At 43.7% G+C, this 142,542-nt stretch overlaps 4 protein-coding genes across 11 annotated transcripts; 3 read left to right on the top strand and 1 right to left on the bottom strand.

Moving 5' to 3' along the window:
• Positions 1-4,338: 4,338 nt before the first annotated feature.
• LOC141564998 (uncharacterized) lies at positions 4,339-25,269 on the bottom strand. Of its 3 annotated transcripts, none has more exons than XM_074307943.1 (6): positions 25,165-25,269; positions 21,947-22,206; positions 13,557-13,646; positions 9,242-9,368; positions 8,521-8,643; positions 4,339-7,213 (listed from the first exon to the last, which is right to left on the bottom strand). In XM_074307943.1, the coding sequence occupies exons 3-6, from the start codon at positions 13,587-13,589 to the stop codon at positions 5,490-5,492; spliced, it is 2,007 nt and encodes a 668-aa protein (XP_074164044.1). In that variant the 5' UTR covers positions 13,590-13,646; positions 21,947-22,206; positions 25,165-25,269; the 3' UTR covers positions 4,339-5,489. The 3 variants fall into 3 exon arrangements, with proteins under 3 accessions (XP_074164044.1, XP_074164047.1, XP_074164045.1); XM_074307946.1 differs by lacking the exon at positions 25,165-25,269 and adding an exon at positions 25,047-25,155 and having other exon boundaries at positions 9,242-9,350; XM_074307944.1 differs by lacking the exon at positions 25,165-25,269 and adding an exon at positions 25,047-25,153.
• Positions 25,270-41,624: 16,355 nt separating this feature from the next.
• Positions 41,625-59,584, top strand: LOC141564992 (uncharacterized). 5 transcript variants are annotated; one of them, XM_074307921.1, is made up of 5 exons: positions 41,625-41,833; positions 42,202-42,272; positions 43,268-43,394; positions 55,921-56,016; positions 57,191-59,584. In XM_074307921.1, the coding sequence occupies exons 2-5, from the start codon at positions 42,240-42,242 to the stop codon at positions 59,197-59,199; spliced, it is 2,265 nt and encodes a 754-aa protein (XP_074164022.1). In that variant the 5' UTR covers positions 41,625-41,833; positions 42,202-42,239; the 3' UTR covers positions 59,200-59,584. The 5 variants fall into 5 exon arrangements, with proteins under 5 accessions (XP_074164022.1, XP_074164023.1, XP_074164024.1 ...); XM_074307922.1 differs by lacking the exon at positions 55,921-56,016 and having other exon boundaries at positions 41,640-41,833; XM_074307923.1 differs by lacking the exons at positions 41,625-41,833; positions 42,202-42,272 and having other exon boundaries at positions 43,362-43,394; positions 55,055-56,016.
• A 4,749-nt stretch (positions 59,585-64,333) lies between these two features.
• Positions 64,334-105,921, top strand: LOC141562631 (uncharacterized). The gene is made up of 10 exons (XM_074302633.1): positions 64,334-64,411; positions 65,581-65,777; positions 82,180-82,291; positions 82,901-83,016; positions 83,493-83,663; positions 85,011-85,108; positions 86,878-86,975; positions 94,788-94,914; positions 95,501-95,587; positions 103,123-105,921. Exons 1-10 carry the CDS (start codon positions 64,334-64,336, stop codon positions 104,859-104,861), a joined length of 2,823 nt encoding a protein of 940 aa, XP_074158734.1. The 3' UTR covers positions 104,862-105,921.
• A 4,477-nt stretch (positions 105,922-110,398) lies between these two features.
• Positions 110,399-138,154, top strand: LOC141564988 (uncharacterized). Of its 2 annotated transcripts, none has more exons than XM_074307908.1 (5): positions 110,399-110,577; positions 116,124-116,196; positions 118,220-118,346; positions 118,644-118,739; positions 125,202-138,154. In XM_074307908.1, exons 1-5 carry the CDS (start codon positions 110,414-110,416, stop codon positions 127,442-127,444), a joined length of 2,703 nt encoding a protein of 900 aa, XP_074164009.1. In that variant the 5' UTR covers positions 110,399-110,413; the 3' UTR covers positions 127,445-138,154. The 2 variants fall into 2 exon arrangements, with proteins under 2 accessions (XP_074164009.1, XP_074164008.1); XM_074307907.1 differs by having other exon boundaries at positions 118,641-118,739.
• Positions 138,155-142,542: the final 4,388 nt, after the last annotated feature.

Here is a 142,542-nt window from a genome sequence, read left to right as displayed (position 1 = left end):
GTCCCTAATCTCTTCCCAGGCTTTGGTCAAAGAGAAAAACTCACTAAAGGATCTTAATCCAGAAATGTCAAAACAGATCCAGAATCCTCCTATAGCTAGTGGAACTAGCTCCAATTTCACCCCAAATATTATCCCTTAAACACACTAGAAATAGAGTCAGGGCTTGAATTCAAGTGGAAGGCACATGTCACTAGTCTCCTGGGAAAACCAAATTATTAAATTGGTAAAGCCTCCACCTGCATTTTGGATTTCCTTCACAGGTTAATGTTACATTATTTCAAAGTCCAATTCATTTGTACAGCAAAATAACTGTATGGACATGTATACATATATTGTATTTAACTTATACTTTAACATATTTAACATATATTGGTCTACCTGCCATGTGGAGGAAGGGGTGAGGGGATGGAGTGGAAAAGTTGGAACAAAAGGTTTTGCAGTTGTCAATGCTGACAAATTACCCATGCATATAGCTTGCAAATAAAAAAGCTATAATAAAAAAATAAAATTTAAAAAAATTGGTAAAGCCCTAAAACCTACATAATCTAATGCATAACAAAAAAGAAATACCATTTACAACACCCATAACTAGTAGCCATCCCTCTTTGAGCACCTTCATTTAAGGATATTCCTGTTTCTCCAGGGGCAGCCCTTACCACTGATTTTTAAGTTTCTCCTTACCTTTGACACCAAGATAATTCTCAAATTATTCATGCATATGATTTTAAAGTAAAAAGCTTTAAAAATTAAAAAAAGAAGTCAGAGAATACAACTGCCTTTCTGTCTCCTTGTATCATCATCATCCTCTCACATGACACATGGCTTTGTGCAACTTTGAAGGGTCCATCAAGCTAAACTGTTCATTCATTTATCTTCATTCATCCCTTAGGAGACACCTAGATTCCATCTAATCCCTCTTGCATATGACACCAATTGAAGAAAACTACATCTCCCTAAGCCTTATATTCTGGGTAATGTAGTGTTCTCATCTCTAAAAATATAATTGTTCTCTGGGAGCAGATCTCTTGGGGAGCTTCTGGAGGCAGCCTTAGTTTCAGTTCAGCTCAATAATCCCAAATGCAGCCAGGAGGTAAAGTCCAGATCTTTTATTTTCTCTTTCCAAGTCTTATCTCTTTCCTTGGTCCCAGTTAGTTTCCTTAGAGGCCCATCTCTCTCCTTGGTTTCCCAAGAGCTCTTGTCGCTAGTCCTCTGTCTCTGCCAGCTTCAACCTCTTGTCCTACCAATGTTTCCAGCCAGCACAAAGGTTGAAGTTGGAATGAATCTTGACTCAATCTCCCGAAGTCCCCCTGAAGTCCTCCCTGGCCCTGAGAGCTTCTTGCTTATATGCTGCACACCAATCATTTCATCACTAGGAAACCATTATTTGTTGTAGGATTAAATCAATGCTAAACTAGATTTAACCATCGTCTCCTCAATTCCACTCAGTACTTTGTTTCAAGTTCTGGCCCATAACATCTCCTTGTAGGGTCAGATCAATCATATTGAACCATGCTAAATTAGATGATTCTATCCATTCCAGTGACTTAGCACCTTATAAGAATCCTAATAGGGTAATTCTTGGCTCAAGTGCAATTACACGTGTCTCTTCTTCATTGTTAGAGATTATTCAGTACCCTGCACTTGGATAAGAGGCAAAGATGGTGAGAACAGGAGAGGAGAAATTGAGGTTACTTTGGCTTCTAGCTTTGAAGAGAAGGAAAAGGAAAGGAACAAGAAATTATTAAACATGCTCTGTATGCCTGGTAGCATACTAAGAACTTTAGAAATATCTCATTTTAACCTCACAATAATCCTGTGACGTAACTGCTATTATTCTTCCCATTTTACAATTAAGAAAACTAGACAGGATTCAAATAGCTTGCTAAGATTACACAGATAGTAAATAACTAAGGTCAGATTTGAACTTGGGTCCTTCTGGATCTAGGCTTCCTAACAAAGGGAATAATCATGTATGAACTGCCTACTATATGCCAGATATTGCAGTAAACACTTTATATATACATTGTCTGCCATTCTTACTTCTCTTCAAGTCCCTAAAGAGAGAAAAATGCTCCTGGAATGCTGAGAACTACACTTAAGGGTGGAACCCAGAGTAAATGGTTAAAGGTTAAAGGCTGAGGGCAAGTAGTTGGAGAGAGGCTGGCAGCTCACACTGCTCAAACCGGAGGGGGGCGGGGTGGGATCTCTGCTGTTTCCATGGAACGACCTTTACCCCAGTGTGGATATTTCATCTTGGCAGTAAGTAAGGATCAGCAGAGAAGCTGTAAACACAGCAAAGAATAAAACCCCTAAAAACTAGCATCTCTCCGGAGCTGGCTACCCCACCCCCACCTGGAGTGACTGAGCACGTTCCTAGAGCCTCAGAAAGCAGACTCAGCACAGCCATCACTGTCCACTTAGTGCCTTGATGGTGGTGTCTCCCGAAATCTGTAGAGGAAGCCCAGTAACACCATCAGCCCCATCCCCACACCAAAAACAGACCAATTGTTTTTCTTGTCAGTTTGTTTTCTTTGATTCTGCTCTGACAAAATGAACAAAAAAATTAAAAGGACTCTAATAACTGACAGCTTCTATATGTATAGAGAGCAGACTTCCAACCCTGAGGACACTAAGAACAGACTGTCTCCAGAGGAATCCCCAAAGGGGGATATGATCTGCTCCTCAATACACAAAACTCTCATAGAGGAAATCAAAAAGGCTCTCACGAGAGAGCTAGAAGAGAAATTGGAAAAGGAAAGGGAAGCTTGGCAAGAGAGTCTGGAGAAGTCATCCAGAGTGGATAAAGAGATCAAATAATTGAGAAATAAAATTAGTGAATTGGAAAAGGTAAGCAACTCCAAGGAAAACAGGATTAGTGAGTTGGAAAAAGAAAATAACACTCTAAAAAATAAAATTGATTAAATGGGAAAAAATTCCATAGAAGAAAAAAACTCACTTAAAAACTCAATTGGACAATTACTAAAATATATAAAAAAAGTGAATGAAGAAAATACATCATTGAAAATCAGAATCGAACAAGTAGAATTGAATGACTCAAGGAAATACCAAGAAGCAGTCAAGCAAAACCAGAAAAAATGAAACAATGGTAAAGAATGTCAAGTACCTTATAGGGAAAACAACAGACCTGGAAAATAGATCCAGGAGAGACAATCTGAGAATAATTGGACTCCCTGAAAAATATGAGGAAAAAAAGAGGCTGGATACTATTTTCCAGGAAATTATCAAAGAGAACTGCCCAGATGTTTTAGAAAAAGAGGGTAAAAGAGACATTGAAAAAATTCATTGATCACCTACTGAAAGGGACCCTAAAATCAAGATGCCAAGAAATATAGTGGCCAAGTTCAAGAAACATCAGACAAAGGAAAAAATATTGGAAGCTGCTAGAAAAAAATCAATTCAGAAATGGAGGAGTCACAATAAGGATAACCCAGGATCTAGCAGCATCCACATTAAAGGAGCAAAGGGCCTGGAGTATTATATTCCAAAAGGCTAAGGGACTTGGTATGCAGCCAAGAATAACTTACCCAGCAAAAAAGATGGACATTTAACGAAATAAATGAATTCCATCTATTCTTGATGAAAAAAAACCGGATCTACACAAAAAGTTTGATCTCCAAATACAGAACTCAAGAGATTTCTAAAAAAGTAAAAAGAAATCTTGAGAACTATATATGTCAGTGGAATTGATAAAGACAATGGTTATCTAGTTTAGCGTGGTGATTAATAGTTCTCTAGTTCAGTACATGTACGTAGTACTTAATATAGTTCTACAAGATTCACACCTATGATAATGGAGTATATAACAGCCAGAAAGGACTGGACGAAATTCATTCCATCTTTGGTCAGGCTCCTAGTAGCAGGCTCTCCTCCTGCATTTCTCCAGTGAGATCAAGGCCAATCTGAAAGGCTTTCCAGAAAGCTGCCCAGACCCAGGAAGGAGATAATAAAGAATTTGGACTATAACACCTGGCTATTCTTGTGGTGATTACTGAACTGAAAAGAAGGCTGCTCCAAGACCTCCAGAAAACTCTCCGAGAACACTACATTTTGGCACTAGAACACTACAATTGAAATATTTTTTAAAATAAGTTCATGAACTTTAGGTTAAGAATATTCACAACAGACCATGCTTAATTCTCCCTTCCAGATTTTATTTTCTTTGATTCTATCCTAAACCCCAGGCTAGGAAAAGCATAAATTGGACCCATCCAAGTCCAGAAAAAGTAATTTAAATCTCAAGACAAATTTCAGCTATACATAATCCATATATTAAGTATGTCCCTCTTTTAGGTAAAAAGGACAAAAACACCTTAGTTATTTTTCAACCATCTTTTATTTCTTTACTTTGAAAATTAAAAGATTTAATTATTTTGCAAAATAACAATGATCTGGGTTGAAAATTTATTCCAAATCTAATTGAGGAAATATAAATTATACAATTTCAAAAGACAACCTTATACCCATTAAGTTGGCAAAGGTAATCAAATGATAAAAATTAAACAATTATGTAACTGTGAAATTCACAATAGGCACATAATTACAGTGACAGATCTATACACTGGTCCAAACTTTCTGGAAAGCAATATAAAACAAACATCAAATACTACAAAAGTATTAATAGCCTTGACTCATTGATTCTACTTCTAGGATGAGACCATCCCTAAGGACATTTTTAAAAAGAGAGAAAAACTACCAAAAACACTTATAGGGGAATTAGTCCTAATAGTCCCAAACTGGAAACAAATCATGTGTTTAGGACTGAAGGTATGGTTAACCACGTCTGGGTATGTGAATGTAATGGAATACCAGTGTGCCTCCAGTAAGGATAAATGTAAAGATTACAATGAAGTATGAAGAAGTTTTCTGTAAAGTGATACACATCGAATAAAATCAAGAAAAATGAAAAGAACGCTTGATCTAAAATGATCTAAGTAACATCAATAGCAACTTAACAGTGTAAAATCACCAGAAGAAAAAGCATTCTGAAGGGCACCAGGAAGCCATTGGAATGCTTGTGTTGCCCTCTTGTGATGGCTAATTCATACTGTTAAATACTTAATAAATTTTAAATAATAGAATTTATTTAATCTGTAATTTAAAAAATTTTTGTCATATTCATGTATATTTTATTTATTATTAAAAAGTTTAGAACAAAAAGAAACACCAAATGATTTGTTTTAATCTCATGGGCTAGGAGCTGGTTTAGATCCTGTATCAGCCTCCCAAGCTGACCTCACTTAGGTGATGTGCCCCACCTCCCACCCTTGCAACAATAGCAGAGAGAGACATCACAGCAAGAACAGTATCTTTATCTAAAAGCACCAAACAATAGCCACCAAATGTTGCAATTTTCTTCTATGTGACAGATGACAAGTCTTTATGAAACTTCCCTGACATCATTACAATCTTCAAGGGATTCTCCCGCCTGAAGTCTCTGTGGTGAAATGAATTCCCATGGTCATTATAACTTAGCATGGATGGCCTGATACTTTGAAAGCTTCAGCAGCACTGGAAGCTTTTGCACACTCGCGAAATTTGGGTGGTTTCTCTCCAGGGTGAACCTTCTGCTGTGTAAGAGGATGTCCCCTCTGACTGAAGGTTTTGCCACGTCTGTTACTTTTATATTGCTTCTCTCCATTATGAATTCTTTGATGATAAATCGAGGATGACCAATGGCTGAAGGCTTTCCCACATTCATTGCACACAAATGGTTTCTCTCCAGTGTGAATTCTTTTATGTTCAGTAAAGTTCCCCCTGTGGCTGAAGGCTTTCCCACATTCCTTACATTCAAAAGGTTTCTCTCCAGTGTGAATTCTCTGATGTTCAGTAAGTTTTCCCCTCTGGTTGAAAGCTTTCCCACATTCACTGCATTCATAGGGCTTCTCCCCTGAATGGATTCTCTGATGATAAATAAGAGATGTCCTATGGCTAAAGGTTTTCCCACATTCATTACATTTAAAGGGTTTCTCTCCAGTGTGAATTCTCTGGTGCAGAGTAAGGTTTGAATTTTGCCTGAAGGCTTTCCCACATTCATTACACTGATAGGGTTTTTCTCCAGTATGAATTCTCTTATGTTCAGTAAGGTGTCCACTCTGGCTAAAGGCTCTGCCACATTCGTTGCATGCAAAGGGTTTCTCTCCCGTGTGAATTCTCCTGTGTTTGTTAAGGTTTCCCCTCTGACTAAATGTTTTCCCACAGTCATCACACCCAAAGGGCTTTGACCCTGTATGAATCCTTTGATGTTCAGTCAGGCTTCCCCACTGATTGAGGGTCTTCTCACACTGGGTAGGGGGTATCTCTACAATGTGGATTCTCTTGTGCTTAATAAAGGAAGAACACGTACTGAAGGCTTTCCCACATTCATTACACTGATAAGGCTTCTCCCCAGTGTGAGTTCTCTGATGGTCAATGAGATGTCCTCTCTGGGTGAAGGCTTTGCCACATTCATTGCACTGAAAAGGTTTCTCCCCCGTATGAATCCTCTGGTGCTTAATCAGGTGTCCCCTCTGACTGAAGGCTTTTCCACACTCGTTACATTGATAGGGCTTCTCTCCAGTATGAATTCTCTGGTGTTCTGTAAGGCTTCCCCACCGACTGAAGGCTTTCCCACATGCATCACATTTATGAGGCTTCTCTCCAGTATGAATGCTCTGATGCTGCGTCAGATATGACCTTCTGCTGAAGGTTTTTCCACATTCATTACATTCATACAGCTTTTCTCCAGGATGGAGTCTACGAAACTGAATGAGGTCAGAGTGATAACTGAAGGGCTTCCTGCATTTATTATACTTGTAAAGTTTACTCCCTAAGGAGATCCTATTACGCTTAATTAAGTCTGAAAAGGGTTTTATGTTCTTTCCGGGTGTATCATATTTATGAAGGCTTTTTCCCGTAGGAACTTTTGGCTGTAAAACAAAGATTGATCCCAGACTAAAACTTCTTCCAAATGTATTGCATTCTAGGACACTAACCTTATTCAAAGATTTTCTGTGAGTGACTGTTACTTGTTTGAATTGTTTCTCCTGTTTAGCCTTCTGTCTCTGTAACCTGACACTCCACTCCCCAGCTTTTCCTATCTTGGAATACCAGGGACCATCCTTTGGTAAGCTTTGCTGTAATGGAGCTCCCATGGGAATGCCAGGCATTGGAGTTGAACCCTGGATTTCACAGTTAGCATAATGATGAAGGGAATCTGAAAGAAATCAGGAAAAAAGGCACCATCAATACACTAATCTCTGTGAGGGGGACTGCAAACATCTTCAGGTCTAGATTTCTGAGTCTTTCAGCAAGGAGAAAGATATTCATTTTGGGAAAAGTAAAGCCCAAGATGAGCCTGGAGACGGTAGCATACAAACAATGCCAAGATACTGCAACTACCTACAGATGTCATGAAAAACAGAGATTCAATATAAAACTCAGCTAGCTATGGGTGCAGCTAGGTAGCTTAGTGGATAGAGCACCAGCCCTGAAGTCAGGAGGACCTGAGTTCAAATTTGACCTCAGATACTTAACACTGCCCACTGTGGGACGCTGGGGCAAGTCACTTAACCCCAACTGCCTCAACAACAACAACAACAACAACAACAACAAAAACCCAGCTATGTTCTTGGCAGACAGAAGAGTGGACAAAATAGAAACATCAGATAAAATAACTCAGATAATACTCAGTTGGAAAATAACTTTTAATCTTTGTGGACAAAAGTGACCAACCTGGAAAACAAAGCAAAGGAAGAAAGTTTAAATTTAAAAAAATAAGTAAAAGGAATTGACTTTCTATCTGAGACTAGGAAATATGGGAAGGTAGAAAAAGGAGAGGATGGGAAACTGATTTGATGAATTGGAAAAGAAGAGTCCATGAGCCAGCTCAAGCTAGGTAAGGTTAAAAGTGATTTTTAAGAGAAGTGCATTGAGAAGAGCTAAGAGTGGTCTGCTAATAGGTGAACAAAGCTAACTCCATTTTCTTGTGGGTCTGCCATTTTTGCTCTATGTGACCCCCAGCATGAACTCCAGACCAGTTTACCACACCTGGGGCCCATTAGCCTCTTCTTTCATCCCCTTACTAAGGATGCCCACCTTCTCTTTGTTTATCTTGTCTCACAGATGGTGAGGTTGCCCCTGATTTGAGATAAGTGACCCTACATTAAGGGCACAGTCCTTCTCCATGGCCTCCACTAGTTCTGTGATTCACTTTAACAAGCCTGTTTCTTCTTGTCTTTGTATAATGGGCTGCATTATAACGAACAGGCTCCTTTCTTTCTCTTTGTCTCAAGGAATTACTAGCCAGAAAAGTGTCTCTCACTCTAGATGGTTCAAAACTTCAGGGTCCCAGTCTCTGGCTACCTCTGGCATGCTCCGGCACACTCAGGCACACTGGGTGTGGTCAGCGAAACGGATTCGAAGATACCACAGAACAGAAGCCCAAGATTTTCTCCACAGACCCCAATGTGAGATCTTCCCACCCAGCACGAAAAAGGGGCAGCCCCCTCACAGCCCATCTACCACATCTGTCCGGTATCACTCGCTCTCCTGGACGGATGCCTCTCAAGACTTCTCCCTCTGGCGTCCATGGGTCTTGACCTCTCTCCAGCTGGGAGATAACATCTGGTTTGGAAACTTGAAGCCCTATTCATTAGCAAAGGAAAAGGAAAGTTCTAGGGATAGAGGGGCAATTCAAAATTAATTATCTATAAGGAAACGAGGGCAGAGAAGAAGGACCCAGTGTCAACTCATGGAGAAGACTCATCCTGCCAGTATTCTGCTGAAACAGAGGGCCTCCCTCCATCCGTGCTCCACTCATACAACCAGACCTCTCAGAAGGTCCAGGAGTGAGGGAGGTGCCCAGGACTCTACACCATTTGCTGGATTCCCAAGGAAGCCCATGACAATGAATCACCCATTTGGTTTGGAAGCAACTTACCCCTCCCTTCTAAGAATAAGAAACTTCAGGGGTCCAGGTGCCTGGACTAGGGCCTTAGCAATGCCCTTGACCTCCCAGAGGAGCAGCCTCAGGGTTTCCACAAGGAAGTTAGGGGGTTTCCCTCAGGAAATCCACAAAGGACTTCTAATATCCCCTAACACTGAGTGTTCCTGCCCAAAAAGCCAAAGCTTAGATTAAGCTTCTAAGTTCTAGCACATTCCCAGCTGCCCCGAACTCTAATAGGTGCCACGGAAATGACATCTAAGGGAACGGTTCCTGAATCCCCGGGAAAGCCGTCCTTACCCAGAAAGACCAGGTTCTCGAAGGTCTCCAGCATCACCTCCCTGTACAGGGTCCTCTGAGCGGGGTCCAGCCTTCTCCACTCCTCCTGGGTGAAGTCCACGGACACATCCTGGAACGTCACAGATTCCTGGAATATCAGACAAATACCTGGACCCAGGACCATCCATGGAAGAGTAAGGGCTATGGCAAAACCCACTGGTTTTTGAAAGGTTATCTGGAGGTCATTTAACCCAACAACCCCCTCATTGTGCTGATGAGGAAACTGAGATCCACCTCCCTGCCAGAATTCACACTTAGGTCTTGGGACTCCAACTTCAGTGCTCTTCCACTCCCTGCCCTGTATGTTCTATGAAGATGGCGACTGAGGAAGAGAAGAGCTAACACTTACATAGTACCTACTATGTGCCAGGCACTGCTAAGTACTGTCCAGTGTTATCCCATGGAGGTAGGTGCTGTTACTGTTCCAACTTTACAGATGAGGAAACTGAGGCAAGCAGAGGTTGAGTGATTTGTTCGGGTCACAAGCTATCTAAGAGTCTGAGGCCACATTTGAATCCCAAGGTCTTTCTGAGTCCAGACCTGGCCCTCTCTCCCCTAGGCCACATAACTGCCCCTCTGGGGATCACACAATGTGATATAACAAAGTGATGGAACAGGAGCAGTACAATTATCTGGGATAAGACCTGACAAGATACACATCTTTTATACTAATGCACAAGTTAAGGTATGCTGTGAAACCATCCCAGAGAGGCAAATTTTATTAGCCATGGCTCCAAATTTTACACACGGGTCTCCATTAAAGATAAGCAGACTGTTACATAATTGGCGATGGATTCTTGAAGTAAAGGTTTCTAAAGTTCCTTTTAAAGGACCAACTATCTTTACAGATGCATCCAAACATAATATTTGCACTGTATATTCCTGTGACTTAACTATAAAGAGAGTAATCAGAACTCCTTTTCAGTCCACTCAGCAGAATGAATTGTATGCAATCATTCTAGCTCTTGCTTATTATCCGGGAGACATAAATATAATATCTGATTCAGCCTATTCAGTAGGTGTGGTACAAAGAATTGCCACAGCCCAATCAAAATTTGTAGCTCTTTAAGGAACTTCAAGAGCAAGTGAAAAAGCATCCAGGCAAGATTTATATCTTACATGTCCACTCCCATAGTGGACTTCTAGGTCCTATTTTTGATGGTAATTCAAAGGCAGATAGCTTTTTAACCATGTTGGCCAGTACTCCTTTATTTCAAGAAGCACAAGAATCTCATTCTAAATATCATCAGGCTGCCTGAGCTTTACATTTACAATTTGGAATAACAAGAGAAGAAACTAGAAGCATAGTAAAAAAACTGTACAGCTTGCCTTCCTTTCCATGCTCCTACACTCCCTCCAGGGAAGAATCCTCGTGGTTTGAGACCTAATGAAATTTGGCAAATGGATGTGACCCATTATAAATCTTTTGGTCGTCTATCTTTTATCCATGTCGTGGTAGACACCTTTTCAGGATTCACATTTGCAATGCCAGCAGCAAAAGAGACAGCCCAAGTGGTCACTGAATTCCTTATACAAGCATTTGCAATTATGGGTATGCCATAAGCAATAAAAACAGACAATGGACCTGCATATACGTCTAAACATTTTACACACTTTTGTGCACAGTATAAGATTTTATACACTATGGGCATACCCTTTAATCCTCAAGGGCAGGCAATAGTAGAGAGAAGAAACAGAGATATTAAGACACTCCTCCAAAAACAAAAGAAAGGGGGAGCCATGGGTAACCCTAGAGAACTTCTAAATTTAGTTCTCTATACCATTAATTTTCTATTTTTTGACAAAGATGCACTGGCTTCAGCAGACAGGTTTTATAACCCACTGGAAGGGCAGTGTCCAGTGCAAGCAGCTCCACTGTCTTTAGATAATCGCCAGGTGATGTGGAAAGACCCAGAAAGTGGTGAATGGAAGGGACCAGATAGGTTAACTGCTTGGGGGAAAGGGTTTGCTTGTATTTCTTCAGATGGAGAAGGAATCAGATGGGTGCCAACAAGCCGTATTCGCCTTATCCATCGGAGAGAGACAGAGCAGACCTTTGAAACAAAGAAGACCCAAGAAACATCGGGTGGTTCTGTTGCTGACTGTGTCCACCACTGAAAGAACCTGGCAGTTATGGCGTTTGACTCATGAACATCAAAAACTGTTGGACTTGAAAATCCTCAGAAATCATTGGATTCTCTGAGATGTGATAAGACTGTTATAGGACTTGAAAGCCCTCAGGAATCATTGGATTCTCTGAGACATCATAAGACTATTGTAGGACTTGAAAGCCCTCAGGAATTATTGGATTTTCTGAGGCATCATAAGACTGTTGTAGGACTAAAAGTCCTCAGGAATCATTGGATTCTCTGAGGCATCATAAGACTGTTGCGGGACTTCAAAACCTGTAGGGACCGTTGGATTCCCTAACATATAAAAAGACTGATGTGGGACTTCAAAAACTTGCGGGGGTCATTGGATTCCCTGACACATGAAGCAATGGACAATAGATTGGTTTTGGACTATCTCTTGATTGCTGAAGAAGGCATATGTGTGACTGATGTTTACATACCCTCCTTCTAGGACTTCTGGAAATCTTTTACAAAACCGTGTTGATTTATATTGTTTGTTATATCACTACTTGCATGTACAATTCCTGTTTGATACACCACATCGAGTCTGCACTGACTGTGGAGGAAATCATCACTAATAGCTTCTGTATTATTGCTATGTGTTTGTGTAATAACTCCCATGCTGATAGGTTTGTGCATACTTGTCTCTAATAAGGCCCTTCAACCCAGAAACCCGCTAGCAAATCCCCACTTCTCTTTGGTGCTTCTCATCTCCCTTCCTGAGATGTCAGGGAGGGCATGTTTATCTGCTCCCTGAAAATTCAGGGATGGCGAGACCACTTGTGGTCTAAAACAAAAGAAAGTAGGAGATGTAAAGGGCTAGAACTGAGCAATGCACTTGGATAATGAGGCATGTGAGACTAATTGCCAATTGTACAGTTCCCTATTAACTTGTCTGCAGGCTGACCCTCCCCCTGTTCTTTGCTGATTTGATTAGTGGGACAAAGAGGGGGAAGTGACGTGTGTGGGAAGAGTAGGAGGAAGAAGAGGAATTGAGACAAAGAAGCTGACTCAGTCTCTCATGGCGTTTGAGGGAGGAAGGTGTGTATGAGATTGCTAGACCTAACACCCTGACCTTGACCGTAAAAGATCAAGAATAAAGACATTTAGTGATCCTGACTCCAGCTGATTTCTGGGATGACAGAGTTCCAGCATACTGTGATATATCAAAGTGATGGAACAGGAGCCCCCTCTCTCTCCCCAGCGCCATCCAGCTGCCCCTCTGGGGATCACACACTAATATATCAAAGTGATGGAACACACTTTATCTCCACCTCTAGGAGCAGAGAGAAATTCAGAAAGACACATTAAAACCCACAAAGTAAAACTCAGCAGAACTAAGAGTGTTGTGTTGACTGCCATTGGGAGACTAATTTTCATATTTTAAAAGTATTAAAAACAACCAGAAGCTATGTGAGGCTCTTCAGAAGGCATCACTGATGGGCAAACACAAATAGCCATTTGCATGTGTGCATTTTCCCACAGGTAAAAGATCTCTCATTTGTCTGGAGTCCAGCCCCAGGAAATGCTAGATCGGGAAGCTTGATGGCCAGCTCCTCGCTCCACCTCCACAGAACCCAGGCTCTCCCCCACTGAGCAGACTGCCTTTGGGAAGCATGGTATAAAAAGCTTCCTTACCTGGGGCTAATTCTCTGGGGAAGGGCCTCATGAAAATACTGAGGCCGGTCTGTGGACGACAGAAGTAGTCTCTGGCCAAGTCAATGCTTCAAGTTACTGTGATTTTAGAAGGGCCAGCATCTCACTGAAGGCTAGAACCTGCTAGAACCCTGGCTCAGAACCACCACACTTTGGAAAAGTTCCAGAGAGGGAGCAAAGAAGATGAAGGAACTGGAAGGAACTTGGTATTCCTCGATCCAGCCTCCTGCCCTGGGTACTAGGTCACAGGGGAGAGCTTTAAGTTGTCGATGTCAGTTCTGAGATGAATGACTTGTGTTAGGGAGGTATCCCAGCTGGTGGGATCTATCAAGAACGCTCCCACAGGAACAGCTCTTCCTCCTGGAAGCGGTCACTGAGCACTCAGGTTCCTGTTATGGAACCACCACCATCGATAAAGAAAAGAAAAGTTCCTCCTGTCTGAGAAATGAGCGAGTCCTTCAGGAGAAGGACAGGAAAATGCAACTCACCTGAACCCCGGTGGGCAGGAACCCAGAAATCATTCCTTCCTCCTGGTCCTCGGTGTTCTTAATAAAAAGCAGAGTCTTGGAAAGGCAGAGCTATGGCAGAAGAAAGGGGCAGGAGGGAAGATGAGCATGTCGCACTTCTAAAACTCACCAGTAGAAATTTCCCACAAGTCACTTGGTGTGGGAATCCAAAGACAATCAATAACTGCAGGTTAAACAGTTTAGGTAGAGACTTGCAAGCTTCCCTCCCATCAGGGAGAAGGGCTGGGAATATCAATAATCCAACAATAGACAAGTAATCGGTAAACATTTTCTTTGTGCTAGGTGGGGTATTGGGCTTAGATTCAGGAAGTTCCAAGTTCTCAGGCCTCAGACATTTACTAACCTGTGTGACTCTGGACAAATCACTTCATCCTATTTGCCTCAGTTCCTCATCTGTAAAATGGGGATATGCTGAAGAAGGAAATGGCAAACCACTCTAGTATCTTTACCAAGAAAAGTTCATATAGAAAATCTACAGATACAACTGAAAGACTGAATGACCACAAAGTGTCTTGTCCACTGGAGACACAAGTACCAGACAGCCTTCCAACAGTCTTTTAAGGTTTGCAAAGTACATTACACAAAATTATCTCATTTCATTCTCATAACAAACCTGGAAGGTGCTATTATCACCCCCATTTTAAAGATGAAGAAACTGAGGCAGAGAAAGCCTAAATGAACAGAATTTGAATTCAGGTCTTTTTGACTTTGAGTCCTTTGAGCTGCCTCAAAAAATATAAAAACATAAAGCCCAAATCCTCAACATAAAGAAGATCCAACTCACTTCCAGTTGATCAATGATGGACAGAAATAACTATACCCAGAGAAGGAACACTGGGAAGCGAATGTAAATTGTTAGCACTACTGTCTATCTACCCAGGTTACTTATACCTTCGGAAGCTAATAATTAATGTGCAACAAGAAAATGGTATTTACACACATATATTGTATCTAGGTTATATTGTAACACATGTAAAATGTATGGGATTACCTGCCATCGGGGGGAGGGAGTGGAGGGAGGGAGGAGATAATTTAGAAAAATGAATAAAAAAAAAAAGTAAAGCCCTTGCTTGTAAGAAGCTCGTGTTATGTTGGAGGAAAACAACACAGAGACACTTATACAATGTAAGTACAAGATGATCTCAAGATGATGGGGAGAGCAGGGAAGGCCTCGGGCATGTGAGCTGAGTGTTGAAAGAAACCAGGGAACCCGAGGGACAGAGGTGAAGGAGGGCATCCTGGGCAGACAGCTTGGTGACAAACAAAGGCTGCTCTGGCAAGCCTTCAGAGTCTGAGAGACCAAGCTCTGACATCTTCCTCCCTGGCCCTGCCCCCTCCCCATGTGATACTAACTGTGCAGCTCACTCTCCTTGGGCCTTAGTCATTTCTTCCATTAGAAGATCCCCCAGGGGGATCCTTGGGGTGAGTCCTCCAGCAGAAGCCTCATAGCTGTGAAAGAGGAGATTGAATGGCCCTGAAACCCCCCCAAAGATGAAAAAAGATGGAAACAGAAGGAAAATATAGATAGATGGAGCTGTGCAAATGACGTATCCAAGTTACATTATCCAAGAATACTCCAAACCACTAATTAGAGAAATGCACAAGAAAAGGGAGAAGGAGGGAAAGAAATACAAGGAAGAGACATAATAGCAGATGAAGGGGAGAAGGTGGAGGGGAAGAAGAGGAGGGGGGAGAACAAAGAAGAAGAGGCGGGGAGAAGGAAGAGGAGGAGAAAGAGAGGTAGCACCTTGGACAGCTCCTAAAGGTTTGCAAAGCATTTTAAAAGTATTAGTAATTTAATTTTTATAATCACCATGAAAGAGATTTTCACAATCATCCCCTTTTACAGATGAGGAAAATGAGGCAGATATAAGCTAACTGACAGGGTCATGCAGGATCACCTAAATTGAAAATAATCTCAGAGGGAAGGCACGATGGGGTGGAGGGAGTCAGGGAGGGCTTCCAGTGGGTGGGAAGCCAGGGAAGCCAAGAGGCAGAAGCAAAAAGGGGAAGAGGGGAGGGACCCCCAAATGCCCAGAGTCTGGAGAGGGATTGTCCTGTACAAAGCACAGCCTGGCCAGAGTCACTGGATCTCAAAGTACCAGGAGGGAAAAAAAGATTGAAAATGGAGGGGACTGGTTACAGAGACCTTTAAGGACCCAAAAAGTGGATTTTAAATTTGATCCTGGAAATAACTTTAACAAGTCTCTCAATAGGTAACTTGTGAACAAGGAGGTGATTTGTTGGCTAAATATCACCAGGTGAATTCAACACAGTTTAAATCACCAGGGATCCAACCATGCAATTCAACTCAAGCTCATGATTTATAATCTGGAAGGGAAGATCGTCTCAGCTAATTTCCTCATCTTGTTTTTAAAATCTCTCGTTTTTTGGTTTTTTTTTTTCAATTAACAAAAAAAAAAAAAAAAAAAACACATTTTCTTTTCCTCCTAGCTCCACTTCCCTATTAGGAAAAAAAAGAAAAAAAGAAAATCCTTATAACCAATACACAGTAAAACAAAAAAATTCCTGTGTTGTCCACATCCAAAGAACATCTGTCTCATTCTGCATAAGTATCATGTCTCTGTCTGGAGAAGGGCAGCATGCTCTATGGTTGCTTCTCTAGATTTGGGGTTGGTCATTGCATTGACCTGCATTTTCAGGTCTTCCAAAGTTGTTTAGCCTTACAAGGTTGCTATTATTGTAAAAAGTATTGTCCTGCATGGCTCCTTTCAACTTATGATAAACTTGTGACAGAGAGAGCTGTCTGCATCCAGAGAGAGGACTGAGAAGAGCGAGTGTAGATCACAACAGAATGTTTTCTCTTTTTTGTTTTTGTTTGCTTGCATTCTGTTTTCTTTCTCATTTTCTTTTCTTTTTGATCTTTTTTTTCTTGTACAACATGATAACTGTGAAAATATGTTTAGAAGAATTGCACATATATTGGATATTGGATATATTGGATTACTGTCTAAGGAAGGGGATGGGAGGAAGGAAGGGAGGAAAATTTGGAAAACAAGATTTTGTGAGGGTGAATGTTGAAAACTATCCATGCATAAATATTTTTAAAATAAAAGGCTATTATTTTAAATATTATTGTCCTGCTCCTGGTTTTTACATGTTGTCTCCTTGATTAGTGAGCTCTTTGAAAATAGGGACAGTCTTTACCTTTCTTTATTCCTCTTAGCTGAAATCCTAATAGGTGTTTAATATTTATTTATGGCTCTTTATCATTTCAAACAAAGGTCCCAAATTTCTCTGAAATCATCCCCTTTATCATTTTTTTTACAGGACAATGCTATTACTTTTATATCCCATAATTTATTCAGCCCTTCCCTAATCTATGGGCACCCCACTTGTTTCCAGTTCTCTGCTCCCACAAAAAGAAGAGCTATAAATATTTTTATACACATTGATCTTTTTCCTCTTTCTTTGCCATGTGCTGTTACTGCTGAGACAAAGGCTATGCAGAGTTTAGTAACTTTTTGGTTACTTTACCAAATTGCTTTCCAAAATAAGTCAACTCACAGGTCCCCCAACAGTGCCATAATGTATCTGTTTTCCCTCAGTCCCTCCAAAATCCGTAGTTTTCCTTTATTGTTGTCTTTGCCAATCTAATGAGTAGGGGGTGCAAGTTACCTCTAAGTTGCTTTCATTTGTATCTCTTTAATTATTAATGATCTAGAGCATTTTTCCATATATTTTTTTTTCCCTCTGAGGCTGGGGTTAAGTGACTTGCCCAGGGTCACATAGCTAGGAAGTGTTAAGTGTCTGAGACCACATTTGAACTCGAGTCCTCCTGAATTCAGGGCTGGTGCTCTGTCCACTGCGCCACCTAGCTGCCCCTCCATATATCTCTTGAGAGTTTAGATGTCTTCCTTTGAGTACTGAGAATTCATGTGCTTTGGTCATCTGGTTGTTGTTCTTTATACTCGAATGAGACCAAAATGACATCACTACAGTAGAGTCAAGTTCCAGTGTGCAATTGAAGCTGATCAGAGCATTACAAGCTCAGAATGCTCTGCCATAAGTCAGACACAAATAATCCCTATGACATTTGGGAAAGCTTCTCTTATTTCTTTTGAACTAATTCAATTCTGCTTTGCTCATATTATCAATTAGAAAACAACTCTACTCCCTTTTCTTCTCTGTATCTTCTGCAATTCCTCTTCTATGACTAATAAACTCTCTTCCATTTTATACCTTTTCCTCCCCTGTTCCTTTAATCTTCTGAATGACACTGCATCCCCAGACATCCTTCCCTATACTGGTTTCATTCTCTCACACACTTGCTGACTCACAGCTCCCAGTGGGATGACTGGTATACCTCCTTGTTCCATACTGTCACTTCCAGACTCTCCTTTTACCATCAACATCAAGCAAGAGACAGCTTGGTATGAGGGACAGAGCCCTGAACTTAAAAGTTAAGAAGATATGAACTCAATGAATTGCCAGATTTTCAGGATTTTGTGGCAAAAACATTTGAACTTAATAGAAAATTTAACATACAAGATCCAAGAGAAATATCAAGTAAACATCAAAAGTCAATTGCAAGGAACTCAATAAGGACAGAAGGTCTATGTTTTAAACATGGAAATGTAAACCATATGTCTAAGATTGTCATCAGTAACTGGGTAGTTCAAAAGAAAGGTTAGAGTAGAGCTGAGTATGATGTGATTCTAAAAAGCAAAACCACGTAGGAAAAATGTAAGAAGAATAATTGTATTATATGAATAAGCTGCAAGATGAAGAACAGACAGAGGAATTAGCTGGGGGAGGAGAGCTGCAGTTCTGAATCCTATTCTCATTGGGAATAGGATAAAAAAGGGAAAATAGAAGGAATAGAGGAGTATAAAAGTCTTCTAAATTCAAAAAGAAACAAGAGGATAAGTGAGGGGGGGAAAGGATAAGGAAGAGATTCTTGGAAGGTATAGGTTAAGAAACAGAAGGGCAAGGCAGTGGAAATAAAGCAGAGGAGCCAGAAGAGATAGGAAATAAGAATATACACAAATATAATAATAAAGATCAGAAGTAGAGTTTATTAAGTTAAAAAAAGCAGAAGTTAAGTAATCACAATCTCAGAGAAAGTTAAATCTAAAATAGATTTAACCATAAGAAAAACATAGGGAGACTTCCCTATAGGTCAGCCATATTAATCAATTTTGTTTTAGATTATTTAGAATAACTAGACAGTATAAGATTGGAATATTTTGGGGGTATAGGAAATGACAAATTGGTGGAGTTATAAAAACACAGAAAGATTTGGATCTAAGAAGGATTGTGTTATCCACCTTCAGAGAAACGGAGGACAAGCATAGTACAACCTTACATACATGTATATGTATATTTGTATATGATTATAGACATATATGTATGTGTGTATGTATATAAATATATCCGTGTTTAATTGTGGCTGCCTTCTTGGGGAGGGAGAGAGGAAAGGAGAAAAAAAAATAAAGTAAAAAGTGCACAGCAGAGAACAAAAGAAAACCTACAAGGAAGCAAAGAAGAGATAGCTTGGAATATAATGTGTAATATTTATTATACAGGTTTTCTTGAAATGAAAATAGTGTTTTATATTTTGAATCTTCTGTTATTCTGTTGCATATATGACAGTTTTTTTCCATTTTGTATTTAAGCTTTAAATAAATAAATAAAAATTTGAAAAAATATGAATTCAGGAAAAGGGGAGAAGAATAAAGTAAAAAATGAGTAGCAAAGGACAAAAGAAAACCTACAAGGAAACACAGAAAGATGGGCAGTTCTCAATGCAATGTCTTCTATTATAATATATGCTTTCTTGAAATGGAAATTTATTGTTACATACTTTATATATGTTACATATCTCCTTGATGTTCTGCTGGGTATATGACAATTTTTTTTGTTTTTGTTTTCTTTTTCTTATCTCTTTTATTTTGTTTTTTTCTTATTTTGCATTTAAGTTTTAAATAAATACATTTTTAAAGATATGAATTCAAATCCTGCCTATATACTTAGCAGATTGTGACCCTAAGATATTTACTTCCTTTGTGTCTCAGTTTCCCCATCTATGACATGAGGAGGTTGGACTTGATGGCTCTGGAAGTCCCTTTCAGCTCTAAATCTGTGATCCTGTACCCTTCTCTGTTCAACAGATTTACTGCCTGGATCACAACTTTCCTTTCCACTCCAACTTCTGTTCTCATACAAGGGACTTCCCTGGTATATTGGTGTTCCCCTCGAACTCCAATCCTTAATCTACTTTATCTGCTACTTAACCTCCCCTCCACTCACCTCAACTACATGTCTACCTCCAAGCCTTCAGGTGTTATATTTTGACAATCATATAGTCTGAAATTCTCTTATCTCATCCCAATTATTTACCCCTCTGCCTCTCTGCCTAATTTCCCCTCATTTTATTCTTGCCCCTAACTGGGACTTCTACACCTTCCATCATGCACACTTACTGTGGAGAGAGCCCCTGCTCTGACAACACTCTCCTCCCTTCCCAGCCTTAATCCTCTGATGAACCAGCTCAACTTTCCACTATCTTTTACTCTCCAATTCCATGTTTCCTTATCCTATCACCCCTCAAGTCTGGCTAACCACTAGCTCATCTCCACTGTCAATCTCCTTCTCTCCTACTCATGAAGTGCTGGACTGAGCCAGAGAAAGTCACAAAGCCAGGCTGATGTGTCCATGACAAGCTTCCATTAACTGAAATCAACCGCCACAGCAGCAAGAAAATTATCTTACCACTCCCTAATTGATTCCCTTTTTCTTCAAAAACTTCTCTCCTCAAGCCTCCCACAGCACTCTTTAGCCCTACCTTCTCAATTGCCAACTCCACCTGATACTTTCCCAAAATAAAATAAAATAAAGTAGGTTATTTACCCAAAGCTCACTTCTCACTTCTCCTTACCCCCAACATCATCTTTCTCCCTTTTCTCCTTCATTCCGGGCTGATAAAGGGAGCTTTTCCCTTGACATGACCCTTCATCTCATCCTTTCTTGTTTTCAATCATTGGGCCCAAATATTATTCCCATTCTCTCTAATCTTCCATCCGCCATTTACTGCTACCTGTAAGTATGCCCATGTCTCCCATATGGGGGGGGGGGGGGGGAAAGGCCCTGCCTAGATTCTTGGGTTCCTGCTATCTATTACCTCATATCTCTCCTCCTCTTCTCAACTAAACCAGGAAGGGAACAGTAGATGAGGACTCCCAACTAGTGAACTACTGCAATATTGAAGGCAAGGGGAAAGAAAGACCCTAAGGGACGAGGAAGAGTGAGCAAGTACTGAGAAAGAAGGGAAGGATCATGGGAGATGCTGAACGTTAATAATTTATCTATTTTTTAAGTTTGAATTTTGTAATGGATGTTCAAAAGGTCTAGAGATATTATTCAAGTTTTTAAATTTATAGATGCTTTTTTTTTCTGAAGGGGGAATACAGGGTAAAGGCAGAATGACTTGAAAGCCTAAAAAATTATATTCACCACCAAAATTCAGAATCACAAAGCCATTTCCTTAAGCCCCTCATAACTAATGCTCCCTGTAACCTAGTAACAGCCCAGTGATGCACACCTACAGGAGCAGGCAGCCACCCTCATTTATATTCAATCTAATCACCAAGTTGTCAAAAGACAATAGCCCAGCAGCTGCTGGGGAATGAAAGCCTATTTTACTAAAATAGCCAAAGGAGTAAGAGGCTGTGCTACATTAAGGGGAAAGGCACCTCTGCCCAAGTGTTTCTCCAACACAGTGGAAGGCAGCTGTTGCCTCCAGGTATGCCCACTGGTCAAGGAGCTAAGCTAATAGAAATGGAAGGAAGGAAGGACGGGAGGAAGGGAGGAAGAGAGGGAAGGAAGGGAAAGAGGGAAGTATGGGAGAAATGGAGGGAGAAACAAAGAAGAGAAAAAGCAGTGTCATAGATGGGAAGGCAGCAAGTCTCACATCTGCCATTTGCAGATCTGAGCAAATGAATTACTCAGGAGCACCAAGTAACTCTGGGCTCAAAGTGGCCAGTCTGTACCATGGACAGAGCTTCCTCACCAGAAGTTGATGTCTGACATGATTAAATTCCATCTCTGGCCCTAGATAGTAGTGTCCACCAAAGCTGAGGCAGCATGGAATTGTGAGAAGAAGACCAATCTGGGAGTCCAGAAGACCTGAGTTCAATACTAACCCCCTGAAACCTTTGACCTTGGTCAAATCACTTAACCATCAGCATGCTAAGCAACTCCCCTGAGACCATAAATTACACATCATTTCCCCTAACCTAGTCACACACACCCCATACACATACAGGCTGAGAAAGATGCACATGCACACACACACAAGCAAACATATACATACACCCTATAACCCTTACCTCATTCAAGTCTTTTGTGGCCACCTTTTTTGGGGGGAGGAAGGGTGATCCAGCTGTTCCGCCTCTACTTAGTTCACATCTGCCCAGCCAGGTTGGGCAGGAGTTGCTCCAGCCGCACTGCCTCCAAGATGTGCTCCTTCAGTTCAGGGTCCTCTCAAGTGAAAAGGGTTCAGAGTGATCTGTTCTCTCCAAAGGCCAATTCCTGCCTCCCAAAGGGCCCTGGACTAGCTTCACCTTCATGCAAAGCTGGAACCTGGAGACTTAACAGCAAGGCCATGTTAGCTGAGACCTTTACTCTGGGGTAGAAAAGATCAGTCTCTCAGGCAGAGAACTATACCTCTTCTAGGATTCTAGGTTGGACCCCTGGAGACTCCCAGGAGCTCCTAGTACCAAAGAAAGAATGGGGGCGATGGAATGGAACCAGAAGCCTCATTTGCACATTCAACCTAAGACCCACAGAGACAACCACAATGCCTCTGGATGTGTCCATAAGGAAGCATGTGATGTCCGACATTCATTCAGTCATGTCCATGTACAAGGCACTCTGTAAGATGCATGAGGAAAAGAGCACTGGCTTTAGAATCATGAAGACTCGGGTTCAAAGCCTGTTTCTGGTGCTCAGGGGCTGTGGGATATCCAGTAGGATACCTTCTCTGAACCTCCTCTGTCTATTGCGGAGTTTGGATCAGGTGTCTCCTGGTCTCCCAGCTTTCAACCTAGTCAATGCCAGGATTACCGTAATTGAGTGAACTTAGAGTCCCATGAAGCATTCATTCTTTAGGAGAGGATCTAGATTCTGGGACCGTGCTCATCAATCACCAGCTGGTGGATCCTATCCCAAGCTGTAAAGGCTTCATTCCGGAGCCCAATCATAAGCAGCTTTGATGACAGGGTGAAAATGCCACGTTTGAAAACAACACCAAGGATCACAGAACTAGAGGAAAGGGGAACTTTGAGACCATGTTGTCCTCCCATTTCATAGAGGAGGAAACTAAGGCCCTCAGGACGGGGAAGGGACTTGCCCAAGTTCACCCAGCTGATAAGGGACAGAGTCAATATTTGAATTCAGGTCCTATGACTCAGCCAAGGTACCATGTGGTGTCCAACCTAGAGAGACATTCTAACTGTCTCTGTGAGGGGAGGGACCACCTTTGCCAACAATTCTGTCCTTGAAGTCTCAAGGCAGCTTTCGAGCTCAGTGCCAGTGGCCTCAATGAAAACTAAAATAAAAACAGAATGGAAGACAGCTGAAGAGAAGACATGGTGAGTGAGCAAAGGGGTTTCAAAGACAGTCTTACAAATGGGGAAAGAGATGAGAAGGAAGATGGGAGACAGTCCGGTGGCAGGGGGAAGAAAAAACAGCTTTGATTTAAAAAAAAAAAAAAAAAAAAAAAAAAAGACATGTGTTCAAATTTGATCAGTCAATAAGCATTTATTAAGCACTACTGTATGCTGACAAGTTCCTGCCTTCAAGAAGCCTAAAATCTAATAAAGGAGACAAACAGATACATACAAATGACATTTAGACAAGATCGAATAACGGGATCGACAGAGGGAAGGTCAATGAATTAAGAGAGAGTGAGAAAGTCTTCATGTGGAAAGTGGGATTTTGGTTGGGATTTGAAGGAAGCCAGGGGAACCAGGAATCAGAAAGGGGGAGAGATTCCAGGCAGGGGGCCCGGACAGAAAATATGCCCAAAGGGAGGGGCAGAGTGACCTGTTGGAGGAGCGCCTAGAAGGCCAGTGTCACTGGGTCTTGGTGCACCACATGGTGGAGAATGGTAATAATACTGGAAAGTGCCAGGAGGGAACTATATCCTGTGATCTTAAAGGCAATGGAGCCACTGGAGATTACTGGGTCGAGACTGGACCTGAGCTAGTGGAAAATGGCTGACCATTTAGGAAAATGTACCTCTCCTTCTCACTGTGTGGTCTTAGGCACCTGGTCCAGATCTCAGTTTTTTGGATTGTTTTTTTTTCCCCTGAGGCTGGGGTTAAGTGACTTGCCCAGGGTCACACAGCTAGGAAGTGTTAAGGGTCTGAGGTCACATTTGAACTCGGGGCCTCCAGAATTTAGGGCTGGTGCTCTATCCACTGCGCCCCCTAGCAGCCCCCAGATCTCAGTTTCTTCATCGGTAAAAGGGCGCGTCAGGCTCGAAGCTGAGACAGCAGCTGGATCCGGAGGAGGCAGGAAGCTTAAAGCCATGGCGGGGATGCCGGGTAAGGGTGACCATGCAGGAGGAGGAGAATGTGGCGATGGTGAGGGTGAGGATAAAGGGCTAATAGTGAGGAGGAGGATGGAATCGGGTCCAGAAGCAGCAGAGAGGAGGAGCTGCCGGGGAGCTCAGAGACACGGAATCCTCGCCTTGTGAATGAGGCGATAGGAGGTAAAGGCCGGATTTAAACCTGTTCTTCCCACTGAACCACCTGTGGCTCCCAGAGCTCCCCGCGGGCAGAGCGGCTCAAACAGGACAGAGTTAATTAAGCTGCAGACAGCTGGTCTGGGGGAAGCCTCAGCAGGCAGGAAGAGCAGGCGGAGGGAATGGCCGGCGTGTCCCAGGGGGTTGGGGGTCTCTCCGGACCCGCCCCCTCCCGCCTGCAGCTTCCCGGCTGCCTCCTGCCAGCCAGTCCTAGGCTTTTGCTCGGGCGGCCCGTGCGGGCCGCATCTTCCCCTGGCCCCCTGGCCTTTGACTCGCCCCCGCCCCGAGACTTCTCCCAAACCCGACGCCGGAGGGAAAGCGCCCGCAGTCCCCAGGCTCCCCGAGGGCCGCCGCCGCTCCAGCCCGAAGCCGCCTGCGGTCGGAGACAGCCGGAGGGAGGAGTAGGGAGGAGTACAGCGAGGCTCCATGGGAGCGTGCTTCGCGACTGGAGGCCCCAAAGCCCCCTCTCCGCCAGCCCCGGGCCAGCCCGAGGAGCCGCGTCACCTCCCCGCAGCCCAGCCCCTCCCTAGCCCCTGCCCCAGGCTGGCAGGCTCGCAGAGCCTCCCGGGCCCTGCCCACGCACACCCCCACGCCCGCCCCACCCACGCGTGGCCACGCCCACAGGCCACGCCCGCGTCGAGCCCCGTCCCGCCCTTCCTCACTCGTACGCAGGCACCCACCTTTAGCGCCCCGCGGACAGCCCACCCACGGTCACCCTGCCCCCGGAAGCCCCAGATTTCTCCACGACGAGGGATGCGTGCTTCCCTCCGGGACGGACGCCCACCTGCACTCCCTCACCTGTGCACGGCCCAACCCGCCCACGAACAAAGAGCCGAGCCGACCGGCCCCGTGAGGAAGTGCGCTTGCGCACCCAGAGCCCCCGAACTACGATTCCCAGAAAGCATCGAGCTCCGCGGGAGTCTTGGCTAGGCAGTGACACGCGTGGGTGTGCGGGGCGTTCTGGGAAATCTGGCCGCTAATATTCACCCGGAACGCCCACAGTTTACACTCCTTGGTCCCAGTCCCCTTGGCCCGGGCGGAGCAATGCTCCCGAGGGGTAGGCGGGGAAAAGCTGGTGCTTTGTGAGGAAAGGGCGGGAGTTCCACCCACCTGAGCTCAGAAGGCTGATTCACCGGTTCTGATGGCACTGCCACCCCACGGGCTCCGCTCCTCCGGGGAAAGGGAAAAGAATGCTCCCGTGGAGCTGACCGGTGCGCCAGCTAGTGCGCTCGGCGCTGGGCAAGTAAATCTCTTTAGAAAAATAGTCTTATTTGAGCCTAGAGGTCAATGCCACTATGATCCTCACTTTGCAGTAGAAGAAACTCAGGCGGAGTTTAGTGAATTGACGGCTTGTTAAGGGGAACCAGGTGGAGTTGAACTAATGTCTTCTTGATTCCATGTTCAGTGATCTATTCACTGGATGATTAGCTGCCCCTGAGTAACTTTGAGCCTTCCCAAATAATGGGTTTTTTCTTTTCTTCTTTCTTCCCTCTTTCCCTCCTTCCTTCCCTTTCTCCCTTCCTCTTTTCTTCCCTCTCTCCCTCCCTCCCTCTCTCCTTCCCTCCCTCCCTCTCTCCCTTTCTTCTTTCCTTCCTCCCTCCCTCTCTCCCTTTCTTCTTTCCTTCCTCCCTCCCTCTCTCTCTTTCTTCTTTCCTTCCTCCCTTTCTCCCTCCCTCCCTCTTTTCTTCCCTCCCTCCTTCTCTCCCTTTCTTCTTTCCTTCCTCCCTCCCTCTCTCCCTTTCTTCTTTCCTTCCTCCCTTTCTCCCTCCCTCCCTCTTTTCTTCCCTCCCTCCTTCTCTCCCTTTCTTCTTTCCTTCCTCCCTCCCTCTCTCCTTTTCTTCTTTCCTTCCTCCCTTTCTCCCTCCCTCCCTCTTTTCTTCCCTCCCTCCTTCTCTCCCTTCCTTCCTTTCTCCCTCCCTCTCTTCCTTCCTTCCTTTCTCCCTCCCTCCCTCTCTTCCTTCCTTCCTTTCTCCCTCCCTCTCTTCCTTCCTTCCTTTCTCCCTCCCTCCCTCTCTTCCTTCCTTCCTTCCTTTCTTTGATGAAGCAATTGGGGTTAAGTGACTTACCCAGAGTCACAAAGCTAGTAAGTGCTAAATGTCTGAGACTGAATGTGAACTCGGGTCCTCCTAACTTCAGGGCTGATGCTCTACACCAGTGGTCCTCACACTTTTTAAATAAGGGCCAGTTCCCTGTCCCTCAGACTGTTGGAGGGCCGGACTATAGTAAAAACAAAAGCTCCCACTCTGTCTCCGCCCCTCAGCCCATTTGCCATAACTGCAGGCCGCATAAACATCCTCAGTGGCCTGCATCTGGCCCGAGGGCCTGAGTTTGAGAACCCCTGATCTACACACTTCACCATCTAGCTTCCCCATAATGATTTTCCACATTAAAAATAAATAAATAAAAATAAATTCCCAACAGACCCAGAGCTGAGATCCTGAGCCAAGGGTTGCTTTTATAAGTTCCATCATATTCCTGGCTCAGTTGGATGTATGTGTCAAATCTGTGGAAACTGCTGTTTGCCTTTGTTGGGAAGGAATCAGATTGTCCGCATCGTAGGATATTAAAGTTCAGATCAATTCTCTGTTTAGGACGAACTCCTGAGATCTAGGATTATGGGGGACCTGGAGCCCCTCAGAGGATGGTTTATTAGCATTCAGTATTTTCTTGTTAATGTAGGAAGTTGAGAGGAGGACTTAGTATTCATGAGATGAAGCATGTAGGGTTACTGACTTTCTGAAACCCTATAAAAGTTTGGCCATTACTCAGCCCTTCTTTCCAGTAGAAAAGGAGCAAAAAAACAAATGGAGACTGTGCCTGTGGCCAGATAAGATGAGCTGAGTGAACACTTAAGAAATAACTCATCCCAGTATTCCCTGCTTATACTTGGTTTTGTGTTTCCAACACTTTAGCACAGCCCCTACCACAGAGTAAACACTTAATAAATACTTTTGTCTATCTGAGTACACATCAATGAAACCTGGTGGTAATAATTTTCAAAAAGACATAGGTAGCAGGGACAGCTCAGTGGCACAGTGGCAGTGCTGGAGTCCGGAGGACCTGAGTTCAAATTTGACCTCAGACACTCATTAGCTTTGGAGCAAGTCACTCCAATTGCCTCCAAGAAAAAAAAAAAAATGAACGACAGAATTCTGAAAATCCTTTCTGTGGTATAATGGCATAAACCTAACATGGAAACTAATCATACAAAATCGAGTTAAATTTTTTCTAAAAGCTAGTACTTTCTTGTCCTACAATATTTGGCAGAAAACATTAAAAAAAAATGTCAGGAAGATAGAACTTGTAAGGGACTATCCCCCAAAGCAGGAGTCAAACAAACATCATTATTGCAAACATAACTTGAGAAAGGCTTATAATGAGCCACAGAAAGCCAAAAATAGCCAGCTGTCACACATAGCCAACCATGTGGGCCTAATTTGGCCCAATTAAAGTCAACAAAAAGGAAACCTGGGCAAAGGAATCTAGAAACCAAAAGCTTATTAGGGATTATAGATCCCTTTAATTAGCAACTAGTAGTAAAAAAAAAAATCAACAAGCTATTTAAATTGTTACAAGGATTCAAAGTAGCACCAAGAACAAAATAAATAATTGAGTGTTGATCAAAAACTTTAGGACTTAAGAAGAAATAAAGGGCAAAAAAGAGCCATCAGAATACAATAGAAACTGTCTTGGCATTTATATGCTCACAACTCAATCCAAACCCCCGCTAGTTGAAAGAGAAACAGCTTGCTTACCATTAATATGACTGATTGACCAGTTATGATAAAGAAAGTAACTGATTTTGCTAGGTAATGTAGCAGATAGAACACCAGGCCTGTAGAGAAGAAGACTCCTCTTCCTGAGTTCAAAATCTGACCTTAGACACTTATTGGCTATGTCATTAAACCCTGTTTGCCTCAATTTCCCCATCAGACAAATGAGCTAAAGAAGGAAATGGCAAACCACTCCAATATTGTTGGGGGCGGTAGCCCCCTTTGATATTCCTTGTTTAATCTTCAACTTCCTTTGGGCTAGTTTTGGGTCTTCCTGAAGGCCAAATGCCTGTCTAGCCCTTTACTATCAATAAAGACTTTGTTTCCATACAGCATTAAGTAGCAAATTCATTTGCTGCCGACCCTGCCCTTGGTTACTTTGGGGAAGGAAGGAGAGAGAGAAAAGGAACTGCCCTATCTCATTTTAGAACCTCAGTTTACTCCTCATCAGTATCTCTGCCAAGAAAACCCCAAATGGGATCAATAAGAGTGGGACAGAAAGAGTAGTTTCATCTGAAACTACTGAACAGCAAGAAAAACTCTAGCCTGGACATAAAACTAGAAAGTAGTAAGGATGGATAAGATGGAAAAAGAGAATAACCATTTTTACTGAATATACTATGTGCAAGGCTCTCTGTTAAAAGCTTTTACAAATATAATTCCATTTGATGCTCACAACAACTCTGGGAGGTAGGGACTATTATTATCCCCATTTCATGATTGAGGAAACTGAGGTAAACACAAGTGAAAGGATGTTCCAGGGGTCCACAATTATTGTCTCAAAGACAACACAGGAACATATGAATGACTGAGGTTCTTTACCAGCACCTCTCAGAAGAAAGCCTTATGGGATATTTTTTAACATGTGTTTTCCATTATACTTTTTGTTAAGATTATTCCCCCCTGAACGGGAAGTTCTACTTCAGTGTTTCATGTCAGGGAGATGTCCCTTGGTCCTTGAAGACTGGGCAAGGTGCTTTCACATTAGAAAAACATTAAGTATGGTCCCAGTGTAATGTCAGAGAAACTGAGGCAAGATAGAGATTAGAGAGTTTTTAATATTTTATTTGAAAGGGAAAGATTTACTGGGACGAAATGAATCCATGGTTTGGTCCCAGGGCTGAATGAGACTATTGTCTCCAAGAATCCAGCAGCCAACAGTGAATGTGAGTTCTGAATGACATATTTATACTCAGTAGTTAAATAAAGGCAGGGGGTGGAGTCCAAACTCTGCTGAGCCGGACTCTCCAGGCAGGAACCATTAATCCAGTTCTGACAGGTGGGGGGGGTAAGGTCATAAATTCTAACAAACTGGGAGTTTAAAAAGTGTCTGGCTAGAGACAGAAAGTCTGGACTCCACCTTTTTGAATTTACACAATGGCAATTTATAACTTTAGTGTAAATACCCCTGAGTTATATCAGTCTTAATGAACTGGAGGGGAGGGTTTGCAACTAAGGGGATTGAGGCAGAACAATTAGGGAAACTGAGGCAGAACCAATTTAGGGAAATTGAGTCGGGACAATTAGAGAAATTGAGTAAGGACAATAAAAGAGAACTGTGGCACAACACTGACAAGGGAAACTGAGATCGGAGACCCTAAAAAGTCACTTTCCACGTTATCCTGACCCAGAAGTCAGCCCAACCCCACCTCTGTTAAGTACCACTAATTTACCTTTCTATACAGTTCAGCTGACACCTACCCAAGTTTTCTATAGAGCTGAACTAAAGCTAAGTACTCCTACTTAACTTTCAATAGAACTGAATTACTGTTAAGTATCACCACTTAAGCTCTATATATTTTGAACTATCACTAATCAAACTTTCTATAGCCTTACTGAAGCCTATTCAAACCCAAAAGCTCTATATTGTCTAAAATCATATCATGGGAAGAATGGGCAGGTGGGCAGAACGGACAGAACTCTAATTCCATCGGAGAGTTCTGCTCCACTGAGATCTATCCATTACTTATAATAAACTTTTACTTCTACTTTTACTTTTAATTTAGTAAATTCTTTTACTACACCTGCGCCTTGTCTCATCAAAAGACTGCACATCCCCAACAACACCAACAAGAAATTTTTGTTCCTATGCTCCATGAAAATCTATAGCTATGTATTATTACTTTATTTCGTACTATTTTCTTCCTTTTCTGAGATAAAAGGTTTTCTTAAACAGTTTTCATAAAGTTTCATAAACTGTTTTCTTCAAGTCAGAATAAAATGGGGTTGAGGCAATTACAGAGAAACCTCCTGTAATTGTTCATACACCCTAAAAACCACAGCCAATAAACTTCTAGCAATTACTGGGAATGTGTTGCTCACCAGTCTCCTGGCTACATTACTTATCTTTCCTTTCTCAAATTTAATTGTGTGTGTGTGTGTGTGTGTGTGTGTGTGTGTGTGTGTGTGTGTATCTTTCACCATAATGTAGCATCCTTGAGTTGCCTAAAAATGTGTCCACCACACTTTGAAGGAAGTCTCTCATATATTAAGTGTTAGGATTACCAGGTGAGAACTCAGGTTGTCTGGACAGTGACAAGGTGAGAACTCAGGTTGACTTGACAGTTCTCTGGCTCAGACCTTTGGTTTGGGCCTTTAAAGGGAGTTTACACCTTAGGAATTCTAAGAGGAGCAAGTTCATTGGTGGAAGTATTTCCCCACACCCCGTTGAGTTCTCACATTCCTATTATCTGGGAGGATAAAAGAAGGGGAAGATTGGGTCTGAGAGAATTGACTCTGGGCTGAAAGGACAAGAGCTGGAGGAGATTCAGAGCTCCCAAGAAACCTGTGCACAGAGAAAAAGATTTTACAGATCTCCTCCCAGAGAAGGATTATAATTGAGCAGACGACTGGACCCTCACAATTCAAGAACTTTACATATTGGCAGCCACAACGTGGGGCAAGACTTTTGCTTATCCTGACAAGGATTTATTCTGAGCCCTTCACAGGAGCTAGACCAGACCATTGCATTTTGGCGCCCGAACAGGGACAGATAACGATCCTGATTCCAGTGGGAAAGCCATCGATCCAGATTTCAGTCTCTCTGACCCAGAACCGAGAGTAACAAGGAAACTTTGTTAAAAATTAAGTGAGTGTTCTAATAGATAAATAAGGAACTTAACTTGTTAAGGGCTAACCCAGCAATCTCTTATAGTGAAATGGGGCAAACGCCTTCTGTTCAAGGAAAATGTTTAGAGAGCATCATCAAGGTTATGAAAAGCCAAGGATTGATTATAATTTTGGAGGAGATTATTGAACTTTTAAAAACTGTGAAGATCATATGTCCTTGTTTTTCTCTGGAAGAAGAATAGGATCCAGATGAGTGGGAATTAGTAGGAAAGCAATTAGGTGAACATTACAATTGCCCTTGTGACATTTTGCCCTTTGGTTCCGGACCAAACTCAATTTCCAAAGATACACTTTATACCTACAATTTAATCCAAATGGCTTTAAAAAATGTTATTCTAAAGGAAGAGAAGAAGGAGCAAAATGGGGAAGTGTCAACTAAACTAGGTGAAAAGGATGAATCAGATAACAATGAAGTTAAGTACAATTCTGAGCAACAGGAGCATTTCCCATGTCCTCCCTCAATTAACCCTTCAGGGGTGGAGCAAGAAGGAGGAGGGGAAGAGGCAGAAACACAAACAGAATTGTCTGTGAAGCAGCCTAAGCCTATGATAAGATTAGAAAAAGCACTGGTTAAAGCTAAGAGAGAAGGACAGTCTATAAGTGATTTTATACATGCATATCCTGTGATTGAAAATACTGACTCTGTAGGTAAAAAAAGGAGAAGATATGCACCTTTAGATTTGAATAAAATTAAGGATTTGAAAAAAGGTTGTACCCTTTATGGGGCTACATCAGCTTATGTTAAAATGTTACTAGATGGTTTGTCTTATGAAGTCCTAACCCCAAATGATTGGAAATCCATAGCAAGGACATGTCTAGAACTTGGACAAAATTAGTTATGGCTTGCGGAGTTTCATGAATTATGTAAAATCCAAGTCAGATGCAATTTGGAAATAGGAGTTAACACACAATTCACTTTTGAGCACTTAGCTGGTGAAGGTCGGTATGGAGAGAATTCAGATCAGATTAATTATACCATGACAATATATGAGCAAATTGCTAAGGCTGCAATAAAAGCTTGGGTGTCCTCCCTGGACAGAAAGATCAGGGAGAGGCTTTCACTAAAATAGAGCAAGGTCCCAATGAACCTTTTGCAGATTTTGTGGGATGTTTGCAAACTGCTGTCAAAAGAACTATTGGAGAAAATGCAGCTACAGAAATAATAACCAGACATCTGGCTGGGCAATCAGTGAAATAACCTAGGATTCATTCTTGTGGGGGAGCAGGACACCATGGCATCATGCCATACAAGTGAATTGGATTTAAGTGAGGGAGGGCTATACAAAGTCACCAGCCTCATTTTTTCTTCCAGAGCCCTTTGGGTCAGATGTGGATCAGGATAACTGGAGATGGGCCTAGATATACTTAAGATATACTGATTTCCCAAGGAAATCTCTGAAGAAATGACCAGCAGGATGAATACAGAGAGGCTTGGAGAGACTTACATCAACTGATGCTGAGTGAAATAAGCAGAACCAGGAGATCATTATACACTTCAACAATGATACTGTATGAGAATGTATTCTGATGGAAGTGGATATCTTCAACATAGAGAAGAGCTAATCCAATTCCAATTGATCAATGATGGACAGAATCAGCTATACCCAGAAAAGGAACACTGGGAAATGAGTGTAAATTGTGAGCATTTTTTGTTTTTCTCCCTAGGTTATTTTTGCCTTCCGAATCCAATTTTTCCTTTGTAACAACAACAACAACAAAATTAGGTTCTGCACATATATATTGTACTTAGGATATACTATAATATATTTAATATGTATGGGAATGCCTGCCATCTAGGGGAGGAGGTGGAGGGAAGTAGGGGAAAATTCAGAACAGAAGGGAGTACAAGGAATAATGTTGTAAAAAAATGTTATAATTATAAAGTTAATTTAAAAAAAAAGGAAAAAAAAGATATACTGATTTTTAACATGTTTCAGTTTTATTGAGGCAATGCCCATTCAGTGATTAAGGCTAAGTAAGAATTGAGACAAAAAATGTCGTTTTTTACCTAGTCCCAAAAAAACCCTGGAAGTAAAACACCCTCAGGGTTTGGGGACAAAGCAGAAATAATTGCTACTTGCATTCCCTCTGAGCTTGAACAATAATCATTTGAAGCTAGGCAGAAGGCATATTGTTGGCTAATCAAGGAGAACCAGAATGTTTTAGGTTTAAAACAAGGGTCTTTATGAAATCTAGGGAGATCTCAAGGAAATCATAAAGAAGGGAAAAGGACCTACATGGACAAAAATGTTTGTAGCAGCTCGTTTTAGGGTAGCAAAGAATTGGAAAAAGAGTGGATGTCAAAAAAAAAAAAAAAAAGAATAGATGTCCATCAACTGGGAAATGGCTGAACAAGTTGTGGTACATGAAAATAATGGAATATTATTGCTCTATAAAAAATGAACAAGCTAATTATAGAAATGCCTGAAGAGATTTACATTAACTGATGCTGAGAGAAACAAGTAGAACTAGGAATACATTGTATACAATAACACCAAGATTGTGGGATGATCAGCTATAAAAGTCTCAGTTCTTCTCAGTGGTTCAATGATCCAAGGCAATCCCAATAGACTTTGGACAGAAAAAGCCATATGTGTCCAGAAAAAGAGCTAAGGAGACTGAATGTAAATCAACACATGCTATGTTCATTTCTTTTTTTCTGTTTTTTTTTGTTTTTTCTCCCATGGCTTTTCCCTTTTGCTCTGGTTTGTCTGTCCTAACGTTATTCATAAAGCATTGTAAATTAAAAATAAATAAATTTACTAGGGGAAAAAAGAAATCTAGGAAGAAGATTCCAGGAAGATGGTGCACTAGGAGAGAAAATTCCAATTTCTCCAGACAGACAAAACAAAATTATGCCTCAAAACAAACATGGAAGGATTAAAAACAAATAAGAATTAGGACAGAACAGTGATCCTCCTGGAAGTATCAGAGAAAATCTATATAAAGATACTAGACAGAGATTTGGCCCCATGTAGTATAAATACCTTCAAGCTACTTCTACTGAAACAGTAAGTACAAGCCCTGGGATCAGCCTTGGCCCCAGCTATAGGAATTTTCACCTCCTAGACAGTGTAGGGAACCAGACATCTAAGCTGGAGAATACTGAGGGAAGCTCTGCTGATCAGGAACACCAGGCCCAGTTGTGCTGCTGAGACATGGCCCTGGGTAAGAAAGAATCAGCACACCTGGTGAGGGCAGAAGCAGGAACAGTGCTGGCTTTGGGCACTCAAAGGAGGAGGGAGTTCTTGGTTTTGAGTTCTAGACCAGAGGCACCATCTCCCCTGCCCCAGGACCAGAGGTGATTGCACCAATGATCTGCTACAAAATGAGCAGACCAAAAAGTTTCCTTTTTCCCAATGCAGAGAAAAGAAACTAGTGATTTCTAAAAATTTATTTCAGATTCCCAAGTATGAAAGCCATGATTTAAGATGGATACAGGAAATTTTCATGGGAGCATCATCTAAAAAAAGACTGGGAGAAGACAATTGTTGGCATTGCAGAATGGTAGAAACTGGAAAACATGGTGTCATTTTACAAATACTCAAGGACAATGAGGAGAAAGGATCCAAAAGAGTAACACTTAATCTCAGAACAAGTCTTAATAAAGTGAAGGTTTCTCAGCATAACACATTTGGAAGAAATTTGAGTCTAGAGTCAAACTTTTCTTGACTGAGGAGAGATACTACGAGAAAAGTCCCACATAAATACAAAACATTTGGTAAGAATTCCTAGGGAATTTCCGACCTACTCAAATGTAATACAGTCTCTACAGGGAAGAATGATTATAAGATTCACAAATTCAAGAAGTCTTTCAGTTACCACTCAGACCTAGTTAAATTTCATAGACTACACTTCAGAAGGAAAGATATATAAATACAATAAAAGTAAAAATCTTTACATGGGAAATCCTTTACTGATGGGAGAAACTTCACTCAACATGAAACAGTTCATATTGGAAATAAACCCTTTCAATGTAGTGAATGTGGGAAAGCCTTTGATGATATTCGAAACTTTCTTAGACATCAGAAAACTCCTACCAGAGAGAAGCCCTATCAATATAGTGAATATAAGAAAATCTTCAGTATGAAGCAAAATTTCATTGACCATCAGAGACCTCATTGAGGAGAAACCCTTTGAATACAGTGAATGTAGAAAAGCTTTCAGCCAGAAAGAAACCCTTATTATGCATCATGGAACTCATACTGTAGTGAAACCCTTTGAATGTAATAAATGTGGGAAAGTGTTTATTTGTAAAGGAGGCCTTGTAAGCCATCAGAGAACCCATACTGGAGTAAAACCGTATGAGTGTAATAATGAATGTGGGAAAGCCTATAGACTGAAGGACACTCTTAATAGACACCAGAGTAAAACCTTTTGAAGATAATGAATGTGGGAAAGCTATCAATGATGGAGGAACCCTCATGGCACACCAGAGAACTCATGCTGAAATAAAACTCTTTGAAAGTAATAATCGTAGAAAAGCCTTCAGTAGAAAAGTATATCTTATTAACCATCAGGTAACTCGAAATAAAGCAAAGCCCTTTCCTTTAATGAATGTGGGAAATCCCTGAATTTGAAGTAATAATTTTTAAGTCAGGGAATTCAGTCTGCAGAAAAAGACATAAATTGTAATATTTGTGGAAAAGTCTTCGATGGCAGGGAGTTTAGAAGACATCAAAGAAGTCACACAGGAGTAAATCCCTTGAATGACTGTGGGAAATACTTCAGTGACAAGGGAAGCCTTATTAAACATCAGAAAACTCACATTAGAATGAAAGCTTTTAAATGTACTGAATGTGGCAGAGCCTTCAGTTGAAAGGTATACCTTCTTAATCATCAGTTAACTCACCTTGGAAAGAAACCCTTTGAAATGAAATGAATGTGGGAAAGCCTTCAGTCTGAAGGGAAACCTTGAAAGTCATCAAATAATTCATACTGGAGAGAAACCTTTTGAATGTAATATATGTGGCTAAAGTTTTCAGTGAGAGGGAAACCCTTATTAGACATCAGAAGAGTCATGCTGTAATAAAATCTTTTGAATGTAATGATTGTGGAAAACCCTTCTCTAGAAAAGATGAACTTACAACCCATCAGATAACTCATGCGGGAAAGAAACCCTTTGAATGTAATGAATGTAGGAGAATTTTGAGTGAGAGAGGAAACCTTAATAGACATTAGAAAACTCATGGTAGAATAAAACCTTTTGAATGTAATATATATGCTAAAGCTTTCAGTGAAAGGGACACCCTTATTAGACACTGGAAGATTCATACTGGAATAAAATCCTTCGAATATAACAATTGTGAAAAACCCTCCTCTAGGAAAAATCAACTTAAGACTCATCAAAGAACTCATGCTGGAGAGAAACCCTTTGAATGTAATGAATGTGGGAAAACTTTCAGGCAGAAAATATACCTTGTAAGCCATCACATAACACACACCTGCAAGTTTCTTTTCATCCCTCTCCCCACTAAGCACCCCTCCACTAGAACATGATTAAGCTGCCAGCTGTGGGAGACATCCTCAAACACATCAATCAATAAATAGTTATTGTCTGTTATATGGTATGCATTGTGCTAGGTTCTGAGAATGCAAACAAAGAGCAAAAGATGATTCTTGCCCTCAGGGATCTTGTAATTTAATGAATTGTAATAGATTACATTAGATAATTGAAACTGATGAAAAACTCGGCAACTAAGGTGGGAACTTCTTGAGAAGAATCAGAGAGGTAATAATGGCATAGATCCACGTTTCATTGACCATGGGAATATATTTGGGATTTTGTTAAATCCAATTCTTAGAATTTTGCTGGGAGTAACTTATATAGAAGAACCTGAAAGATTCTTTTTATTCACCAGAAAATTCATATGGTGCTTTGATGAACTGAAAAAATGGCTGTGCTCCTTTCCACTCATATAACACATTATATGCTATTATGTGCCAATAAAATTGACTAGGTCTTTGTAACAATTGTGCCTGATCTGAGATTTAGTTTTTCACTGATCATTTTAGCAAAACCACTCAAATGGCTTTGAGGCAGCCAAGAGCCATAGTGGGAAGGTTGCTGGACAGGAAGACCTGAACTAAAAACCCTATTTCAAACACATCAACTGAGTGACTTGGACAAGCTATTTTATTTCTCTGTGCCTCTGTTTGTTCATCTGTAAAATAAGGGAGGCCTAATCATTGGTCCCTAACGTCCCTTTCACCTCTAAATTCATTATTCTGTAAGCCTATGAAATATATTTTCTGAATGATCAATTCATTAAATGTTTTTTTTCTTTTTCATTCTAAAATAGCAATTGCAAACACAATTTTTAAAGACAATTCAAAACTATCCTATGTGAAATAGTAATTTCCTTTATTTAGTGTATGAAATAAAGTATTTTATATTTACATCCATAAAAGGTAAACAAAAGTTCTTACTTGCTTCTTTTAGTCTGAACTCTTGTTTAAATGTGCTTTTCAGAATGATGTTGGTGTTACTAATAGTCATTGTCAGTGAAGATGATTTTTTTTCCCTCTACAATTCTCACTCTTCATAATTCCACTTTTTAAAATATTTCTATGGGTCATTTCTTGTGATGCTCCAATATTCTCTCACTTTCATTAAAAAACACTTTGCTCCAATATTCTCTCACTTTCACTAAAAAACACTTTGCTCCAATATTCTCTCACTTTCATTAAAAAACACTTTTTAAAAAACCCATTCCCTCAATCATTGAATACATTTCCAGTCTTTTGGTAACGTGATTATTGAGAAAATTAAGGAAAAATGAATATGCTGTATTAGTTAAAAATTAATGTTACTCTGTAGCTCATCCTCAGGCTACATTTTGTCAAACTCCATTTTTCAGCATTACCTCAAAGGGAGATCTCTCTCAATCAAAATTCCTTAATAGATTCCACTGTCTGTGTTTAAATCGATACTTGTCTGAGCTTTGCAGAATTCTATTCATTCTACTCTACCTTCTGTCATGACAGTTACATTTGTCATACTTGTCTGCTAAGAGTTGAATTCTTTAATTACATTTTTTTCATTCCAATTTCTCTAGGTATTTTATAAATTTAATCCTCTCAAATGTTTATTAGATGCTTTTTTGCTTAGCACTTGGGTATTTGAAAATGAAATAAAACATAGTCCTTGTGATCGAAGACACTTCTAACCTGATAAAGAGAGAACATATATGCAGATGCCTCTAATAATACTTGGGAAAGGATACTTGGAAAGGAAAGATGCAAACTAAGCCCTAAGTTATTCCAGGTTCAAATATGCCTCTGTGGAAAGTTTTCACCCTTTTAACTTATTGAATTTCCGTTTTACCACCTTTAGTTTATTGAATTTCCATTTTAGCACTGCTACATATGTGCTTGCATCCTAATTTCTCTAGTATATATAGTAGATATAACACATATGTGTAGCTTATATCTCACAGACCATAGAATCAGGATTTAGAGCTAAGTAGCCAAAGCACCTAAGGAACCCATTTGCATTATTTTAAAGGTGAGAAAAGAAAGTATAATAATTTCCCAAAGTCATACAGCTATAAGTGACATAGTCAGAATGTATGGAAGATGGTACCATCTGCAGCCAGCATATAATCCATATAAACTTTTAGAATGGAGATGCCTCTAAATGTGTATATCTGACATTTCCTTTAAGCTACTTGATTCTGCCTGGCTCATAAGGCACACTGCCTTCTTTTTTGTGGGCATGCCATGTTGGATGGTCCCGTGTCAGTGCCTCCCCTAACTCATAATTCCAAAATTCTTCAGAGAGACCTTGAGAGTACTCTTGTATCACTTCTTCTGACCTCTGTGTGAGCATTTGCCTAAGAGTTCTCCATAAATTAGTTTTTTAGGTAAAAATAAACTTGATATTTGAGCAATGTGGCCAGCTCATTGGAGTTGCATTCTACAGCAGTTTGAATGCCTGGCAGTTCACTCAGAGATAGGACTTCAGCATCCAGTATCTTATTTTCCAATTGATTTTCAGAATCTCCCCAAGACAATTAAATGGAAGCGGTTCAGTTCCCTGGCATGATGTTAGGATACTGACTAGGTTTTATAGGCATTTAACAATGGGGTCAACACAACAGCTCTGTGAACTTTTTTTTTTTTTTAAATTCATTTTTCCAAATTATCCCCCCCCCACTCCCTCCCCCCGATGACAGGCAATCCCATACATTTTACATGTGTTACAATATAACCAAGATACAATATATGTGTGTAAATACCATTTTCTTGTTGCACATTAAGTATTAGATTCCGAAGGTATAAGTAACCTGGGCAGACAGATATTAGTGCTAACAATTTACATTCACTTCCCAGTGTTTCTTCTCTGGGTGTAGCTACCTCTGTCCATCATTGATCAACTGGAAGTGAGTTGGATCTTCTTTATGTTGAAGATTTCCACTTCCATCAGAATACATCCTCATACAGTATTGTTGTTGAAGTGTACAGTGATCTTCTGGTTCTGCTCGTTTCACTCAGCAACAGTTGATTTAAGTCTCTCCAGGCCTCTCTATATTCCTCCTGCTGGTCATTTCTTACAGAGCAGTAATATTCCATAACCTTCATATACCACAATTTACCCAACCATTCTCCACTTGATGGGCATCCATTCAACTTCCAGTTTCTAGCCACTACAAAAAGAGCTGCCACAAACATTTTGGCACATACAGGTCTCTTTCCGCTCTTTAGTATTTCTTTGGGATATAATCCCAGTAGTAGCGCTGCTGGGTCAAAGGGTATGCACAGTTTGATAACTTTTTGGGCCTAGTTCCAAATTGCTCTCCAGAATGGCCGGATTCTTTCACAACTCCACCAACAATGTATCAGTGTCCCAGTTTTCCCACATCCCCTCCAACATTCATCATTATTTGTTCCTGTCATCTTAGCCAATCTGACAGGTGTGTAATGGTATCTCAGAGTTGTCTTAATTTGCATTTCTCTGATCAGTAGTGATTTGGAACACTCTTTCATGTGAGTGGAAATAGTTTCAATTTCTTCCTCTGAGAATTGTCTCTTCACATTCTTTGACCATTTATCAATTGGAGAATGGTTCGGTTTCTTATAAATTAGCGTCAGTTCTCTATATATTTTGGAAATGAGACCTTTGTCAGAACCTTTGCTTTTAAAAATATTTTCCCAATTTGTTACTTCCCTTCTAATCTTGTTTGCATTAGTATTGTTTGTACAAAAGATTTTTAATTTGATATAATCAAAATCTTCTATTTTGTGATCAATAATGATCTCTAGTTCTCCTCTGGTCATAAATTCCTTCCTCCTCCACAGGTCTGAGAGGTAGACTACCCTCTGTTCCTCTAATCTATTTATTATCTCCCTCTTTATGCCTAAATCATGGACCCATTTTGATCTTATCTTGGTATAAGGTGTTAAGTGTGGATCCATATCTAATTTCTGCCATACTAATTTCCAGTTTTCCCAACAGTTTTTTCCGAATAACGAATTTTTGTCCCTAATGTTGGAGGACTCTGCCTAGTTCCTGTTGTGGGACACAAGGTCCCTTGTCTCTGACCCTCCTCCCACCCCGATGCCCAGGAGCCTCGGCTCCGCCCCTCGTGGGCAGCTCCCCTTCATGTGTTCCACAGGCGGTCACCAACACGAGAGGCCCTCCTCCCCTCCCCCCCCCCCCCCCCCCCCCCCCCCCGCTCATGGTGCCGCCTCTGGTCACGTGAGACCCCTGTGTCAGGGGTCAGGGGACAGCAGAACTGCCGGGTCGGGGAAGGAAAAGGGAAGAAGCACTGAAATTGCACCCACTGTGTCCCGAGCGCAGACAGAACCCCTCGGGGAGGTCGGGGTGTTGTGATCCCCATTTCATACACAGGGAAACAGGCTGACGGAAGGAGCTCGCGCGGGCTCTGATCTTCCCAACCTCTCGTGCTCTGCCCGCCTCCCCACCCCCTTCCACACCCCCCCCCCATGACCGCAGCTCCGAGTGCTCCCAATTCTGCAAAGCGCTTTGCAAAGATTTTTTAAGGAAATGGCTCGATAGAAACTGTCCGGAGGACAGAGGAACCCGCAGATGTTGACCGGCCAAGGAAAAGTTTGGTTGGGGGTGAAATTGGGGGAGGGGAGGCCAAGAACAGCCCCAGAGGACCTCAAGATTCCCTAGGGTTCAGCAGGCTAGGTGCCGCTCAGCCTCCAGTGCGCAGGCGCAAACAGACACGCCAAATGAGAACGCGGGGGTCTCTGGGAGATGGAGTCCTCGGATGAACCTGGCAAATCGGCCCAGGCGGGGGCATCAAGCGGCTTCCTAAATATGGACTTCATCTCCCAGAATGCGGAGGGAACCGCTAAAGTTCATCCAGGGCGGAAGTCTTCCCTCCCGGTGTATGTTGGGAATCGTCCTTCCGTGTTCTGGCCCGGCTCTCCTTCTGGTGCATAGGGTGAGGTCTAGCATTGCCCTGAGAGTCTGGACTGTTTAATTAGGCTCCCTGGAGGCCCCGGGAGTGCACAGGCGCAGCTTTGTCCCTGCACCCCCCTCCCCCCGCCCCGTGGAGCTGAGAGGCGGGAGCGTGCCCTGGTGCCCCCTGCAGGTGAGTACTGCTCCCGCATGTGGGTGTGCAGACGAGCTGAATGCACTATAAATTGGAGACACTCTGTGGAGGGAAGGCATTGCCACTGAGAGAGGGGGAAGGTGCTTGTAGCGGGCTGACTTGAAGCGCCGGGGGGGGGGGGGGGGGGGGGGGGGGGGGGGGGGCGGGGGAGAGGGAGGGGGTCAGTAGTCAGAGCAGAGGAGGGCAGCATTCTAGGCCAGAGAGAAGGCTCAGACCCAGGAGATGAAGGATCTTGTTCCTGAACGGCCGGGGGATCAAAGCGTACGGAATGGGTAAAAGTACCGTGGAACATAAAGGCTGCAGGGCGGGCTGGCTCTCTGCCCTGACCTTTCATCTCACCACTTCAGGCTCCTCAGAACTCTGGAGTGTGGAGGGAGAGGAAGGAATGGCTTCTGGGTTCCCGTTATCCAGATTCCGGGTGAGTTCAGCTGTACCCTCTCTCCTGGAATACCCTTTCATTGCTGTATATACAAGCAGCTCTTTCTCTCCTCATGGGTGCGCTCTCCCACTGCTTGAACACTTCATAAAGAGGTTCTAGATCATTTCAGTTGGAACGGAATTAGCAAGTTTCACAACTAAAGTACAGCAGTTGCTGTATCAGTAAGGTGCAGCCTTGATGAGCGAGCTTCACAATCAAAGTGTAGCATTTGACAAGGACATTTCTTAGCACCGGTGTGCCGGTGAAAGCTGGGCATGTGAATGTAGCCGGAGGATTTACCCTGCATAACCTCCAAGCTTCCTTCCTGCTCTGGGGAGAGTCAGATGTCCATAAGTGCCGGAAGACAAAAGGGAAAACCTAAAACAGAGAAATAATTGTCGATTATGAGCCTGAACTTCCACAACAGGCATGAAAAATTGTCGTGTGTGAGAAGCAGCAACTAATTCTCCTGAGCTGAATGCTGGGTATACATGCATACATGTGTGTGTATAGATCTATGTAAAACTATACACAAAAGAAAAACATTCCCTAATTTCGGGGATTGCACTGTGATGGAGGAAGCTGACTCTAACTCAGAAGCTCAGCTGGCCTGGGCCGTTCTCCGGAACCTTGAAAGCCGCTCACCTGCGGGCCCAGCATGGTGGGGGGACCGTTACAGGGACAGAGAGCTGCAGAGACGAGACACATTCGAGGTGACGCAGCAGTGGAGCCATGGTGGCAAAGGCCTCAGAGTCTGTTGGATAGAGAAATCAGCCAGAAAGCGGGGCTCCCCGGGAGGGCGGGGAGCCGAGGGCAGGGGAGTTACCTTTTACACAACCTCGGTTTCTCTTTGTGTCCTGGTCAGTGGCCACATCTATCATGCCTCCGCAGGATGTCATGCCATCCAGTCCCTGCTCCCCCCACTTTGTGGAGTCCGAAGTGGACTGTGTTCCCCAGCGGGCTGAGATGTGAGCAGACTCTATCTGACTTTTCAGGAATCAGTCACATTCAAAGACGTGGCGGTGGAGTTCACCTGGGAGGAGTGGAGAGAGCTGGATCCTGTGCAGAGAGCCCTGTACAGGCGCGTGATGCTGGAAAACTATGAGAACTTCATCTTCCTGGGTGAGTCCTGTTCTCCCAGTGGCCAAAAATAGTAATAACAATAACCTGCCCATGGGCTGGAATTCGGTTCTTTGGACATCTTATTAAATGCCTCCTGTGTGCCCTGCCTGTGCTAAGCACTGGGAATACACCTAAGAAAAGGAAGGGCAGGCCTTGCCCTCCAAAGGGAAAACTGCAGGGAAAAGGAGGCTGGAGGTTGGGGAGGGAGATGCTCATCATGGTTGTAAATCAGCTGGGCCACAGAAAGTGAGGGGTGAGCTTGAGCATCCCAAAGCCAGCTTGGGGAGCCCTCCACCAGGAAGACCTGGGGATAAGGAGGAGGGGAGGTGTTCTGGGATGCCCGGTGGAGTTTGAGCTCGTCTAAAGATCCCAGACTGTGGACTTCCAGCCAAGATGGCGGAGAGGACACACACATCTATCTAAGCTCCTTGCTCTCAGGATACTTTATTTCATGACAAGGTCTCGGAATTAGTACGTGATTGAAAAAACCCACAAATAATTACCAACAGAAGATATCCTCGAAATTCGACAGAAAAGATCCGTATTTGCTCACGGGCAGGGCCAGTTGGCAGACAGTGAGAGTATGGAAGGCGGCTCACACGGAGCAGACCAGAGTGGGGGGGGGGTGTGAGCTCAGCTGATCCTACGGGGAGAATTTTACCACAGTGTGACTACTTTGCCCTGGCAGCAAGCCAATAGACCAGCAGAGAAGCTGTAAACATAGGAGGTAAAGACTATAACCGGGAAAAGCTAGAGTCTCTAGGGAACTGGCCACACCCACCCAGAGTGACTCAGCACTCTGTCAGAGTCTCAGAGTGCTGACAGGCAGACCCAGCGCAGCCCTTGCTGCCCTGCTAGTATCTCACTCCCTGCAGTCTGTAGAGAAACCTTGGTTAATACCATCCAGCCTCCCCCCCCAAAAAAAAAAGCAGACTTCATTTGCTTTTTTTGTTAGTTTGTTTTCTTTGATTCTTTGACAAAATGAGCAAAAAATTTAAGTGTGCTCTAACAATAGAGAGTTTCTATATGGATAGAGATCAGACTTTAAACCTAGGGAAACTAAAAACAGACTGTTTCCAGATGAATCCCCAAAGGGGGATATGATTTGGTCCTCAACACACAAGACTTATAGAAGTAATTAAAAAGGCTCTCACAAGAGAGCTAGAAGAAAAATGGGGAAAGGAAAGGGGAGCTTGGCAAGAGGATCATCCCACTCATTTAAAGATAGAGTAGATAAAGAAATTAAATCCTTGAAAAACAGAATTAGTGAATTGGAAAAAGAAAATAGCTCTCTAAAAAATAAAATTGGCAAAATGGAAAAAAAAAATCTATAGAACAAAACAACTCACTTCAAAACTCAATTGGACAATTAAAAAAAAATTTTTTAAAGTGAATGAAGAAAATCATTAAAAATCAGAATTGAATGAATGGAATTGACTGTATTGAGGAGACACCAAGAATCAGGCAACAAAACCAAAAAAAAGAAAAAATGGAAAAAAATATCAAATACCTTCTTGGAAAAACAATAGACCTGGAAACTAGATCTAGGAGAGAGAATCTGCGAATTATTGGACTTCCTCAAAAATAAGATGAAAAAAAGAATCTGGACACTATTTTCCAGGAAATTATCAAAGAGAACTGCCCAGATGTTATAGAAACAGAGGATAAAATAGACATTGAAAGAATTCATCCATCACCTACTGAAAGGGACCCTAAAATCAAAACTCCAAGAAATATGGTGGCTAAATTCCAGAACTATCAGGCCAAGGATGCTAGGGAAAAAAAGCTGTTAGGAAAAAAAAATTCAAATATAGAGAAGCCACAAAAAAGGATTCTCAAGATCTAGCAGCATCCACATTAAAGGATCAATGGGCCTGGAATCTGATATTCTGAAAGGGTAAGGAACTTGGTATGCAGCCAAGAATTACGTACCCAGCCAAAATGAGCATTTTTTGCAGGGAAAGAGATGGACATTTAATGAAATAGGTAAATTTCATCTATTTCTGATGGAAAAAACGGAACTAAAGAAAAAGTTTGATTTCAAAATATAGGACTTAAGAGAAACATAAAAAGATAAAAAGAAACCTTGGCAACTATATTTCTGTTATAAAGGTACATAAAGAACACATGTATAATTTGTTCTAGAAACTAGAGGTGGAATTGCACCAGAAAAAGGGTAAAGTGGGGGTACTACACCTCATGAAGAGGCAAAGGAAACCTAATATATCTGAGAGAAAGAAGGGAGAGGGATGGACATAGTGTGTATCTTACTCTCATCAGAATTGGCTTAAGGAGAAAAATATTAGACATATTTGATTTTTGGAGAAATTTCTCCCACTTCATTGAAAAGTGGGAGGGCAAAACTGAAAAGAGAAGGAATAAGCTAAGCCGAAGGGAATACAGAAATTGTGAAGAAAAGGGGTAAGAAAGGGGGAGGAACTCTAAGGTGGGGGGAGGGATCCTAAAAAGGGAGGGCTGTGAGAAGCAAGTGATGCTCACAAGTTTAATCTTGTGGGGAGGGGCGGGGTAAGGAGGAAGGAAAGGAGAAAAGCATAAGCAGGAGTTAACAAGATGGCAAGTAATACAGAATTAGTGATTTTAACCATAAATGTGAATGGGGTAAACTCCCCCATAAAGAGGAAGCAATGAGCAGACTGGATTAAAAGCCAGAATCCTACAATATGTTGTTTACAGGAAACACACTTGAAACAGAGCAATACATATGGATTAAAAGTAAAAGGCTGGAGAAGAATCTACTATGCTTCAGGTGAAGTAAAAAAAGCAGGGGTAGCCATCCTGAGCTCAGATCAAGCAAAAGCAAAAATTGATCTAATTAAAAGAGATAAGGAAGGGTATTATATCTTGCTAAAGGGTAGCATAGATAATGAAACAATATCAATATTAAACATATGTACACCAAGTGGGGTGGCATCTAAATTCTTAAAACACAAATTAAGAGAGGTGTAACAAGAAATAGATAGCAAAACTATAATAGTGGGAGATCTCAATCTTGCACTCTTAGAATTAGATAAATCAAACCACAAAATAAATAAGAAAGAAGTCAAAGATGTAAATAGAATACTAGAAAAGTTAGATTATGATAGATCTTTGGAGAAAACTAAATGGAGACAGAAAGGAGTACACTTTCTTCTCAGAAATTTATGGAACCTCTACAAAAGTTGACCATATATAAAAACCTCAAATTCAAATGCAGAAAGGCAGAAATAATATATGCATCCTTTTCAGATCAAGATTCAATGAAAATTATATTCAATAAAAAGGCAGGGGAAAATAGATAAAAAATAATTGGAAAATAAATAATCTTGTACTAAAGAATAATTGGGTGAAACAGCAAATCATAGACATACTTAATAACTTACCCAAGAAAATGATAATAATGACATGTCATACAAAAATGTGTGGGATGCAACCAAAGTGGTAATAAGGGGAAATTTTATATTTCTAGAAGTCTACTTGCATAAAATAGAGAAAGAGAAAGTTAATGATTTGGGCTTTCAACTAAAAAAAGCTAGAAAATGAATACTAAACTTGAAATTCTAAAAATAAAAGGAGAAATTAATAAAATTGGAAGTAAAAAAATTATTGAATTAATAAAACTAAGAATTGCTTCTATGAAAAAACCAACAAAATAGATAAGCCCTTTGTAAATCTGATTTTAAAAAGGAAAGAGGAAAATCAAATTGTTAGTTTTAAAAATGAAAAGGGAGAACTTGCCACTAATGAAGAGGAAATTAGAGCAATAATTAGGAGTTACTTTGCCCATCTTCATGCCAATAAATTCAATAACTTAAATGAAATGGAAGAATACCTTCAAAAATATAGCTTGCCCAGATTAACAGAGGAAGAAGTAAATAGTCTAAACAGTCTCATTTTAGAAAAAGAAATAGAATAAGCTATTAACTACTTCCCTAAGAAAAAATCCCCAGGACCAGATGGATTTACAAGTGAATTCTACCAAACATTTGAAGAACAATTAACTCCAATGTTATATAAACTATTTGAAAAAATAGGGATTGAAGGAGTCCTACCAAATTCCTTTTATGACACAGACATGGTACTGATACCTAAACCAGGTAGGTTGAAAACAGAGAAAGAAAATTATAGACCAATATGCCTAATGAATACAATTAGCATAATTGACTATATCAATAACCAAATTAACAAAAACCATATGATCATCTCAAAGCATGCAGAAAAAGCATTTGATAAAATCCAACATCTATTCCTAATAAAAATACTTGAGAGTATAGGAATAAATGGACTTTTCCTTAAAATAGTCAGGAGCTTCTATTAAAAACCATCAGCAAGCATCATATGTAATGGGGATGAAATAGAACACTGGAAAATCAGTGTGAACTATTTACATTTTTGTTTTTGTTTCCAGGTTATTTTTACCTTCTGAATCTAATTCTTGCTGTGCAACACAAGAATTGTATGGTTCTGCAGACATATGTTATGTCTAGGATATACTATAATATATATATATATTTTTTTTTTTTTTTTTTTTTTAGAGTTTCAACTTTTTTTTTTTTTTTTTTAATTCATTTTTCCAAATTACCCCCCCTCCCTTATTCCCTCCCCCCGACGACAGGCAATACCATACATTTTACATGTGTTACAATATAGTCTAAGTACAATACATGTGTGTGAATATCATTTTCTTGTTGCACAATAAACATTAGAATCCGAAGGTACATGCAACCTGGGCAGACAGATATTAGTGCTAACAATTTACATTCCCCTCCCAGTGTTTCTTCTCTGGGTGTATCTACCTCTGTCCATCATTGATCAACTGGAAGTGAGTTGGATCTTCTTTATGTTGAAGATTTCCACTTCCATCAGAATACATCCTCATACAGTATCGTTGTTGAAGTATACAGTGATCTTCTGGTTCTGCTCATTTCACTCAGCATCAGTTGATTTAAGTCTCTCCAACCCTCTCTGTATTCCTCCTGCTGGTCATTTCTTACCGAGCAATAATATTCCATAACCTTCATATACCACAATTTACCCAACCATTCTCCAACTGATGGACATCCATTCATCTTCCAGTTTCTAGCTACAACAAAAAGAGCTGCCACAAACATTTTGGCACATATATGTCTCTTTCCGCTCTTTAGTATTTCTTTGGGATATAATCCCAGTAGTAGCGCTGCTGGGTCAAAGGGTATGCACAGTTTGATAACTTTTTGGGCATAATTCCAGATTGCTCTCCAGAATGGCTGGATTCTTTCACAACTCCACCAGCAATGTATTAGTGTCCCAATTTCCCCACATCCCCTCCAACATTTGTCATTATTTGTTCCTGTCATCTTAGCCAATCTGACAGGTGTGTAGTGGTATCTCAGAGTGGTCTTAATTTGCATTTCTCTGATCAGTAGTGATTTGGAACACTCTTTCATGTGAGTGGATATAGTTTCAATTTCTTTCTCTGAGAATTGTCTGTTCATATCCTTTGACCATTTATCAATTGGAGAATGGTTTGGTTTCTTATAAACTATGGTCAGTTCTCTATATATTTTGGAAATGAGACCTTTGTCAGAACCTTTGTTTTTAAAAATATTTTCCCAATTTGTTACTTCCCTTCTAATCTTGTTTGCATCAGTATTATTTGTACAGAAACTTTTTAGTTTGATGTAATCAAAATCTTCTATTTTGTGATCAATAATGATCTCTAGTTCTCCTCTGGTCATAAATTCCTTCCTCCTCCACAAGTCTGAGAGGTAGATTATCCTCTGTTCCTCTAATCTATTTATTATCTCCCTCTTTATGCCTAAATCATGGACCCATTTTGATCTTATCTTGGTATATGGTGTTAAGTGTGGATCCATATCTAATTTCTGCCATACTAATTTCCAGTTTTCCCAACAGTTTTTTCCGAATAATGAATTTTTATCCCTAATGTTGGAATCTTTGGGTTTGTCAAAGATTAGATTGCTATAGATGTACCCTTTTTTGTCCTTTGTATCTAATCTGTTCCACTGATCTACCGGTCTATTTCTTAGCCAATACCAAATGGTTTTGGTGACTGCTGCTATATAATATAGCTTTAGATCAGGTACACTTAGACCACCTTCCTCTGAGTTTTTTTTCATTAGTTCCCTTGCAATTCTTGACCTTTTATTCTTCCATATGAATTTTGTTGTTATTTTTTCTAGGTCATTAAAATAGTTTCTTGGGAGTCTGATTGGTATAGCACTAAATAAATAGATTAGTTTGGGGAGTATTGTCATCTTTATTATATTCGCTCGGCCTATCCAAGAGCACTGAATGTCTTTCCAATTATTTAAATCTGATTTTATTTTTGTGGCAAGTGTTTTGTAATTTTTCTCATATAATTCCTGACTTTTCTTTGGTAGATGGATTCCCAAATATTTTATACTATCAACATTTGTTTGGAATGGAATTTCTCTTTGTATCTCTTGCTGTTGCATTTTGTTAGTGATATATAAAAATGCCGAGGATTTATGTGGATTTATTTTGTATCCTGCCACTTTGCTGAAATTTTGAATTATTTCTAGTAGCTTTTTAGCAGAGTCTTTGGGGTTCTCTAAGTATACCATCATGTCATCTGCAAAAAGTGATAGTTTAATTTCCTCATTTCCTACTCTAATTCCTTGAATCTCTTTCTCGGCTCTTATTGCCGAGGCTAGCGTTTCTAGTACTATATTGAATAGTAATGGTGATAGTGGGCAACCTTGTTTCACTCCTGATCTTACTGGGAAAGGTTGCAGTTTATTTCTATTGCATATTATGCTTACTGACGGTCTTAAATATATACTCCTGATTATTCTAAGGAATAATCCATTTATTCCTATACTCTCAAGAGTTTTTAGTAGGAATGGATGTTGGATTTTGTCAAATGCTTTTTCTGCATCTATTGAGATGATCATATGGTTCTTATTAATTTGATTATTAATATGGTCAATTATATTAATAGTTTTCCTAATATTAAACCAGCCCTGCATTCCTGGAATAAATCCTACTTGATCATAGTGTATTATCTTGGAGATGATTTTCTGAAGTCTTTTTGCTAATATCTTATTTAAGATTTTAGCATCAATATTCATTAAGGAGATTGGTCTATAATTTTCTTTCTCAGTTTTCGATCTACCAGGTTTAGGTATCAGTACCATGTCTGTGTCATAAAAGGAATTTGGTAGGACTCCTTCATCCCCTATTTTTTCAAATAATTTATATAACATTGGGGCTAATTGTTCTTTAAATGTTTGGTAGAATTCACATGTGAATCCATCTGGCCCTGGGGATTTTTTCCTGGGGAGTTGATTAATAGCTTGTTCTATTTCTTTTTCTGAAATGGGACTATTTAAGCAATTTATCTCCTCCTCTGTTAATCTAGGGAGCCTATATTTTTGGAGGAAGTCATCCATTTCACTTAAGTTATCAAATTTATTGGCATAAAGTTGGGCAAAGTAACTCCTTATTATTTCTCTAATTTCCTCTTCATTGGTGGAAAGATCCCCCTTTTCATTTGTAAGACTATCAATTTGATTTTCCTCTTTCTTTTTTTTGATCAAATTTACCAAAGGTTTATCTATTTTATTGGCTTTTTCATAAAACCAACTCTTGGTTTTATTTATTAATTCAATAGTTTTTTTACTTTCAATTTTATTGATTTCTCCTTTTAATTTTTGTATTTCGAGTTTAATTTTTGGTTGGGGGTTTATAATTTGGTCTTTTTCTAGCCTTTTAAGTTGTAAGCCCAATTCGTTAATCTTCTCTTTCTCAATTTTCTTCAAATAAGCCTCTAAAGATATAAAATTTCCCCTTATTACCGCTTTAGCTGCATCCCAAAGATTTTGATATGATGTCTCATCATTATCATTATCTTGGGTGAAATTGTTAATTGTTTCTATAATTTGCTCTTTCACCCAGTCATTCTTTAAGATGAGATTATTCAGTTTCCAATTACTTTTTGGTCTATTTACCCCTAACTTTTTACTGAATGTAGCTTTTATTGCATTGTGATCTGAGAAGAAGGCATTTATTATTTCTGCCTTCCTACATTTAATTTTGAGATCTTTATGTCCTAGTATATGGTCAATTTTTGTATAGGATCCATGAACTGCTGAGAAGAAAGTATATTCCTTCCTATTGCCATTCAGTTTTCTCCAAAGGTCTATCATACCTAGTTTTTCTAATGTTCTATTTACTTTTTAAATTTCTTTCTTGTTTGTTTTGTGGTTTGATTTGTCTAAATCTGAGAGTGCAAGGTTGAGATCTCCCACTATTATAGTTTTACTGTCTATTTCTTCTTGCAGTTCTCTTAATTTTTCCTTTAGAAAGTTAGATGCTATACCACTTGGTGCATATATGTTTAGTATTGATATGGCTTCATTATTTATGCTACCTTTCAGCAGGATATAGTTTCCTTCCTTATCTTTTTTAACGAGATCTACTTCTGCTTTTGCTTGATCTGAGATAAGGATAGCTACCCCTGCTTTTTTGGCTTTACCTGAAGCATAATAGGCTCTGTTCCAACCTTTTACCTTTACTCTGTATGTATCTCCCTGTTTTAAGTGTGTTTCCTGTAGGCAACATATTGTAGGGTTCTGCTTTTTGATCCAATCTACTATCCGTCTCCGTTTGATGGGATCGTTCATCCCAGTTACATTTACAGTTTAAAATTACTAATTCTGTATTTCCTGCCATCGTATTATCCCCAGATTATGCTTTTTTCCCTTGACCCCCCTGATCCCCCTCCCCGATATTTAATTTACAGACCCCCCTTGTGACGCGCAACCCTCCCTCTTTTTTTTTTTTTTTTTTTTTTAGGATCCCTCCCCCCTCCCTCCAAGTCCCTTCACTTATTCCCCTTTTCCTTTTCCCTTTTCCTCTCCCCCCTTTTAATGAGGTGAGAGAAAATTCTCTGAAAAACAAATATGTTAATTATTTACTCTTTGAGCCTCTTCTGATGAGAGTAAGATTCACACAATGATTCTCCCCCTCACTAAGTTCCCTCAGATATGGTGTATTTTCTATGTCTCTTCCTGGGATGTAGTTTCCCTCTTTTTATCACTCCTTCTCCTTTTTCTGAACCGACCTCCTTCCCTTTACTACACCCCCCTTTTTTTCTTTTATATCAGTAAAATCAAATTATCCTTGAGTATTTTTAATATACCCACAACAGAGTTACAGTTCTCAAGGGTTCTGTGTACCTTTTTCTGTTTCTCTTCAGTCTTGTGGATGTAGATCAAATTTTTTGTTTAAGTCTGGTTTTTTTCTTAGAAACATATAGAATTCCTCTGTTTCATTGAATGACCATCTTCTTCCGTGGAAAAAGATGCTAAACTTAGCTGGGTAGTTCATTCTTGGTTGCAGTCCTTGATCTTTTGCCTTACGGAATATCAGGTTCCAGGCCCTTCTATCTTTTAATGTGGAGGCAGCCAGATCTTGGGTGACCCTTATTGTGGCACCTTGGTATTTAAATTGTTTTTTTCTAGCTGCTTGCAGGATTTTCTCCTTTGTGTGGTAATTCTGCAGCTTAGCCACAATATTCCGTGGTGTTCTTTTTTTAGGGTCTATTTCAGAAGGAGTACGTTGAATTCTTTCCACATCTACTTTCCCTTCTGTTTCTATTATCTCTGGACAGTTCTCTTTGATAATTTCCTGTAAAATAGAATCTAGGCTCTTTTTTTGGTCATAGTTTTCTGGAAGTCCAATAATCCGCAGATTATCTCTCCTAGATCTATTTTCCAGGTCTATAGATTTTCCCAGTAAGTATTTGACGTTGTTCTCCAGCTTCTCATTTTTTTTGTTTTGTTTGACTGATTCTTGGGTTCTCTGTGAATCATTCATTTCTATTTGTTCCATCCTGACTTTTAAGGAGTTATTTTCTTCTTTCACAGTTTTTAGTTCTTTTTGTAAATGCCCAATTTCGTTTTTAAATGAATTATTTTGCTCTATTGAATTTTTTTCCATTTCCCTAATTTTTTTTTTTTGAGAATTATTTTCTTTTTCCAATTCAGAAATTCTATTTTCTTGAGACTTTTTTATCTTTTCCAATTCAGAAATCCTACTTTCCTGTGTTTTTTTAACCTTTTCTAATTCACTAATTTTGTTTCCCCTGCATCTCCTGTGAATTCTTTATTTTTTCCAACTCCAATTTCAGGACGTTGTTATTCTCTATCATAACTTCCCTTTCCTTGCCCCATTTTTCTTCGATCTCCCTCAATTTCTTAAGAGCTTCTTCTAGGAGAGAGTTATGTGATGGGGGGCAGGAATCGTTCCCCTTTAGGTTGTTATCTTCTGAATCTTTGCTGTTAACTTCCTCGGGGTTGGGTACCCGCTCTTTCTCTGTATAGAAGGAATCTATAGTTTTTCTAGCTTTTTTGCTCATTACTTAAAAAATGTTTTGGGGTCTGTCCCTGGGGTAGGAAATTATTTACTTCTTTACCAGCTTCCTCCCAGACCGGATGGATGCAGCGGCCCCTGCGCCCGCGCCTAAGAGAGAGCTCTGGGAGAGAGTTCCCCACCCCCGTCCCTGGAAGCGCCTCAGAGGTGATTAGCACTGCTGTGCTTTGAGGGCGTAGAATAGTGAAGACAGCAAGAAGCTCAGCCTATGTGTCCGGGTGGGGAGTGGGTGTCTGCAGCAGGTGACGTGAGAAGCCCCTGCGCTCAAACTGGAAGTGTCTGCCAGAAACCGCGGTCCCTAGTTCAAAGGTTCCGCTTCTCTGGGACTTCCTGGAGCTGAGTTCCACTCCCTCCAGCTAAGCTAGGCCGAGTGTGTTGCCTTGGGCCGTATCCACCCACTTGTCAGTCTCTTAACTATTCTCAGGAGGTAGCTGAGGCCACACCCCCTGGTGCCGAGTCTGCCGAGTCACCCCCAGGGTGGGGGGGGGGGGGAAATCTAATCTGAGTTTTAAAATATTTTGGCTTTCTCTTCTGAACTGCTAAATAATTAGCAGAGAAGAGCTAACAGCCTGTGCCAGATTCCTTTACCTCAGTGGCTTCTCTGATCCCAGAGCCCCTCCCAGCGCAATGGGCGCAGTGTGCCCCTACCCCACCGTCTGTGCTGGTCTTTCTTATTCCTCCCCTGAGAACTGACCTTTCCTGTTGAAACTCCAGATTCTCTTCAGCTGGTAAGTCGTGCTTCCAGTCCTTGTGGTATCTATCAGTCCTGAGCTAATTCTGAGACTTAATTTATCTAATTGGTTGTGAGGGAGTGAGGATGTTCACTGAGTAGTGTGTTTCTTCTCCGCCATCTTGGCTCCGCCCTACTATAATATATTTAACATGGATAAGACTACCTGCCATCTAAGGGAAAGGGTGGAAGAAGGGAAGGGAAAAGTCCAAACACAAGTGAGTGCAAGGGACAATGTTATAAAAAATTACCCATGCATATGTTCTGTTAGTAAAAAGTTATAATTATAAAATAATAATAATAATAATAATAATTTTTTAAAAAGATCCCAGACTGTGTGCCATGTGGCAGGGAGCCCTTCACAGCCACAGTCAGGATGTTTCCCTTTCCTGTCCTCCATTGCTCTCTATGCTAGCTCTGAGGAAGAATTTCTAGGCCCCTTTTTTCTTCATAGGAAAGATACAAGGTAAAATCCTGGTGAATCGGGCTGCTTCCTTTAGGAAGCCTTCTCTGACCCCCTCCAAACATTTCTCAGGGCCCTTCACTTGGAGTCTTGCTCTGCACGGATCTCGCACTTTCCAGACTGGAAGCTCCCCGTCAGGAAGCACGGATGACGTCTTAGCTACGTCTGTACCTCCTCTGAACAATTTGCTTCTCAGAAGAGCCATTTGCTAAGTGCTCTTGCACTAAAATTTGTAGGGAACACCGTTCTGGAAGGTGAGGCAGGGCCCAGAAGATCCTTAACCATGTCGGCATTTGGTTGAGTCTGGGATCTGTGTAGTCAGAAGTCCTAGGGCGACCACAGCTTGTCCTGAGAAGCTTTGGGTTTTTAATGGAGGCATCCATGGGAGGGGGAGAGACAGGGCTTCCATGAATAAGGCCCTGATGGTCCCTGTCTCCTCCACCCTCAGAGACTGGGACACAGAGAAGCTAGAGCAGGGTTTCTGTCATCCTGGTATCATTTAGAGAAGGCTCAAAAGGAGCACGATAGTTCTGTCAAAGGGCAGAACCCAGAGGGCCAGGGACAGGGGAAAAGGTCTGATGTCTAGAATAGTCCTGCCCAGCCAGCTGCCCCAAAGGCTGGGGTTTCCTCCCGAGGTCGAGGCACTCTTTCCAGGTGAGATGTGGGGAAGGGGAGTCTTTTCTAGGAGGATCACTCACAGAGACCCCAACCTCCTCTCCAATACCGGGATTCTAAGAGAGACCTGCAGAGGTCCAGTCTAACTCTTAGGATGGTCAGGTGAATGGAGACCCATTCCTCCTCAGGACTCAGCACAGAGCTTGCTTTGGAGACCCTCATATACCTGCCCTTTCTCAACCACCCTGCTTTCCATGAAGAAAACGGAACTCTGAGGTATCTTTCAGCCCCCATGACTTCCTCTTTCCTATTCCGATGATTAGGGTTGCCCGTTTCCAATGTGGATATGATCTCTCTGTTGGAGAGAGGAGAGGCACCTTGGAAGTCTGAGGGAGAAACACCAAGAGGGCACTGCCCAGGTGAGTGGGTGATGAGAAACCATATGAGCCCATTGGGAGAACAGGCTCAGCTGAACTGTGCTGGATGGAGACTTCCCAAGGCCCCTCGACAACCTCAGACTGAAGGAGCAGGAGCTCCCTTTTTCACTGGAACAATTCCCTTTGGGGATAGCTTTCTCTCCTTATCTACCTCTCAGGAAAAAAAAAAAAAGATATAAAAAGTTTGAAAAAGGCATTTGTAGATATGAACATTTTGGTTAATGGCAGGGAATTTAAGATGAATTTTAAAACCAATAAAAAGAAGAACACCACTTTTTTTCCCCTGAGACATCTGATGCCATCAAGGATCCTAAAATCCCATTAAAATTTAATCTCTGATTTTGCCCTTCCAGCTGTCATCCTCCTTGTGGCCATCAATTTTCTTTAATTATTAGTATTTATCAAAGTTCCTGCATGTAACAAGTAACCCCAGAATTCATACTCCAGCAGAAAAAGAACTGGGCGAAATTGTGATGGAAAAGTGGTTTTCCATTTCTTCCTCTAATGCTGTATCATTTGGGTTCTCGTCCTGTCCAATATCTTTGAGAATTTTAATTTTTAAATTTCCTGAACGATTTTAGATTCCAAAGCTCAATAATACTTAAAAGTTTCTCTAGTTGCTCACCCAAAGACATCCCTTCTGTGTACTTAAGTTCATTTTCCAGTTGGTTTTCCCCATTCCCATCTGTTTTCCATTGTTCTGATATCGAGAAAATGATTCTGTTTTTCATTGAGAGTATTGATTCCAGTGGTAATGCTGTTAAAGCTTTGCTTTATTTGGCACTTCTTCCTAATGGCAAGGTGCTCTGTGATGCTTTCCTCAGCTCACTGATTTTAATTCCCTATAAACAGGGCTTGTTCTTCCTGGGCATTGAGGATCATTCACCTTTATAGAAAAGATAAAAGGTAGAATTTGCTACAAAAAGCTCTCCTTTCTTCTAGTAAAGAAAACCATGATTAGCAATTGAAAAAATAAATGTTTATTGATCTCATTTATTTTTAACATCACTTAGGCTTCTACCTAAAATCAGTCAGTGATAAAGGTGAGTGTATGGTTGCGTGTGTGTGTGTGTCTGTGTGTCTGTGTGTGTGTTGTGAGGGAAGAGAGAAGAACCAGCAAAATCACTCCTGAGTGACTTTTAAATTTTTCTTTCAGATTTCCATACTCAGGAGACCAGATGTGAAACTCAGGAATCAGGATGGTCTCAGGGCATTAGCACAAGAGCAGTGTCTAAGAAAAGACTGAAAGCAGACAGTACCCGGCATTATGAAATGGGAAAAACTGGAGAATATGATGCCGTTTTAGAGAGAGGATCCAGAAGAGAAGCAGGCACTCACAGGACAGCTTTTAATAGCTTGAGCCTACCTCAGTGTAATACTTTCAAGAGAAGTTTTAGTCCAGGGTCTGGATTTGCTTCACCATGGAGTAGTGATGTGGGGAAAAGTCCCCATAAACATAAGACATTTGGTAAGAGCTTCCAAGGGATTTCCGACCTTAATAAATGTACTACCGTCTCCATGGGGAAGAACCATTTTAAGTATAACATTTGCAGGAAGTCCTTCAGCTACCACTCAGATCTAATTAAGTTTCACAGACTACATGCTGGAGAAAAGCTACATGAATACAGCGAAAGTGGAAATGCCTTTGGCAGAACATCAACCCTTCCTGAACATCAGAGAATTCATGCTGGAGAGAAACCCTCTGAAAACCGTAAATGTGGCAAAGACTCCATCAGTAAGAGATCTTTGGTTCATCATGAAGGCATTCACATGAGAGAGAAACCCTTTGCCTGTAGTGACTGTGGGAAAGCTTTCAGCAAGAAGGGAAACCTCATTAGCCATGAGAGAATTCACACTGGAGAGAAACCTTTTGAGTGTAACCACTGTGGGAAAGCCTTCAGCAAGAAGGGACATCTTATTAGCCACAAAAGAACTCACACTGGAGAGAAACCCTTTGAATGTATTGAATGTGGAAAAGCCTTTATCCAGAGGGGAGACCTTAACAGACATCAGAAAACTCACACAGGGCTGAAACCCTTTGAATGTAATGAATGTGGCAAAACCTTTTTGGAAAAGGGACCCCTGATTAGACACCAGAGAACTCATACTGGAGTGAAACCTTTTGAATGCAGTGAGTGTGGCAAAGCCTTCAGTGCAAAGAGAACCCTTATTATACATCAGAGAACTCATACTGGAGTGAAACCCTTTGAATGCTACGAATGTGGGAAAGCCTTCACGGAAAAAGGAGCCCTAAGTAGACATGAGCGAACTCATACTGGAGTAAAACCCTTTGAGTGTAATGAATGTGGCAAAACCTTCATTGACAGTGGAAGCCTTATTCGACATCAAATAACTCACACTGGAGTGAAACCTTTTGGATGTAATGAATGTGGGAAAGCCTTCAGCCAGAAAGTACATCTTATTAAACACCAATTAATTCATACTGGAGTAAGGCCCTTTAGTTGTAATGAATGCGGAAAAGCCTTTACCTTGAAGGGTTTCCTCGAAAGACATCAAAGAACTCACACTGGAGTGAAACCTTTTGAATGTAATGAATGTGGAAAAGCTTTTACTTTGAAGGGACACCTTGAAAGACATCAAATAACTCACACTGGAGTGAAACCTTTTGGATGTAATGAATGTGGGAAAGCCTTTGGCCAGAAAGTACACCTTATTGAACACCAGTTAACTCATACTGGAGTGAAACCCTTCAGTTGTAATGAATGCGGAAAAGCCTTTAGTTTGAAGGGACACCTTAGAAGACATCAGAAAACTCATACTGGAGAGAAACCTTTTGAATGTAACGAATGTGGGAAAGCCTTCAGTCAGAGGGAAACCCTTATTAGACATCAGAAAACTCATACTGGAGAGAAACCTTTTGAATGTAATGATTGTGGGAAAGCCTTCAGTGAGAGGAGAAATCTTATTAGACATCAGAGCATTCATACTGGGGTGAAACCCTTCCAGTGTAATGAATGTGCTAAAGCCTTCTCTCGGAAAGATGAACTTATTAACCATCAGAGAACTCATACTGGAGAGAAACCCTTTGAATGTAACAAGTGTGGGAAAGCCTTCAGTCAAAAAATAAGCCTTGTTAATCCTTGGATAACTCATACTTGCATGTTCTATCCTCCCAATACAACATGGTTAACTTCTCAGCATTAGTGGACACCCTGCTTATGTATGACTTATTGTCCTGATGAAAACCCCTGTATGTTTAATATGGTAAAGTCATAGGAAACATCAGTGAATTAATGTGAAACATGCTAAAGAGTAGCTGGGTAGATATAATTATGAAAGGAATAGTCATCTTTTGTAGAATATCACAGATATGAGCTGATAGTGAATGTCACTAGCCATTATATGGTTTGGAATTCTCAGAGATTTTTTTTTAACAACACTATTCTTCCTTGACAGTCTTTGCTGCAACACAACAAAGATGCCATTAGTTGACAGTACAGTTTCTGAAATTTTTGTATCAAATGGGCTTGATTTGGAATTTGTTTTTTAATTAAACATTCTGGCAAAACCACTGAAAGTTCTTAAACTAGCTCAGTTCTCTCATTTTTTGTTTTCCTTTTTACTTCAAAATTACTCATTTACAAAAACATTTAAATTTAAAAAGTATTAGCATATGTGAAAAAGTAATCTTTATTTACATTTTGTTAAATAAAGCATATGTATATTTACTTCCCCAAGATGGTAACAAATCAGTTTGCTTTCTCATTGCCTTCTAAAGTCCATTTTTCATGTGTTTTTTAATGATTTTGGTGTTTATACAAAATCTAACCATATAAGTTTTTTCTCCCTCAATATTTCTACTCTTGTTATCATTTCAGAAAAATCTTTGCTTACCACTTGAAGATTCAATAATAGAATGACACATAGTTCTTGGAATTTAAAAAAAAAAATAGATGAATCTATTTTTTTAAAAAACTTACATATTTAAACACCTTTAATAGAAGGTGTAATAGCAAAAGACAGGGCTAAACAGAGTGCCAAATTATTCTGGGTTCAAACCCATCTCTGCCTAATCTTGGAACAAGTTTCTATGCAATTCATATGTTTCAATTTTGCAGTGCTACAACCTTTTGGCCGCATTTCTCCCAAGGCATGGAATTATCAGGATTAGACCCATACAGTTTGGAGATTATGTTGTGCAGCCACCTCATTTTATAAATGAGGCAAATCAGGTCCCAGAAGATGGGAGTTTTCAGAGATTCCAAACACTCCAAGATGGGAGTTGGATTAAGAACTCTTACTACCCCAGTAGTTTGGAGTTCCAAAAATCACATTCTCTATATCATAAATCAGGAAACAAGTAATAAAGTAGGCTGTTATGACAATGAGTAGCTTGATAGCATTGAAAACCATGCAGAAATTCTCAATTGTGATTCTTCCTTGTCTTCAATTCTATACCACTCTCTCCATTTGAAATTACTGTGTATTCTAGAGTGTGTATTTGCTCTAAATATGTAAGCTAATTAATTTTAAGCATCCCTTATTTGAAATGCCTTTTCACTATTTCAGGGCAGGAAATCATTTCTATAGTCTTATGTTTGCTTGAAATATTGAGAATTAAGTGCTTTGCACCTGATCAAACAACTATTGCCTGCCAAACATGGCCTTGGGAATCAGTATTGTTAATTGGAAGGCCAATTTTCTACCCATTCTCAAACATGCCAATATGTTTATGTGTATATTATATGTGTATATACACAAGTAATTATAGAAATGTTCTAACTAAAGGATCCTTAACTTGAGAACTTTGGATTTTTAAAAATTATAACTTTCATAATATATAATTGATTTCCTTCCAATATTAGGCATTTTGTGCATTTAAAAACTGTTCTGAAAAGGGACCCTAGTTTTTACCAAACCGGACCAAAAGAATGCTTAAGAGACAAAAACAAAAAAAACAACCTTGATATATTAAAAATAACTATATTTTAGAAAAATATACAATTCTGTAAAAATTAGTTACCTGAGTTGAAGAGGATGCAATATTCGATACCGATTTTCTACATGAGAGAAACCTAATCTTTTTTTCTCAATCCTGATTCCTTGTCTTAATCCCAGGACAGGGCTGATGAAAGATAAGATTAAGATTCTCTTTATTTTGGGTATTGTGACTCCATCCAATTAGATCAGACTTCCTTTTTCATTTTTGTTTTGCAAGGCAAATTAGGGTTAAGTGAGTGATCCAGAGTCACACAGCTAGTAAGTGTCAAGTTTTTGAGGTCAGATTTGAACTCAGGTCCTCCTGATCCCAGGGCTGACTGAAGGTCTATGCACTACATCACTTAGCTTGCCCCAGACTTCTAATCAAAAAGGAATTCCTGCCCACTGGGTTACACTCAAGTTAATTTGGATGGATGTGAATGCTCTAGTGTCTCAAGGCTATGGATAGTTTAGGTGTAGAGCTGCTTCCTCTATCCAAAATGAATATGACGAATGCCATTTGTGGTACTCATTAGAACAAGTGCACCTATCATTAATTGTTAAACAAACATAGCTAATACCCTTTGGAACACTCACTTTTCCAAGGACTTGTAGCCGTCATTGTCTTTAGTTCAAGAAAAATTGCCAAATGACTATTCTTTTTATTAGCAAAAATGATAGCATTATTAATCAAATGATTACCCACAAACTATGTCTCTTGAGCTTTTTAAATGTCACAGCATCTAAAAAAAGTGAGATTGATTTTATTTTTCATCTTTCAGAGACTCATCTCAGTCAATTAAAAAATGACTTCATTTTCTCATGTTTCTTCCAGGACCCTAAGTCTATCAGTTATCTATTCAAAAGTTGAGACAGAGTTTTATTTGGTTCACTCAAATGTTTGACTCACTCAAACCAAAAATTCATCATCACGTATCAGGTTGAGCTTAGAAAGCAGGTTTTCCCATGGGAGAATATGAGTTCCGGGAAGGAAGGGCTCTTATTCCTGTCTTTAGATGTCCAGAATCTAGCACAGCACCTGACAGAGCAGATACATCATAATCTCTTGTTGACTGACAAGTTCGTGATCTAGCAGAATATCTAAAGCCTTTGTCTTTGGCCATGTCAACAGGCCTTTATTAGGTGCCTATTCGATACAGGTACTGTGAATGAATGAAACAATAAAAAAGCATTTATTAGGTATTTACTAAGTGCCAAGCATTGTGCCCATACCTGGATATACAAAAATGAGACAGTTTGTTTATATAAGGAAAGACAACATCTAGAGGGGCCTGAAGACCAGGGAAGGGCGAATTAGTCTGAAAAATCATGAGATGGTGAGCCACTTAAACAGGGAAATGGCCTGCCACTTTGGGCAGCAGAGATACAGTGGCCTTGTCCCTCCAAGAAGTTACATTCTATGGGAGAAACAATATGTACACAAATAAGTATATGCCAAATAAATGCTAGGTAATTTTAGAGAAAGGTACTAGTAGCAAGGGATAGAAAAAAAGATCCAGACTAGCTCCAGGAAGGAGGTGATGGAAACTAATGATGCTTAATGCCTGGAACTTATCAGTTGCCATTTCTATCGTTATTTTGAACAAAGTTAAGGAAATAATTGTAGAGGGCCAGAACTCTGGAGAAGTATACTTCTTTACTTCTTCAAAGTTCCGCCCTCTACAAATAATGTTTAGCAAATTACGATCTTAAAACATCTCGACAAATTGTGAACTAATCCACCCATTTTGGAGAGCAACCTGGGACTATGCTCAAAGAGCAATCAGACTGCAGACCCTTTGATCCAGTGATACCTGCTGGGTGTGTATCAGAGAGATCATAAAAAGGAGAGAAGGACTCATGTGCAAAAAACTTGTAGCAGCTATTTTTGTGATGGCAAAGAATTGGAAATTAAGTGGATGTCCATCAATTGGGGAATGGCTGAACAAGTTGTAATACTGGAATATAAGGGAAAACTATTGTATTATAAGAAATGATGAGCAGGCAGATTTCAGAAAACCTGGTTTCAATGCTGAATGAAGCGAACAGAACCAAGAGAATACTGTACACAGTAACAAGATTATGTGATGATCAACTCTGATGGACTTGGTTCTCAACAATACAGTGATCCAAGACTATTATGAGGGAAAATGCTGTTCTCATCCAGAGAAAGAACTGGTGCAGATTGAAGTATTCTGAGGACAGGGAAGCCCACCACCTCCATTTCCCTTTTTGACCGCTCTCACAACTAGGATCTCTCCTCACCTTTAAATTTAAACTTGCTTCTTTGCAAATTCTACCTCCTTGATCCTAGTTCTAGCTTTTTTGGGGGGGGAGGGGAGGTATTGGGGGAGAGGGGTGAATAAGGGTAGAAGGGAGGAAATCTCCAGTCATCTTGCTCTATATTTGTCACAGGACTCAGGGAGCTCTGAAGGAGAGAGTGAAGCTGCTGATTTTGCATAATTTTACCTCACTTAAATCCTATTTATTTGCAAGTCATGGCATCACCTCCCTGATGTCAAAGTCCTTTTCAAGAACAAAGACAAACAACAATCTGTGAGGAATAGTAGTTGACCCTCTGAGGACCCAACTGGCCTATTTCAATTGGGCAACAAAGCTCCATCCCTCCTTCCTTCCTTCCCTCCCTTTTTCTCCCTCTCCTTCCTTCCTCCTCCCTCCATCCACATAGGGTTTCATGCCTTTACCTGCTCTACCCAAAGAAATATAAATTTGGATCACTGAAACCTCACACGATATTTTGGGGTTTACTAGCTAGACTTTTTTTTTTTTTTTTTTTTTTTTCTGAGGCTGGGGTTAAGTGACTTGCCCAGGGTCACACAGCTAGGAAGTGTTAAGTGTCTGAGACCAGATTTGAACCCTGGTCCTCCTGAATTCAAGGCTAGTGCTCTATCCACTGCGCCACCTAGCTATCCCTAGACTTCTTTCTTAAGGACCATGCTTTAAACCCAAATCACTGTAGCTCTCATTGAGTCAGGGAGACCCGTGACAATCACAAGAGGTCAGAAAGTGATGGAAGGTTCAGATGAGATAAGAATAGACATGCCATAGTAAGAAAGAAAGGGAACTCCAACACACCTTGAACCCAATAGCCAGGAGCGCAGGAGCTATTCCTTTTTCTCTTTGTTGCACTTGTGGGGGAGCAGTGTGCTTACAAAGTAAAGCTAGGGAAGAAAAAGGAACCATGGAGAGGATCACAATAGTCCTAGGCTCAACAAGACAGAAAGATCCCACCCTCCACCCCTTTTTACCCAGCCAAACTAAGGACTCCACCTGGTTCCTGAGAAGGGGACAGTGGAGCAAAGGAGAAGCCCTTTCCACCAGGAGCAGAGAGGGAGCAATGGACAACAGCTGCCTGAAGTTCCACTTTCAGGACAATGGACAGAGCAGCTCCCAGGAGGCAACCTCAGGGCCAGAGGTCAGCTTCTTGGCACCCAAGGATTGGACCACAGGCCATCCATGCCTCCCTCAAAATAACCAGTGTTAAATAGCACAAAGCCAGCCATCAATGGCTTTATTTAGGACTTATGTGTTAGACACTGTGCTGGATACTAGGGTATGTTACACCCCTATGGACTACTCTAACCTGGTAGCTCCCCTTAGAGTTACTCTTAATGCCCGTCTGTCCATGGCACAGCTAGGCCACACTTACCCATCTTTGGGCACTAACCCGGATCCCACAGAGACAGACCACCAGGAGGTAGGGGTGAATCAAGAGAGAACTTTATTCTTAGATAGCACATATTTATACCCCACTGATGATATGGGAGAAGGGGGAAGTCCTCTAGGAACCTGGCATAATGGGATTGGCCTGAGAAGAAGGAGGGAGGCGTGCTAGGTTTTGAGAGCACTAAGGAGGGAGACGTGGTACCTGGAATCAGACACCACCTCTTGGGACTGTGCCCCACCTCCACATAGGACTCGCCTGCGCCTCAGAACCTCTCATCCCTCAGGTCCTCCCACATGCCTTGAACTGCATTCCTTGCTTCTAGAGGCTTTTTAACCCTTACAAGGGTACAAAGGAGAAAAAGCCAAAAGCCAGTGTCAGCTAATTCCTGGGGCAGAACCACAACCCAGTAAGGAATGATTAGAAGTTGGGAAGTCACTCAACCTGGTCACACCCACCTTGCCTCATCCCTCTACTGCCCACCTCTAGTACAAGAACATGATTGTAGCCGGCAGGCTAAAGTCAGGAAATCTACCATCCACTATGAATCGAGTTCAGTATCATCATCCTATCGTTTACAAATCTCATCTTCCCTTTCTGGAAACCTGGACAACTGCCCTTTCCCACGACATACCTGCCCCCCTCCAGCCTCTCCCCAATTTATCCTGTGTGTGTGGCTTGCACCTTGGTGTTTGCATGTTGTCTCCCAACACACCATAAATACCCAGAGCAAAGGCTCTGTTATGTGTGAGCCCCGACCTAAGCACAGCTTCTGGCACATAGAAGGCACCTAATACATGTTGCTGACCAATTCTCCCCAGTCCCCTCCAGGACCACATCTGGCAGTAAGAGGGTCCTGAGCTGGACTCAGAAGGGCAGCTTGGCTGCCCTGAATACGATGTTCTTGTTGGAACCAGTAGGCCCATGAATCACGAGGTATCACTGTTCAAACATTGCGAATGCACGTGGCCCACAGCTCCCAGCCTCTGCCCACCCAGCCTGGCAGCAGGAAGATCCAAGCACTGGCCCCCTGGACCCAGAGACCAAGGTTGGACAAGCCTCAGTGGGAGCCGGAGCTCGGTGCTCCCACAGAAAAGCCTGGGACAGCAACCCGCAGGTAGGACCCTGCTGCCTCCGCTGCCTCTCCATCCCCAAGGCTCTCCTTGCCTTGTCCACCTCTGGAATGTCTCTCCTCACCCTCGGTCACCTCAGCCCCTGCGAAAGCTGGGCAAACCGGCGTCCTGCTGCCCAACAGGAGGCCAACCATCCATAAGCATTTATTAAGTGCCTGCTGTGTACCAGGTGCTGGGGACATAAAGACAAAAGGGAAACCGAGGCTGCCGGGGAGACAACAGGAGCCAGGTTGCTCTGAGGTGAGGGAGGCTACCGATGCCCCCAGACAGCGTTCTCTCCCCAGACCTGCCAGTCACTGGGCTTCTGCACGTTTGGATCTGGCAAAGCCTGTGGGCCTCTTCTTAGAATTGTTTTTAAATGCACAAAATAAAGTACACAGAATTACAAGGGAAATCAATTCTATATCTTTTGAAAAATTAAAAACAAGTTAAGGATCCTTGAGTTAGGAGATTTCTATAAATATTTGTGTGTGCACACATATGATGCACGATAAACATGCAAACACATGTAAGAACGGAGAGAAAATTGTCCTGGAATCTGGAGCACTTTGATTCAAATCCTCCATTTGATAGACAACAGTTGCGTGGCCAGGGGCCATTCCAAGCACTTCTAAGCCTATGCAAATGACTTCCTGCTCTGAATTAGTGCAGAGGAGTTTCCAGTAAGGGATTCTCAACAGTAATTAGAGCAAATACACATACTAGAATAGACAATAAGGTCAAATGGAGAGAAAGGTGGGTATAGAATTGGGGAGCCGGGTGAATTCCAATTGGGAATTTCTTCATGACTTTCATGCCTATATCACAAAAGTCTTAACAATTTTGTGATTCATGACAGAGGGACTTTTGAAACTCCATGATCTCAGAACAATCAAACTTACTGGTCCAGGAAGAGCGCTTAATCCAAAATCCATCTCTGACGCTATCTTTGGAACCTTGGACAGCTCCCCTCTTCTGGAACCTGGTTTTCTTATAAAAATTCATCGGCATTGTGATCTCCACACTCCTTGGCTCTAATCTTGATAATTCCATGACGTTAGTTCGTGCCTGAGAGAAAATTCAGACATCAGGTTGTAGCAATGCAAAATGGAAATGCAATATATGAATTGGATCGAAATTCATTCCAGGAATGGGCAGAGATGGGTTTGAACCTGGAATAATTTAGCACTCTTTTTGCCAATATAGCTTCTATTAAAGGTATTTGTGAGTAGACTATTCTTTCAACCTCAGGCACAATGTAACCCTCCATCTTTGAATTTTCAGGTGCTAAGCAAGATTTCTATTAAATGATGCAGAGTGAAGAACATAGAGGTGGAATAAACATATACATTCTAATTGTGTATAAACACAAAAGTCATCCATAAAAATGCATGGGGAAAAAAAGGTTTCGGGAGCCAACAAGGACTCTATTTGTTATAGCCTTGAAATAAAGATATATAGATATAGATATAGATATAGATATAGATATAGATATAGATATAGATATAGATACACATACAGCTATATACATATATGCTTTATTTAACAAAGTGTAAGTAAAGGAGATTACTGGTTTGCTTACATACATGCATTCATGTTATTCCAAAAAAAAAAAAAAACTATTTGGTTTTTTATAAAAATTAATAATTTCAGGATAAAAAGAAAACCAAAACCAAATTAAGAGAACTGAACTAGTAGAAATTTCAGTGGTCATGCCAAAATGTTTAGTTTAAAGGAAAAAAATAAAAAATCAAGTGCAGCATCCACAAACTTAAAAAGCTCTACTGCCATCTAATGGCTTTTTCCATGTTATAACAAAAACTGTCAAGGAAGGACTCCATTTTTCATCTCTTGAGAACTTCAAACAATATGGTTGCAGGGGACATTCAACTTGTCTCTCCGATATTTAATAAAATACCTACAATCTCAAATGCAGATGATACTATATTGGTGACAGGAAGAGAAGAAAAATAAGAAACCTTTTGAAAAGAGAAAAAGAAAGTAAAACCTTACTTGAAGCTTAATATTAAAAAAACTAAGATCTTACTAACTGGTCCTATCATTTCCTGGAAATTACAGGGAGAAGAAATGGGAGCAGTGTCAGGTTTCATACTCTGGGGCTCAAAGATCACTGCAGATGTGGCAATGAAATTAAAAATTCACTGCTCCTTGGAAGGAAAGGTCCAGTAATTATGTATGGCTATGAGAGTTGGACTTTAAGGAAAGCTGAATGTTGCAGAATTAATATTTTAGAATTGTAGTGCTGCAGAAGACTTTTGAAAGTCCTTTGGACAGCAAATGGTCATATCAGTCAAGGCTTAAATAAAGTATCTCAGATTATTCACTAGAAGGTGAAATATTGAAACTGAAAGCCTCTGGTCACATCACAAGACAGGATTCATTGGAAAAGACCCTGATGTTGGGAAATTTTGAAGGCAAAAGGAAAAGGGGATGGCAGAGGATGAAATAGATAGATAGTGTCATGGAAACAATGAACATAAGCTTGGAAAGATTTCTAGAGATAGTGGAGGACAGAAGAACCTGGTTTGCTATAGTCCATGGGGCCACATGACTGAAGCACTGAACAACATCCCAGGACCATCAATCCAAGAAAAAAGCCAGAAGTCACATCCATGGCCTTGAGTGTTCACCTACAATCCCCAAAGTTTAGGCAACAGATGAAAAACAATAAGTCCTGACACACAAAAAAAGCATATTTGACCTCATTTTCTGTATCTGATTCTCATTACCTGGGAAGAACTTGTAGCTGAGGGCAAGAGAGACTTCAATGCATGAGGTCACTATATATTCACAGTAGTACTACATATGAACGCTCAAGATTAATTCACATTCCAGAGTTTGTGATGGAGAAAAAGAGGAAATGGGGGGGGGCACTAAGCTCAGAACAAGCTGACTGAGAGAAACCTATGGATAAAGAAAGAGATAGAATTTTTAGCCATATTGGAGGAAAGAGGATCAGAAAGAGCTCCAATTCAAATTGCCCTAAATGATTTGTTGATTGTGATATGTGGCTGTGAGTGCATGTTTATGTGTGTGGTAGGGATGAAGAACAGGGATGGAGCAAGTTCTTGATCATGTATGGGTTGGACTGAAGAATCTCAGGTCCCTGATAACACTAGGATTCTGGAATTCATCTGAGGTTTTTTTTTTTCTGAATTTAAAAATACATATTTGTATACCCTATTTTGTCTTCAATTGCATTGACAAGGTATTCAAAATATCGAAACAAGAGCATATGATAATAAAAAATGAACATAAGATTAAGCAAAATAGTAGACTTGAACAATTCTCCATAAGTTTTTACATCTTGAACCTAATAAAATAAATGAGTGAAAAGAGCCTAATGCCATGAAAACAACAATATTCACATGACTGAATAGTTCTGATTTCTAGGGAATAAGTGAGACAAGAGTCTTATGAGGACAAGTGAAAACTCACGGATGGTCTGTGGGCTGCACCTTTGGAAAGCTCACAGAAATCTCAGAGCTAGAGTGAAGTGGTTTGGTTGGTTTATTTAAAAAACAAAAGTTCCAAAGTGGCAAGAGATGAGTAAGGGGTGCCATAGTGCACAGAGTCCCAAGGCAAGTCCTTTAACCCTGTTTGTGTCAGTTTTCTCACCTGTAAAATAGCTGGAGAACAGTGTTTCTGATAAAGGTCTCATTTCTAAAATATATAATGAACTGTGTAAAATTTGTAAGAATACAAGTCATTCCCCAACTGATAAATAGTCAAAGGATATGAACAATTTCCCAGGCTGTCTCAATGTGCACTCATCCACTCTCTGAGAAGGCAGAAACGTCCATTTGCCATTGGGAGAAGGGGAGGGGTCCCTCTCCATTCTTAGTCCTCTGCATTTGGGAATCGCTGGGGTTTGTGGGGCTTTCCCCAGATTTGGGAGGGGATGGCTAGTTTCAGAGGATTTTTGTCTTTGTTTTTAGCTCTGTGGGGATGCAGAGGAGAGAGGAGGAGATGAGACCCCTGCTCTGAGTTGTGGAGCCACCACAATAATGATATTAAAAATAACAACAGGTAGCATCAGCATGGCTTTTAATGTTTGCTTTACACAGAGCCTCTCATTTGATCTAATGACAACCCTGTGAAGTAGGAGCTTTTGCGATCCCCATTTTACACATGAGGAAACTGAGGCAGAAGAAGGTTGAAGAGGCCGGAAGGAAGAAAGACTCCTTGATGTTTTGTAAAATGCAGATCCTTATATCAAGACTCTGGGACAGAGGGCACAGGAGAGAAGGAAGCTCAGGAAAGAGAAGGCTTGACCATCGGATCCCTGAAAGGCATTCGTTCTGGGATGTCCCTGCCCCAGGAAGGGCTCAGTGCCCAGAAGCAGAACTAGGGGGCCCCGGCCAGACTTGCCCCCACATCACGGAGGTAGGATGGCCCATTGGCCAGGCCGGTCTGGAGTCTCCAGTCCCTGGATTGGAGCAGGAGCGGCTCCTAAGGGAGAGCCCCTGAGCCAAGCCCCAATCACAGGCAAGGGATGGGCCCAAGAGTGCCGGGGCCCAGGTCTGCCCCCAGCAGCTACTGCTGAGGCCAGAATTCTGCGTCCGGCTGCTCACGTGCCTCCCCCAGCTTCCTCCAGTGAGCTCCCGGCCTCTGCCCCAGCCTCAGCCCGCTCTAGTCTATGATCGCAGCCTCCCTCGAGGCCAGTCTCCCGCTCCCAAGGTCTCTCCTCTCTGACCCGGTAAGCAGCTCCGCACTGCCAGAGGCCCAACGTGGCCGCTCCCTCCCCTGATCCATGCCTTCAGGGGCTCCCCGACTCCCAGAAAAAGTTGGGGCAGAGCTTTACCAGCCTCCCCTGCCGGCCTCCCTCATCTCCCTCCCACTTCAGCCAGAGCTTGCTGTTCGAGGTCCCCAGCGTGGGACACTCCTCCCTGCAAGGCCTCCCTCCCCTGCTACCTTCGCTCCTCAGGATCTTGACCTTTGGGACCCCGCCCACAGTCCAGCGCCCATACCAGGATTCCCCTGCCCTCCCTGGCGTCAGACCTGGCCTGTATCCCCACCACGCCCACAGGACTATCCATTAGAGCTGGAAGGGGCCTTAGAGGCCTATTAGGAGGCAGGACACAGGGTCCCTCAGGCAGTGGGCCCACAGGCGGGCCTGAAGCCTGGGACCCAAGGGCGTTCCATCCTGCCAGGCTGCTGCTGGGGCCCTTCTGGCCCTCAAACATTGACAGTCTGCTCCTCTGGCCCTGGGGAGGAGGGGGAAGGAGGTGACCTGCCCTCAGGGACCAAGATGGCGTTAAATCTCCTCTATTTTTAGTATCTCCTGACAGCTCTCAACATCCTTGTCGGGAAGACCCTAAGATGTCCTTAATTGCTCCATGTCAACATGGCTGCAAGGGTAACCAACCCTCAAGTCATCACTTAGGAGGAGCATCTGCCCCAGCATGGGAAGACTTCCCCAGGGGAATGGATGCACCAGAACAATTTGTTCCAAGAGCACTGAAGGCAGCTGAAACAGGGCTGGAAAGTGCTTGGAACTCTGTCAAGGTGCTCCGCTACTGCAGAGGGCCAATACTGAGTGGGTCTACGAGCGGGAGTCCGATCCAGGTCTTGCATGGGACCTGCTAAGGGTGCACAATTCAAGGCACTGGCTGGCCACCTCAGACAGGGACAGAATGCAAAGATCTGCAGACTAACAAAGGATATAGAATGTAACTTGGAAAGAATTAATAGCAACAAGGCCTTATGGGGGATTGAGAAGGGTTTACACAAGAGTGAGAGCTTCCTAAAAGCAGGGCTCCCTGTACCTCTGTATCCCTTCTCCCAAAAGGTGCTCCGTGCTTGGACAGCGATGCTCATGCTCAAGTGATGCTGCCAGCCACAAGACGCTTCACTTCATTTTCCTGATGGTTTCTGCTGCTGGCGAGGGGATTTGGCAAGTCTCCTAAGTAAGCCTGTTTAGTTTCTTTCTTACAGTACTTGATTCTTCCCTGAACACTGAGTAGAGCTTGTCAAATAGTTGTTGAGCTGTTTTTTTTTTTTTTTTTTTTTTTTTTTTAATGTTTTAAATACTTGGGCAGTAGGAAAGATCTTAGGTCCTATCTATACTTATATATGATCCTGTATGTGCTATAAATATCATCCTATATAAACCATCTTGTGATCCCCTCGAGAACGTTCCATGATATACATAAATGAAACCTGGATTTTTCATGTGATTATTCAAATGTCCTATATTTATATTGTAAGTTAATATGGATCTATTTACCATATAAAATAACTTGTTGATAATGTCTTAAACAAAATAAGGAAGGAAGGAAGGAAAGAAGGAAGGAAGGAAAGAAGGAAGGAAGGAAGGAAGGAAGGAAGGAAGGAAGGAAGGAAGGAAGGAAGGAAAGAGGGAAGGAAGGAAGGAAAGAAGGAAGGAAGGAAAGAAGGAAGGAAGGAAGGAAGGAAGGAAGGAAGGAAGGAAGGAAGGAAGGAAGGAAGGAAGGAAGGAAGGAAGAGAAGGGAAGGAAGGGAGGGAGGGAGGGAGGAAGGAAGGAAGGAAGGAAGGAAGGAAGGAAGGAAGGAAGGAAGGAAGGAAGGAAGGAAGGAAGGAAGGAAGAGAAGGGAAGGAAGGAAGGAAGGAAGGAAGGAAGGAAGGAAGGAAGGAAGGAAGGAAGGAAGGAAGAGAAGGGAAGGAAGGAAGGGAGGGAGGGAGGGAGGGAGGAAGGAAGGAAAGGAGGGAGGAAAAGAAGAAGAAAGGGAGAGAGGAAGGGAGAGAGGAAGAGAGAAAAAGGAGGGGGGGAATTGAAATACAGTTGGAACCTTAATAAATGATTGCTTTTGTTACCTAGAAACAGACAGCCCTGTAGGAGCCAGGGAAGCCAGAGAAGTTCCGTTTAAATTAACTTCATTATGGAAATGTAAGAACCAGTGATGGCCTGGCAGTTGTCAGGGTGATTCTCACTTTTCCATTTAGCCAACCACATAATGACAGCAAAAGCGTTTGTGCAAAGATGCACAGAAATGGAGGACCCTTTGGGCAGGATTATTTCTGTCTAAGAGAATGCTGGCTAAGCCTGTGGCAGATCACTCCAAGTTCACACCCTTCAGATCAGCCACACTGGACACTGGAACTTGGTGCTAATACACTGACGTCACTGCGGTCCTCTTCCGGAACACAGGACAGCCTCTCCTCCCCCAGCCATGAGCCTGTTCAGGCCTCGAGCCAGGAGCGGCCCGCCAGACCGGGAGTCCTCCAGGATAAGAGTGGTTTTTTGTCATTTTTCTGTCTCTGATCCACCCACAGACCAGTTCCCACTTCTATAATACTTTAAACTAGATCATGTCCAAAAGACACTAGATCCCCCAGTGACCCTGGGAGGCAGGAATCGCTAAGCTCATGACAGGGGAGGAAACGGAGGACCAGAGACCTCAAATCGTCGGCTCACAGGTAGAACTGAGAAATAGGAAGAGGCTCCCCCCAAATTAGGAAATCAATCAACTCACATTATTAAGCACCTACAGTATACCAGCCCCTGTAGCCATATGTGTACCTTCAGAGCAAGGGAATGCACTGACAGGTACCTACACAAGCCCTGGTGCGCCACATGCAGGGACAGGCGCCTACACAGGTTTGCACACCGCTCAGAACTGGTGGGAAAGAGGGAGCCTGAGAGAAGGCTGCAAAAAGCAGAGTCCTTTGGGGTGGGGTGAGGGGCCTGTGGGGGATGAGGAGGGCAAGAAGGCAGCCCTGGAGTCCGGGGCATTGCCAGGGGCCAGTTCGCTCACTCTGGGCCGGGCACTGGGCTAGCTGGCCTCGCCCCAGCATCTCTGCTGGCACTGGCTCCATGTGGGGCAGTCACATCTGTCACATAATCCTCTCTGAAGCACCTTGGCTGAAGCATCCATGTGTGAGACCCTCCCCAAAGCTCTATCCACCCCCCACTTCTTTGCCACCACCCCCACTTGGTGACCTATCAGCTTGCTGAGTTCAAAGATCATCTTGTCACCAACTGCCTGTTGGAAGTGTTAAACTGGGTGACCTGGAGGCCCCTGAAACTCAACATGTCCCAAGCCCACTCCCTGCCAAACTCCCGGTTGCTGCCAAGAGTACCTCCACCCTTCTGGTCACTCAGGTCCACAGCTTCAGGGTCACTCCCGGCTGCTCCCTCCACACACCTAATCATGGGACCGTAGAATCCCAATCGAAGGTGCAGCTCCCATTTTAAAGATGAGGCCGAGCCCCTACCCTGGTCAGTGCTTTCCTGTTCCTCGCCCTTATTAACAAGACTCTAGAGCATTAGGTAGAAATCCCAATATTGTGCTGTTTCCAGAGTTCAGAGTGATGTGACTGCTTAGGGAAAAAACATCTTTTCCTGGCTTAATGACCAGCTCTTCCTAACTAAGAGCCATCTGAAATGTGGGGATGTCTCCACCATCCCCGACTCTAATTTGCTGATTGCCCTCCGAGCTGGGTAAGCCACCCCGAGAAATCACTGGACAATTTCATGAAGTGCCCAATCCTCCCCAGAAATCCTCCGTCTCCTCAGTGCTCCGGTTCTCGTCTCCAGGCGTTCATTCTTTTCCTCCTCACTGAGACCATGAGAGAAACGGGCTCAGCTTTCTGTTCCTTGCTTGGGAGACTGCACAGAGTGACTGCTTCTCTCCCATAGTCTGTGTTAGCAGCATAGGAGCTTAACTGCCCCTAGTCTGTCTTCCTGGGAATGCTGTAGAAGCTCTCCTGTGGCTCTCTTGAACCTTTTCCATTTGGTCCCTCAAGGTCTCCAGCTGTAAGCATGAATTCTGAGTTGGACACAGTCCTCCCTTCTTTCCCCACTTCCCCCCTAGAGTAGAACTGCTGTTCCTGCTCCGTTTGACTCAAGTCCTATTTCCCAGCTAATGAGGAGTCTGGGTTTGAAGCCTGGCTGGGGCAACCCCGTGCATTGCCCTGATTTCATTAACAAACTTAATCCCAGGGGGCAGCTAGGGGGCGCAGTGGATAGAGCACCAGCCCTGAATTCAGGAGGACCTGAGTTCAAATGTGGTCTCCAACACTTAACACTTCCTAGCTGTGTGACCCTGGGCAAGTCACTTAACCCCAGATTCAGAAAAAACAAAAACAAAAACAAAAACAAAAAAACTTAATCCCAGAGCCTGGGTTTCATCCCAGATATAGCTTCCAGGACAATTTAATGGGATGAATCTTCATAATCATCCTATGTCATTTTTTCCTGCTGTTCACACTTTTTTGGAATGCGGTGGAGAGGAGAGATTCTTTTATTTAAGAAGGTGAACATTTTGTACATATATGTATTATACAATCAGTGAAATCACCCATTATAACCACCATCTCTTCTTCTTTTCTACCTCCAGCTTCCTTCCCAACCATTCCTTCCCCCACGAACCGCCAGTTTTTTCTCCCAATCATCACTTATTATCACTTATCATCACCTTGGAGCCTTCCTCTCTTCCCCTTTTTCCCTCCCAGCAAACCAAGTGGACATTTCATTCTTTTTCCTTCCTCTGCTTTTACTTTTTTTGCTTAATTCTGAATGAAAATAAAAGTTTCTAAATTAAAAAGTTAAAAAAAAAAAAAAAAGATGAAGCAGAAACTCTGGGCAGAATCACACCCTGTAAGCAAGTGTATCCAAGATACTTGCCTCCAAATCCAGCTCAAATCAGTTTCCCTTTGTGCTATGTACTGTTTCCCACCTGATTAATTCGGATGCTGGCTATGATATTCTTGTGAATAGTGTGGATCTTTTCTACATGATTCGCTGTCCTAAAGCTACAACTCTTACTTGAAATAAAACAGAATTAATGACATTATACCCACATTTAGTTATTCTGTGTCCTTGGACCTACACCTGGAGATTTTGATGGTGTTATAACCAAGTCCCTGCTTTTCCCTTTCATAGAAAATTTCTCTAGTTATGGCAGGTAAAATTGTAATTTTAAAATGCAGCTCTGTACAACTATAATAGAATGTAAGTGTGAAAAATCTCACTGTTTTCAAAATAAATTGGTAATCGATTCCATACCCTAAACCAGTAAATGAGTTTTTGTAATTTTAAGTAATTTATATATTTGAAAATAAGTTTAAGTCCTTGAACAATCCCAAAAGGTAGTATGAAGCATACTATCCACCTACAGAGAGGAAAAAAAAAACAACTCATTGATTGACTACAACCTAAAGGATGCTATTTTTCACTTTCTCTTATTTTTTTTCTTTTGTCCAAGTATTCTTAAATAAAATGACTGATATGGAAATTTTTTACACAATTGCACACATACAATGTCTATTTTATTATTTTTTGTCTTAGGGAGGGAGGGAGGAAGGAAAGGAAGGAGTTAGGGATAGAATTAGGAACTACAATCTTTAAATAAAAAAGTCTAGCAAGATTTAAAAATATCTAGTCTTTGAAATATCTTTTAGATTGATATGGAAAGGATATCTTCCTAAAGGGCAAATTAAGACAAAGATACAAAGAATATGCAATTTTTTTTTCTAATAAAATAAAGATGCTTTGAGAAAATAACTGGATTAAAGTGTTTTCTCTAAGGACTAGGATCTATGTGTATTACGTGGCTTCCAAATGTTTCTAACGGGATATATGGACTTTGAATATATTTTTAAGTAAAGAGTTTTCAAAATTGGATTAAATACTTGACATATAAAATTGCATTGATAACTGTAAAGACATTTTTAAAATCATCTTTTTCCTTTTTGAAAAATATATATACAGGGGGCTGCTAGGTGGTGCAATGGATAGAGCACCAACCTTGAATTCAGGAGGACCCGAGTTCAAATGTGCTCTCAGACACTTAACACTTCCTAGTTGTGTGACCCTGGGCAAGTCACTTAACCCCAGCCTCAGGGGGAAAAAAAAAAGAAAGAAAGAAAGAAAGAAAAAAAAAAATATATATATATATATAGTAACAGATGAGCCCATTTCATGCCCTAGATTCTTTTAAAGATTTTTCCTTCAGCCTGTTGTTGGTAGTGACTCTATCAGAAACAGGATTTAGATAAAGATAAAAACAGGAAATGGCGTGTAGTAACTGAAATTCTCTAAAGTTTTAGGTTCTGATTCTTAATTTGCTGCACTTTTCATTGCTCTTTGGTTAATAAGATCAGATCCATAAGGCGTGAGCTGATTTTTACTACATGAGGTAGTTATTGGAAAAGCAAATTTATAAAGTTGCACTAAATTGTATTGATTAGTCTCTTGCAAGTAATTTAGAACCAGATAAGCAGATCTTCAAGGAGGGGCTCTCTTCAAAAATACCCTGAGAATGAGACCTATTCCAGAAAGCCTAAGAAATGTTTCCAGGGTCCAGATAACTACATGGAACATTTGGGATTCAAAACACAAATGTTGGTTAAAATGATATTGGGAATGGGGGCAGCTAGGTGGTGCAGTGGATAGAGCACCAGACCTGAATTCAGGAGGACCCGAGTTCAAATCTGATCTCAGGCACTTAATACTTCCTACCTGTGTGACCCTGGGCAAGTCACTTAACCCCAGCCTCAAAATAATAATAATAATAATAATAATAATAATAATAATAATAATATTGGGAGTGCGTTATTAGGATACAAGGAGACTTGATATGATTTAATAGTGATGACCATCATTGTATCATTTTGGCCTTTCATTCATGGTGTTTATATATATGTTAACTGAGTTTTCTTGGCTAAGTTGGTAACATATAAATCTCCCCTCCCAAATTAGTACATGGTTTTATACATTCTTTCTATAGTATTATGGTGCGATTAGTCAAACATATTGTTCTTACAGTTACCAATCAAGGGAAATTGTTACCAGCCTCTAAAAAATTATGGTATGATTGGTCAAACATGTTGTTCTTACATTAACCAGTCAAGGGAAATTGTTACCAGCCTCTAATTCAACAAGTTATAGCAGAAACACAACTATCTCCCCAGGTGACCCCTGGTGGAGTCTGTCTTCTTGGCTCACTTGGCTACAAGGAAATAGCCTGAGAGACACCTTTGGTATACAGACCTTATTGCTCTCTGCCTTATAAATCCTGTTTAGACTTTGTATTAGTTGCTGTTAAGCCTGTTCCAAACTTTACCAGAAAGGCTAATGTCAGTGTTTACTGCTGCTATTGACAGTATTTTTAAATGTTATAGAATTAGCTCCGGATAACTGATCTATGGGAGATATGTCTCCCATTGATCAAAGAGGGGAACTGAAAATTGAGAAAGTCAAATTGATTCTGTTCTATAATTGACTTAATTTTTCTTGCACTACTGATGCTTAACTACCTAAGTTACATTTCGTTTATCTCTGAGTTTAATTTGGAAGTTCAGCTTTCCTACAAATCATACAATGTCTCTGAGTTAAGTTTAAAAGTTCAGTTTTCCTGCAAATTACTATTTGGTTCTTGGGTCAAGGAAATCTGTTATCTTTGAAGGATGCAGGGGGATGCCAGGAAGCTTGGTCTCTGCAACACTGGCTGTCCTTCAAATGAATGTAGTCTGATATCCCTGTGACTCTAAGCACGCAGGTGGATGCCCCGAGGAGCTTTCCATATCAACAAGAGGGAAGGAGGATCTGTTGCTAGTCCTGAATGCCAAATTTCCAGCCAATTGTATTGCTCCCTATGTCTGTGTTGCTTCGACTTTGTAACCAATTGTGTTTTCTCCATCTATGATGCTGTCATTTAGTTTTTAGATAGTCCTCCTTTTGTCCATAAGATAATCTGTCGGCCTTCAATCACTATTTTTCATTTTTCTGAGGACCTGGAAAAAATCCTCATATTGGTTACTTTACCAATCGACTGTACACAGAGCTTTGTGACTCAGTTTACCTTAATTTCAATCATGACAATATTAAGCATATTAATATTGAGACACAGGTTGTTCCAGGAAGGCACTAAATGAGTTGTGCAAATAAATCCTGGGGTCTCAATTCTGTAAATGGAAAGGAATGTGAATAAGAAATTTAAAATTTCATATTAGAATTATAAACTCACTCAAATCTAACAGGCCTGAGCTTCCAAATTATGGGAACTTGACCGTTCCATGAACTCTGTATATTTTTGACACTAGATACTAGGAACTAGCCATTCCTAGAGATGTTTATGCTCCAGAGAGGAGTGGCTCCCTCCCTGAGCATAGACAATAAAGAACTGTCAAGATACAGACCATATGGAACGAGTCAACTAGTGAAGCCCTCCCGTACCCCGCACCTGCACAGATGTATGTGCCAAACCCTTATATAATTTTTTGGCAAAAATCCTTCTTTGTCTAAAGACATATAAAAAGTCAGTGTCCCATATTATGACTGAGTCTCATCCGTGGGGAGGACGCTTCGCCCGGAAAAATCTTTACACAACTCAAGTTGAGAAGGCTGAAAAAGAGGGGCTCCCAGCCATTTGATGATCTTGTGGGTTCCCTTGAGTTGGTGATGTATTCTCTTCCTCTATCTGCTATAATTGTCATATTGTTAATTGTTCTTATTTCTATTTTTTAAATGCAAATCTAAACTATCTATACTTTGTCTTATTTGATTAAAACTTTTTACTTTTACTTTTTAACTGAGCTTGAGAGCGTCATTTATAGGAGCGAATCCGAACTTTTCTTTAAAATCACAATACAGAATGCATAAGACTTAGCTAGAAATCGGCTAGATCTCGAAAATTTATAACTTATTAATTGGTCAGGGCTAGGGACCAGTCCTGAGATTTCACTAACCAGGAGAAATCCAGGGTGACAAAACTCCCCATGCCTGTGTGGACTGGCATCTTCTCTCCAACTGCATTGGCAAGATGGAGCCCAGGGTCCCCAGGGCAGGGGTCCCAATTCTTCCTGTCTCAGGCCCAGCTCTACACGATCTGTGTTTCTCTCGCTGCTAATCAGAACCAAGTAGCCTGCCCCCAAATCCTGGTTGTCAGAAGACAGTAACATTTTTCTCACGTGTGATAAGAGAGGATTTTTGTTCTATCTCACAAAAGCTGCACTGTTTAGCGAGCTCATCCTGGGTGTCCTTGAAGCAGGCCGATGCCGAGTTGACCATGCTGGCTGTAGCTGCTGGATAAATACTCTGTGCCCAAAATGAAACTTGACAGAATGAGATCATTCCTAGACCTCTGCAGCACATGCATCCAAAGCTCCCCCAGGAGAACATTAGACCTAGTCTCCCTGTGTCAGACTGGTATATCTGGAAGGATCTCTGTCAAGCCATTATCCTCCAAACCAGTTTAATATTTTCTAATTTAAAAGATTGTAATAGATCCAATCACTAGACCCACTATATTTACTTTAATAGGTTAAAGCTGGGGATTCCTGCCTCCCACAAAAACCCTGAATCTATGATCAAGCTACGGTGGGTTCCTCTCTCTGCATCATCTATAAATCTCCAGCTACAAGCACATCATTGATCTAAATGTCAAATGTCACACCATGGAGCCCAAATCTGAGTCCACTTTCCTCTCTTCCCACACCTGTGCCCACTGCTAACTCCTCACCATGGTCCTCTCCTATCACCGCTCCACCTGGTTGAATCTTACCCCTTAGATCATGGGGCAAGAGGCTTTTGTCTGCAAAGTACTGAGATATTTGTAACCATTTGACGGCCATACAAAATGATCAGCTTAGAAACTCCAGCAGAGGGAGGTTACTGTACCTAGCTTACAGCTCATCATCCCTGTGGGCTGTCGTGGCAGGGCCAGGCCATGGGATTTCCTCACCCCTTCCGGAGATTATTCCTACTGGGTTCCTCGCTAAAACTCAATTAATGCCGAATGAGGCTGGAGAACCTCCCATAGCCTTCTGACTATTGTCCCTTGAATTAAGAGAAGGCAGCCAAGATAGCAAAATTAAGGCCTCTGATCTGGGCAAGTGAGTTGGATCTTGGAATGTCGCACAGCAGATGCCAAAGTTCCCCCAGGGGAGGCCGGATGCGGGGTGCTTACAAAGTATTTGGGGAGAAAGGAGAAAGGAGAGGGGCTGCAGGCGAAAGGGGTTTAGGCCGTTCCAAGTTACTTGACTCAACTACTAAAAGTTCATAGAGAAAGCTTGGGCATCCTGGGGGGGAGTGTTTGGAACATTTACAGAATAATCAGAATTCATGTTGTTCAATCTCAACTAGGCTCTAATCATGCTTTTGATCCTCCCTAATTGATTCTTTACTTGAAAGCTGCTCCCATTCCTTCTCATCCCCATTCCCTCAGCTAAGGACTCTTCTTCACTAGTAAAACAGAGGCCATTCACCATGGGCACCCTATTGATCCCCCTGAGATCACCCCACCCTCTCCCCCAAGCTCTCCTCCTTCTATCCAGTCTGACAATTGGGTGGTCCTCCGAGGCCAGAGGTAGCCTGTCTGCAAGCGTGGCAAGGAGCATTATTCCATCTCATCTTCTCTCTTTCTGTCTCGCTGTTTCTCTTTATCTGTTTCTCTGTTTGCCTTTGTTTCCCTCAGTCTTTCTGAGTGTATCGTCTCTGTTTCTCTGTCTTCCTATCTCTTTCCTCTTTAACTGTCATCTCTGCCTCTGTCTCTGTGTGTATCTCACTCTGTGTCTCTCTCTCTGTTTCCATCTTTCTGATTGTTTTTGTCTCTCTGGAAGTATTTGTTTCTTTCTCTTTTCTCTCTCTTCTATCAGTCTCTTTATCTCTCCCTGTCTCTCTGTTTCTCTTTCTTTTCCCTGTTTCTGTGTATGTCTGTCTTACTCTTTCTGTCTCTCTGGGTGTATCTCTGTTTCTCTTTCTGACTCTGACTCTCTGTCTCTCTTTCTCTCTCTGTCTCTGTCTCTCTCTGTCTCTCCTCTTTGTCTCTCTCCTCTCTCTGTCTCTCCCTCTCTCTCCCCCCCCTCCCCCCCTCTCTCTCTCTCTCTGTCTCTCTGCCTGTTTCTCTGGATGTGTCCGTCCATATCTCTTTCCTCATCCCCTTCCTTTCTCTCACTTTCTCTTTTCTCTCATCTTCAATATCTCCTTTTGGGTAACTGTCCATTCACTTTCAGAAGGTTCAGGGCTCTCCCCTTTTCTTAAAAAAAAACCAAAAAACCCTTCTCTAGCCCCTAGGATCCCCTCACACCATGGCGCTCTAACTCTTCCCCCTAAACCCTGGACGGAGATGTCCACCTCACCCCTGCCCCCTCCTCTCAGCAGTCCTTTGCTCTGCAGGTGGTGACTTCTTCACCCCGCTCCCCAGTGCTCCTTTCTCAGTCCAGAGTGTCCTCCCCCCTTACATCCCTCTCGAGGTCCTCCCCCTTCCCGCACCCTCCATATTAACTCCTCCACAGTAACTGCCCCCGCCTGGGGAGAGGCCCAAGGCAGCGGCTCAGCTTTCTTCCTCCGGAGCCTCATTTGTGGAACCAAACTGCTTCACTTCCACGTAAAGGGCCTCCAGATTTCCCGCAGACGGAGTCTGGGTCTCCCCTGACCACCTCCGCCTGCCTCCGTCCTGCAGCAGCTCGGCCTCCACAGGTCCCCACCGAGAACCATTCGTGAGCTCTTCCTCCAGCTCCTCCAGCGCCCCCGGCTTTCTCAGTTACCGTCATTCTTCCCCGCTCTGCTCCGGTGTCAGTCCTCGTCGGGCGACCCCCACTCCTCCCTCTCCTTTGCCCCCGCAATCTCCCCACAGCTCCCTCCTCCCCTCTTCCCCCCGCTGGGGCCACAGCTGCCCGGTTGGTCTGGGAGCTTCAACACGTCTCCCTCAGAGGGATCTGGCCAAAGGAATTCCTTCGGCACAAATCTGAGTCCCCACTCAAGAAACTCCACGCGGTCCCTTTGCTGGTGCAGCCCGGTCGCGATCTTCCAGGGCCGCCCGACGGGAGGGAACTGAGGGCGGCTGACTGAGCTTGCGGTGCACTTAGACCCCCGGGTCTTCTTCAGCCCCTAATGGGCCACCGCGGGGAAGGCCTAGACCGGACTGGGGCTTGCGACCCGAGGCGGGGAACAGAAAAGGATTTCCGGATAAAATAGAGGCCTGGTGGCTTTTATGCCGCCCGACGTCCCTGCGCCTCCCGCAGTGCGGTGAGCCACTTTCGGGCCTCTTTGCCCACGGAGGACTAAGGGATGCAGCCGCCCGCGGCAGAGCGAGCGGGCCTGAGCAATTCCCCGCAGTTGAGGGGCCGGACCCCGCCTGCGGCCTCTGCCGCTGTAAGTAAAGCGGGCACTTCCGGGTGCAGAGCGACTGTGAAAGAGCCGCCCCCGGGAGTCCCCCCAAGGATAAGGGGTCTTCTCCCCCTCCCCCCCCCGCCCCCGGCCTGATCCCGGGAAGCCACGGAAAGGACAGTCCGCCTTGGTGCGTCTGAGGCAGCGAGGCCCGGACCCTGGCGGCTGCAGGACCCTGCCCAGGTCCGGCTGCTGCCGGCCTCAGTTTCCTCACTAGTCAAACGTCGAGCTCCTGCTCCCCAAGGCTGCCCCTGGCGGAACTTAAAGCGCCTATGGAAGGGGGGAGGGGAAAGTGTAAGGGAAGAAGCGCCTGCAGCCCGATTTCCTTTCAATTCCGTGAGTGACAGACAGCCCGGCGCCGAGAGGGCGGGGCCGGGGGCTCAAGCCCCAGTGGAGGCGGCAGGAGGGTCTGAGCGCACGCCACTCGGGCACCGGACAGCAGCCTGAGGCCTAGAGCCGGAGCCTCGGGTCCTCGCGATGGGCGCCTCCCACAGGCCGCACCTGGAAGGGGCGAATGGAGGAAAGGGAACGTCCCCTGTGCGCAGGCGCAGCCGAGATCGCCACGGCCCCGGGCCTGTGAACTTGAACCGTGAGACGCGCTGGGAGTTGTAGTTTGACAGCCTCCGACGCGCAAGCGCAGTGCGCCTCCGGGCTGGACGATCTGGCCTTTGTCCGCGGGGCTGCGGAAGGTGAAGCCGGACCCGGAGCACGCGTGGGCGCGGGGGCGGGGGCAGATGAGGCGCCTTCGAGTGCGGCCGCAGAGCTACGGAGGCGTGGGTGAGTGGGCGCGCGGCGGGTGTCCCCGGCTCGTGGCCGATGACCGTGCGTGTGTCAGGGCGCCCGGGTGTGCATGCGCGTGACTGCCCTCGTGCGTGGTCGTGCCCACGTGCATTTGCCTGTCCGCCCTGGAGCACCTGCGTGAGTGAGCGTGGGCTGCATGGATGATCCCCGCGCTTAAGTGCGCGTGCGTGGCATCCCCTGCAGGGAGGGAGAGTGTGCCGTGAATGTGGGAGCCCCGGAGGGAGCGCGAGCCTCCTCCGGGAGCAGCCCAGGCCGTGCCCTCCGGGGCGCAGAATGACACTTATTCCAGCGCCGCGCTAGGAGGACCGAGCCCCCCAGACCCCCGCCCGGGGGTGAGCCCCTCCCCAGATCCTCTAAGGGCTGGGGGGAGGGGGGCTTCTGCGGAGAGTCCGGCTCCGGCGGGTGTCGGGAAGGCTGGGAAGGGTCCCTGCGGAGAGATCTGCCCCGGGGGGAGGGGGAGGAGCTGGGCGGGGCTGCTCGGGCTGGGAAAGTCCGGCTCTGGGGGGAGAGCAGGGGTTCGGAGCTGGGGGGGAGGGGACAGCCCAGGCTGCTCGGGCAGGGGGGCGGGTCTCGGCCCTTTCCTCTGCCCAGGGGGGCTCCTGGTGCCCCCTCCCCCTCCCGTCTCCTCCTTCCTGCCCCTGACCTAGATCTTTCCTCCTCTTGGGGCTCCTCAGTTCTGGAAGTTATTGTAGGGGCTGTGGCTCCGGGGAAGCCTGGGAGTTGCTTGTTACAAAGATGGGGAGCTGAGGCACAGCCCCCCATTCCCAGCCTGGTGCCGCCCCCTCATCCCCGGTCCGCGTCCCGGCAGTTTACGTGCCCTGGGGTCCCCCTCCCTAGGAGGGGTCTCTTTGCCCAGACCCCCTGGATCCCCCCATGTGTCTGAAGCCCCCTGTCCCCCTCCCTCCTCCCCTTACCTCCCTTAGATATTTTCTAATGAATGGAGCTCCTCAGCCTGCTTGGTGCCCCCCCACTGGGCTGGGGGCTTCCCGCTGCCTCCGCCTTCCTGCTCTGGTAGCTGATAGCCGTGAGCCGCTGGCTCTATTAGCGTGTATTTAGATGAGATGGTGATGTGATGGCTCTCCTCACCTGGGCTGCCTGCTGACTGTTTGGCGGGCAGATAAAGGGAGGGTGGGGGAGGGAGAAGTCAGAGTCCCTTGGCTGCAGGGCGAGGAGGAGAGAAGCCAGGATCCATCTCTGGCGAGCCTCCTTCGCTTCTCCCCCTACTGACCAAGGACTTTGATCCTGACCCTGAGGCCCCCCAGGGAGCTAGCCCTGGAATGGAGGAAGGCCCCGTCCCAAGTGACCTTGCTTTGGAACCCCCAGGTCCCCCTCGTACAGAAAGAAGGAAGTGAGGGCTGGCTGGGACCCCCTGCCCAGGAGCCGGAGCATGGACCGCTTCTTCCTGATGCTCGAGGGGAGAGGTGAGAGTTCTACCCATAAAGCATGGGGCCAGGGCTGGCAAGGGAGGAGTGGGGCACAGGGTAGAGACCCTCCCCCTACAGCCAGTCCTGCCCCAGCCTCTGGAGCAGGGAGGGTTCTTCCTTTGTGCCTTGCCCAGGACAGAGCAGTCCCTTAACATGGCTGCTGCAGGAGGAGGGGATGTCCACTGGGCCTTGGTGTGAGGCAGAAACGCCTCCCCAAGGAGGACCAGCCACCCAGGGAGCTCAGGGGCTCTCCCTGGCACTTGGTCGGTGGAGTTAGGGGCTCACTCAGTGTTTAGAGGGGGGTTCTTCCTGGCACTCAGCCCGGGGAGTTGAGGGGGGTGCTCACTCGAGCCGGAGGGGGCTCTTGCTGGCGCTTGTTCTATGGGGGGACACTTTGTTCAAGTCACATACTCTTGTTGGGGTGCTGGGGCTATAGGGGGCTGTAAGCCTGGCAAGGGGGAGGCCCCAGGTGTGCCGGAGGCAGGGCACAGCTTGTATAATGGCATCATGGCCAGCCTGGGGAGGAGGGTATGTGACAGAGCTGGGAGAGGGAGCGGCTGACACCAGTCATTCAACAGGCATTTTTTAAGTACCCACGGGGGGCTAGGCACTGTGCTAAGCAGAGGTGGTACAGATGGGGGCAACTCCTGCCCTCTGGGAGACTACCATCCAAATCCCCATCCAAAGGGGAGATAATAGACAGGGGGTGGGTCACACAGGTGTGTCCAGGGGAGGTGGTGAAGACCTTTGAAGGCCAAGCAGGGTTTGTTTGACAACACCCCCCCCCCCCCCAGCCTCAGAAAGTATTGAGCTGAGGAGTGGTAGAGGAGGATGGAAGACAGGGGGGAGGGGAGGACCCCTGGGTAGAGGCAATGGGGGAGGAGAGAAGGGAGAATTGCCACGGCTGGGGGGGGGAGGTGACCCCTGAGGGCAGGCCCAGGACAGTGGGTAAGGAAGAAGCAGAGAGTCAGGGGCTTCTGAGCCCCACTTGGCCTGGGGAGCTGGGGTAGGATGGATCGGGCCTCGGGATTTGCACTCTGCAGGCGTGGCCTCCAGATGGGTTGGGCACCTGTTTATTCTGCTCAGGACCCTGGCTTAAACAAGCTAGGAGCAAAGAGTTTAAAGCATAATTAACCTGGCCATGACCAGTAACAGACAGCATGCAGCAGACGCCATCACCGTGGCCAGGAAGCACCCACATCAGAAGTCTGGGGAGTCTAGGTCTCAGCCAGCCAGAGGCTCCGGGGCCCCAACCTCCCAACAGAGCTCTCAGCAGCCTTGTCCCCTGTAGTCCGGGGACAGGGAGGCCGTCACTGGGGGGGGCCAGAGCCGAGAGGAAGAAGATGTGGTCAGCCTGTTCGGTGGGGGTCTGAGGCCAAGGGGGCTTCTGCTACTTCCTCTGCCAACCACTGGCCCAGGCCTGGCACCTCCCCTCTTGTAGATTTGCTTTCTCCCAACTTGCTGGCCCCCTCCTCAATTCCACCCCCCCATCCCAGCAGTGGTACAGCCATGGCTGACCCAAGCATCAGGTCCCAGGTGGGAGCCCATCTGGCCAGGCTGGGGCGTCCTTCCCCAGGCAGCAAAGCCGCTTGCTCCCCATTTACTGGGTGGGGGGGCCTCAGGCCTGCCTGTTCTCACGCTTGGAGCAGTGGTTCCCTTTGGCAGATGAAGGGGGCCTGGCAGGGGTGGGGGCTCAGGGATCCCAGAGGGCTGAGGTGGGGGCGGGGCCAGGGCGGGTCTCTCACCACTGTGCTCTCCTTCCTCAGGCCGGCCTTCCAGAGAGTTTGCCCTTTCCAAAGCCTGGAGGATGCAGGAGGAGGGGGAGGAAGGAATGGCCGCCAGGCTCCTGACGGCCATGGCCCAGGTGAGGCGAGAGATCTGGGGCCCCACGAGCTCCGGGCTTTTCTGTGCGCATGCGTGGGGTTCTCTCCCGGCTGGCCGCTCCCTCGGAGCTGGCTGGCCGGTGACCCTCCTTCCCTTCAGCGGGCAGCCGGGGGCGCAGGGGACACGTCTCACAGCCAGGCCGGTCAGCGGCCCCCAGACTCCGGCTCTGCAGAGGCACCACCACACAAGGGAACCCCTGGGGAGAGGGGGAGGGGGAGGAGGGGGGCAGGCGCACAGCGGGTGGCTCTGGCCAGCAGAGACCGTCAGCCCCTGACCCAGGCCTGGCACACAGCAGGCGCCTAACCCATGCTGCCCTGAATTAAATCCCGTCCTCTCAGGCGGAGCAAGTCTGCGGGATCTCGGCAGAACCGACCCAGCCTCCGTTAGATCTTGTCGGGGGGCGCGGGGCGGCAGCCCTGTGGGCTCCTTCACCTGGGGAGTCCGCGGGGGTGGCACTGGCCAGGAAGGCAGCCAGAACCGCAGGAACATGGGGTGGGGAGAAGGGCAGTTGGTGAGCGCCCCCTGTGGGGGGCCCTTGCTGAGCCCTGGAGATGCTGAGAGACCAGAGACACCCCTGTCGAGGCGAGCTTACAGTCTGGGGAGCCTGGACACTCCCGCTGGCACGGATCCATCCCCTTAGCTTAAAAGGCCACCCCAGCCGGTGCGCCTAGGGCTGAGGGAGGAGCGGATCCGGCATTGGCCCGGCCGGGTGGGCGCCTGGGCGTGTCTGGGGCAGAGAGTGAACACAGGGGTCCTGAAGGGTCCGGGCGAAGGGGCCTGGAGCCTTCCTGCCCGCTCAGCAAAACTGCCGAGTTGGGTCTCGGCTGCCCAGAAACTGGGGCGCACGCGCCTGGGGTGCTCTGCGACTTTCTCGGTAAGACGGGGATGGCTTCCTATTTGTGGGCATTTTACGCATCTGCTTCTCCGTCGGTCCCCGGGACTCCCTGTGGGGTTTCTCTGCAGGGGCGGTCAGCAGTTTCCTTCTCCGGCCCATTTGACAGATGAGGAAACTAAGGCAGAGTGAAAGGCCTTGCCCGGGCTCCCACCCTAGACGCGTCCGGGCTCCGATTTGAGTCCGATTTGAACTCAGGAAGGTGAGGTTTACCTCTCTGGTACTGTGTGTACTCTGGCGCCCCCTGGCTGCCACTCCCTCGGTGACAGTTAAGTGTCAGCACCGGGGACAGCGCAAGGTTTTTCCCTGGTTCTTGTGCTCACTCCTCCAGTTCTTCCCAAATCTCTCGATATTCCTCAAGAAATACCTTCTGGTGTTACTCATCCGAGCTTATTGGACAGGAACTGGGACGCGTCAACAGTTACCATGCACTTAAGCATCAAGTTCTTTTTGAAGTTGTCCTATTTCCCCCAACCTTTTCTCTTCAGTATTGGGGTGGGGGCGGTGATTGAATCGATTTGTTAGAATCCGGCATTTCTAGTTTTAATCATCTTATTGGCTGAATGGAAAAAAAAAACTGGCCACCCGAGTTCCAAACGATGTTTTCTCGAGAAGCAGGTCTTTCCTCCACTGTTCTCTTCTGTAGTTTTAACAAACTCCTCTTTTGCAGACATTTAATTGGCTATCTGGACTGTGGATTCTCCCCTGGGGATCTGCCTCTTGGTTTTTTCCTTTATTTGCTTTTTTTTTTTTTTTTTTCCCAATCCCAGGTTTTTTAGAGTTACAACCTTGTGATGTCATCCAAAACCTGGATGGGTAAAACCACCCATATTGCCTCTGGATATATATTGTTGTCTTGTTTTATTTTCATTTTTTATTCTTTTCTTTATTGAGATCTTTTTTTCACATCACCTCCATTTCTGTATGTGTCTCCTTCCCCACTAGGGAGCCATCCCTTATAACAGATAATAGAAAATAGGTGGGGGGAAGGCTATTCACAAAAAGTAGCCTATACATCTCTCTGGTTATGTAGCATTTGCATGCTCCACACCTATAACCCTGCATTTCTTCAAAAAAAAATGAGGGTGGGGATCTTCTCTTGATGCTCAGTGGCAAAGCTTGTTCATAAGAACAGAACCTTGCATTCCCAAGTACATTTTGGTACTGTTTTCTTGCTTCTGCTTACTTTTTTTTTTTTTTTTTTGATTAGTACATATGTTATTCATGCTTCTTATGGCATTTATGTAGCCATGGTCATTGTGCTTTTTTCTGGGTTTTTCTTTATATATATATATATATGTGTGTGTGTATGCCATAACATATGGCATATTAAATATGTTAATATATGTTACATAATCAGATATCTTCCATGCTTGTCTGAATTTCTCTAGAAATCAGTTATTATGATAAAGTAAAACTCCATGACATTTATGAACCACAGTTCAGCCATTCGCCAATGACATGAAATGTAACACACATCACTACAATTATTTTTATGTATATGGGGCCTTCCTGTATTTGACCTAAGAGTATGTGTCAAGAAGCACCTCTTGGATGAAAGGGGAAGGAAACCATTTTGGTACCTTCTTAATATAATTTCTGTGATGACTCTTCAAAACTTCTTGGTCCATTTCTCAGATTCCCCCAGTAGTGCATGAATATACCTGAATTTTTGTAGCACTCCCAACACTTATCATTTTCATCTTTTTACACAAAATAAAGATAAGGGGCTGGGATAAAATTTACAATGTATCAGGTAAATAATGAAAAAGCAGGAACTTTCAGATAGACAATTCACAATAAAAAGATTAACAAGGAAATGGCATTTTACCCAAAATAACTATGATTGGCAAGCCCATATCATCATTAATCTTGTATGTTCCAAATACCTTCATATCAAGAATTCATACAAGGAACATTAACTGAATTATAAGAAGGTATAGATTTTCTAAACAGTATTGACAGGAGATTTTTAATATCCCTTTCTCAATTTTGGTAAGTCTAACAAAGTTAAATAAGGAGGGGAAAACACAGAATTGAACAAATTGCTGGAGAAACTAGAGCTAAAAGAGTTAATGGTATCTCCTAAACAGGACTGTGAAGGAATATATGTATTTCCCAGCATCACCTTTCACCCCACAGAACTTTTTTTTTTTTTTTAACTGAACCCATATTAGGGCACGGAGCTATTGAAGAGAGATGTAAAGTGGCAGAAACAAAAACCACTTCCTTTATAGACCACAATTTGATAAAGCTGATAATCAGTCCAGGTTCCAAACAAAAGACATAGGGTCATGTGGAGACTTAATGAAATCCTGACTAAGGAATGAGTCAAAGAACGAATCATTGAAACAACAATTATGTGAAAGAAAATAGTTATCATGAAACAAGAATTTTGGAATTCAGCTAAAACATCCTGGGGGAAATTCTCTCTCTCAAAAGCAGATATCAACAAAATAGAAAAGGAAAGGATTAATAAAATGAATTTGAGATTTCAAAAAATTAGGAAGGTAACAAATTGGGCAGCAAACTCAAATTAACAGAAAAAAAAATTTTTTTGGCCTCACTTTACTGGATGGTAGGTAAACCTCAAGTTGTGTTGATTTTTGTTATTTAGTGAGTCAGATTGGGAGCAGACTTTTACAGGCTTGTTAATCAGTTGTAGTTCTTTTTCTGACTTGTCTACTCCAGTGGGAAAGGAGCCGCTTGGCTTTTTGAAACTCATTTCAATATCATGTTTTTGTCTAGTGCTAAAGACGGTGGAGAGAAAGCTGGCCTTGGAGTTGGGATTTGGGGGCTTCTGATGCATACTGGCTCTGGGCCACTATCAGTTGCAGAGAGTGTCCCCCACCTCCACCCTGCTAGTAGAAACAATTTCCTAGACCTTCAGATTCACAGGCCCTGCCATGGATGTGTTGTTGGTATTGCATTTAATTTACAATATCGATTTGACAAGTTGTAAGTAGAGTTTTTCTTAGAAAAACCTTTGCTGCTCCTCAATGAGAATTTGGACAGTTTTTGTGGGTTGCTCTTAAACCCAAAGTGGGCTGCTTGGTGTTACAGTGGACAGAATGTTGGTCCTGTAGTCGGGAAGATGAGTCTTTCTGAGTTCAAATCTGGCTTCAGACACTAGCTGGGTGACCAGTCAGATCATTTCACTCTGCCTCAGTTTCCTCATCTGTAAAATGAGGTGGAGAAGGCAATGGCCAACCATCTTTGCCAAGAAAAAGATCGTGACAAGTGATAACTTGTGACAACGACTGAACAGCAGTGACAAATCAACCTAACATAGCATATTTTCCACATTTAGCCTCCTAAAAGGCATGTCACCACAGGATAAGGAGTGGCATTGGGGTCAGGAGGGCTTGGGTTCAAGTCTTATCTCTGACACTTAGTGACCTCTCAGGGCCTTCAAGCTACTCTCTGAGACCAGAAGTCATGCAGAGGAGGGAGTTTCTCCACTAGGAGCTCCCTCTGGGGGCAAAATCATGGATCCAGACAAGAAGTAAAGGCTTCTGAACATGGAAAAAGACTCCTCATTGATTTCACTCTTATTCCTGCCATTCTCGCTTTATCCTTTTCCTGTGATAAATGAAAGCCCAAATACTGAGGGAAGGAACAGGAAGGAGCATTTATAGAGTGCCAGCTGTGCGCCCAGCACTGTGCTAAACACAGTACAATTATCATTTCATTTGATCCTCACACCCATCCTGCAAGGGGTGCAGTTTTTGAAGATTATACAAATTTTTTAATATTGTTATTACAGTTGAGGAAACGAAATCAAACAGAGGTTACGTGAATCAACCAGGATCACACAACTAGCAAGTGTCTGAGGCTGGATTTGATAGAGCATTGCTAGTACTTTGTTGAACAGAAGTATAATGGTTATTGTTCTCATGCCACTTTTAATGAGATTGCCTCACAGAACACATAATGTTGACTTATTTTCAAATGGATGTTCCTTATCGAGTTGAATCCCCTCTGGTGATTCTTTTTGTGTTTAAATATCTTGTTATTATAAATTTAGTAATATTTCTGAGAAATGTAAATCATTAGAACAGGGAATTTCATTTTTTTAAAATCTAGGCCTGTGATTTCATTTATATGAAGAACTTCCAGTATGGGAATGCCTTTTACCAATCCAGATCAGAAATTCACTCATCTGTAACTTAGCATGTTAGAGAGTTGGTAACTCCTTGGTCCATTGAGAGATGAAATGAAGGGATCTATCCTGGGTCACTCTAGCAACATTTGTCAGGGGAAGTACTAGCCTTCCAGACTCCAAGACTGGCCCTCTGCTACCCATACACCCACCCTCATCCCACCCCACACAAACAGAGGCCGTCATATTTCTGAAACAAGATCTTAAAGTACAAACTGCCCTTTTGTTAGAAAAATACAGTATTGGGGAAAATGTGGAAATAGAGACTAGAAAACAGGGAGCCAAGGACTGATAGCCTGATCCATTGGCCTCAAGAGTAGGAAGTCCCTAGCACGTTGGCTGGATTATTTTTTATGGAGACTTTAGGAGATGGAATGGATGAGGCGCAATTTTAGAAGGCTTACGGTTGCAGTCTGTGTCTCTGGAGTGAATGCCCACAGGGTCGTAAGTCCTGAAGAGCTAAGAACAGCATACTTATTCTGCACTGTTCCCTCCAGCTCTCTGGGTGTCATTATAAAGGTCTGTTTGTTTGATGAGGGAGTTCGTGTGAGGTTTTCCCCATCTCCCTTGTGTTTAGCACATTTTTGTAGCTGACCTTAACTCTTCATATAGTAAATACTTCGAGGAAACATGGAGAAATGCCCTACACCGAGCTTGCCATGGGCTTGTTACCTTATTGGTTCTGTCAGCAGGTTATCAAGGTCTGTTGTGAGACTGTGTCATAAATTACTAAAATGGGAAAGCTTCGATTGCTCATTAGCTCTGAGCCCCTGCCCCGGGAAGCCAGTGAAATTGCTTTTTGCCTGTCCTTTCTCTATTTCAAAGCTTGCTCTCACAGGCTTAGACAAACATCAGTGTTAGTTGTCTGTCTAATTTATCAGCTGTCACAAACAATATAACACATGGGTAAATATTTACTGTGCATTCACTCTTTAGAGTTGACTGCAATTATCCCTGGGTATAAAGGTCAGGGGAGGTTACACCCATGCTCTTGAAAAGCAGAGAAAGAAAGCATTGTCCACTAGAATGTTCTTACTGCAGTCTCTTAGAAGTTCTACACAGACTGGCTCCTCCACAGAGTCAGTGTTAAGAACTCAGTTTTTGCGGAGGCCACTGTCCAACAAGTAAGCTTCTGCCCACCCCCCACAGATGCTTTCAGAGATGTCCAATTGCCCTCCAGGCTGCTCGGTCTGCCACAAGGCTTCCTTGTAGACTCCACAGACTATTCCTCCGGGACTAAAAGGTTCTCCTCCGAGGTGCCAGGAACACTCGTCTCAGAGTTCTTAGAAGCTCAGTGAACGCATTTATTTATTTACTTAAATAAACTTGTTAAATTTATTTAATCTAGGCAGGGAGAAAGCTCCCTCGCCCTGAGCTGGCTGTCCTGAGACACTCCGAACCTTGCTTGTGGTCATGTAGCCAGCCACAAGCTGAACTTGACCTTGGGCTGGAGTCTATTTTTTTCCTCATTGCACAAAGATTCTGGCCATCACAGCTGCTTGACTCCGCCTCCTCATGGGGAAGTCAGAGGCTCCAGAACCCTGCGAGAAGCAGCTGGACATGGAGGAGGACACGGCGAGATTGATATCCCCAGAGGCCAGTGAGAGAAAGATGGTTATCAGACACAGTGCTGGGGCTAGGGAAAGCCCATGCACATAGACCCTTATGGCATCCTGCTTTCCAAGGCCCCCTGCCCGGGGAGTGGCCGCCATGATGCCAGTTGTTAGGATTGTGTGGCTGCTGATGTCACTGCTGATATCATGGCCATACATTTCATCACACAACAGAAGCTGGTTGGGGTTACTGGATGGTTTGGGCCAAGCAAAGCTAAGGACCCCAGGTGAGAAGGGAAGCAGAAAGTGGGAAAGCATTATTGCAGCTGGCATTTCTGGTAAAGATCTCATTCCAAAATAGAGAAAATTGACTCCAACTTATAAAAATCCAAGCTATTCTCCAATGGATAAATGGTCAAAGGGTATGAACAGACAATTTGTAGATGAAGAAATTAAAACTATTTCTAATCATATGAGAAGGTGCTTCAATTCACTATTGATCAGAGAAATGCAAATTAAGACAACTCTGAGATACCACTACACACCTGTCAGATTGGCTAAGATGACAGGAACAAACAATGAGGAATGCTGGAGGGGATGTGGGAAAACTGGGACACTGATGCATTGTTGGTGGAGTTGTGAAAGAATCCAACCATTCTGGAGAGCAGTTTGGAACTGTGCTCAAAGGGCTATCAAATTATATACTCTTTAATTCATCAGTGTCTCTCCTGGATCTGTATCCCAAACAGATCTTAAAGGAGAGAAAGGGACTCACAACATAGTGTTTATACCTTTGTTATTCTTTGCTTTCTTTTTCTCTCATGGTTTTTCCCTTTATGTGATTTTTTTCTTGTGTAACATGACAAATATAGAAATGCATTTAGAAGGATTGTATGTGTTTATCTTATAACGGATTGTTTGCTGTCTTGGGGAGAGGGAAGGGAGGGAGAAGAGACTTGGAACATGATAGCTTCCAGAAATAAATGTTGAAAACAGTCACATCCTATTGAGAAAAACAAAGCCAGTAAAGTGTGCCCCTTGCTGAGGGCACACGTGGCAGATAAGCCGGGCTGGACCCGTGCCCACAGAGGCACTTTAACCAGGCAGCCTCCCTCCTGGAGCCCTCAGCCCACTTGTTGGTGAGGGCCGGGCCCTGGCTGAGCAGCAATGTGTTTGCCGTTCTAGCGGCCGGTGACGTTCCAGGACGTGGCCGTGCACTTCACCTGGGAGGAGTGGAGCCACCTGGACTCCGCACAGAGGACCTTGTACCGGGAGGTGATGCTGGAGACCTTTGAGAACATCGTCTCCCTGGGTAAGCAGCGTCTGGGCCAGAAAACGGGGTCTCAGGAGCTTTGGCGTTTGTCCCCCAGAATATGCAAGGATTCCTACAGAATCTTGGGCCACAGAACAGTAGCAGCCACAATAACAACAACCAGCAGCACTAAATGAGCTTTAGGTTTGGAGAAGCACGTACCTGGGGTCTCTGCCAGTCCCCACAGCAGCCTCTTGAGGGCGCTGTGCCTGTTATCTCCGCCTGGCAGAAAGGGTGCTGAGGCAGGTCACGTGACTGGCCGAGGGCCAGCTGGCTAAGTAATAGCCAAGGGAGGATTTGAACTCCTTCAGCCTTCTTGACTTGAGGTCTGGCCCCCGCCCACTGTGCTGCCTTTTCTGCCTCAGAAGATCCCTGCTCCCTGTTCCAGGGTAAAAGTCCTTGGATGGGCCCCAAGCCCTTAAGGCCTGCTGCACCCCTTACCTGCCCCTTCCCCATCCTCAGCAGAGGGTCTCTCCAAGGGCCCTGGTCTGCGTGCCACCCATTCCCCAGGAGGAAAGAGGATTTAGGATTGACCCCTGGGTGGCCATCCCCGGCATTGCTTTATCTCTCTCTCTCCCATGCCCAGGGCTTCCTGTTTCTAAGCCTCAGGTCATCTGCCTGCTGGAGAGAGGAGAAACCCCATGTCTGCCCGAGACAGAAGGGCCATGTCCAGGTGAGTGAGTGAGTGGCTGAGGAGGCATCCCTGGCCTGTAGCCTCTGCTCCAAAGTCAGACATAGGTGAGGACCCTCCTCAGCCCCTACCCGACAGGGTTCTGGGTCTCACAAGTTGGCGTTTCAACACCAGAGATGTACAAACACATTTCTGAGAGCTCACCTCTGCTGTCCTCCAAGCGGCGTACTTAGCTCCGAACAGAAAGTCACCCAGGCAGATTCCATCTCCCAGTCTGCAGCTGCCCTCTCAGCCTTCTGGCTTCCTGGTGCTTGGGGGTGCTTCCTCACTCTGCCCATCCCATCCTGGTGCTTCCCGCTTCGCCACTCCACCCATCCTGTCCTGGTGCTTCCCACTCCGCTTGGCCCACCCCAGTGCTTCCTGCTTCCCAGCTCCACCTGGCCCACTCATTGCTTCCCGCTTCACGGTTCCCCTGGCCCATCTGGGTACTTTCTGCTTCCCTGCTCCCCCACTCCATCTGTGTGCTTCCTGCTTCTCCTGGCATTTGATGCACATGCCACAGCTTATCTATCCATCCCCCTCATCAGACTCATGGGGCATTCCCAGTTTTTGTAATAGCAAAGAACACCACTAGTTTGCTCATCAGAAGATGGGACGAGATGGCCTTGGAGGAACCATTCAGCCCCAGAACTGGGGCACTGCCGTCAGCATGTTTAGGATGGTAGGTTTGGAGCTGGAGGGGATATGCCCCCTTGTCTCCTGATACAGTCCCACCTTGGCTCATCATTCACTAGGACCACCGCAGTACCTGCTAGTCTCCCATATCACCTACTCAGCAGGCCCCAGTGGCTAGGTCACCTTTCCATTTATCTGTTGGGGAATGCCTTTTGCAGGGCAAGGGTGGGTCTGTATTGCTCTTTAAAAGTTGTTATTTGTTTATACGTCTTGGATGTCAAACCTTTTATCAAAGAAATTTGATACAAAATTGTTGTCTTTTCCCCATTTGATCCTTTCCCTTCTTGTCGTAAATGCATTAATTTTGTCTGCAGAATATTTTCAGTATCAAGTGATGAAAGTTTTCTCTTTTGTCTTCTGAAATTGTCCTAATTCTTATTTGGGTTAAGGAGACCTCTCCACTTATATTTCCAAGAGATATTTTATCAACTTCTCTTTATCATTAAAGATCCATTTAGAACATATAATGGCGCATGGTACAAGGCATTAATCCAAGCCTTATTTCTGTCAAACCATTCTTCAATTTCCCCAGCAGTTTTTATCTAATAGGGGGTTCTTTCCTAAGCAATTGATGTCGTTCTCTTTATTAAAGGTCAATATATTTATTTCCATAATTTCTGACTCTTACTTGTGTAGTCCCTTCCATTGATCTAAATCTATTTTTTTAACCAACCCCAGATGGTTTTGACGGCTGCTGCTTTATAAAACAGTTTGAGATCCAGAAGTGCTATTCTTCCTTCATCCCTACTTCTTTATATCATTTCTCTTGATATTCTAGATTTTTTGTTTTTCCAAATAAATGTTCTTATTATTTTGTAAGTTCATCTCATTAAAATCATCCATTTGGTAGTATTGTCATTTTTATTATATTGGCACAGTCCAGCTGTGAGCACTGAATACTCCTAATATTTAGATTGTTGTTTATGTCTTTAAGATTCATTTTATAAATTAATCTTTGTGAGTCTTTTGTGTGTTTTGGTAGATCACCAAATTCTTTATGTGTTTTATAATTATAAGGATGGGATTTTCCTACTATTTTCTATTCTTGCCTCTTGGGTTTTGTTGTTACAGTGAAATGCAGTTGAATTTTGAGAATTTATTTTGTAGCCTGCCACTTTCTTACTTCATTGTGAAGGGGTGGGCATGTGATAGTAAAAAAAAATACTATACTAATGGCTTCCAAATTATTCTAAAGTTCCTTATTTTTGGTCTTACCAATTTTGATATTTTATATTCTTAGAAATATTAATCCACTTGAAAAATATTCTCAGTAGTATAGGGATTGAGGGTCTGATGATTTTCATCATTTTTTCCTATACTTATTATGCTTGTCTGATTTTCCTCTTCCTTGATTAAATTTGCTAGGAATAACTTAACATTTCTGTCTCCCTCTCTTTCTCAAAAAATCCAACCTTTTTATAGGATTCATTTTTTACTCATTATTTGATCAATTTCTTCTTAATTTTGATGATTCTTTTTCTTCTCTCTTAATTTATTAGTTTTCTTTGAAAGGCAGCATGGTGGTTGGAGCCTGGGAGAGTTGAGTTTAAATTCCATACAGGCTGTAGGACTGTAGGCAGGTCACTCCCCCTCTGAATGTAATAGACAACCAGTCTCTAACATAAAGTGCCAAGCTGTGTGGGTTTAATTATAGCACCCTAAAATGATGAAATCACTTTGTTGTTCAGAAGTTTCAGTCCTATCTGTCTCTCCATGATCCCATTTGGGGTTTTCATGGAAGAGCTACTGGAGCAGTTTGTTATCTCCTTTTCCAGCTCATTTTACAGATGAGGAAACTGAGGCAGATAAGGTAAAGCTAGCTAGTAAATGCCAGATTTGAAGTCAGGAAGATGAGTTCCACCTGTTGTACCCTGTCTAAGTTTTGATTACTATGAAAAAAAAAAAAAACTGCTACAAATATTTTTGTATATATGGGTCTTTTTCTTCCTTTGATCTCATTGGAGCTAAAAGTAGTATAGCTAGTAATATTATAAGTAGTGGGAAAGCTTAGTTATTCATTATTATCATTATATATTATAAATATTAAAATTAACAGTTTAATATCTTTTGGAATGTATTTCAAGTTTGTAGAACAGCTGGACCACAGCTCCACCATTTTGCATTTAGTGGTCTGTTTTCCCAGAACCCCTCCACCATGTCATTTTCCTTTTTCATCAGCTTTGTCAGTATTGTGGACATGAGATGGAACCTCACAATTGCTTTCATGTGCATTTCTCTGATTATTAACAATTTGTAACATTTTTTCAGATGATCATTGATGCTTTGACATCTACATTTAAAATTGTTCAAATCTTTTGACCAGTAGGGAATGGCCAGTAGGGAATTCCAGTAGGGAATGGCTTTTTACTTACAAATTTGAATCAATTTCTTTATCTTCTGTCTTGGATATGAGACCTTTATCAGAGAACCTTACTACAAAGAACTTTTCCCCCTATCCCTTCTAATTTTAGTTATATTAATTTTGTTTGTGCAATAACTTTCAAATTTATGTAATCAAAATTGTCTGTTTTGTTTTGTGATCCTCACTTTTCTTTCCTGGATTCAGAGATTGGGGAGGTCTTTTCTTTGTTTCTTCTTACTTCCATTAGAAGTCTATGTCTAATTTCTTCGAGGCAGCTTTCTGGTTTTTCCAGTCTTTTTTTTTTTTTTTTTTTTTTTTTTGCATGAGTAATTTTTTTTTTTTTTATAACATTATCCCTTGGATTCATTTTTCCAGATTTTCCCCTCCTTCCCTCTACTCCCTCCCCTAGATGACAGGCAAGCCCATACATTTTACATGTGTTACAATATAACCTAGATACAATATATGTGTGTAAATCCAATTTTCTTGTTGCACGTTAAGTATTAGATTCCGAAGGTATAAGTAACCTGGGTAGATAGACAGTAGTGCTAACAATTTACATTCCCAATGTTCCTTCTCTGGGTGTAGTTATTTCTGTCCATTATTGATCAGCTGGAAGTGAGTTGGATCTTCTTTATGTTGAAGATTTCCACTTCCATCAGAATACATCTTCATACAACATTGAAGTGTATAGCAATCTTCTGGTTCTATTCATTTCACTCAGCATCAGTTGATGTCAGTCTCTCCAAACCTCTCTGTATTCCTCCTGCTGGTCATTTCTTACAGAACAATAATATTCCATAACCTTCATATACCATAATTTACCCAACCATTTTCCAATTGATGGACATCCATTCATCTTCCAGTTTCTAGCCACTATGAAAAGAGCTGCCACAAACATTTTGGCACATACAGGTCCCTTTCCCCTCCTCAGTATTTCCTTGGAATATAAGCCCAATAACAGCAATGCTGGGTCAAAGGGTTTGCACAGTTTGATAACTTTTTGGGCATAGTTCCAAATTGCTCTCCAGAATGGTTGGATTCTTTCACAACTCCACCAACAATGTATCAGTGTCCCAGTTTTCCCACAGCCCCTCCAACATTCATCATTATTTGTTCCTGTCATCTTAGCCAATCTGACAGGTGTGTAGTGGTATCTCAGAGTTGTCTTAATTTGCATTTCTCTGATCAGTAATGATTTGGAACACTCTTTCATATGAGTGGATATAGTTTCAATTTCATCATCTGAGAACTGTCTGTTCATAGCCTTTGACCATTTTTCAATTTTTTCCAGTCCTTTTAATCAGAGTAAATCCTTAGCCCAGTAATTGGGGGGGGAGGTAATAAACCCTAGGCTTTTATGTTTGTTTGATTCTGTATATTGTGCACCAGGTCTTTTCCACTAATCAACTTCTCTACTTCTTAAAGAGTACTGATCATTTCAATGATGGTAGCTTTGTAGTGTAGTCTGAGATCTGGTACTGCCAAGTCCCTTTTCTTTTGGCTTTTTTTCATTATTTCCCAGGAAATTCTTGACCTTTTGTTTCTCTAGGTGAATTTTATTCTTTTCCTAGTTCTATTTTTAAAAATAGGAGAAAAATGAAATTCACTTTCCTCTTCCCCCACCCCCTTCTATAAATTGGGTAGTTAGATGGTGCAGTAAATGGAGCACTGGATAGAGATTCATCTTCCTGAGTTCAAATCCAGCCTCAGACACTTAGAGGGCTTGGGCAAATCACCTAACCCTGTTTGCTTCAATTGCTTTCTCTGTAAAATGAGCTGGAGAAGGAAATGGCAAACTACCCCACTATTTCTGCCCAAAAAAAACCCAAGTAGAGTCATGAAGAGTCAGAAATGATAATGACAGTTCTATAAAATAATCTTTTGGTGGTTTGATTTAGTGTAGCACTATATAAATAAATTAATTTAGTTATCACTTTTTTATATATTAGCTCAACTTATTGTATTAATACCTCTCCAGTTATTTAGATGATCTAAATTCCTAAATATTTTGTGTAGTCTGGAGTTATTTTTAATGTAATTCCTCTTTCTAGCTCTTCCTGTGGGGTTGCTAATTTACATGAATGTTGATACATATTTATTTTGTATCTAGCAACCTTGCTAAGTTTATTGTTTTAAATTTTAGTCGAGTAGGATTTTCAAAGGCAAGGCAACAGGTTTTTTTTCTTTTCCTGTTATTATTCACATTGTCTCTCTCTCTCTCTCTTTTTTTTTTTTTTTTTTTTACTGCTACAACTGCATTTCTGGGATTATGATGGGCAACTTTGTTTTACTTCTGATTTTGTTGGCTGCTAACTTCTCCAACATGCATAATGTTTGCTCCTGGTTTTTAAAATTGTTATTATATATTGTATTACCACACTTATTCTTAAGAATTTTTAAAAATAGGTGTTAGGTTTATGGGATTTAAATAACAGGTTTAAAATAGAGTGTTAGAGGTCATCAAACTCTACTATCATGTCATTTTTATTATTTATATTATTAACATGGCTTAGTATATTTACAGTATTCTTTATATTCAGCAACTCTGCATTCCTCATGTAAATTCTACATGGTTATAGTATATAATCTTACTATTGAGACGTATTTAAAATTTATTTTAAAATTTTAAAATAAATTAAATTTTTATTTTATTTGAAATATTGTTGAGACCTATTTAACATTTTTGCATCAGTACTCATTAAATTGTCTATAGTTGTCTGCCTTTGCATTGTCTTTCCATCTTAATTCTCAAGATTATATTTGTATCATAATCTCTGATTAAAAAGGGCACTTTCCCCACTACTTTTGCAAAGTTTATAAAATTGGAATTAATTGTTTTTTGAATATTTGATAGTTGTGAATTCATCTGGTCTTAGAAATTTTTTCATTGGAAATTCATTTATAGCTTGTCCAATTCCTTTGTCTTGTTTTGGGTTGGTTATTTGAAGAATCTATTTCTTCTTGTATTAATTTGAGCTTTTTTTAAAAATAATTATCCATTTTTTTTGATACACTCATTTTGATTTTCTTCTTCCTCTCTTTATTGAAGATTAGCTAACTCTTTATTAGTTTTTTTTTACAAAGCCAGCTCCTAGTTTTATTTATTAATCCGTCTCTATCTTCCCACACCCATCTCTTTTTTTCTGAGATTTGAGGTATTTTCCCCACAGTGATTCTTTGGTGACATCCCTCCATGTCCACCGCCTTCTGGAGGGCCATTCATGGAACAGTGAATTCTCTCTCTCTGCCTCCTTACTACTTCCTCCTTCTTTCCCATTTGTCTTGCCTTTTCCATCTCAAATATCCTTTCCCTTATCACAGAAGAAATCAACTCTAGATCTCCCCCTTCAGCCATTTCCTCCAGTATGTATCAGTACTCTTTCCATACTCTGCCCTTTCAGTTTGCTCATGTTTCCCAGGACCTCTCCCAGCCAAACTTGGTCTCCCCAAAAATCAAGTCAAAGATGACCTGATCAGACTCAGGGGCAAGGGCCAGAGCTCCACTGCAGCTTCAGATGAGTGAGATAATTGCAGAGCACTTACAGTTCCTAGCTTATAGCAGATGCTTAGCACAAAGCGGCTTTTTTTATTTCTTCCTCCCTGCCTGGCTTCTTCTTCCTAGGCTTTTTAGCTAGATGGTACATAGGTTATAACTCCCTGAGTTTCTTCTCCCTCGGTGCTCCTTTATTTGGTGATCTCTTCAGATCCCAGGAAGCAATTGTCATCTTTGTGCTGATGAGTCCCAGACTGATTTAACCCCTCCCTCCCCTGGCTCCAGTCTCTTATTTCTAGCTTGGACATCCAAACTGGGCTCATTACCTGGCTTCTTTCCATCCCTGCTAAAATTCTGTTTTCTCCGAGAAGCCTTTCTCAACGGCCTTTCCTCTGTATTATCTCCAGTTAATCCTGCATATATTATGTTTCTATGTTGTCTCCCCTGTTAGATTGTGAGTTCCTCAAAGACGGAACCTTTGCCTTTTTTTCTACCTCCCACATGAGCGTTGCCCAGCATAGATGAGGTGCTTAATAAATGTGTGTTAACTTCTCTCTCTTTTTTTAGTAAGTTTATTTATTTTATTTTAAATATATGTTGCTTTCTGATTCATGTTGGGAGAGAAAAATCAAAGCAAAAAGGGGAAAACCATGAGAGAGATTTTAAAAAAACACAGAAAAAAAAAGTGAATGCATGTTGATTTACATTCAGTCTCCTTAGTTCTTTTTCTGAATGGAGATGGCATTTTCTGTCCAAAGTCTATTGAGATTGTTTTGGGTCACCAAACTGCTGAGAAGAACCAAGTCTTTCATAGTTGTGCACATTCTCCGTGTTATTATGTACAATGTATTCCTGTTTCATGTAAATCTCTCCGGGCCTTCCTAAAATCAGCTTGTTCATCATTTTTTACAGCATTAGCTTCTCTCAACTTCCTTCTTCATAATACAAAGAACAGTGGATGTTAACTCTTTCCATTTCTTTCAGATTCCCTCAATTCAGGGACCAAGTACGAAGTAAACAACTGGATTCCAAAGCACGACCTTTTTATGGGAACATCGTTCAAGGAAAAACCAGCACCCCAAAATGCACCCTGGCATTCCGAAGTGATAGAAACTTGGGACTTGGATGCAACAAGAGAGGGCCATAAAGGCAACTGGGACATACAATCCAGACCAATCCCAGTTTCCTCCAGAAAATCTCTTAATAAAGTGAATATCCCTGAATGCAATACAGTGGACAGAAGTTTTAGTCTAGAGTCTATCTATGTTCCACAACAGAGAGTTTCTACAGAAAAAAGTCTTCATAAATATGACGCTCTTGTTAAGAGCTTCAAGCAGTTTTCAGACTTAATTGATTGTAACAGACTCTCCTTGGGAAAGAAGCTTTGTAAGTATAATAAATCTAGGAATCCTTTTAGTTACCATTCAGACCTTATTCAGTTCCATAGAATATATAATGATGAAAAGATATATGAATGTAATGAATGTGGCAAGACTTTTGGGAAAAAAGCCTATCTCACTCAACATCAGAGGATTCATACTGGGGAAAAGCCCCATAAATGTAACGTATGTGGGAAAGCCTTCAGTCACAGGGAAAATCTGACTCATCATAAGAGAATTCATACAGGAAAGAAACCTTATCAGTGTAATGAATGTGGCAAAGCCTTTAGTCAGTGGGGAACTCTAACTGCACATCAGAGAATTCATACTGGAGAGAAACCCTATATATGTAATGAATGTGGAAAAGCCTTCTGCCAAAGAGGAACCCTTAATGTACATAAAAGAATCCACACTGGAGAGAAACACTTTGAATGCAAAGAGTGTGGGAAAGCCTTCAGCAACAATTCATGCCTTAATCTACATCAGAGAATTCATACTGGAGAGAAACCCTATAAATGTAACGAATGTGGAAAGGACTTCAGACACAGAGCATCTTTTATTTATCATAAGAGAATTCATACTGGGGAGAAACCCTTTGAATGTAATGAATGTGGGAGAGCTTTCAGCAAGAAAGGGAATTTTATTGAACATCAGAGAATTCATACTGGAGAGAAGCCCTTTATATGCAGCGAATGTGGGAAAGGCTTCATCAACAATACACGCCTTAATCTGCATCAGAGATTTCACACTGGAGAGAGACCCCATAAATGTAACGAATGTGGCAAAGCGTTCAGGCACAGGGGAAGCCTTAGTGCGCATCGTAGGATTCATACGGGAGAGAGACCTCACAAGTGCACTGAGTGTTTGAAAGCCTTTGGTCAGAGGGGACAGCTTATCAAACACCAGAGAGTTCACGCAAGGGCAAAAGCCCACGGGTTTGATGAGTTCGGAAGACCCTTTAGTCAGTGGGGAAGCCTTGTGGAACAAAAGCGAATCCCCGTCAAGAAACCCTTTGTGTGCAATGAATGTGGGAAAGCCTTCAGCCAGAACTCCAACCTCGTTCTACATCAGAGAATTCATACTGGAGAGAAGCCCTTTGTGTGTGAAGAATGCGGGAAAGCCTTCAATCAGAAGGGAAACCTTAATGAACACAAGAGAATTCACACTGGGGAGAAGCCATTTATCTGTAATGAATGTGGGAGGGCCTTCAGCCGCAGAGGACACCTTACGGAGCATAAGATAATTCACACTGGAGAGAAACCCTTTGAGTGTAATGAGTGTAGGAGAGCCTTCAGACGGAAGAGACATCTGACTGAACACGTGAAAATCCATTCTCGAAAGTAACCCATATGACTATGGGAAAGCTATTAGCCAGAAGAAACATTATCATGGATATCAAAGAAATTGTTTGGGGGAGAAATCTTTGTCATTAATGTGGAAAAGGCTTCAGGACCCTTGTGATGGAGAACTGAAGAAGAATGCAATGGAATAACCCTGGAAAATTGAGGGGACCTCATTCATCCCTCAAGATATCAGGAACTTAACCCTTGACTACTGGCAGGCAGAAAGGGCTTTTAATGATGATCTGATCCAAAATCCTCATTTTCAGATTTGGGAAATGGCAGCAAAGGCGAATATCCCCTGGACCCAAAGGACCTGGGCTCTGATCCTGCGCTTGCTTGCTCCCTTTGGGACTTTGGATGAGGCTCATGGCCTCCATTTTCTCTTCTGTAAAACTGTCATTGACCTTTCTGGCCTCTGCTGTGATACTGTGGCCTGGACCCGGATTCTCTGATTCCAGATTGAGGGTCTTCCCGTCGCACCATCTCTGATGCTTTGGGGTTACACCATTTTTGTGGGAAAGCTTTTCTGACAACTCAGTATGGGTTAAATACTCTAGAGTGAGGCTGCAGTTGGTCACCAGCCCTCTCCTGACTTGGTGCTTTGAGAGGCAGAAACACCTTCGGCCTCTGTCCCTGTCCCTCTCTATTCCAGAACGTGTTTGCTGCCTTCACATAGCCTTCATCAGGGCAGCCAGAGGTTCCATCTGAAATGGACTGGAAAGTTAAGAAATGGATATATTTTCAATCAAAACCACCAAAATGTTATTTATTTAGTTATTTGTACAGGATTTTCTTTCTGTTTTCCTTTTTATGCTAAAGTTATTAGCCATCCATAACCAAAAAAAAATCAAAATAAATAAGTGTAAAAGACTGTTGTACATTAAATGTATATCACCTATTGACTGTTAAATAAAGCAAGCTGCACTCTCGCCCTCATCCACAAAATGGCAACAAGAAGACTGTTTCTCTGTCCCTTTGTGTCCCGTTGTTCTTTGTGAATCTTTCCGGATGTTGCTGTCATGTACTTGGTTATAGTCTTTGAATATATATTATTGTTCTGGCTGCTTTCTTTATCTGTGTCGGTTCATGTGCCTTCCCATCTTCCTTTGTCTTCTTTATATTTGTGATTTGTTGTGGGGTTTTAATATTCAGTTTAATAGAGCAGAGCTTTTTAAGCTTTTTCCACTCACCACCCCTTTTTGCCTAAGAAATTATTATATGGGGGCAGCTAAGTGGTGCAGTGGATAGAACACCAGCTCTGATGTCAGGAGGACCTGAGCTCAAATCTGGCCTCAGACACTTAATACTTCCTAGCTGTGTGATCCTGGGCAAGTTACTTAACCCCAATTGCCTCAGCAAAAAGTAAATAAATAAAGTTATTGCGTGACCCTCGATATATAGGTATATAAAGTAAGTATATAAATGAAACATTTACTGATAATAAATAATAATTTCATGTTCCCCCCCCCATTCAGTTACAAGACCCTATATGGAGTTGAGAATGACAGATTAAGAAGCTAGGGTATAGAGGATAAAGTTCTAGACCCAGAATCAGGAAGACCTGATTAGACAAGGAACAAGCAGCTTGACTCTGAGCAAGTAGTTTAACCAGTCTACCTCGGTTTCCTCAGCTGTAAAATGAGAATAATAGCACCTACCTCCTAGGGTTATTGTAAGAATGAGATAAGGTTTGTAAAAGCACACAGGAGGTGCAATAGAAATGCTTGTCCCCAGCTTAAAGCCTTTTGGAAGACAGCACAGTGGGAGGACAGAGAATCAGTCTGAGACCTGACCACGGGGCTTCCAGTCCCACTACTCACATCCTGTCCCAGGGCCCATCTGGGACCACAGCACATCTCAGGACAGAAGTCGAAAAGTGGGCCTTGAATTTCCTTCCTACACCCAACTTTTCTCAAGCTTTAAGACCCCTTCACGTTCTTAAGAAGAACAACTTTTGTTTCTGTGGTTTATATCCATTAAGGTGCTCAAGTCAGCTTATACCAACTCAAGTGTAGCTGATCATTAAATTTTCAGGAATTTTTGTGAGCTGGTTGTTAAACCACCATTATTAAAAATTATATAAGCATGCATATATTAAAATAAAGATAACAAATAAACCTCATCCTTCCTAATTATTAGCTGAATTTTACTACTGCCTATGAGGTTATTTTCATCTGTTTGCGTGGTGAAGCTAGCCTCAGTAGTGGAGCTGTATTACGTAAGATTCATCTCTTCCCAGTTACATGTTTGGAAATGTATGTATATATATGCATGCGTTCTGCCTCCCTTCTGTGGAGAGCTGGTTGTTAAACATTTACCAGCATACCACTGCTTTTATCTATTAATGTGTTAGTAATTAAAACTGATACAATTTGAAAATAGTTTTCCATTTTGAAATAGCAATAAACCCATTACATATGAGTTTTTTATGAAAATAATATTTTGTGTTTTCTAATTACATGTAAAGATAGTTTTCAAAACACTCATTTTTCAAATACGATTAAATTCCAAATCTTTCTTCCTTCCTCTCTGAGACATCAAGCAATCTGATCCTGGTCATACATGAACAATCACTTATGGCATGGTTTTACATATTCTCTCCAGGTCTCTGTAATCTCATTAAATAGAAGATTTAGCCAGGTTCTCCTAGCTGCTTTTACATTTGACCTATTGTAATGCATCGTTTTGGGTGGAGTATGGGGAGAAAATCTGATGTGGTATTGGAAGAAAGGGGCTCCTTTAATTGCAGAAGTGAAGTGGGTTATGGTCCCTTTAAGAAACTGTATTTCCTATTGATCTGTGATTCCTTTCAGATTCCCAGCCTCTCCTGGCTGAGGCATATCCTCCCCAGACAAGTTAGTTGTCTTTCCAGGATGCCAGAGCCTTTGATTCAATTACAAATCCTGGTCAAAAGCATCCCTTTGAATTCCAATAGGAGATCTGGGCTAGTCCCAGCCCCCACTGGATCTGAGCCAACTTGGGCTCTCCCAGCCCCCACTGGTTCTGATTTGCTTGGATTGTCCCAGCCCTCATCAAGATACCCAATATAATAATAAGCTTCCATCAACTAAAGTCTTAGCAGATGAATCTTGGCAGCTCCCTTTGCTGCCAGGACTTTCTGTCCACTGAGAACTGCATTCTCCGTGCAAAACTCCATTTTCCAGAGCCATAGATTTGCCTGCTGGAATAATATTCTTTCCAGTGTTATCTTCTCTGTGTCCTTACCTATTGCCCTAACCAGACTTTATGCCTCTGTCAGGATTTCTAACCTTATTCCAATCCCCATAATAAATCTCTTTTATCAATCTAGGTTTTTGGGTCTAAATTTTTTACAGAGAACCTCTGCACCACCAGAAGAGAGTCCCCAAAACTCCCTACCCTTGCGCCGAATCCCAAGGGGTTGCAGGTTCCATTTGGTTCCCTGAACCCCGAACCTGCCACCAGACCTTATCATTTAACTCCCTGTCCACCAGAAACCCTTATCTCATTTTGGTTCCCTAAATCTAAACCTTATCAGAAGGAAACAGGGGAGCATGAACTTCTGAACTTTAAAGGAGAATCCACGGAATCCAAGAGAGACCAGGAAAGGGCAGGGCTGGTCAATGTGTGATGTCCAGTAGAATGAGAACTGAAGAAAGCCGCTGGCATTAGCAGTCAGCCACTGGGATCCTTTTGTTCTGGAAGTGGAACGAGAAGGTGAAAACCTGAATTCAGGCCAGTATAGAGCTGCTCTGTCCACTGCGGGGCCACCTGTCCAAGGATGAGACAGGAGCAAAAGCTATTTACGGCAAGAGCAGAACCAACCCCGTGTTTGACAGGGGCATGTCCACCCTCGCAGGGGAGTTTTAGGTTCCGGTGGGTTTCCCCTACAAGTATCCGACCTCCAGCAAAGTCTCCAAGCTGCATGGTTTTAGAGTAAAGGCAATGGAGGAATGGCCTCAGTGAGCAGCCCATCTGCGACTTCGGAGATGCGTTTGTAGTGTCTGGGCTCAATGGGTCGGAAGGGAGAAGGAAGCTTGAACAACTCACCTTCAGCCAAGCCGGAGGAAGGGGGTCCCAGGGAAACATTCTTGGATCCTGGTTTCCCTGGAGGGAAAGGCGGACATGACAGCTGGAAGGAGGGCAGGCTGGAGTGGGACAGTGCTTGGGGCCCTAAAGCTGCTCCCCGTTATCTAGGGCGTGTTTTCCTCCCTCCTCTCCCCTCAGGGAAGGAGGGAGCAGAAGGTGGGAGGAGTAGGAAAGGTTTCTGCCGGAATGCCGGGATCCTGCGGGATCTGGACAGGAGGGAGGGATTGTGGGAGTTCCGGTGAAAAGGGGGGCGCTGCGGGCCTGGAATGCCGAGCTAGAGGCCCAAGGCCGAGCTGCAAAGGGGAGGAAAGAAGTTCCCAGGAGATGAAATCTGACTTCGGGTGGAACCCCCCCCCCCCCAGGCTTCCCTCGGAGGCCATTCGTGACAATGTCAGCTTCCTGAGGGCAGGAGAGCTGCTTTAGTGTGGACACATCTCAGCGCCCAAGCCGGGTGAGCCGGGTCTGGAGGGGAACAGCCGCGGGAGGACTTCTCAGGCGTGACAGGGAGGTGTGATGCTCAGCGGGCCTTCTGGGCCAGAACGGGACAGGTGCTGGTCCAAGCCCGGAGAGCCGCTGCCGCGCTGTCCTCGTCTCTCCCTGAGAAGACTGGCGGACAGAGGGCACTTAATAAGGGCTCGTCATTTCCTGACGCTCGTTTTCCAGAGGAGGAATCTGAGGTTCATCTCTGCTCCCGGCTTCCTTGGTTTTCTGAGTGAAAACTCTTCTCTCGGCTCCCTTTTCTCAGTGGATTACTCCGATTTATCTTGGGTGTAGCTCATTTGTCAATAGCCTTTGTCCCTGGCTCCCCCATGACTCGGGAGCTCCTTGAAAGCCTCCTCTTGTACCTCCAGTGCTCAAAGCAGTGCCTAACACACAGCAGGCGCATAATAAATGCTTGCCGACTTGTCCGTTATCCCATCGTGAACAAGCAAAGGTTTGGGGAACTGGCCTGGAAGGCGGGAAGGAGCTCCACTCCCTTTCCTGGTCCGTCTCTGCAGGGCAGGTGTGGACGGAGGACTAGGTGATGGTCCCTGTCTACAAGGCAGACTGAGCTGGAGGAAGGGAGCCCTGCGGGCGGGGCAGCCGTAGACGAGATGGCGGGGGTCGGGGCCCTTCCTGCGTGGCAGAACTCGTGACAGGTGAGAGACCCATCGAAGCCCCTAAGAGGGGGGATGATGAGGGCTTCTTTTTCGGCCCGCAGATTGCAGGGCTCGGCAAGCCCCGGGCCCACTGCTCTTGGGGCCATCAGTATGATTCCCGTGGAGAAAATGAAGAAACTAGACTGGCTCAGCTTGGATGAAAGGCCGCTCCTGCGGTCTCAACGCTCTCCCAGCACACCTAGGTTCTACGGATTCTAAGGCAATGCGCGCCTACTTTTCGGACTCCATTTCCCAGAACCCCTAAGGCCCCTTCGGCGCTACGTTACGGCGTTCTGGCCGTGCGTGCCCTGCGCTCCTCTCCATTCCCCGCAGGGCCCGATGAATTATGGGAGGTGTAGTTTCAGGGGTCGGAGCGCGCAAGCGCAGTAGGTATGCGGGTAGCCGGCCCTTTGTTCTTGGTGGCGTCCCCGCAACGGCGCGGGAACTAGAACCAGAGTCCGTGGGGAGGCTGGCGCACAGAGCCGGGTCCGAAGGACGCCGCGGACTGAGGTGAGTGCCCGGCCGCAATGGGGACTGAAGGCGCATGTGTGAAGAGTGCGCGCACCCGCACGCGCGTGGGACAATGGGGGGGGCTTACTTCGAGCGCCGGGGCGGAGCGAGCGGGGCTGCGGCAGGGGCCGGGCCGAGCGGGGCGGGGCAACGTGCGCAAGCGCGCGGCGGGGCGGGGCGGGGACGGGACCCTTGCGCAGGCGCGCGACCGGGCTGCCGTAGGGGCTTGTGCAGCTGCCAGAGCCGAGAGCCGGGATCCGGGAACCGGTGAGTGAGAGAAGCAGAGGTTGACCGGGCCGGGGCGGTTCTGGGCCGTCATCCCCTTGCCACTGAGGAGGAAACTGAGGCCCGGGAGGGGGGGTCGTCCTGGACCACCCGGGGGTCCGCGGCGCGGGGTAGGATTCGAACTCGGGCCTTCCAGCAGCATCTGAGAAGTCCCCGCCGGGGCGGAGGCGTTTTGGGGGCGGGGCTGCGTGGGGTGCGTGGGAGAGAGCCCGAGCTTGTGCGTGGAGGGTGAGCGCGTGTGTGATTGTGTGTGTGTGTGATTGTGAGTGTTTGTGCGTATGTGTGTGATATTGTGTGTGTGAGCGTGTGTGTATGTGTGTGATTGTGACTGTGAGCGTTTGTACGTGTGAGTGTGTGTGTGTGAGTGTGAGGGTGAGCATTTGTGCGTGTGTGCGTGTGAGTGTGTGTGTGTGAGTGTGAGCATTTGTGCGTTTGTACGTGTGAGTGTGTGTGTGTGATTGTGAGTGTGAGCATTTGTGCGTGTGTGCGTGGGAGTGAGTGTGTGTGATTGTGAGTGTTTGTGCGTATGTGTGTGATATTGTGTGTGTGTGAGCGTGTGTGTATGTGTGTGATTGTGACTGTGAGCGTTTGTACGTGTGAGTGTGTGTGATTGTGAGTGTGAGCATTTGTGGGTGTGTGTGGGAGTGAGTGTGTGTGATTGTGTGTGTGTGTGATTGTGAGTGTGCGTATGTGTGTGATATTGTGTGTGTGAGCGTGTGTGTATGTGTGTGATTGTGACTGTGAGCGTTTGTACGTGTGTGTGATTGTGAGTGTGAGCATTTGTGCGTGTGTGCGTGGGAGTGAGTGTGTGTGATTGTGTGTGTGTGAGCGTGTGTGTATGTGTGTGATTGTGACTGTGAGCGTTTGTACGTGAGTGTGTGTGTGTGAGTGTGAGCATTTGTGCGTTTGTACGTGTGAGTGTGTGTGTGTGATTGTGAGTGTGAGCATTTGTGCGTGTGTGCGTGGGAGTGAGTGTGTGTGATTGTGAGTGTTTGTGCGTATGTGTGTGATATTGTGTGTGTGTGAGCGTGTGTGTATGTGTGTGATTGTGACTGTGAGCGTTTGTACGTGTGAGTGTGTGTGATTGTGAGTGTGAGCATTTGTGGGTGTGTGTGGGAGTGAGTGTGTGTGATTGTGTGTGTGTGTGATTGTGAGTGTGCGTATGTGTGTGATATTGTGTGTGTGAGCGTGTGTGATTGTGACTGTGAGCGTTTGTACGTGTGTGTGATTGTGAGTGTGAGCATTTGTGCGTGTGTGCGTGGGAGTGAGTGTGTGTGATTGTGTGTGTGTGAGCGTGTGTGTATGTGTGTGATTGTGACTGTGAGCGTTTGTACGTGTGAGTGTGTGTGTGTGATTGTGAGTGTGAGCATTTGTGCGTGTGTGCGTGGGAGTGAGTGTGTGTGATTGTGTGTGTGATTGTGAGTGTGCGTATGTGTGTGATATTGTATGTGTGAGCGAGTGTGTATGTGTGTGATTGTGACTGTGAGCGTTTGTACGTGTGAGTGTGTGTGTGTGATTGTGAGTGTGAGCATTTGTGCGTGTGTGCGTGGGAGTGAGTGTGTGTGATTGTGTGTGTGATTGTGAGTGTTTGTGCGTATGTGTGTGATATTGTATGTGTGAGCGAGTGTGTATGTGTGTGATTGTGACTGTGAGCGTTTGTACGTGTGAGTGTGTGTGTGTGATTGTGAGTGTGAGCATTTGTGCGTGTGTGCGTGGGAGTGAGTGTGTGTGATATTGTGTGTGAGCGTGTGTGTATGTGTGTGATTGTGACTGTGAGCGTTTGTACGTGTGAGTGTGTGTGTGATTGTGAGTGTGAGCATTTGTGCGTGTGTGCGTGGGAGTGAGTGTGTGTGATTGTGTGTGTGTGTGATTGTGAGTGTTTGTGCGTATGTGTGTGATATTGTGTGTGTGTGAGCGTGTGTGTATGTGTGTGATTGTGACTGTGAGCGTTTGTACGTGTGTGAGTGTGTGTGTGTGATTGTGAGTGTGAGCATTTGTGCGTGTGTGCGTGGGAGTGAGTGTGTGTGATATTGTGTGTGTGTGATTGTGAGTGTGAGTATTTGTGCGTGTGTGCGTGGGAGTGAGTGTGTGTGATTGTGTGTGTGTGATTGTGAGTGTTTGTGCGTATGTGTGTGATATTGTGTGTGTGTGAGCGTGTGTGTATGTGTGTGATTGTGACTGAGCGTTTGTACGTGTGAGTGTGTGTGTGTGATTGTGAGTGTGAGCATTTGTGCGTGTGTGCGTGGGAGTGAGTGTGTGTGATATTGTGTGTGTGTGAGCGTGTGTGTATGTGTGTGATTGTGACTGTGAGCGTTTGTACGTGTGTGAGTGTGTGTGTGATTGTGAGTGTGAGCATTTGTGCGTGTGTGCGTGGGAGTGAGTGTGTGTGATTGTGAGTGTTTGTACGTATGTGTGTGATATTGTGTGTGTGTGAGCGTGTGTGTATGTGTGTGATTGTGACTGTGAGCGTTTGTACGTGTGTGTGATTGTGAGTGTGAGCATTTGTGCGTGTGTGCGTGGGAGTGAGTGTGTGTGATTGTGAGTGTTTGTGCGTATGTGTGTGATATTGTGTGTGAGCGTGTGTGTATGTGTGTGATTGTGACTGTGAGCATTTGTGTGCGTGGGAGTGAGTGTGTGTGATTGTGAGTGTGAGCATTTGTGCGTGTGTGCGTGGGAGTGAGTGTGTGTGATTGTGAGTGTGAGCATTTGTGCGTGTGTGCGTGTGAGTGTGTGTGTGTGATTGTGAGTGTGAGCATTTGTGCGTGTGTGCGTGGGAGTGAGTGTGTGTGATTGTGAGTGTTTGTGCGTATGTATGTGATATTGTGTGTGTGTGAGCGTGTGTGTATGTGTGATTGTGACTGTGAGCGTTTGTACGTGTGAGTGTGTGTGTGTGATTGTGAGTGTGAGCATTTGTGTGTGTGTGCATGGGAGTGAGTGTGTGTGATTGTGTGTGTGTGTGATTGTGAATGTTTGTGCGTATGTGTGTGATATTGTGTGTGTGTGAGCGTGTGTGTATGTGTGTGATTGTGAGTGTGAGCATTTGTGAGTGTGTGTGCGTGGGAGTGAGTGTGTGTGATTGTGTGTGTATGTGTGATTGTGAGTGTTTGTGCGTATGTGTGTGATATTGTGTGTGTATATGTGTGATTGTGAGTGTGAGCATTTGTGCGTATGTGCGTGTGAGAGAGAGAGAGAGGAGCGGGATGAGGGAACTGAGGCAGCGGAGACCCCGCGCTGCCCCGTCTAATGGGCTGATGGATAAAGCTCTCCAAAGCCCACCCCCCATACATAGACTGCAGAGCCTCAGGCCCTCCCCCCCAGGACTGTAGACCTCCAAGCTCCCCCAGATCCCCTAAGACTGCAGACCCCGCTCCATCAAGAGCAGGCCCCGCCCCCCCAGAGCCCCAGGACTATGGACTCAGCTCTCAACAGTCACGTGGTCTCAGTCTCTTGGGGGCCCCCCATGAGTGTCTATGCCTTCTCTGCTCCAGACCCCTCCCTCCTCCAGGGCAGGCTGGCACCTCTCTTGGCATTGCCCCGCCCCCCACCCTAGACCCTGGCTTGGTCTCCGGATGGGACCTGCGATTCTGGAGCAGTGTGTAGATGCCATGTCACCCAGGCTCCTCCCCCGAGCTGGAAAGGGGGGTTGTCTGCCCCTGCCCCTATATAGGAAGCCCAGCTCCCTTGGGCCTCCTACCCTCCAGGAACTACCTCTGCCTCCAAGCTGGACCAGGGGAGGGGGAGGGGCAGCCCCACCCTGGCCTTTGGGGCCTTGCCAGCCCGGAACCCCTCCCTCTCTTTTGGGTACCCAGAATTTGGAGAGAGTGGGGGAGTCAGAGGTCAGGGGGCCGGCAGTGGGTTTGGCCCTTGTGACCCATCAGCACCCCGTGGGGCCCCCGGCTTTGGGGCCATCGAGGCACAGCCATGTCCTCCCTGACCCAGAGGCCAAGGCCAAGCCCGGCCTTCTCTGGGTAAGGATCTCCTCGGTCCGTCCTCAGACCCCAAACCAGGAGCTCTCTCCACTGCAGCATTAGTCCAGTGAATGAGCACTTACTAAGTGCCTACTGTGTGCTAGGCCCCACAGGCAGTGCTGGGATGCGGAGAAGCGGCCTCTGTGCTTTCCCTGCCCTCCGTGGGAGCACGTGCCCACACGCCGTGGGCACCCCACAAATATTGGCTGCCTCAGGAGGGACAGGCACTCCGCAGGCCAAGCCTCCCTTCCCAGCCCGGGCTGTGCCCACCCTCTCCATCTCTCCCTCCCCCATAGTAACCTCAATGGCCAGCCCAGCCCCATGGCGCACATTGGGGTGTCTCAGGCAGATGCCTCAGGCTTCCTGGAGCATTTTCCTTAAGGGAAAGAACCCTCCCCCTTTACCTCCACCCCCACACTCCGGCACCTCCTCTTCCTCCGGCCCAGGGGAAGTAATCAGTTTACTGGAGGATAGATCCAGTCCAGGAAGTCCTGGCGGGGCCATGCTGGGGGGGAGGGGCCCTGCTTTGTGTCTCCTGGGCCCCCACTGAGAGGAGGGGCTGGTGGGGCCCCCATTTTAGAGGAGGGGGCTAGCTCACGGTCACGCCACTAACGAGCCAGAGGCCAGAGGTGACCCTGAGTCCTCCCGCTGTTTGGGCGCTCCCTCTGAGCTTCCAGCTTCACCTGCCCAGAAGGGGTCCTGTGGGAACCCCCTCACTGAGATCCCGCTCAGCAGCCTCGGCCCCATTGCATGCTGGGTCACCCACCCCCTGGGGCCCAAAGGGGTTGTGAAGCAGGGGCACTGGGACGATGGAGGCGCCACATTGGGGATGATGGGGCACCCTCTGCAGTTAATCTGTTCTGGACGTTGAGGTTTCTGCCGTCTCCTGGACGTCCAGGTCGAGGGGTGTGAGGGCGGCTGGAGAGGGGAGGCGGAGGTTCGTGGCGGCTGGAGCCGGGAAGGTATCGAGGCAGGCTGGTCAGGAGAGGGAGAAGGGGTGAGTGGGAGAATCACTGGGGGCTGAGGGCGGAGGGGGAGGGGAGGAGGTGCAGACGCCACGCCTGATCTGTGCCCTGGAAAGGCTGAGGCCCAGAGGGCTGCAGCCTGGCAGGCTCCTCCCAGCCCAGAGTTTGGCCCCTCAGAATCTGCTGAGGCGGATTGGGGGGGTCTCAGGCTATTTGGGGCTGTTCTGGCTTTCATCTGACCCCTTGCTTGGGACCAGGGCTGTTTGATACTTTGTCCCCGCCTGGATCCCGAAGTCCTCCCCATCATGGTTTCTTTTTCCTCCTGTAGCTCTGCTCCTCCCATCCCAAGGACCCTCAGGGAGGTGACCATGATGTCCAGAGCCCTCCTGGTCAAGCCTCAGGTGAGTTTGACCCTCCCCCTCCCCCAATCCCCTCCAGGTTATCAGTCTCTCCCCTCCCCAGAACCCTCCAGCTCTTTCTCTTGGTACCAGACTGTAGACAAGTCATTGGGTGGAGTCCTGGTGCCATCTGAGGGTATTGCCTTTGGGGCTCGGGGGTTTCAGAGCCTCCAGGAGCAGACCCAGGTGGGCTTGTTTCCCTCTGCCTTGAGGCAGCCATCTCACCCGGGGGGTGTAAGACCCCTCCTGTGGCCTTAACAGCCCTCTAAGGCAGGGTGCAGAGCCCTGCTTCCTCCCAACCCCAAAGGTTCCAGAGATTGGGGGCCCTGGAGGCTTTGGGGACGTTCCCGCCTGGTGCCATATCTCCACTGGGTTGTATCTGGCTTTAGTGGGGGAGCCCAGATGGTCTTTGTGCCCGCGGGCAGGGAGGGATCGGTGCTGGGCTGAGGGAGCCTCAGTCACAGAATGGGGAGGCCGGCAGAGCTGCCAGCTTCAATGTCCAGAGACTGAGCCCTGGAGCTCATGGTTTGCTTGTTTTTTGCCTTTTGTTCCTCCAAGTGAATGTTGCCTTCTGTCCGGTCCTACAAAATGCCTCCTCGGTGCTTTCCCGGCCTGGTGGTAGGTCTGAATGTCACAGATCGTTTGGTCACTGTGATTACGGTAGCGTTTGGCCAGAAGGAACTCAGGTTGTTCAAGAGTAGGTCCTGTCTGGGTCTGGGATGGGGGATCCCTCAGACTCCAGCGGCCTCAGGCTGATTTTCAGTGGATTTTCTTTTTCGGTCTCTCCCTGGTGGGTTTTGTTAATCAGTAAACAGATGCTGATTTCTGTGGAGTCACTTGTAGCCTGTGGTCTGGCTGAAACCGGCACTCACTTTAGGTCGTTTTTAGCTGAGCCCCTGGGGTTCCCCGAGGTTTTCCGACTTCTGTCCCTGGTCGGCCTCTGGGGTTTGCTTCCCCATTTTGATGGCTGGTCATTGTATGAAGCCCCAGTCACTCCCCTGAGACCAGTGCTGGTGTCCTGGGGATGGAGTCTGTCTCTCGTGACTGCTGCCATGGATGCAGAAGGACCTGATCTTGGCTCTAGGTAGAACCTTCTGTTTCTGACCCTGCATCTCTCCAGCCCCAGAACCTGGCCAGAGTCCGCAGGGGAAGCCCCCTCCCTTGGGGAAGGCTTGCTGGAGCCCCGGGCCATTTGTGTCCCCCTCGCTTCCCTTTGTGCCTGGGACAGTGCAGTGGCTTGCTGTTGGCTGAGTGGTCCCCCAGAGCGAGGTGGGGGCTCTGTCTGCCCACCCTGAGGAGTGTGCCAGTTGACAGGAGTGGCTGGAGGGCAGGGAGAAGGGTTTGTCCCTGCCGGACTTCTGGGCTCGGTTCTCTCAGGCCGTCCCCTGGAGCGACAGGTCGGAGAAGCGAACTGCTGGTAAGGGATGAGCGGGTGGGCAGTGATGTGCTGGGCTCCCCTGGATGAGCGGGCGGACTCTCTGGGTCCTGGGCGTCTTCCTCGGGCTCAGCTGAGATCCGCCCTGTGGAGAGCCAACTTGAAGGACGTCGGAGCTGGCAGTGGGGCCAGTGAGGGACTGGGAGAGGGCGTCAGGGCGGGGCCAAGGGTCAGGGAGAACTCACATCATTGGGGGTACAGCTGATTCCGACTCTCTGCGACCCATTTGGGATGTTCTTGGCAAAGGTTGGCCCTTCCCTCAGTTCATATTACAGCTGAGGAAACTGAGGCAGACAGTGAGGGAGTCACATCAGAGCTCAGCTGAGGAATCGTATTGCCCCCCTCCCCTCTAGAGAGCCTTCAGGACCCCCAGATTCAGACTGTCTGGCATCTCTGTGGTCTAAGGGCAGGGTGAAGGCAGGCTGAGTGGGGGGGGGTCACATCGGACCTCGGCTGAGGAGTCGTGCTGGGCCTTCCCATTCTTCCCTAGAGAGCCTTTCTTCAGGATCCCCAGATTCGGGAAGCCTGGCATCTCCGCGGTCTACGGGCAGGGCTAGGGCAGGCTGATTGGGGGTGTGTCTCCTCTTCCAGGCACCACTGGCATTCCAGGATGTGGCCGTGGACTTCACCCGGGAGGAATGGAGGCGCCTGAGCCTGGCCCAGAGGGACCTGTACAGGGAAGTGACGTTGGAGACTTACGAGAATCTGGTGTCCGTAGGTAAGCACGGATCCCCACGGAGCGGGCCCGCCTATGGGTGGCTGTGAAGGCTGCTTAGGAAGTGCGGGAGGAGGGTTCCAGAGTCCACAGACCGGTTCTGCTGCTCTTGTCTGAACAGTGGAGGGCCGGGGCAGATGGGGGAAGACATGCAAAGTCCTCTCTGGAGGGAGGGGTTGGGGCACCCCACCTGGGGCCCGTTCCCTTGGAGACCCCTGGCTCACTACACCTGCTGCCCTCTGCCCCAGAGACGAGGCTCCCACACTGAGCCGGGGCTCTCCTGTTTCTCGCCCTAAGCAGGATTTCCAGTTTCTAAGCCGGAGGTGATCTGGCGCCTGGAGAGGGGAGAAGCCCCCTGGCCGCCTCGGCGAGGAGCGTCAAGGGCTGCCTGTCCAGGTGAGGGACACAAAGGTCACGGGTCGGGGGATCATTCTGCTTCTGAAAAGGGCCCTGAGGAGGACCCGTTTGAACTTGAGGACATCAGATTTCCATCAGAAACACTTTTTCCCCCCAAACTGCTCTTCCCCCTTTTGTTTTGTTTGCCTTTCATGATGGAAAACATTCTCTTTATAGTCTCAGAGCTGGCCATCTCCTCCTCCATTGATCCTTTTTTTCCTTTTGGCTTTTTTGGTCTTGTTTTGTCTCCCTTATCTCTTAATTAGGTCTCTGCTTTTGCTTGATCTGAGATCAGGATCACTACCCCTGCTTTTTTTTTTTGCTTCAACTGAACCCTAATAGATCCCGCTCCACCTTACTCCATATGTATCACTCTGCTTCAAATGTGTTTCTTGTAACAGCATAATATGGGATGTTGGCTTTTTATCTATTCTGCTTTCCGCTACTGTTTTATGGGAGAGTTTGCCCCATTCAAATTCACAGTTATGGGGACCAGCACGCATTTCCCTATTTTCTCCCCTGTATATACTTTTGTTCTTATTTTCCTTCCTGTCCTTCAGTAGTTTTTGTTTCTGACCCATCCTGCCCTCAAGCTGCCCTCCCTTTACTCCCCCCTTTCTCCTCCTACTTCCTTATAAGATAAAGCAAATTTCTATACCAAGGAAGTGAATATATTATTCCCTCTTTGAGCCAAATTGGTGAGCAGTGCTCATCCTCCTCCCTTTTCCCCTCTGTTGTAATAGGTCTTCTTCATGTGATCTGATTCATCCCATTTTACTTGCCCTTTGCTCCTCTTCCAGTACAATCCTTTTTTCCCACCCCTTACTGTCTTTTTCTTTAATATCATCACAGCAGTCCATTTATAGCCACACCCTGTCTGATAGCTCTAACTGCCCAAAGGACAGAGCCACTTCTCAAGAGTTAGATCTTTTCCCATCTAGTGATGTAAACAGTTTAACCTTTAAATAGCTTGGTTTGGGTTTGTTTGTTTGTATTTTTCTTGTTTACCTTTCTGTGCTTCTCTTGAGTCCTGGGTTTGAAGGGCAAGTGTTCTGTTTGGTTCTGGTCTCTTCAGTAGGAATGATTGAAAGTCCCTTATTTCATGGAGGATTCATCTCCTCCCCTGACAGATGATCCTCAGTCTCTCTGGGTAGTTAATTCTTGGTTGTAGCCCCAGATCCTTTGCTTCTGGAATATGATATTTTGGGCCCTCTGATGCTTTATTTTAGAAGCTGCCAGATCCTGGGTAATCCTGACGGAGGCTCCTCGATACTTGAATTTTTTTTTTTCTGGCAGCTTGCAGTATTTTTTCCTTGAGATTTTAGTTCTGCAGTTTTGCAACAATTTTCCTTGGGATTTTCCTTGTGAGATCTCTTTCGGGAGGTGATCGATGGAATTGTTTCAATGACTGTTTCCCCCTCTAGCTCTAGTATATCAGGGCAGATGGCCTTTTGAAAAATGCTTTCCAGGCTCTTTTTTGGTTATGGCCTTCAAGTTGACAAATAATTTTTAAATCGTCTCTTCTGTATCTCTTTTCCAGATTGGCTATTTTTCCTATGAGGTATTTTACATTTTCTTCCATTTTTTTCATTCTTTTTAGTTTCTTTGACTGATTCTCATTCGTTTCCGTTTGCCAAGTTCTGGTTTTTAATGTGAAGTTTTCTTCAGTTAGCTTTTGTATTTCTTTTTCCATTTGATTAATTCTACTTTTCAAGATGCTATTTTCTTCAGTGGATTTTTTTTTTTTTTGGAGGGGCAGCATTTGGCCAATTGTTTTCTTCAGTTAATTTTTTCTCTTCCTTTTCCAAGCTGTTGACTCTGTCTTGCATACATCTCATTTCATTTCCCGATTTGTCTTCTACCTCTCTTGTTTGCCTTTTAAAGTCTTTTATGAGCATTTCCAAGAAGCCTCTTTATTCTTGAGACCAATTCATATCCCCTTTGAGATTCCCCACATGGATATTTTGTTCTCTTCTGAGTTGGTGTTTTGGTCTTCCCTGTCACCCTAGTACCTTTCTGTGGTTAAGGTTCTTTTCTGTTTCTTGCTAATTTTCTTTCTTTCTTTGTTCCTATTTTGTGATTTTTAAGATCGTGCTTTGCTCCTGGGCACAGGGGCACCTTCCCAGGCTTCTTGTGCCACTCTGAGCTTTGCCTTTGAGCACAGGAACTCCTTGTATTGGGTGAGTTGCTCACAGGAGGGGGTAGCCTGGTTTGCTGAGCTGGCAGTTTGCCTTCTTCATGGAGACTGGAGGCTGCCCCTAGTCTGCTCTGCCATTGAGCCAAGACCAAGGTTTCCATGGATGATCTGCTATAATTATTTTTTTGGCCACACAGCATACTGTGGTTCCCCACCAAGGACTCATAGTTGGAATTGATTTCAAAAACCCTGCTGTCCAAGCTGCTCTTGGCCAACTGGACAATATCTTCAGCAAGTGAAAGGGAAACCACTCCATCTGAAGGCACCACATTCTCCTTGTCCTTGCCTGCTTTGTGACCCAGAACCTGCTTCTGGAACTTCACTGCCCTGGTGCTGTCCAGACCTTCTGACCTTTCCTCCATATGGCGGTCCTTCAGGCACCCCCGTTCTGATAGTATACCCACCCCTCGATTTGTACTTGTTAGAACAAAAGACTCTAGACAGCCTGTTTCCTTCATCCGATATTTCTATGGTGAAATCTTGAGAGTGCTTTAGTGACCCGGTCACCTCCCTCTGACTTTTCTGTTCATCCTGTCCCTGCATGGCCGGCATGCACCGGGTCCTGCCCTCTCCAATGGCCCCTCAAAGATCACTTTTGGGCTCAACAAGCATGAAACCCACTAAAATCCTCAGGCCTTTTTCTGTTGAACTGCAGAAAGTCGGGATTATTGTTTTCTTTATCACTTTGGTCCATTTGACCATTTTAGGATTTCTTTGGTTTTTGATTGGTCATCCATCATTGAAGGATCTCTCATAAAAAACATTCAGAGTACCTCTGAAGGGCTTTATTCTCATCCCCACTGTTTGGTCAGCTTAGATTTATCCAACTGTGTTATATTTTGTGACTTCAGCTCTTATTTTATAATTCTTGGGTATTGATTACTGTCTATCTTCACATAAGTTTATGTTCTCATTTTGTGTAATTCTCTAAAGTAGCATTCACATACACAGTGGGAAGGAGGAGAAAGGGAGGGAGAGACAGGGTAGAGAGAGATGCCAATTATTTTTGGCTGTATTTTATGTCATGTGATTAGATAAAATCTTGCTGGGCTTTTTATCATTATATAATGTTTTGTTGTTGAATCTCTTGGACATTTTTAGACTTTCTTATTGTTTTTACCTTCTGAGCCATCATTTTGGCTTTTATTTCCAATAGTTTTTTCCTATCATTTTTTAACTCATTTTTCCATTCCTTCTGGGAAATTATTTTCCCTCTCATTTTTGACCATTTTTATGTCATCGAGAAAAATAATTTGAGTTTTTCATTGTCTGATTTTTTTTGGGGGGTTTTGTAGGTCAATCTTTAATTGTTATTTCAGTCTTCATCTTGTCCTAAGATTTCTTTTTTTTTTTCTTTTGATAATTTAATTCCTTCTCTAAAATACATGGCTTAATAAATAGAAGCCTGGCCTTAGAATCAGGAAGTCCTCAGTTCAAATTCTACCTCTGCTGCCTTCTGCCTTGGCAGTCCTGGGTGAACTGAATTTCTCAAAGCATTCCCAGTGCCCACTTCCTTTGACTTGACAATGAAGAGAAAGTTTCAAGTTCCTGACAAGGAGTTCCCTACTCCCCCAGCCAGGGCATTTTTGTTGTGTTTTTTAGAATATTATAATTTTGTTTCTAGTGTTACTGTTGTGTATCAATATATACTCTTTTCTTTTTGGCATTTTTGCCTCAGATTTTTGATCCATATCTTTTAAAAATTGAGTCAGATAAAATATATATATATATATATATATATATATAATAAAAAAAATAAATAAAAAAAAAATTGAGTCAGATTTTATTTTCTCATTTTAAAAAATAAACCAAATGTTCAAAGATAACATTGCTCTTTTTAAAAATATTCTTTTTTAAATACAATTTTTTGAGTTCCAAGTTGTTTCCTCCTCCTCCCATCTAAGACAATAAGCAATTTGATCTAGGTTACATATATGTAGTCATGTAAAACCTATTTCCATATTAGTTTTGTTGTGGAAGAATAAACGGTCTGCAAAAAAAAAAAAATTACACTTTGCAAAAGGAGAAAAAACATACAAAAAATACAGTGAAAATAGTATGCTTTGATCAGCTTTCATATTGTATCAGTTCTTTCTCTGGATTTTTCTAGTTATATGTCAAGGTTTTCAACTTTCTTTTGTATAAGATTTTCCATCCTGTGTCTTTTAGAATTGTGTTAGATCATTGTATTACTGAGAAGATCCAAGTCAATCATAGTTGATCATTATACAGTATTACTGTATACAATATTCTCTTGGTTCTGTTCACTTCAGTTCATGTAAGTCTCTTTGGGTTTTTCTGAAATATTGTCATTTCTTATAGAACAGTAGAATACCATTACATTCATATACCACAGCTTGTTCAGCTCTTTTCCAGTTAATGGACATTTCCACAATTTCCAGTTCTTTGCCACTACAAAAAAAGCTGCTGCAAATATGTTTGTACGTATAAGTCCTTTTCTAATATTTCGGATGTCTATGGGATGCAGACCCAGTAGTGGTATTGCTGGATCAAAGCATATGCACAGTTTGATAGTCCTTTAGGTGTTATTGCTCTCTCAATGACAACTCCAACAACAGTGTCCCAGTTTTCTCACATCTTCTCCCAACAGTTACAGTTATCCCTTCCCCATCATGGTTTCACAGTGTCATATTATTTTCCTTTAATGTTAGAGTAACCAATCTAGTAGATGTGAAGTGGTACCTCAAAGTTGTTTTTATTTGCATTTCTGTAATTATTAGTGATTTAGGGCATTTTTAAAGTGACTATAAATAGCTTTGATTTCTTCATCTGAAAACTATCTGTTCATATCTATTGACCATTTATCAATTGGGGAAAATCTTGTATTCTTATAAATTTGATTAAATTCTATGTATTTGAGAAGTGAGGCCTTTATCAGAGACATTTGCTGTAAAAATTGTTTTCCAACTCTCTGCTTTGGTTCTAATCTTGCTTACGTTGATTGTGTGTGTGTGTGTGTGTATCTATTGAGATATATATATATTTTAGTTTAACACAATCAAGGCAACTTTGCTCTTTTGAGGGGGTTATATCTTGTAGCCCCTTATTTCTCTCATCTTCCCCAAAGTATTAGATTTTAGAGTGAGGAAAACCACCTAAGTCCATGGCTAGCAATATTTTCATCCTCCCTTGCTGTCTATTTTGTTGTAGTGTGCGACTTAAGACTGCTCATCCCCGTTGACATTTATCTGCTCATTGTAACTTTACCCAGACAAAGTTCACCTATCTCCAGACCACACTTTTACCATTTGGTCCAGAGATCAAGTGGTAGATTTTGTGAAATGTATTGCTAAACTAAATGCTCAATATCTATGGCATTGCTTTCCCTAGCCATTTTACTCATCTTTATCAGGAAAGAAAATGAGATTGGTTGTATATGATTTGTCATTTTTGAAATGATAATGAGTCTTAGAGATCAACTCTTTTTTAATATGCTGACAAATAATCTCTCTGATGTTGGTTCTGAATTTTGTCATGCACAAGTCTTTATCAGTCTGTGCCCTTCCTGAACATTTAGACATTTCCCCAAAGATATCAACATTAGTTCTCAGAGGATATCTTGGAGGACTTTCAGTACTCCAGAATAGAATAGGCTTAGCCTTAGCCTCTTTATTAATAGCTCTCTTGTGGTTGAAATTGCAACCCACTTTCATTTTGGATTAGGACATGTCACAGTTAATCTTTATTGACTGGTAATTGTTTGGGGAGCTTATTGGATAAAGCATCTCTGTCTTCATCAACAATTTTTACTTTACAGCTCTTTGCATTAAGCTTTCAGAGCAGAAAAAGAAGTGACTCTCACAGCTCATTCAGTAGTAAATTATGGATCTACTTAACATTTTATAAGAGGCAAAATCTTATCAAGATTCAACAATTATTCAGATACAGATTTTTAATGCAATTTGGTGACATTGTAACATATCAATTTCTAAAATATGTGAAATATGTCAGGCCAAAGTGCATTGTGTATAGTTGGTACGCACTTGGTTAGTAGTGGACTCTCAGTAAGCCTGCCTAGATCTCAATTTCTAACTGCCTCTGTATCTATAAGTACAAGCAGATCCCAGTACCTTAAGGTCACACACCCCCCTTTTCATATGCATTCTCCTCTTTAATTTCTTCTTTTGTTGTTTACAGATCACTTTATTTTCTCTTTCATTTTGTTAAAACAGAGTCTAGACCTTGTTTTAGTTTCACATAGCCCAAAGAACAGAGGGTGACCGATAATGTCTGGTCTCTTTCAGGTTCCCATGTTCAAGAGACTTGCTGTGACAGCAACAACTTGACTTCAAAACAGGAAATTTTTATAGGAACACCTTCTAAGGAAAGACTGGCAAAGAATGGTTATTCCAAGGTGGGAGAAACTTTGGAGAGTGATGTCAGATTAGGGAAACAGAAGTGCATCCAGGAGAGACAGTCCAAACAAGTAACGGGCACTAATGGGAAGCCATTTAACAAGGTGAGTGTGCCTGAAGGTAATACATTTGGAAGAAGTTTGAATCTTGGGTCTGTCTTTGTTACTCAACAGAGAACTCCTACAGAAAAAAGTTTCCCAAATCATATAGTTGCAAAGAACATGAAACAGTCTTCAGAACTATTTAAATGCAATAGAATCCCCCTTGGGAAAATGCTTTGTAAGTATAATAAATATGGAAAGTCCTTCAGTTATCACTCTGATCTCCTTCAGTTTCATAGACAGCATAGTGGAGAAAAACTGCATGAACGTAATGAACATGGGAAAGCCTTTGGCAAAAGATCATATCGTACTCAACGTAAGAAAATTCGCAATAGAGAGAAACGCTATATATGTAATGAATGTGGAAAAGCCTTCAGTCAGTGGGGAAGCCTTATTGATCATCTGAGAATTCATACTGGAGAGAAACCTTTTCAGTGTAATGAATGTAAGAAAACCTTTAGCCAGAGAGGAACCCTCATCAGGCACCATAGAATCCATACTGGAGAGAAGCCCTTTGAATGTAACGAATGTGGGAAAGCCTTTGGCAACAATTCCTGTCTTACGCTGCACCAGAGAATTCATACTGGAGAGAAGCCGTATGTATGCAGTGAATGTGGGAAAGCCTTCAGTGGGCGGCAAAACATGATTCATCATCAGAGAATTCATACAGGAAAGAAACCTTATCAGTGTAAAGAATGTGGCAAAGCCTTTCGACATAGGGCATCCTTTGTCTGTCATCAGAGAATGCATACTGGAGAGAAACCTTTTCACTGTAATGAATGTGGGAAGGCATTTAGACGGAAGGAAAACCTTACCGCACATAGGAGAATTCATACAGGAGAGAAACCCTTCGAATGTAATGAGTGTGGGAAAACTTTCAGCAACAATTCTTGCCTTACTTTACATCAAAGAATTCATACTGGAGAGAAACCCTATAAATGTAATGATTGTGGAAAAGACTTTAGGCACAGGGCATCCTTCACTTACCATCAAAGGGTTCATTCTGGAAATAAACCATATGACTGTAAGGAGTGTGGGAAAGCATTCAGTCAGAGAGCTAATCTTATTGAACACATGAGAATTCACACCGGAGAGAAACCTTTTGAATGTTACCAGTGTGGGAAAGCCTTCATTAATAATGCTCGGCTCACGGTGCATCAGAGATTTCATACTGGCGTGAAACCTCACGAGTGTAAGGAGTGCGGGAAAGCTTTCATGCATAAGGCCAGCCTCACTGCACATCAGAGAATTCACACTGGAGAGAAGCCCTATAAGTGCGCTGAGTGTGGGAGAGCCTTCAACCAGAGCGCACACCTTATGAGACACCAGAGAATTCACACTGGTGAGAAACCCCGGAAGCCAGCAGAAAGCAAGAAGCCAGCCAGCCAGCTGGGGATCCTCACTGCCAATGACTCCGCCAACACGCGAGAGAACCTTTACCATTGCGATGAGTGTGGGAAAGGGTTTAGGCAGAAATCCTACCTTTCTCTCCATCAAAGAATTCACACTGGAGAAAAGCCTTATCATTGTAATGAATGTGGAAAAGCTTTCATTGGGAGGGGACAGCTCAATACACATAAAAGAATTCACACTGGAGAGAAACCTTTTGAGTGCAATGACTGTGGGAAGGCCTTCAGCCGAAAAGAACACCTTACTGCCCACGAGAGAACTCATACTGGAGAGAAACCCTATCAGTGTAAAGAATGTGGAAAGACGTTTAGCCAGAACTCACACCTGACAGTACATCAGAAAACTCATACTGGAGAGAAACCATTTTTGTGTAATGATTGTGGAAAAGGATTCAGCTATAGGACCTCACTTATTTCACATCAGAGAATTCATACTGGAGAGAAGCCCTTTGAGTGTAGTGTATGTGGAAAAAACTTTAGTCATAGACCGTCACTTATTAAACATCAAATAATTCATACTGGAGAGAAACCTTTTGAATGTCTTAAATGTGGGAAGAGCTTTACCCACAGATCATCATTTATTAAACATCAAAGAATTCATAATGGAGAGAAAGCCTACTAGTGAAATGAATGAGCAAAAGTCTTTAGCCAGGGAGGAAAACTAATAAGAAATTAATTCTGTAGAATAAGCCTTTGATTATTGAATATGGAAGCTTTTGTCATGGTTTTGATTGACTTGTTTTCAGAGACCTCATGGTTTGGGGTGGCCAGATTCAAGTACTGGTCTAGAATCAAGAAGACCTCAGTTCGAATCCTCTCTTGACATTTATTAGCCATGTGACTCTGAGCAAATCAAAATCTTTAAGCCTCAGTTTCCAAGTCTGTAAAAAGGAAATAAATGACCGCACCTACCTCACTAGATTATTGTGAGGATAAAAATGAGATAATGTATGGAAAGCACTTTGCAATCATTAGAGCATTAGAAAATTGTGGGCTCATGGCAAACTACAGAAAAGCCAGGACTGTAGGATAGCCTTCTTCCTGAAGTGATAACCTATTATATATCAGAGAATTTATACTGGTGGAAAAAAAAATTCCATAAGTTTACTAAATGAAGTAAAGTTTTTTTGGTTTTTTTTTTTTTTAATTAAAGCTTTATTTTTTTTTAATTAGCAGAAATATGTTTTATTTCCCTCTTATCCCCCCACTTTGTCAGAGAAAAAGGGGGGGGGAAATTCAAAATCAAACAAAACAAATCTCTTCATTGGTTGTGTTAAAAACTAAATATCTCTTTCTGCGCCTGAATCCATCCCTTCTTTGTTATGAGGTGAATAGTATGTTTTATCATCAGAATCTTAGTAGACCTTGGATTGGTTAGCATTCTTACTGCTTTCAGAGGCTGTGTTGTTATCGTATAAATTTGTCCTAGTTTTGCACATTTCATTCTTCATCAGTTTATGAAAAGTCTCCAAAATTATCCTCTTTATATCATTGATATTATGGCATAAATTATTATGACTGCTCACTCTGCTTTGTGTCAGTTCACATCAAGCTTTCTTTATCTGAAACCTTCTGTTTCCTCATTTCCTATAATACATATTCTTAGAATTCTGTCACATTCATATGGAGCTGTTCTTCAATTGACCGACATCCTTTTAGTTACCACATTTTTTTGCCACTAGAGAAAGTTACATAATTTACTAAATAAAACTCTTTTCCTTCCTCTTTGATCTCTTGGGCATAGATCATAATAAAGCTGAGCCAAAGGATATCATCTCTGTTTGGGGCTATAATTTTGAATTGCTTTCCAGAAAGGTTGGGCTCATTCATTGAGCTACCAATCAGTATACCTGTTTGCTCACAGCACTTCCAACATTTGCCATTTTCCTATTTTGTCATCTTATGTCAAAGAAAAACCTCAGATTTGCTTTAATTTGTGTTTCTTTAATTGTGATTTGGATTTATTTATTTTTTTTAATATGACTGAAGTTCTCCTGAGAATTGCCTATCCATATCCTTAGATTATTTATTAATTGAGGAATGGTTCTTACTCTTATGAACTTGAATCAGTCCATTATGTTGCTTGGAAACGAGACCCTTATTAACAATAATAACTTGCAACAAAGATTTTTTTTTCTCAGTTGTTTCCTGGTTCATTTAACCTTTATTAAATTTGTGCAAAATTAATTTTTAAAAATTGTTATCCAGTTCATCCATTTTGTCTTCTGTGACCCTCTCTATCTCATGTTTGGTCATGAACTTTTCTTCTATTTGTAGATCTGATTGATCATTCCTCCCCTCCCCAGCCCCCCCAGATTTCTCTTTTTATGGGATGTCCTTTTAGATCTAAGTCTTATATCTATTTGAAGCATACCTTGATAGAAAATATGATTAGTTGGTCCAAATCCCAGTGTCTTTCATACTGCTGTCTAGTTTTCCCAGCATTGTTATCAAATAATTCTTATCCCATTAGGTTTTTGGTTTTAACAAACACTGGATTCCCAAAAAATTTAACTCCAGTTTTTTTATAAACAAATCTTTAACATAGTGGAGAGAGTGATGGGCCTATAGTCAAGAAAACTTGAGTTCACCTTTGGTCTCTATGTGACCCTGGCCAAGTCACTTAACTTCTCTTTGCCTCAGTTTCCTCATCTGTAAGATGGAGATAATAGTATCTATCATAATGCTGGGAAAAGCAAATAAAATATTTCTAAAAAAGGTCTTATCACAATGTCTTGCATGTCAGTGCTATATATAATGCTTATTTCCTTTCCTGGTTCTATCAGACATTCAAAAAATAATTAATTCCAGTATATTGCAAACCTGGAAATAAGATGGATTCGACCAAATATCTTCTATGACACAGATATTGATATATCCATAGAACAGGGAAGTTTTTGACAAAATAATACAACACCCATCTTGATTTAAAATACAACAAAATTAAAAACCCCCACATCACCAGAAAATGGGAGTAAATGGATCTCATCTTAAAAATAAGTGGTATATATCCAAAGTTAAGAGCTACCCTTATATGTATGTAATAGAGTAAATTGGGTGAAACAAGGATGCCCTTGCCCCACTCCTGATTGACACCCCCTAGATATTGTGGTCATGTCAATAAGAAAAAAGTTTAAAGAATGGGATCACATGGTAGCTTAACAGTTGACTTTGAAGCCTGGTTGATCCGAGTTCATGTCATGACTAACATCTTCATCTATAATTAAATGATTTACTATTTTAGTACCCCCGGTAACTCTGCAGTTCGATAAATTACAGATGAATTGCCTATCTGCATTGATGGGGGCAAATTCTACATTGGAAAGTCACCCAACAGTGATGAAATTATAGGTCTGGACCAGCAGAAAAACATGCATTTTCTTTTCTTTGTTTTATTGATTCCCTTTTTGATACCACGTTTTTTCTCCTATCCCTCTGTGTCTCCAGACACAGTTTATAGACTCTTTCTAACCAGCTTATTGGTACTGATAGCCATCATCATATTCCCCACCATCAATAGTACTTTTTGGGAAGTGGTAGAAAGATGAGGATGTTTATCTAGTGTTTATTCTAGTTACTTTCTAGGATTGATTGAAAAAACTTGGTCACATTCTGCTTCTTAGCTAGTAGCTGTTAAGCTAGAAAGAACCTTCAAGGTGAGGGTTAGTCCAACCTACCTCCATCATTTCACATTTAGCAGCAGTTACTGTCTGAATTAGGGATGACTTTATGGCAAGCTGACCATCACAGCAATGTAGAAAGAAACTTTATGTATAGAGCAATATGTGTCCTAATGAGGTTTGTAAAGAATATTCTTTCTAGCTATAAGAGGCCTGGAGAATGCTGGAGATGGGGGGGTGGGCTAGGATTATGGCTTCTCTGCTCTTCCCCTTATTATTGGAGCCTCAGTTCTTCATCTCATGGGTGCTGGCAGCTCAGCTGGGGAGTACTTAGGCTGCCACTGACAGACTCCACAGCTTTCCCTTTCCATTCAGAAGATGCTCCATCTCAGATATTATCGGTGAATGTCTGGATTCTGGGGAAGTGAATAGGTTGGGAAACGATATCAACTATGAAATCAGTTTTTGGAGCTTTAGAGCTATAAAACTAAAGTAATGATAAGTAATAGAGGTAGGCAGGAAAATTGTCCTGGTAGAACCCTAGTATTCTAGTGGAGTTTTCTTTGTGTTTAAGTAATTTGACAATTGGTGAGAGAAATAGCTTTATGGAAGATCTCTTTAGTGAAAAGCTAATACCAGAAACGATAGCATGTTTTCTAGTCATCTAGTTATCAAGTCATAAGAAGGCTAAATATATCCTGGTAAACTTTATGAAAATGAGTATAATAAAAGCCAAATACAAACCAGACTTGGAAGACATTGGGGCATCATAATCTAGCTGGCCCCAGTGTTGAAAATACACCCTCCCAGGCCCAATTTTTCTTTTCCCCCCAAGGCTGATGGTGGGTTCCTTATCTAAGCAATTGTGCCTCCTTCCTCCTTAGTCCCCAATACACAGTTGAATCCAAGTTTGGGTCCACTGGCGAGTCTGGAAGGTTTTGACTAAGATGCTGCTTTTTACCATCCATAAAAGTCTAGCTTATAGTTGGAAGTGACCTCAGGTCTTGTGGTCTGACACACAACATGACCAATCAGCCTTAGCTTGAATACTTGCAGAGAGAAAACCCACTATTTCTTTTTTAAAAAATTTTAATAATGTTTTATTTTTCCAAACACATGCAAAGGTAGTGAAACATGTAGTTCTTCTAAACATTTCCATATTTGTCATACTACCCAAAAAATATATCAAAAGGGAAACAACCATGACAAAGAAAAATAAACAATAAACAAATGAACAATGATAAAAGATGAAAATACTATGCTTTGATCTACATTCAATTTCCATAGTTCTCTGGATGTGGATGGTCCTTTCCATCACAAGACTATTAGAATTACCTTGAATTTCCTCATAGCTAAAAAGCGCCAAGCCTGTCATAGTTGATCATCATAATAGTCTTATTGCTGTGTGCAGTGTTCTCTTGGTTCTTCACATAAGTCTTTCCAGGTCTTTCCGAAATCAGCCTATCCATCATTTCTTGTAGAACAATAATACTTCCTTACATTCACACAGCATAACTCATTCAGCCATTCCCCAACTGATGGGCAGCTACTCAATCCTTGGCAGGCCTGTTACAAATGGTTTTGCACATGTGGGTCCTTTTCCTTCTTGTAAAGATCTCTTTGGGATATGGACCTAGGAGATGCTTCTGGGTCATAGGGTATGCAGTTTTATAGTCCTGTGGGCTTCAGTTCTTTTTTTTTTTTTCTTCCTCCCTCTCTCCCTTCTCCCTTCCCTCCCTCCTTCTCTTCCTTTCTCCCTCCCTCTCTTCCTTTTTGCTGAGGCAATTGGAGTGAAGTGACTTGCCCAAGGTCACAAAGCTAATATTAGGTGTCTGAGGTAAGATTTGAACTTAGGTTCAATTAGAATTAGAATTAGAGCGAGTCTAATTCTTCCTTGTCAACAGCCTTTTGAGTAGTGCAGCTGAAAGCCATGTTGGGATTTGGGGATGCTGAGCCACCATGTTGATGCATCGAGTTTGCAGCCCACTGGAACTTCCAGATGGTGTACACCCCGCTTCTCCCGTGAGGATGATTTTGAATATGAGCATAAAGACTTCACATCTATCCTCACTACCTTTCATATCACTAGGTTTGTCTCATCAGAATCTTAGATCCTCTCACCCATCATGTTAACAGCTTTGCTCTCCCAGTTGTCACCCATCTGCACAGGCAGCATTGATGTTTGTATCCAACGTTGGGGATCGCAGTTCTGGAGCAGATGTCTCCATGGTTTTCACAGAGTAGTACCATGAGAGACCTTACAGATGCTAGGTTCCTCCCCACCGAAGTAATAGGATTTGCCTCCCTTTTAATAACTGCCAGAAAAGGAAAGAGAATCTGGTATGGTTTATTCTCTAGAGTCATGCAGGTTCTTGTGATCACTTGGAGAACAGGACTGCTAAGTTCTCCTGACATCGGCATCCCTGCTCCCAGCACAGGACAGGGATCTGCACGAAATCTCCATTGAGGGAACTGATGACTGGCTGGGTGAGATGTACTTCTCCTTGGAACAGTTCTGCTTGTTCAGGATATTATTCTTTACATGAAGCCTGTGTTTACCACTTTTCAACTTTTGCTTATTGCTCTTAATTCTCCCATCTGGGGCCAAACAACTCTAGTCCCTCTTGATTTTCTACACAAGTGAGCCATCCTGTTAATTCATTTTAGAATCTTGCCAGGAATTGAAATTATCTTCAGAGGACTGCAGTTTGTATACTGCCTTTTTCAGGGTTCTGTCCATCTGGGAGACCAGTAGGGAAAAAGAGAAATGATTTGTCTCTTTGGTCCTCTGGGGGCTAGGAGACCCCAGCCTCATTCAGGGCCTAACCAAAGATCTGCTTCCTCAGCAGCCCAGGCTTGCTACTCTGAGCAGATTAGTTATTTTCACTGCTCGTTTACAAGCTCCTCTGTCTCCCGTTTGCAGTCCTAGAGCACCCTTAGCACCCTGCCCAGCACTGGCCCCTATCTGTAAGTTCCACAGCTCCCAGGGCAGTAGAAAATGGTCTCATGGTCCTTGCTCCCAGTGCCCCTCCTGGCTGTCCCTGATTTTCTCTTTCCTGGTTATTAAGTTGCTGTCGACTGACCTACAGATCACCTAGAATTCAACCAGACTGGTTCCTCTTCTGACTTCTGCGCCCTTGTGCTAGTTACTTCTCATGCCTCGAGTGCACTCCTGTTGACATCTCTCTCATATGTCTCAACTCCAGCCTCACAACTGGAAACAACTTCACTCTGCTTGTTCCCTTTGCATTGGAATTCTCCCCAGTATTTCAGGATGTCTCGGATCACCTCCCCAACTGAAGACTTCTAAAGAGCAGGGAGTAGAATTTCAGTCTTCCCCACCATCTCGGAGGAGCCAGGCAATGAATATGTTCTGTTGACCTGCTGCTTGCCCTTTGCTCATGATTGCTTCCCCCCAAGAAAAGAATCAGGATCACAAATCAAGAGCTATTTTTTTCATGGGAATGATGGGAGCCATTCACCAAGAAGTCCCTCTTTGCTCCTCCGACATCCTCCTCTAGTGTCTTCTCCTTCAGTCTCTAAAAAAGCTCCCTCCTTGCTGAGACCAACTTCTCTCTCTTTCTTGATCCCACATTCTCCATCCCTCCTGCTCTGACCTCCCTCTATTCTCCCCATCCACCACCCCACTTCAGACAAAGCCAGGAGATTCCCTTGGTCCTGCCCCTTGCTGTCTTCTGTGCTTCTTGCACTCCTCAGATCAGCTCCTTTAAGAAATCACCTACATCCAGGGTCCTCTTCCTCTTTTATATCCTCTGACCTCGTGGTTCAACCAGAAGATCTCAGCAGCTCCATTGCCATCTCTGCCCAGTAATTCCCAGGTTGACAGCCCCAGCTGTAGGTCACCAACTCCCTTTTGGACATTAGGACCGGATGATGTCTCAGAGACTTCTCATGCTCAGCTGTTCTAGGCAGCACTCCTGAACTTCTCCCTGTGAATGTCCAGATGATTGCACTTGGTCCTCCTGTCTGTCCCCCAGGACATTCTCCTCACCCTTCTCAATGCGCCCACGCATGTGGCGTGCCCATGGTCACACAATCAGCCCAGCTCTGTTTATGTTATCTCCAAGATGATTCTTTAGTCTCCACGCATTTAAAGGGCTCACTTGTGCTGAGCTACTTTGTGAATATACAGAGAAAAGCCAGTGCCCTCGGTGGGGGTGGGGGGGTGTCATATACTATTGGGAGTTCCGATATGAGCTGTCATCCTGGCCATCTGCCATCCCTCTCAGGGCACCCCACCACCTGCACCCCTTTACCTCAGCTCTCCCGCCACCCTGTCATGGGCTTCCCTTCTCTTAGAGTCCCTTGGTCTTTCCTGGATGCCTCCCGTGCCACTTCTGACACTTAGCACAGGGCCCAGCATATGTTGGGGGCTTAAAAAAAATGCCAGGTGTGAAGGGACCTCAGTTCTGTTCAATATTTCTGACCCTTTCGTTCTTTACTCACGTCCTATTTGTAACCCCATGGACCCTGGGACACCAATACCATCCTACAGTTCTCTTGGCAAAGGTATCAGTGGATTAAGGCAAACAGGCCTTAAGTGAGGGTCACACAGCTAATAAGTGTCTGAGGCTAGATTTGAATTCGGTTCCCTTCGACTCTGTACCTAGCGCTCTAATCACGAGGCCATCTGTGCCCTTATCTGAGCCAATGGGACCCCAAACTTTGCTTCTTCTCCCATGATTCACTCCACCTGATCACACTGTGCTTGCTGGTAGTAAGTATCTCCTCTCACTCCCATGTCTGCCTTTTGTCCAGATGCAAAGTCAAAACTAGGAATAATAAAGCAGCGGTTTACCAGATAGAACCCAGAGTAAATGGGGCTCAGCCTTCTAGGGGTCTGGCAGCATGGGGCCTGGCTGGGATCCCAGATCACTCGGGCCGTCAACTTGCAGCTGCAGAAAGAATCTTCCTTGGAATCAGTGGCCAGGCTTGGTGGATCCTCTTGATCAGAATGGATCTAGCCCAGGAGGAGCGCTTCGCTTCTACCAATAAAGCTTCTGTCCAGACCCGGAGGTGCCCTCCTTGCTCTCGAGGCCTTCTTTTTCTCGTTTTGCATCAGATTCTTATTTTAAAACTGAGAGCCATCTCTCCAGAGAGATACTCAGAGCCAGCTGGAGTCCAGCGACAAGGTGAGACGTGCTGGAAAGAGCAATAATCTCAAATCATCCTTGATACCTCCCTCTCCTTCAACCTCATATCCAGTCAGTTCCCAATTCATCTTTTCAGTCACACAACCAACATGTTACTTAAGGCCCCCATCATCCTGGACATGAATTGTACTTCTGAGTCTGTCTGTCTCTTCTCCAGTCTGTCTTCCACTCAACGACCAACATCATCTTTTTAAGGCACAAATATGACTAATTCTCAGCATGCAAACCCCCATTGGACTATAGAATATAATTAATATATGTATATAATATATATAATAACTTAATATATGATGTATATTAAATCCCATGGCTTATAGGATAAGGGATAAACCAAGCCTTAGCTGGGCACTTGAGAACTTCACGTCCTGGCTCCTTCTTCCTTTTCAGTCTTATTACTACACGCCTTCGCATCCTGCCAAACTGGCCACTCCGAGCGTTTGCCCAAGCTGTTCCTCATAGCTATAATGCTCTTTTTCCCCATCTCTCTCAGAATCCTTGTCTTCCTTCGAGACTCAGCTAAGATGCTACCTCCTCCATGAAGACTTCCCCCGATTCTCTCCATTTATTAATGTGGTCTCCTGCCTTAATCTTCCTTGTGCTCTGCTGTGTGTACATATCCCAGGCCCTTAATAGAGTAAAGCTCTTGTAGGAAAAGATTATTTCATTATTGTCTTCATATTCTAAATAAGAAACGATGAAAGGTTCGGTTTCAGAAAAGCCCAGGAAGAAAAACAAATTGATGCAAGAGAACTGAGCAGAAGCAGAAGCAAACAATGTAAAATTATCTCATATGATCCTCACAACTACCAGGACGTATATGCTATTATCATCACCCCTGTTTTACAGTGGGGTTAGCAGGGCTGTCAGAGGTGGTGAGGTGATTTGCTCAGGATCATATACTGTGTCTGAGGCTGAATTTGAACTCAGGTGTTCCATCCTCCCTGCCCCAGCACTCTACACATTGCACTAGCTAGCTGTCCCTCTTTGCTCTTAGATTAATACCTCATTACCTTGAGAAAATCTTTGGAGGGGTCAGAGTAGCAAATTACTGTTTCCCACTGTGTTCTTTCCTCTCCCACCTCTGAAATTCTGCTGGCTGCTTCTCCCCTTCCTCCCCTCTCCACCTTATCCCACCTCCATTCCCACATCTTGCTCATTGAAATCTATTTCTCCAAGGACCACCTTCAGTGCTACCTCCTTTAAAAAACAAACTTTTCCTCATTCCAGTCTTCGTATGGATTCTTGGGTTCTTCATTTTTTTATGAGCTCTCTATGTGTTGTGGCTGCCCGCACTCCCCAGGATTTATAATCTAGGTTCACCTCATACTATGTAAATGGGCAAAGCTGACAATGGGAAGTATCCTGCTGCATTGTCAATATTTCTGTGAAGTTGTCCTTCTGGATTTCATTATGGAATTATGCTCTCTCCCCTCCCCCAAAGAAAAGGCCTGATGAAATTATTGATATCCTATGATCCAGGAATACCACTTTTGGCCATTTGCCCCATGAGTGAAAGACATAAGCAAAGGTCCAATGGAGGCAAGAATATTCAGCACTGCAGCCTGTATGGTCTAAATGCCCAGTGATTCAGAAATGCCCCTAAAACAATGACATTTGAATTGATGAATTGAACAGTATGTTGTTATGTAGTGTGCAAGGAAAAAATGAAGAGTTTCAAAAAACATGAGAAAGTTTCAATGAAATGACTCAAAGAAAAATAAGCAAAACGAGGAGAACCATATGCATATTGACCACAGTAACACTATAAATGAGAAGATCATTAAGTTAAACTCTGAATAATGGAAAAGCCAATGAAATCTTGGTGAAGAAAGAAAGAAAGAAAAGTTGGAGAAGTTACAGGAAAGCAAGCCTACTTTTACACTATTGTTGGAATTCTGATTTGGTCCAGCCATTCTGGAAAGAAATCCCCAAAGTTACTCAGTTGTGTATACCCTTTAATCCAGATATACTATTACTAAGCCTTCATTTTAAAGAGATTAGAGAAAGAGGGGAAATATATACAAAATATAACATCTTTCATAGTAGCCAAAAATTGGAAATTGAAAAGTCCCTCTTTGGATCATTGGTGAACAAATTGCAGTATATGAATATAATGGGATACAATTACACCCTAAGCAATGGTAGCATGGACAGCTTCAGAGCAATCTGAAAGGACCTTTCTTTATCAAAGCAAATAATATGAGCAGAACTCAAGAGAATAATTTATACAATGACAATGTCATTGTTGAGAGGACAAATTTAGAAAGACTTTGGAACTCTGATCGCTGCAGCAATTAACCATGAATTGAGAAGATAAATGTGCCTCCTGTGAGAGAGGCTTGGCAAACTCAATATTCAGGGACACACACGTTTTTAGGCATGGACAATATGGAAACGTGTTTTGCTATATTATGCATATTTATGATGAGGATTCTATTTGGTTTTGGGTTTGTTTTGTTTTTTGGTTCAGTGTGATGAGGGCAGGAGGAGGGACAGATTATAAACGCATGTGATATAAATAAAGTTTTTTTTAAAGGTCTTGTTCAATAATGAAATATTACCCTCTTCATGGTAGAGAAAAAGGTGACTGGGTTACTCAGACGGAGTCTCAATATTGGTTATTTTTGCTTGTTATTAGGCAGTTGGGTAGTACAAGGAATAAAGTACTGGGCTTGTGGGCAAGAAGACCAAGGTCCAATCCGACCTCAGACATTTACTAGCTGGGTGACTGAGCATTCATCTGTTTAAAAAAGGGAGGGGGGTCACATAACAGGGAGCTCCCTCCTAGGGTGGGTGTAAGGATAGGATTTGTACACCTTAAAGAGCAGACTTTGTCCCTCAGCACAGAATTCGTGCTGGAATGAAATCCTCTGAAAGTGCTAAGTGTGGAAAAGGCGCCAGCTGAAGAGGACACCTCACTACAGACCAGAAAATCCGCCTTGGAATGAAACTTCGGTGTTCATGAGTGGGAAGGCCTTCCGTGAGAAATGGAAACAAGTACATGAGACACGCCTGCTGGGGGGAAACTGGAAATGTGGGGGAAACTTCAGCCCGGGTTCATGAGTTTCCGTCAGGATTCGTGGTGGAGAAGGGCCGGGGAAAGCTTTCCGCTGGATGCCCAGTTCTCATTATTGAGGATTCCTAGTGGAGTGAAGTCTTGTGGGACATCGGAGAGCCCCCTGGGGAGAAGCCGCCTGCGGAGTATAGAGGCCGCGGGAGAAACTTCAGCCGGATCATCTGGTTTCCCATCAGCGTGGAGAAAAGTGCTTCGGCCGAGCGAGCGACTGTCAGCGCCCGCTCATCCCTTATGGAACGCGGAACTCGGCCAGTCATAGAATAACGGAAGGTGAAAGCCGGCCCAGGCAGGGGACCCCTGGGGGATCTCTCGGCAGCTACTGGAGCAGTGGCCACTCCTCCAGCTCTTTTTACAGATGGAGAAACCGAGGCCCACGGGGTGAAGGGACTCGGCCGGCATCCGAGGCTGGATTTGAACTCAGGTCCTCCTGACTGCAGGCCTCTGACTGCCGCCAGACCCCCTGCCGTGCACTTTGGAGCCTTGCTTGGGGCGGGGCAGACACTGCAGCAGCTGTACCCTGTGCTGGGCAAGTTTCCAAAGGAGGCCTCGGTGGAGTAAGAGCAGCTGGGGAGACCGGCCTCCAGTCCCGGAGACCTGGGTGCGAATCCGGCCGAACACTGCCTGGAAGTCACTAATAGATGTTTCCTCCTTTGTCAGTTAGGCTTCTGAACTTATATGGGAGGGCGGGGTGGTGCCTGAAAAACAGGGCAGGGGGAGGTTGGAGGCGCGGGGGAGGGGGGAAAGAGAGGGAGATGCAGGGCTGAAGCCCACCCATCATAGAGTGGAGGGCCGAGCCCTGAGGGTCCACTATGAGGTGGGGGGGGTGTCCTGAAACAGCGAGGAGGGAGTCCCCAGGAGGAGAGGGAGCCAGCAGCGGGAGGGGCCGCTGAGGTGAAGAAGGAGGAGGGGAGAAGCCTGCTGCGTTGGGCAACAAGAGACCTTGATAACTTTGGAAAGAGCAGCTTCGGCATTCAGGGCTCCCCCAGTCCCATTACCGCCCTGTTCTCTTCCATGAAGGGAGATGAGCCGGACTGGGCTCCCTCCTTCCCTGGGAGCCACTGACCTGCCTCCATGCCTTGGGTCTTAATGGCCCATCCTACCTCCATTTCTGATCATGCTGATGGCACCCAGGATGCTGTGGTCATCCTGGCGGACTGGAGCTTCACAGGGCCGGGGCCATGTCCTGCCCTCGTGGGGGTCACCCGGCATTAACAAGCATCGGTGCACAGGGAACACGGGCTTTTAGGGCAGTAATGGGTAGGGACTGCCATGTTTTGTACCGAGCGAGGCAATGGCCTCCACCAGTGCGGGCTGGCCACCCTTCCGAAGTGACGGCTACAGGGAGCTGCCTGGATCCCAGTGCCTGGCCGCCAGTTGCCCACACTCCAAGTCTTCCCGGCTCCGAGGGCAGCCCTTTCCATTTCCCGTGGCTAGAGCTGTCCCGTGTTGGCCCTCAGCCCTGGGGGTCAGCAATGGGTCATGTGACACACACTGAGCATGTGTGCTGGGCAGGGAAGTGTGTGACCTGGGGGGCCCTGCCTGTGGGATGGGGTCTGGTGGGTCAGAACTCGAGCCTGTGAAGAAAAATGATTTCGAACTTAGGAGACTAGAATGCTCAGGTCTGGGAAAAGCCTTTAGATTCTGAGCCGGAGCCGGAAGGGATCTTGGAGGCTGCTGGACAGTGCAGGACACCGAATCACCACCGGCTGCCAGGGGACTTTGCCCGTGTGCCTGTGGCTCTGGACCCGGCTTCTTGATTTCCATGAGCTCCTTGAGAGCAGCCCTGGCGTTTGCCTCCCTTTGTGTCTCTGGTACACAGTAGGTGCTTAATAAGTGTGCCCAGTGCCCCCTCTCCTGTGTTGCCTTCAAAGCTCCAGAGAGCAGAGCTGAGACAAACTCTTAGTGCGGTCCCATGGGGACAGCCTTGGAAGATGATGAGCTCCCCATCCTGGGAGGTCTTCAAGCAGGGGCTGCACAAGCCATCCCTTAGGAGGGGGATAGGAGTGATTCCTCTTGTGAGGGGATTGGACTAGATGGTCCCTCTCTTCCCCGCCCCCCGCACAGAATTCCAGGTGTCCTCGGGGCCCACATGGGGGATGGCCCTGGGGAGGCAGGGAGGTGGCTGTGGGGAGAGAAGGCCTGACCAGAGGGCTCTGTACGGGGAAGCCATGCCAGAGACCTGAGAACCTGGCCTCCCTGGGAGGACCGAGGCCATCCCTCATCCTTAAGGCTGGGAAGGGGGTGGGGGAGAGGCACAAAGAGAGGAGGAAGGGGCCCTGGGGCCCTCACAGGAGACTATTCCAGCATTCAGCCACAGTAGCGACAGAGCCCCTCCCTCCTTTGTCTCTTCTGGGGAGAGCCATTGGTTTTCTATCATTTGCCCGCTGGTCTAATTGGCCTTGAGCCCCCACTCTATAAAGGGGCCAGGGAGGAGTGGGAGACCATTTCCATGGTTTCCTCCTCTTGTCTGGCCTCTTTCTGCTGGCACACAAGATGCCTGTTGGTCACCAGTTGCAGGAGAGCTTGGGAGCTGGGAGGGCAAAGCCTTCCCTGCCAACCTCCCCAGGGAGTCTCCCCATGGCATCCGTGGCCAGAGTTTGGATGGGTGAGGAAACACCTCCTCCCTCCACAGTCTCAGAGAAGCTGTTCTGGAAGGGTCAGTAATACTGAGTGGCCCCCTCACACGGCCTCTACTACCCTGGAGAGTCCCCCAAATTCAGTTAGGTGTCTCTCTTTTTTTTTTGTTTTTGTTTTTGTTTTTGTTTTTCCTGAGGCTGGGGTTAAGTGACTTGCCCAGGGTCATACAGCTAGGAAATGTTAAGTGTCTGAGAGCACATTTGAACTCGAGTCTTCCTGAATTCAAGGCCGGTGCCCTATCCACTGCGCCACCTAGCTGCCCCCAGTTAGATGTCTCTTGCACCAGCTGTAATCAAGTCCCAGAAATTTGCAGAGCCTCCGAAATGGCACCGAAGTGGGCGCTTCTGAGCAGCCCCAACGATAGGCCATCATTTGTCACCATGACATGGCTCATTCTAGTCCCGGCTGGGCACTCATGACCGTGACCCAGCACATAGGTGCATGGCCCTTCCTACAGAGAACCTTTCTAAACATTATGGCCCATCCCTCCCCCCCATTGCCATGGTGGCCTTCTGGAGAGTCCTAGAGCAGAGTCCCCCACACATGGAAGGAAGATTAGGAAATGTGTGAAGACTAATGCCGGGAGAAGCCTTGAGCCCAGGGAAAGCCTCCAGACTGACTGGCTGTCTGCAGTCCCAGACTGGAAGCTCCAGAGAAGTTAGGAATATGGGAGAGGTTTCAGCTTCCGAACGTCGGAGAGTTTGTACAGTGAAGAAACTCATAAGCAAAACGTGGCAAAGTTTTCTGTATCAGCTGAATATTTAATCAGAGTTAACACTGAAGAGAAATAGCGATGTCTGGAAAATCTCATGCTTCAGACACTTAAGGTCGGAGATCCACACTGGAAGCCGCTGACTCTTGGATGGGGAAAAGGAAGCTGGGACTTTCAACCCAAAATCACATGGAGTCAAATCCAGGGTCTCCAGAGTCAGTGAGCATCCCACCCCAGAGATGGTCAATGAGGATGAAAAACCTTGCCACTTGTTATAAAAACTAGGGAGCTGGAGAGAAAACCATTCCGCCTTGATTTCCTTCTCATCGTGGTACCCACTGGCTGCCATCAGAGGCCAGCAGAATTGCACAGCAGGGCATTAAGTGTGGGGGATATATAATATATACATGAAAAGTACTTTTAAGTCAGCATTATCAGTTAAAGTTTAATTTAGGTTAAATCCTAAGTATAGATGTTTGGATATATAAATAAGAATAGAAA

The sequence above is a fragment of the Sminthopsis crassicaudata genome, chromosome 3 (assembly GCF_048593235.1).
Source record: "Sminthopsis crassicaudata isolate SCR6 chromosome 3, ASM4859323v1, whole genome shotgun sequence".
Classification (NCBI taxonomy): domain Eukaryota; kingdom Metazoa; phylum Chordata; class Mammalia; order Dasyuromorphia; family Dasyuridae; genus Sminthopsis; species Sminthopsis crassicaudata.
Note: the sequence above shows the minus strand (reverse complement) of the source record. Positions and strands in the feature narration are given on the sequence as shown.

Excerpts from the sequence above, each read along its gene's own strand:
- LOC141564998 (XM_074307943.1), bottom strand. The coding sequence starts at position 13,589 with ATGATTTCTGGGTTCCTGCCCACCGGGGTTCAG. Across the intron at positions 8,644-9,241 it reads CGAGAACCTGGTCTTTCTGG|GGCTTCAAGTTTCCAAACCA; the intron begins GTAAGGACGGCT and ends GCTAATGAATAG. Across the intron at positions 7,214-8,520 it reads AGTGATACCGGACAGATGTG|ATTCCCTTCATCATTATGCT; the intron begins GTAGATGGGCTG and ends GATTTCTTTCAG.
- LOC141564988 (XM_074307907.1), top strand. The coding sequence starts at position 110,414 with ATGGGAGGTGTAGTTTCAGGGGTCGGAGCGCGCAAGCGCAGTAGGTAT. Across the intron at positions 118,347-118,640 it reads CGAGAATCTGGTGTCCGTAG|CAGGATTTCCAGTTTCTAAG; the intron begins GTAAGCACGGAT and ends TCTCGCCCTAAG. Across the intron at positions 118,740-125,201 it reads GTCAAGGGCTGCCTGTCCAG|GTTCCCATGTTCAAGAGACT; the intron begins GTGAGGGACACA and ends GGTCTCTTTCAG.
- LOC141562631 (XM_074302633.1), top strand. The coding sequence starts at position 64,334 with ATGGACAACAGCTGCCTGAAGTTCCACTTTCAGGACAATGGACAGAGC. Across the intron at positions 82,292-82,900 it reads CTTCCCCGCTCTGCTCCGGT|AGCGACTGTGAAAGAGCCGC; the intron begins GTCAGTCCTCGT and ends TTCCGGGTGCAG. Across the intron at positions 85,109-86,877 it reads CCTGATGCTCGAGGGGAGAG|GCCGGCCTTCCAGAGAGTTT; the intron begins GTGAGAGTTCTA and ends CTCCTTCCTCAG.
- LOC141564992 (XM_074307921.1), top strand. The coding sequence starts at position 42,240 with ATGGCTTCTGGGTTCCCGTTATCCAGATTCCGG. Across the intron at positions 42,273-43,267 it reads TCCCGTTATCCAGATTCCGG|GAATCAGTCACATTCAAAGA; the intron begins GTGAGTTCAGCT and ends CTGACTTTTCAG. Across the intron at positions 43,395-55,920 it reads TGAGAACTTCATCTTCCTGG|GGTTGCCCGTTTCCAATGTG; the intron begins GTGAGTCCTGTT and ends TCCGATGATTAG.